This window comes from Oncorhynchus keta, chromosome 30 (genome assembly GCF_023373465.1).
Source record: "Oncorhynchus keta strain PuntledgeMale-10-30-2019 chromosome 30, Oket_V2, whole genome shotgun sequence".
In the NCBI taxonomy this organism is placed as follows: domain Eukaryota; kingdom Metazoa; phylum Chordata; class Actinopteri; order Salmoniformes; family Salmonidae; genus Oncorhynchus; species Oncorhynchus keta.
In genome coordinates, this window is record NC_068450.1 from 53,212,135 (window position 1) to 53,336,430 (window position 124,296).

The 124,296-nt window shown below is 43.1% G+C and overlaps 5 protein-coding genes and 2 pseudogenes across 10 annotated transcripts in view; all 7 read left to right on the plus strand.

The window, feature by feature from the left end:
- LOC118363709 (aryl hydrocarbon receptor-like) overlaps nt 1–24,469 on the plus strand; it is an 84,242-nt gene extending 59,773 nt beyond the window's left edge. For both annotated transcript variants that reach the window (XM_052488527.1, XM_052488528.1), the window contains 6 exons: nt 5,263–5,465; nt 10,062–10,171; nt 17,871–18,012; nt 20,052–20,555; nt 20,785–22,027; nt 24,292–24,469. In XM_052488527.1, the coding sequence (XP_052344487.1) occupies nt 5,263–5,465; nt 10,062–10,171; nt 17,871–18,012; nt 20,052–20,555; nt 20,785–22,027; nt 24,292–24,459 (2,370 nt within the window). In that variant the 3' untranslated portion in view covers nt 24,460–24,469. The remainder of the gene's footprint in view (nt 1–5,262; nt 5,466–10,061; nt 10,172–17,870; nt 18,013–20,051; nt 20,556–20,784; nt 22,028–24,291) is intronic.
- On the plus strand, nt 1,897–3,723 carry LOC118363221 (polyadenylate-binding protein 1A-like). The gene is made up of 3 exons (XM_035743890.2): nt 1,897–3,114; nt 3,243–3,418; nt 3,657–3,723. The coding sequence occupies exons 1-3, from the start codon at nt 1,918–1,920 to the stop codon at nt 3,721–3,723; spliced, it is 1,440 nt and encodes a 479-aa protein (XP_035599783.1). The 5' UTR covers nt 1,897–1,917.
- Nucleotides 24,470–47,286: 22,817 nt separating the features above from the next.
- Nucleotides 47,287–49,160, plus strand: LOC118363994 (leucine-rich repeat-containing protein 15-like; annotated as a pseudogene).
- Nucleotides 49,161–49,585: 425 nt separating this feature from the next.
- Nucleotides 49,586–64,766, plus strand: LOC118363710 (major facilitator superfamily domain-containing protein 6-A-like). Of its 3 annotated transcripts, XM_052488529.1 has the most exons (12): nt 49,690–50,041; nt 55,531–56,864; nt 56,986–57,056; nt 57,289–57,343; nt 57,484–57,806; nt 58,728–58,825; nt 62,691–62,852; nt 63,062–63,160; nt 63,343–63,422; nt 63,532–63,732; nt 63,931–63,979; nt 64,169–64,312. In XM_052488529.1, the coding sequence occupies exons 2-11, from the start codon at nt 55,533–55,535 to the stop codon at nt 63,931–63,933; spliced, it is 2,424 nt and encodes an 807-aa protein (XP_052344489.1). In that variant the 5' UTR covers nt 49,690–50,041; nt 55,531–55,532; the 3' UTR covers nt 63,934–63,979; nt 64,169–64,312. The 3 variants fall into 3 exon arrangements, with proteins under 3 accessions (XP_052344490.1, XP_052344489.1, XP_035600747.1); XM_035744854.2 differs by lacking the exon at nt 63,931–63,979 and having other exon boundaries at nt 49,700–50,041; nt 64,169–64,766; XM_052488530.1 differs by lacking the exons at nt 58,728–58,825; nt 63,931–63,979; nt 64,169–64,312 and having other exon boundaries at nt 49,586–50,041; nt 63,532–63,701.
- A 5,746-nt stretch (nt 64,767–70,512) lies between these two features.
- Nucleotides 70,513–77,669, plus strand: LOC118363711 (NGFI-A-binding protein 1-like). Of its 2 annotated transcripts, XR_004821455.2 has the most exons (8): nt 70,513–70,925; nt 71,870–72,687; nt 72,954–73,087; nt 73,377–73,548; nt 74,019–74,187; nt 74,936–75,073; nt 75,277–75,411; nt 75,531–77,669. XR_004821455.2 is itself a non-coding variant. In XM_035744857.2 (7 exons), the coding sequence occupies exons 2-7, from the start codon at nt 71,872–71,874 to the stop codon at nt 75,351–75,353; spliced, it is 1,506 nt and encodes a 501-aa protein (XP_035600750.1). In that variant the 5' UTR covers nt 70,514–70,925; nt 71,870–71,871; the 3' UTR covers nt 75,354–77,669. The 2 variants fall into 2 exon arrangements, 1 of the variants encoding a protein (XP_035600750.1); XM_035744857.2 differs by having other exon boundaries at nt 70,514–70,925; nt 75,277–77,669.
- Nucleotides 77,670–83,186: 5,517 nt separating this feature from the next.
- LOC118363712 (glutaminase kidney isoform, mitochondrial-like) lies at nt 83,187–112,445 on the plus strand. 2 transcript variants are annotated; one of them, XM_052488532.1, is made up of 17 exons: nt 83,187–83,479; nt 96,510–96,606; nt 97,072–97,190; nt 99,450–99,579; nt 99,705–99,784; nt 100,359–100,522; nt 101,973–102,031; nt 105,106–105,138; nt 105,252–105,310; nt 105,972–106,038; nt 106,162–106,212; nt 107,545–107,721; nt 108,079–108,210; nt 108,328–108,420; nt 108,658–108,719; nt 108,953–109,093; nt 109,672–112,445. In XM_052488532.1, the coding sequence occupies exons 1-17, from the start codon at nt 83,415–83,417 to the stop codon at nt 109,826–109,828; spliced, it is 1,686 nt and encodes a 561-aa protein (XP_052344492.1). In that variant the 5' UTR covers nt 83,187–83,414; the 3' UTR covers nt 109,829–112,445. The 2 variants fall into 2 exon arrangements, with proteins under 2 accessions (XP_052344492.1, XP_052344491.1); XM_052488531.1 differs by lacking the exon at nt 83,187–83,479 and adding an exon at nt 91,091–91,775.
- A 1,432-nt stretch (nt 112,446–113,877) lies between these two features.
- LOC118363131 (growth/differentiation factor 8-like) lies at nt 113,878–121,043 on the plus strand (annotated as a pseudogene).
- The last annotated feature ends 3,253 nt before the right edge of the window (nt 121,044–124,296 follow it).

Here is a 124,296-nt window from a genome sequence, read left to right on the forward strand (position 1 = left end):
TTACATACACCTAAGCCAAATACATTTAAACTCAGTTTTTCACAATTCCTGACATTTAATCCAAGGAAAATTCCCTCTCTTAGGTCAGTTAGGATCACCACTTTATTTTAAGAATGTGAAATGTCAGAATAATATTAGAGAGACTGATTTATTTAAGCTTTTATTTCTTTAATCACATTCCCAGTGGGTCAGAAGTTTACATACACTCAATTAGTATTTGGTAGCATTGCCTTAAAATTGTTTAACTTGGGTCAAATGTTTCAGGTAGCCTTCCACAAGCCTCCCACAATAAATTGGGTGAATTTTGGCCCATTCTTACTGACAAAGCTGGTATAACTGAGTCAGGTTTGTAGGCATCCTTGCTCGCATGCGCTATTTCAGTTTTGCCCATACATTTTCTATAAGATTGAGGTCAGGGCTTTGTGATGGCCACTCCAATACCTTGACTTTGTTGTCCTTATGCCATTTTGCCACATCTTTGGAAGTATGCTTGGGGTCATTGTCTATTTGGAAGACTCATTTGCAACCAAGCTTTAACTTCCTGACTGATGTCTTGAGATGTTGCTTCAATATTTCCACATAATTTTCCCAACTCATGATGCCATCTATTTTGTGAAGTGCACCAGTCCCTCCTGCAGCAAAGCACCCCCACAACATGATGCTGCCACCCCTGTGAATTCACGGTTGGGATGGTGTTCTTCGGCTTGCAAGTCTCACCGTTTTTCCTCCAATCATAACGATGGGAATTATGGCCAAACAGTTCTATTTTTGTTTCATCAGACCAGAGGACATTTCTCCAAAAAGTATGATCTTTGTCCCCATGTGCAGTTGCAAACCGTAGTCTGGCTTTTTTATGGCAGTTTTGGAGCAGTGGCTTCTTCCTTGCTGGGCTGCCTTTCAGGTTATGTTGATATAAGGACTCGTTTTACTGTAAATATATATACTTTTGTACCTGTTTCCTCCAGCATCTTCACAAGGTCCTTTGCTGTTATTCTGGGATTGATTTGCACTTTTCGAGCCAAAGTACGTTCAGTTCTAGGAGACAGAATTACGTCTCCTTCCTGAGCGGTATGATGGCTGCATGGCCCCATGGTGTTTATACTTGCTTACCATTGTTTGTACAGATTAACTTGCTCCTTTCAGGCGTGCTCCTTTCAGGCGTTTGGAAATTGCTCCGAAGGATGAAGCAGACTTGTGGAGGTCTAGAATAAAATGTTACTCATGTCCAAGTTGGATATATGATACAGAGGTCTTGGCTGATTACTTTTGAGGTTCCCATGATGTCAAGCAAAAAGGCACTGAGTTTGAAGGTAGGCCTTAAAATACATCCACAGGTACACCACCAATTGACTGAAATTATGTCAATTAGCCTATCAGAAGCTTCTAAAGCCATAACATAATTTTCTGGAATTTTCCAAGGCACAGTCAACTTAGTGTATGTAAACTTCTGAACCACTGGAATTGTGATAGTGAAATAATCTGTCTGTAAATACTTGTTAGAAAAATTACTTGTGTCATGCACAAAGTAGATGTCCTAACCGACTTGCCAAAACTATAGTTTGTTAACAAGAAAAACGAGTTTTAATGACTCCAACCTAAGTGTATGTTAACTTCCGATTTCAACTGTATCTCTCTCTCTGACTTCCCAAACTGTTAAAAAATAAAGATTGGGTTACATTTATTTATGTGTTCAAATTGTAAATATTTATGTTTGCTATCTAAATCCTGTTAACTACATGACTATGATGCAATAAAGAAAAGATGGAACATCAGAATTGCATTTCACGCTACATCACTTATGACATCACAAATGAGTTAGTTCCGGGAATTTAAGTACATGACAGCTGTTCATTCACCTGTCATTCTGTGTTCTTGAGCTAGCTTCAATACGTGTGAATTAGGTCCAAAATCTCCAAAATGAATTCTTTGTATGTTGGTGACCTCCACCAAAATGTCACCGAGGCAGACCTAAACGAGATGTTTAGTGAGGCTGGACCAATCTTTTCTGTTCGTTTATGTAGGGATCGGGATACACATCGTTCCCTCGGGTACGCCTACGTTAACTTTTATCAGCAAGACGATGCTGATCGTGCCCTGCTCATGTTCAGCAATGATATGCTCGAAGGAAGATATCTACGCATCATGAGGTCTGATCCTGACTGTACCCTGAGGAAGAGTGGGGTGGGAAACATCTTCATCAAGAACCTGGACAAGAAGTCTATAACAAACAAAAACCTGTACGAGACCTTCTCAGCATTTGGAGACATCTACTCTAGCAAGGTAGTTTGTGACGAGAATGGCCATTCCAAAGGTTATGGTTATATTCAGTACAAGACCCAGGAGGCTGCTGATAGAGCCATCGAGAAATTAAATGGCATGTTAATGGATAACGAAAAAGTGTTTCTCGAGCACTTTAAGTCACGCAAAGAGCGAGAGGAGGTGCTTGGAGCCAAGGCCAGAGAGTTCACTAACGTGTTTGTCAAGAACCTTGGCAGAGACACGAACGATGAGAAACTGATTGAGCTTTTTGGAAAATATGGACCAACCGTTAGTGTCAAGGTTATGAAAGACGATAACGGGAAGTCGAGTGGGTTCGGTTTTGTTTGCTTCGAGAGGCATGAGGATGCACAGAGAGCCGTGAACGAGATGAACAGGAAGGAGCTAAACGGGAGGCTGATATATGTAGGCCGCGCACAGAAGAAAGCCGAGCGCCAGACGTTGCTGAAACTCAAGTTTGGGCAGAAGAAGCCTGACCCCAAGGCCAAATACAGAGGTGTAAATCTCTTTGTAAAGAACCTGGATGATGCCTTTGATGATCACCGTTTAAGGAAGGAGTTTTCTGCATTCGGAACAATCATCAGCGCCAAGGTGATGACGGAGAGCGGGCGCAGCAAAGGCTTTGGCTTTGTTTCCCTCTCCTCCCCCGAGGAGGCCACCAAGGCTGTGACGGAGATGAATGGCCGTATTGTGGGAACCAAGCCGCTTTACGTGGCCCTGGCTCAGAGCAAGGAACAGCGGCAACAATACCTGGCAGACCGGTACAAGCAGAGGATGGTCAGTGTCATGGCAGTACCCAACCCCATCATCAACTCCTACCAGCCTCCTGTTCCACAGGTAAATCCAAACAAGAGTCCATGCAGAAAATCATATATCAAACTTGGACATGAGTAATGAACATTTTATTGAGAAATGCTAACTTAGAATTCCATATAGCCTTTTACTCCAATGTGCACATTCCACAGGCCCAGTCCCATGCAGCTGCCTACTACTTCAGCAACCAACTAGCTCCGCTGAGTTCCAGCCCTGGCATGATGACCGTTGAGCGGATAGCAACTCAGGCCTTGGGCCAGCGCCCACATCATCCTGCCAGTGCAGATGCAGCCACTGCCATGAGCAAGCCTCAGTACAAGTATATGTGGTATAATTAAATGTGCCTTTAATAAATACATAAGTACAGTACCATAAAGTGTACCAGCAATCAATATGCTCATCATTCATCTGAGTGTGAGCTGTATTGATGTCTAAGCAGTTTGATTGTTGATGTTTAGGTATTCCTATATGTGGAACATACAGCCAGCTTCTCATTCATGAACAAACGTGACTGAAGCAAGCTTGGTTGTGCTCGTGAATCATTTCTCATGTTTTCTCCCTTTCAGGAATTCAACATTCGCAGCTGGCGAAGGCTTACGCAATAACTCTGCTCCCCACGGCAGTCCATATTGAAGTCCAGGAGCCTCATCAAGCTAAACCCGGACATAAATCTGTCCCAAACACTGGAGCTTGAAGCCAAGAGAGGAACAGGGTCCTTCAAACTTCCTTTACAGAAGAAGAAAGAAAAATTTAAACAAAATTATATTTTACAGTAAAGGCCCAGTGCAGTCAAAATTATGTTTCCTGTGTTTTGTGTCATATAACAGCTGATGAAACTAAGACTGTAAAAGTATGAAAGATATTTTGCAGTGTTATTTCCTAATAGTTGCTGGTTGAAAATACAATCTACACAGGACCTTGTAATCAGCAAGTTTTGAATGGGTGGAGTTATAGCCTGCCTGGTGACACCACCAGGCAGCATAAGTTAGTATGCCAATAACAAAGGTCCAAACCTAGCTAGTTTTCAGGTTACATATCACTCCCACTAAGCCCCTCCAATTAGGTCCCTCACTCAGACCACTCACAGACAGTCTAAAGAAAAAGGGGTTGTTTTGCTAAAAAGCTATTTTGGATTATTTTTTACAATTTTATTGGAAAACTATTACAGTAAGGTACTTAATTGTCACGCAGAAATGATTTAATATTGAGATGAAAACGGCTGCATATGGACCAAAAACAATAATGTCATAAGATAAGCTAGACCTTGAAAGAAACAAGGGTTATTTTAGGTCTGGAAAAATGGGAATATTAGTTTCCTTTGTTTGACTTTTTAATTTTTTTTTTACTGTGTTTGTGTGTAGCAGACATGAGTCGTGCTCATGGTTGATCATGGTCTCGTGATGGGGAAGCCATGCCTGCGACTTGGCTAAAGGGAGTTTCCTCTTGGTCTAATGGATATGATGGTGTTGTTGCTCAGCACCCTGTAGACACTTGTGTACTCTATACACATGTTCTCCACCAGCTTACAGCACAGCTCCACGATCAGATGGACAAACTGGGGGAGAAGGGAGAGAGGGGGGAGAGAGGGAGAGTGGAAGAGGGACAGTGACTTAAGGGATGGAAAGTTGCCAAAACACTGTTCTTCAAAACGCACACTGTGTTTTGATCCATCAGTGCGTCTCCCTCCAGGATGCAACAAATCTCGGCACATCTTAAAGGCCATCAATGGGACGACAGGCCTAAATACTGCGCAGTACATCCATGTCTTACAGTAGCTGCACTGCTCTACACCAGACCTGGGTTCAATTAGTATCCATTTTCTTTCAAATACTTTCATCTTTTCGATTTCCTCTGTCTATGGTGTCAGATGGGCAGGGTTTTCACTTTGCACTTTTGAAACTATTCCATTGGTACCAGACAAGCTCAGTCAAGTGCACAAATACTAGTACTATTTACATACTAATATTTTATTTTATTATTTTAATACTAGTAATACAATAGTATACTTTTAGTATTTACTAATAGTATTTTCTAATAGTATTTACTATTAGTACTACTGTTGTCTCACGTTGCTATCCTTCCAAGTCTCGTTCAATACTCGGCTATTGGTTTCCAAACGAATACTGTATGAGGAAGCCTGGACCAACCAGCTTTTTTTTTCTTTCTCCCCAGGCCCTGACCCTCCAGGGCCGTCTGAAGTTCCTGCATGGCCAGAACTGCCACCTGGATGACGGCTGCAACGTGCCCCCCCAGCTGGCCCTGTTTGCCATCGCTACCCCCCTCCAGCCTCCATCCATCCTGGAGATCAGGACCAAGAACATGATCTTCAGGACCAAACACAAGCTGGACTTCACCCCCATGGCCTGCGACGCCAAGTATGCTCACGCTATTCAGTCTTACTTCACATTATGATGGGATGTTGTTAAAGTTCCACCGGTTATACGTGGTTGAATTAACTTCATTAGAACCCCTTTTAAAAACGGAACTCGTTGTAATCTGGTTGTAATGATGTAATTTCAACCAGTTTTGCCTGCTGGAGTGTTGCTAGGGTATTTCTTACTGTGAAGAGCAATTTCTTGTCATGTGGCTATAATATGTTTGAAGTAGTGGTAATTCAAACATATTTTCACTGCCATTGATGTCCTGTCTCTAATAAAAAACTAAACAAGTGTTTTAAAAGTGAGAATAATCTGAACCCGAAAAAGAAAGGAAAGTCACGAGCACCACAATACCTATTCCGCCCATGCTCTACTAAGGTTTTCAGGCAAACTGCTTTGACCTACTACAATAACTATGTTGGTATTGTACTTCAAACTATGTGTAGGCAGGATGAATAGGATTCAAACCTTCTCAAACAGTCTAACTCATACTCTTGCAGAAGGTGCTTCCACGATAATGTGATTTGTACCACATGCAAGGTAAAGTATTTGATTCTTCACACTCCACAGTGAGAAGCTCTCATTACGCTACCTTTTCATGCATTTTTTATTAAATGAAAGCAAGCTTTTCTATAAATACTTACGAGACCATCAGGCTTTATTAAGCTGTTTTGTCTTGTAGTAATGTGGCGCAAAACATGTCATTGAAAAAAATATATCATAATAACAACCTTTTTTGGTCAGTAGGCTTCCCAACATAACAACAGGTGGTGTGTTGGACATAGTAGCTCAGATAGATAGAGCCTGTCTACATGCCTGATTTCTGTAACCGTTAGCTTACCTGTGTAATATTGACATAAGCTCAGAACCAATTGTGTTTCAAACAAGTTATGTTTGTACTTGTATTTATTTTTGCAATAAAGATGGTGAAGCAACATTAATACAAATTTACAATAGGCCTAGTTCTAAAAATACATACAGCCAAATGATACATAGTTTGAAGTACAATATCAACATATATACTGTAGTAGGTGAAAGCTGTGTGCTGGAAAGCCTTGGTAGAGCATGGGTGCTCGTGAATTTCCTTTCTTTTTTTGGCTTCAGACCAATGCCTATTCTCACTTAAAAATATTGTTTTTAAATTTTATTTCCGTGTTTTTTTACACCGGAAGGTGATTATGCAACATTATTATACAACATTATAATTAAGCAATAAGACCAGAGGGGGTGAGGTATATGGCCAATATAAGGACTGTTCTTTTCCACGACACAATGCGGAGTGCCTGGATTACAACCCTTAGCTGTGGTATATTGGTCATATACCACAAACCCCCGAGGTGCCTTATAGCTATTATAAACTGGTTACCAATTAGAAAAGTACAAATAAATGTTTGTCATACCCGTGGTATACGGTCTGATATTCCACAGCATTCAGCCAATCAGCATTCAGGGCACAAACCACCCAGTTTATAATACAACATAACACATGCTCTCCTTGTGAACCCTCACAATGTCATGTGTTTTATCAATCGATTTATTGATAAGATCCCAGCTTATACTCCTACTGATCATTGCTCAAAGCAAATTGGCAAGAGCAAGGAAACAAAGACTGAAGCAAATATTTACTATTCGATTATACAATCTAGCTGGCTAGATGACTACAGGAGCGCAAAATATGGATGAGCTGTCCGCAATGGAAGGGTTCTGAAAAATGATTTCTGGCCAAGGCGAGAAGTGATTGTGAATATATCATAGTCATCCACCTCGGTGGAAACGTCTTGGGACACATAAAGGGGACAGCCCTGGTGCAGTCAGACACCAGCTGATTAGGAGGTAGTCATCCGAATGTTCACAGGACATCGGTGGTCTACTCTGTCATCACACAGTAGAGGAGTTGGATGTTTCAGTGGGAGGAGGACATCAACAAGCGCATAGAGATGGCCAGGCACTCTGTCAACCAGCTGGTGTTTGCAATTCTCCGTGACAGGCGCATGCACACAGTTGGCCACTTCCTTGGGCATTACCGTAGGGCAGGGTTTCCCAAACTTGGTCCTGTAGTCCCCCCTGGATGCAATTTTTAGTTTTTGCCCTAGCACTACACAGCTGATTCAAATAATCAAAGCTTGATAATGAGTTGGTTATTTGAATCATCTGTGTAGTGCTAGGGCAAAAACCAAGGGAGGGATGGCTTGAGAGTCTGAGAGCTGATCATTCCTCCGTTCTAGCAAGATGCACACAGTAGTACACACCCCTTGCCTGCCTCTCCACAAAGTCAAAGGCTCTTTTAAGAGCTACCTAATAAATGTAAATAAGTGTGTGTGTGTGTGTGTGTGTGTGTGTGTGTGTGTGTGTGTGTCGGGAGGGTGGGAGGGGGCTGTCAAAACTATAAATGAAAGAATGGTCAAAATATGGATGGTATGCTACAAATTCCTATTTGTTATGGCTAATGTTAGCTAGGTGGCTAACACTAATGTTAGCTAGGTGTCTAACGTTTGCTAGGCTAGGGGTTAAGGTTAGGAGTGAGGTTAAAGGGTTAAGGTTGCAAAGTATATTAGCTAAAAAAGTAGTAAGTAGTTGCAAAGTTGGTAGTTAGCTAAAATGCTAAAGTTGTTCAAGATTTGAACAACTTTTGAGTTGCTAGACATCTGCGTTATATGCCCATCCTTCCACCCCGACCAACCACCCTCGAGGCTTTTCCTATTTCTGAAGTAAATCTCTATTTGTGATGGCATGTTATAGAAGGGTCCAGACACTTTTTTGTGATTTGGTTTGTTTTTGAGAACATGCCATTTTACATCAAAAATAGAGATTTACTTCAGAAATAGGAAAAGTCTCCTTCAAGTAACCTTCTGTCTGATGTAACCATACCAAACGTAACATAAGATACATATTTCAGTGTCCTGGATACACATTTGCTATGTTACGTCTAGTCTATGAGACTGACTGGCACACAAGAAGTCACTAAGCAAGCAATGATTCTGATGTTGTTGTTTTAACCTGGTGCAGCGCGTGGAGCCCCCTGACTACGTTTTACTTGTGGATGGCGATTTCAGATTTTCTGTGAACACACGGAAAAGTAATATGACACACATTTGGAGTAGAAATGTCAAGACGGCAGGATAGGTAGTTTATGCTGGAGCTGGAATTTATTCGAGAAGTGTTTGAAACAGCGATGCTGTCAGTCTGGTAAGCATGCACAACCGAGGTTCTGTTTACGTGTGTGTTTGGGGTTCAACCATTTACTATATGCAGTTCAACATAGCTAACTTACAATTTCTTAACAATGCTATTTGTTTTCTTGGCTATGGTTTGTGTTTTGGTCTTGGTTGTTCTTAGTCTGGGGAAATGTAGCATAACTAACTGCAGTGTTTATCCTGTCTGAAATCTGGCTACCTCGTTTTAGCGTTACCGTAGCTTGGTACGTACAATGCAGATTAATGTGATTAGCGTGGCAGTTTTCCCAAAGTTTTGTGGTTTTAAACTTAACGTTAACTAGCTATATGTTTTGTGTAAGAATGTATTATATATTGTGGTGCATGAACTGACCATACACGTTATCTAATGTTACAGTATAACGTTTGCCAAGGTTACTTGGATACATTTAATTGGCTATCATATTTGTTTGTTCTCCAATTTACACGCAAGTGTCTAGATCAGCAGTAAAGGGGTGATGACTTTAGCATTATGTGAAAAGCCCTACGTGTCAAAATATAGCTAGCTAGCTTTCATCACTTGTTGGTTAGCTAACTTACCTTACCAACGCTAGCGCTCATCTTACTCGTATAATGTTACGGTAGCCAGCTAGCGAAACAAAACAAAACCACATTCATTGGCTAGCTACCTGTATTTGCCTGTTGGTTAGCTAGTTAGCTTTCAGCGGACTGGTGTTAGCTACAGAAGCTAGCAGTTGGACTTTGTACAAGTAACGTCAGCTACCTAGCTAATCAAAATATCCGTTTGCATTAATTGATTAACCTTAGCTTGAATACCACCATATAGCTAGACATATACATTAGACTAGGTTTGCTCATGTACACTTCATATGACTGGCAGGTGGGACAAGCAGCTCTGTTGTTGCCGAGCAACCAACCCAGTGTTAGGACTATGAGTTTCGGCTAAAGATGTTAGCATTGTCAGCTACAAAAAAGGTAGATGATCGTTGTTTCTTAACAGACGCAAATGTGCACGTGAGAGCGATAATTTATACGTTTAATAAAAACTGCTGCACCTACAAACTTAGTCAAGCCGGCGTTGTTCTAAAGCCCAATAGTCACTTTATGGACTCTTTAGTCTTGTTTTAATCCACCGTCTAGGATTTAAGATGGGTAGGCGCAATAAACAATTTTAAAAATCAATTGCTAACTGCCCTATAAAAAAATCTGCAGTTAAAAAATCTGGCATGTGGTTCTCGGTAAAGGACGAAAGGCTCATGACGAGAGGCGGATGAGTGTGTTGTGTACCTACAAGTTGATTTGGGAGTTTCATTGAGGTTGGTGTCATATATTTAACACTGAGCTTCAACCAATGCCTATAATAGACGACTATTGTCTCGTCTATAATAATGGTGTTTTTGTGTATCTTATTGCATTGCAGGGGGAAGATCGTGCTGGGCTACACTGAGGCTGAGCTCCGGGTTCGAGGCTCTGGATACCAGTTTATCCATGCAGCTGATATGCTCTACTGTGCTGAGAACCACGTCCGCAGTAAGGCTTTTACTATGACATCTCTACCTTTAATAATAATAATGGGATATTCCAAATAACATTGGTTTAGAACAGTAACTTGACAATTTAACTTGATATACACTACATGGCCAAAAGTATGCTCGTCGAACATCTCATTCCAATATCATGGGCATTAATATGGACTTGGTCCGCCCTTTGCTACTATAACAGCCTCCACTGTTCTGGGAAGGCTTTCCACTAGATGTTGGAACATTGCTGCAGGGACTTGCTTTCATTCAGCCACAAGAGCATTAGTGAGGTCGGCACTGATCAGTCGGCGTTCCAATTCTTCCCAAAGATGGATTTGAGTTCAGAGCTATGTGCAGGCCAGTCTTCCACACCGATCTCTTCCACGTTCTTCCACACCGATCTCAACAAACCATTTATGTATGGACCTCTCTTTGTGTATTAATAACAACAAGATGACTCATGTCAAATATACTGTGTCCATAAAATGTGTATAGGTTCAGAGCTTTTGTGAAACAGCACAGTTATATAGCAAAACAGAAATCAGACTGGATGAGCTTCAGCGATAGATTGATTGGAGGGGTTTGATGGTAGCTGAAGGACGGGATTGAAAACCAACAAAAAATAACTATTGTAAAACACATTGTGTCTGTAAAATGTACAGTACCAGTCCAACGTTTGGACACATCTACTCATTCAAGGGATTTTCTTAATTTTTACTATTTTACTAAAAATAGTGAAGATATCAACACTATGAAATAACACATATGGGATCATGCAGTAACCATAAAAGTGTTAAACAAATCTAAATATATTTTATATTTGAGATTCTTCAAAGGTGAATAAGAATATTTTGAAGATAAATACACAATGCAGAGGATGAGAGGAATAAAAACTAGAGTACTAATGGTATTTGGCCCAGATGTACTGCAAGGACTTCTGATTGGTCAACCCCAGGCTAGGGTGGGGGGTTATAAATGGCATCCTGTCCTTTGTTCTGTGGAGAAAAGCTGAGGACAGGGGAGACTGAACATCTACCTCCTAGCATAACATCTATGGTATGTCCTTCTCAAATAAACCTATTTTTCTCCCCCTGATTTGCTTTGGAGTTTGCGTTATTGAAGAATGACATAAATTGCTAACAGTAGCAACCCGTTGCCTTGATTACAACTTTTGCACACTCTTGGCATTCTCTCAACCAGCTTCACCTGGAATGCTTTTCCAACAGTCTTAATTAACTTCTTCGAGATAGGAGGCGCTCTTTTAATTTTTGGATAAAAAAAACGTTCCCGTTTTAAACAAGATATTTTGTCACGGAAAGATGCTCGACTATACATGTAATTGACAGCTTTGGAAAGAAAAAACTCTGACGTTTCCAAAACTGCAAGGATATTATCTGTGAGTGTCCCAGAACTAATGCTACAGGCGAAACCAAGATTAAATTTCATACAGGAAACAGTCCAGATTTTGAATGCCCTGTGTTCCAATGTCTCCTTATATGGCTGTAAATGCACCAGGAATGAGCCTGCACTTTCTGTCGTTTCCCCAAGGTGTCTGCAGCATTGTGACGTATTTGTAGGCATATCATTGGAAGATTGACCATAAGAGACTACATTTACCAGGTGTCCGCCCGGTGTCCTCCGTCGAAATTATTGCGTAATCTCCAGGTCCATGCGCGTTCCATTTTCTTCAGAGGAGAAACCAAACTGCCACGAATGATTTATCATCGATAGATATGTGAAAAACACCTTGAGGATTGAACAACGTTTGCCATGTTTCTGTCGATATTATGGAGTTAATTTGGAAAAAAGTTTGCATTGTAATGACTTAATTTTCGGGGGTTTTCTTACCCAAACGTGATGAACAAAACGGAGCGATTTGTCCTACACAAATAATCTTTTTGGAAAAACTGAACATTTGCTATCTAACTGAGAGTCTCCTCATTGAAAACATCTGAAGTTCTTCAAAGGTAAATGATTTTATTTGAATGCTTTTCTTGTTTTTGTGAAAATGTTGCATGCTGAATGCTAGGCTTAATGCTATGCTAAGCTATCAATACTCTTACACAAATGCTTGTTTAGCTATGGTTCAAAAGCATATTTTGAAAATCTGAGATGACAGTGTTGTTAACAAAAGGCTAAGCTTGAGAGCAAATATATTTATTTCATTTCATTTGCGATTTTCATGAATAGTTAACGTTGCGTTATGGTAATGAGCTTGAGGCTATAAATAGGATCCCGGATACGGGGTTGCTCGCCGCAACAGGTTAAAGGAGTTCCCACATATGCTGAGCACTTGTCAGCTGCTTTTCCTTCACTCTGCAGTCCAACTTATCCCAAACCATCTCAATTGGTTTGAGGTCGGGTGATTGTGATCTGATGCAGCACTCCATCACTCTCCATCTTGGTTAAATCGCCCTTACACAACCTGGTGGTGTGTTGGGTCATTGTCCTGTTGGAAAACAAATGATAGTCCCACGAAGCGCAAACCAGGTGGGATGGGGTATCACTGCAGAAAGCTGTCGTAGCCATGCTGGTTGTGTGCCTTGAATTATAAATAAATCATTGACGATGTCACCAACATAGCACTGCATCTACCCATGTTTCACGGTGGGGGGAACCACATATGAGGAAATCATCTGTTCACCTACTTTGTGTCTCACAAAGACATGGCGGTTGGAACCAAAAATCTCAAATTTGGACTCCTCAGACCAAAGGACATATTTCTACTGGTCTAATGTCCATTGCTTGTGTTTCTTGACCCAAGCAAGTCTCTTCTTCTTACTGGTGTCCTTAAGTAGTGGTTTCTTGGCAGCAATTAGACCACAAAGGCCTTATTCACGCAGTCTCCTCTGAACAGATGAGGTTGAGATGTATCTGTTACCTGAACTCTGTGAAGCATTTATTTGGTCTGGAATTTCTGAGGCAGGTACCTCTAATGAACTTGTCCTCTGCAGCAGAGGTAACTCTGGGTCTTCCTTTCCTGTGGCGGTCCTCATGAGAGGCAGTGTCATCATAGTGCTTGATAGTTTTTGTGACTGCACTTGAAGAAATGTTCAAAGTTCTTGATATTTTCCATATTGACTGACCTTCAAAGTAGTGATGGACTGTCGTTTCTCTTTGCTTATTTTAGCTGTTCTTGCCATGACATGGACTTGGTCTTTTACCAAATAGGTTTATCTTCTGTATACCACCCCTACCTTGTAACAACACAACTGATTGGCGCAAACTCATTAAGAAGGAAAGAAATTCCACAAACTAACTTTTAACAAGGCACACCTGTTAACTGAAATGCATTCATGGTGACTACCTCATGAAGCTGGTTGAGAGAATGCCAAGAGTGAGCAAAGCTGTCATTAAGTCGAAGGGTGGCTACTTTGAAGAATCTCAAATATAAAATATATTTAGATTTGTTTAACACTTGTTTTTGTTACTGAATGATTCCATATGTGTTATTTCGTAGTTTTGATGTCGTCACTATTACACCACAATGTAGAAATTCGTAAAAATATAGAAAAACCCTCGAATGAGTAGGTGTGTCCAAACTTTTGACTGGTACTGTATGTAGTATGAATAAGCTGGAAGTAGGAGCCTAGGTGTTGTTGTCCACTAGTTTACTCAAATTGGGAGAGGGGTAGTAGGGTTAGGGGAAAATAAAAAAGGAAAATCTATTTTAAGAGATTGAAAATCATGCAGACAATTAAATTTATGGAATCTACCATCTATCTGCAATATTAAAGCTAATCTACCCCCCAAAAAAATGTTTTATAAAAAACAAACATTTAAAGGGCCTTCCCCAAACGTTGGAAGCACAGACTCGTCTAAAATGTCATTGTATGGATGTAGCGTTAAGATACGTTCTCCTGGCATCCGCCAAACACAGATTCGTCCATCGGACTGCCAGATGGTGAAGCGTGATTCACCACTCCAGAGAACGTGTTTCCAATTTTATTTTTATTTCACCTTTATTTAACCAGGTAGGCTAGTTGAGAACAAGTTCTCATTTACAACTGCAACCTGGCCAAGATAAAGCAAAGCAGTTTGACACATACAACAACGCAGAGTTACACATGGCATAAACAAACATACAGTCAATAGTACAGTAGGGGGAAAAAAGTATATTTAGTGTGTGCAAATGAGGTAAGATAAGGGAGGTAAGGCAATAAAATAGGCTATAGTGGCGAGGTAATTACGATATAGCAATTAAACACTGGATGGATAGATGTGCAGAAGATGAATGTGCAAGTAGAGATACTGGGGTGCAAAGGAGCAAGATAAATACATAAATACAGTATGGAGATGAGGTAGTTGGATGGGCTATTTACAGATGGGCTATGTACAGGTGCAATGATCTGTGAGCTGCTCTGACAGCTGGTGCTTGAAGATAGTGAGGGAGATAAGTCTCCAGCTTCAGCTATTTTTTGCAGTTCGTTCCAGTCATTGGCAGCAGAGAACTGGAAGGAAAGGCGACCAAAGTAGGAATTGGCTTTCGGGGTGACCAGTGAAATATACCTGCTGGAGCACGTGCTCTGGGTGGGTGCTGCTATGTTGACCAGTGATAAGGCGGGGCTTTACCTAGCAACGACTTGTAGATGACCTGGAGCCAGTGGGTTTTGGCGACGAGTATGAAGCGAGGGCCAGCCAACCAGAGCATACAGGTCACAGTGGTGGGTAGTATATGGGGCTTTGGTGACAAAATGGATGGCACTGTGATAGACTGCATCCAATTTGTTGAGTAGAGTGTTGGAGGCTATTTTGTAAATGTCGAGGATCGGTAGGATAGTCAGTTTTACGAGGGTATGTTTGGCAGCATGAGTGAAGGATGCTTTGATGCGAAATAGGAAGCCGATTCTAGATTTAATTTTGGATTGGACATGCTTAATGTGGGTCTGGAAGGCAAGTTTATAGTCTAACCAGACACCTAGGTATTTGTAGTTGTCCACATAAGTCAGAACAATCCAGAGTAGTGATGCTGGACAAGCGGGCCGGTGCAGGCAGTGATCGGTCGAAGAGCATGCATTTAGTTTTACTTGCATTTAAGAGCAGTTGGAGGCCACGGAAGGAGAGTTGTATGGCATAGAAGCTTGTCTGGAGGTTAGTTAGCACAGTGTCCAAAGAATGGCCAGAAGAATACAGAATGGTGTCGTCTGCGTAGATGGATCAGAGAATCACCAGCAGCAAGAGCGACTTCATTGATGTATACAGAGAAGAGAGTCGGCCCAAGAATTAAACCCTGTGGCACCCCCATAGAGACTGCCAGAGGTCCGGACAACAGGCCCTCCGATTTGACACACTGAACTCTAACAGAGAAGTAGTTGGTGAACCGGGCGAGGCAGTCATTTGAGAAACCAAGGCTGTTGAGTCTGCCAATAAGAATGTGGTGATTGACAGAGACGAAAGCCCTGGCCAGGTCGATGAATACGGCTGCACAGTATTGTCTCTTATCGATGGCAGTTATGATATCGTTTAGGACCTTGACCATGGCTGAGGTGCACCCATGGCCAGCTCGGAAGCCAGATTGCATAGCTGAGAAGGTACGGTGGGATTCGAAATGGTCTGTGATTTGTTTGTTAACCTGGCTTTCGGAGACCTTTGAAAGGCAGGGTAGGATAGATATAGGTAGAAGTTTGGGTGTAGAGTTTGGGTGTAGAGTGTCTGACCGCGCCAACTTTCCAATTTTTGGGAATCTCAGACAATACAAAAGAGCGGTTGAACAGGCTAGTAATAGGGGTTGCAACAATTTCGGCAGGTAATATTATAGAGAGAGGGTCTAGATTGTCTAGCCCGGCTGATTTGTAGGGGTCCAGATTTTGCCGGTCCGGTGTCCAATGGCAGTGAGCTTTACTACACTCCAGCCAACGCTTGGCATTGCGCATGGTGATCTTAGGCTTGTGTGCGGCTGCTCGTCCATGGAAACTCATTTCGTGAAGCTCCCGACGAACAGTTCTTGTGCTGAAGTTGCTTCCAGAGGCCGTTTGGAACTCTGTAGTGAGTGTTGCAACCGAGGACAGATTATTTTTACGACAGTCACATTTGTGAGCTTGTGTGGCCTTCCACTTTGTGGCTGAGCCGTTGTTGTCCCTAGACCTTTCCACTTCACAATAGTACATAACAAATCGAGCTCTCTGAGTTTAAATACTGGAGGGGACAATTTGCCTAATGAAAGTGTTAAAATAGTCTAGTGAGTGCAAAGACAAGCATGATGTTGTTAATATCAACAACAAAAAAATCCAGTATTCATTGTTCGACAGATGTTTATTTCAGTACAGTATATGCTGTTTTTCAAAACTTTTGACTCACAACCTTTCATTGCTTTTAGAAAGTAGTCCAGGGTAGTAGGGTGGTATGTTTAAAAGACATGTAGGCAGAGCTTTGATTGGCAAACTGTCCGAGAGTTAGTGGAAGTCTGGTTGCATCCTTAATAGTCTCTCCTTTCTCCCAAAGTGTACACTTGTTCACTTCCCTTCATGGATTTGAAAGGAAATGACTGGTATATTACACTCCCTCTAGCCCATGCCTACAGCAATCCAATGCTTTTACATTGGTTGAGAGTAGTGAACCAGTGCACACTTCAGGAGGGATTATTGGGACAAACCATATCGACGGCGTTGGCTGACAAACGTCACAAAAATGATGCGCGCACATCGATGTGGCCGGAAGCCACGCGGTTTTTATGATTATGAGCGGTCGGGTAACTAGCAACGATGGCTAAAAGCTGCCTTGTGGGGAACCGTAGGTGGCTTGTTTCAGCTAGTTTTATCTTGTTGTTGATACCATGTCTTGCTTGTTATGAGGTGTTTTGACAGATTTCATGTCAATTCTAATATGGCAAAACAATTCACTAGCTAGTTAACCAGCAACTCTAATGATGTATTTGAGAGACAGGTGCTCATTGTGCACATTAATTCATGTTTTCAATTAACATTTGGAAACAAAATGTAGTCTACATGTCAGCAATTTAAGCCGATCCCGTCTGTTTTGCCTCAAAGTTAAGCGCTCAACGTTTTTTGTTGCTAAACAATCAACCCGTCTCTGTGGGACACATGGTTGGTTAGAGTGGAGAATATGTTTACACATAATCCAGATTATGGAGGAGATTGTGCAAAGCCCAGAGCAGATTAGAGCAGAGTGAACAGAGCAGAGTGGTGAACTGGGGCCACATATCCATATCAGGAATGGAATAAAGATCCGAAGTCCACCAGTGTCCACTAAAAGTGACACACGAGTTTCAGCAGCACTGCAGGGGAACACATTGGGTGTAAATCTGCCGTGTCTGCACATCTCTTTACTGCAAGCCTCTCTTTAGAACAATGGGTCGACGGTGTCTCACACCTGTGTCCATTCGCCACCATGAACCTACTCCGGAAAGCTGCACAGTTGAGACGTGCTCTACTCCACAACACGCCTTGCAAAGACAACAATAGGCCAATTGGGTGAAGGATCAAGGTGTGTGTGTGTGTGTGTGTGTGTGTGTGTGTGTGTGTGTGTGTGTGTGTGTGTGTACATTTAGAGGTGTGATGGTGCATAGGTGCATGTACACTCGCATGCAAACAGCATCTTTCGGCAGACTTGCTTTTGTAAGCGTCGTGAGTGTGTAGGGGTCGGTTCCATGCATGGGTGCACATATGCACTGTGTTGCCTATGTTCAGTTATGACCATATAATCATTGGTTCTGATACATCCCCCTGACTCGGTGTCGTATGTGATTCCAGTGATCAAGACCGGAGAGAGCGGGCTGACGGTGTTCAGACTGCTCACTAAGGATAACCGCTGGAGGTGGGTCCAAGCCAACGCCAGACTGGTCTACAAGAACGGCAAGCCTGACTACATTATCGCCACCCAGAGGCCCCTGGTGTAAGTGCAGCTTTAGCCCCCCTGTTTGTTTGAAAGATTTCAATGAGGTGAATGTAATGTGTAATCCTAAACAGTCAGAGCTCTTTAGTCCATAGTGTTAGGGACTTTTGTCCAAATAGTAGTCCCTAGTGTTCTGGTAAGCTATGTCTCGTCCTCCTCTTGTTCCCAGTGAGTAAGAGGGAGGACAGTAGATTGGATTTCATCACATTAATAAAATCCTTGCGACCCCAAATATATTGGGGGAAAAAATGTAATTCACAGGAAATGTTTACTTTTTTAATGTGGGGCTTTGACAGTCAATCATTTAAATAATTTATCTCATATATATATCCCATATCCCCGTGTTGTGTCTGAGCGTCTCAGGGTCAGGGGGCGTGGTCAACAGTGCGTACCGCATCTCTCCTGTCACATCCAACCTGGATCGATATTTGGTTTTAATGCAGATGAGGGCTCTGAATCCGCATACCATGAGTTTTAATGCTCTGAGGGAGACTGCATTGTATTCCCTTCGAGTCAAGAACCAAAACGTCTCCATAGTGACCGGTGAATGCATTGTCTGCAGCATTCGGTCACATGGCAGCTTGATCAGCTGTTCAATTTCACTTCCCGGCATGTCAACTGAACCAGGATCACACAGATTTCGCTGATTTGTTATATCATTTGTTTGTATTTCCCCTGCATGCTTGTGTTCAATTCGTTCAGTTCCCCAAATAGTTTTGTGAACAGGTGTGCACAATGTAGTTTGCAATGTTCTGCGCTCAGCTCTTTTGCCGCCAGTTGCTCTCGGTGTATCCAATATAGCTCAGTGGGTGTTGTCACGCCCTGGTCTTGTGATTGTCTCCACCCCCTCCAGGTGCCACTTATTATCCCTGGTGTATACATCCCTGTGTTTCCTGTCTCTCTGGGCCAGCTCGTCTTGTATGTTTTTCAAGTCAACCAGCGTTTTCCCGTTCTCCTGCTTCTATTCTCTTTTGCTATTCCTCCCGGTCCTGACCCTTGCCTGTCCTGTCTCTGAGCCCGCCTGCCTGACCACTCTACCTGACCCTGAGCCTGACACCGAGCCTGCCCGCCGACCTGTACCTCTGCCTCCCTCTGGATTACCGACCTCTGCCTGCCTTGACCTTGTCTTCTGCTTGCCTCTGGAACGTTAAACCATTGCTACTTCGACAGTCTGCATCTGGGTCTTACCTTGATTCCTGATAGGTGTATCATACAATGCGTCCATTTGGCAGAGGGCGACACATTCATAACTAAAGATCAGAGGCCTGCCCACCGTCCCATGGTAGATGGAGCCCCATCTGTGCAAAAGCCCACCATTCGATCCCGTGGAATCTGTTTTTCAGCACATTGAACGTCCCCTGTGCCATATCATGCTTGGGAATAGTGAGACAACAATATGCCCTCGTGAATAGCACAGCTAACATCTATTTGGAGAGCATAAGGTGGGGAGTTTGAGTCGTTCAGTCAGTTTTCCTCTTGATTGCTTGCTATAGCATAAATTCGTAGTTTCACAGTGTTATCTGACAAAGGTATTGATGTGAGTTGCTGTGCCTCTGTCTCCCCACACATTGTTTTCCCCATATCAATTGCGGCCGGTAATGTCCTTCTCTGCAATAGCGTGTGATTTCATAGCGTAGCAGGCTTAGCCATTCACCGTGGAAAAGATTCAAGTGCAACCGTCAAGAGCGGCCTTTTGCCACGATCTAAGGGCGCTCTGTCGTTGAATTTTAACTTTTAGATTTGAATCATTTTCATTCCGATTTTTAAAGTTCACCACATGATCATTTTGATTTTGAGAGACAAAGAAGATATGTTTAGTTTTTTTTTTTTTTACCAGGATTTTGGAAATTCTCCCACAACCCCATTTGCATATCAGGCAACCCGACATGGGTCACGACCCCTAGTTTGGGAACCGCTGCTGCACACTTAAAATGACGCTCCCACCAACTTTAAGGACACAAAGCCTTAACTTTGCTGGAGTTTTATCCTAAACAGAAAGAGTGTGTTCTGATTGGTTCTCTCCATCCTCTCGTACCCAGGGAGGAGGAGGGAGGAGAGCACCTGAGGAAGCGTTCCATGCACCTCCCCTTCACCTTCGCCACGGGCGAAGCACTTCTCTACCAGAGTAGCTACCCCATCCACGGCCTCACCGACTCACTCCAGACTAAAGGCAAGACCAAGTCCAAGAAGGCCAAGCTGGACAAGAACTCGTCGAAGGATCACGGTGGACTGGACCCCAGCTCCCTGCTTGGGGCATTGATGCGGCAGGATGAGTCTGTGTACGTGTGCCAACCAGCCGTCGAGCCCAAGATGTCCTTCCACAGTAGTCTGTTTAGTGAGCGAGGCGAGGGGGAAGGGCAGAGCAGTGGAGGCTGTAGCAGTGGCCCTCTGGGTGGGGGTGTGGGAAAGAGCTGGAGCTCCGTGCCCAACAGGGTCACCACCACCTCCACTGGCCCCAACGGGGAGCCTCCATCCAGCTTCGACCCACTGCTTGCCACCCTGGACTCACTATCTCTGGAGGGGGACGAGACATGCTCTAACAGGTGATTGTATATTTGTATGTATTGTATATAATGTTATATACAAGTATTTTCCAATTTAATTGAGTGTAATGTCCCTTTGGACTGCCCACTGTACAGCCAGTCTTGCCCAAGCTTTCCATTTTTGCCCTTCAGTTTTTAATTCCAATATTTTGTTTATGTATGCATTGTTGTACTCCCAAGTCTATATGTATTTTGAATTTGTCAAATAAAATAAATGTCTTCCTATCAGCGAGCTGTTCTCTGCTCTGGAGAACCTGGGTCTGAACGCAGAGGATCTGGAGCTACTGCTGCTGGATGAGAGGATGATCAGAGTGGAGATGGATCCGGACTACATCCCCTCGCTCAACGACCTGCTCACCAACAACGAGATCCTCTCCTACATCCACGACTCGCTGGAGAACAAGACCGAGGAGGGCCAGGGTGGGGACAGTCACGTGTCCATACCACAAACCTCAACCACAACCCATCCCCCTGGCCCTATCCTTAATTCTACCCTTATCCCTAACCTTTATAATCAAGACACCACCGCTATGCATATCTCTACCCTTCACCCCCAGGCTACTATCCCTCCTATCCCCCAACCCACGTTACCCCCTCACAGACTACCAAAGCAGCCACCCATAGTGCAGCTCTCTCAGCAGATGCAGCAGCACCTCAACTTAGTAAAGCCCGTTCTGGCAAAATACCCCTGGCCCCCGACACAAACGGACGTCCCCACGCCAAGCCAGCCAGACACACTGCAGCCCACAACCTCACTAACCGTGGTCGATAATGGTCACTGGCTTCCCCAGCAGGAGCATCTGCATGCAGGGCTGGACGACCACTGCCACAGCATTCACCCTCTGGTCAACGGTAAGACATCCCAGCTGGGGCCTCAAGGGTCCGGGCAGCTCAAACACCACCAGCACCAGAACATCATCCATCTTCAGAGCCAGTGGCAGCAGCAGAACCAGCACCTACAGGTCCAGCTTCAGCCTCAGTGCCATTTCAAACAGCAGAAGGCAAGTAGCAACAGCGGTGCCACTCTCAACGGGGTGCACCCTGATCCCGATTGGCAGAGGTACGGCTACGACGACCAGTTGGGACTGACCGCTAACGGAGCCTGCACCGTCTCCTACACCAACGGGCGCGCGGACACCCTCTCACATGCTACAGGAGGTGAGGTCACTCTCACAGATTACGGTACGGGTGCTTCGACTACCGTGGGCATGGTGATGAACTGGGGTACGGTGGGGAGCACAGGTCACTACCAGGGACAAGGAGGGGTGACTGCTACCCCCTCAGACCATCTGGAGCATCACAAACAACATTCTCCACAGGTCCCATCTGCGTACTTTCACCGCCAGTACCCCACCACCCAGAACTCCTTAGATTACATCCTGGGGCTGTCACAGCCGCAACACACCATGCCTTCTCTGGGCGCCTACGGCATTTTGAATCGCCCCGCTTCCCAAGATGCCACTCACTGCAAGGTAAGAGTCAAAGAATAAAGCAAGATGCTCATAGATGGATAATAAACCTGATTTCTTTTGTAATATTTGGTGAATTTCTGTGACTGTATGTTTGTGGGACTGTCTTGTTAATGGTTGACATCCCAGCATTAGGAGCACTATTTCTATGTCATGAAAGCGATGGTTCTCTGTAAAGGCACTGATGTAGCATTGGGAAGCCCTTGCCTCGGGCTTGTTTCGGCTGCTGATTTACAGTTCAATGTAAGATAAATCGACGTGAGCGGACATGTAATGTGAAACCGATGAGTGGAGAGCAAAGGGTCACGGCGGTGGAGAATCTGTCAATGGAGAGGAACGTAGGTCTCCCAATCAAGTCAACCGTTGAAGGGATTCTGTCGACGTAAGCTTCGACAGCAGTAGGAAAACCCTCTCCTGCCAGGGCTGTTTCCTTGCCGGTAGCACAACATAGCCTTGACCTAAATGCCCGGGACTGATCCTACCGCAGTGTGATTGTGACGGAAGCAGCTCTGGTCTGCAGGGACCGCCTTACAATCTGTTCAAAGCTGATAATGTCAAGCACGACTTCTGATCAGGACACTGACTGGGAGTGAACTGGTGTCGGCTACGTCCATGGTTGCTCCTTCAGGGTGTCGCGTACTGTACAGTTGCAGTATATGTTGTGTTCGGGTCATGTAGGGTCCCAGCTCCGTTGAGTATTGAATGAGGTTGCTTTTAAGAGTGTATCAAGCGCGGTGTGCGTGTCACACACACACACACGTTTGTACCGGTTGCTAACGTGTTGATCTGAAGTGAAGACACTCCGTTTTAATTGCACAACAAGCCTCCGTACATTTGGAGACGAAGGTGAGATTAGGACCCGCCTCTGTGCATTTGTAACTTTTTACATTTTTTAATACAGTACAGGAGGCTTGTCAGGGAGTGACACAAGGGGCCCAGTCGGTCAAAACAAGGCCTCAGGACAAGACGAACTGGACATTAGTACAGCACACAGTCCATTCTGCATGCTGGACACCATCTTCCTCTCCTTGTTGTTTGTTGTTGTGCTGAATTAATGTTTCAAGATCCATGAAGGGTAACGAACGATAGAGTTGGTTGTTCTCTTTGTTGAGAGAGAGAAGAGCCGATGGTGAAGAACTGTAATAGAACAAGGTTGAAGTCCCACAATGAGAGCTATAGCTCCCAGGCAGCGACTGCTAACCGGACCGGCAGCCATTCATGCCCCCATATCCCACTCCGCCTTCCCTGTGTTTTCCTTCAGGGTCAGCGACCACGCCCCAGAGGAACATAGAGCCAAGCTGGCCAGTCAAGCATGAGCTGTCCTGACCTACAATTTTCCCATCGTCATTACCTAATACATAGAGGGGCAGAAGAATGTGTGGCAATGTTGTGTGTATGCGCATGGGTGCGTGCCTATATGTGCGGTGTCACATCCCACCACAGGGGGTGCTGTTTACCCCCAGCTAGGGGTGTTGATGTGATTTGGGATTGAGTAGCATTAGAGATTAGTTGAGTTTGGCCTACCTTAACCTGGATGGGTTTGTCCTGCTGCAGGTGCGCAGTGTCCTGCTGGCCTGCCCCTATGGGGGGCCTATATAAGGTGGCCCTATTAGGATTTCTACATGGATGATGCCTAGCTAATCCATTTAGGGCCCACTAAGCAGGATTACAATTAGGCCGATGGTAGAAACTGTCACAACAGACACACACAGGGGATTCCCTCATACAGGGAGGCCACAAAGTACATACTCACACCTATGGAGTATAGAGAGTGGAGCTCAGTGCTTGTACCAGTGTCAGTACTCTGTTGGTTTGGCGGATATGCTACTTTGTGTAGTTAGCTAGTGTGTTAGCTACTCTAACTGTAGCTTGTAGTAGTTGCTATCTCTGCTGTCTAGTTCCACCCATCCTCTATTTTTCATAATAAACATTATTTCTAAAAACCCACAGAAAATCTGTTTTTATGTCAAAAGGTTTTGTTATATTTCAGTCTTCTGTGATGTATATAAAGTGTCATATTGAGATGCAAACTCAAAATGTAGTACGTGTCAACTCTATATCTGACCTGGTGTCTTCTTCTTGTTTAAGCCCATAACCATGTGTGTGAGGTGTACCCTTCTGTTTGAAAGTAGATTTGTTTAAGACTACCTGACCCTGATTCATCCCACTGCAGTGAAAGGTTAAGTGGGGGGGGCTGTATGCATATGATATGTCCTATCATATGCATACAGCTCCAATGATATTTTTTAATGTTGTTCTGTGTTTAGATGGAGAGCGGCTGCATCCTCAACGACACCAACGTTGCTCACACAGGGAGCTGTCTACTGCCCGATGTGAACGGCCAGGCAGCCAGCGACAGTCTCCAGCCCCAGCCCGGCGCCCTACAGACCCTGCCCACCCTCCCAGACCCACAGACTACTGGCTTCTACCTCTGAGACGGGGGGGGGGGGGCAGTGCAAAGAGAGACCATTGGACCATTTTGTCAGGGGGCATAAAAAAATTTAACAGAGGAGGAGACGCGAAAGAGGATGAATTTAAACTGAACTGTGTGATGTTACGACTTTCTATGTAACATTCTCTCCATTTCATTTGTGTAAGACGGACTCAGGACTCGGTGAAAGAGCTCAGCATAGTGTCTCTCTGCACTCTGACAATAGTTTCCCCACTGGCACACAGCTCAGGGGAAACCAAATGCATCTTCTCATGTTACACTTTTTTTTATGAAGGGTATGGTTGAGAGAGCGGCGATTTCTTCACCACTGTGATTTTCATTGTTTTTCTTTATGGGTGTACAAAATACAGTTTCGGACAAAGATTATTAACAAGACTGTGAGAAGAGATGTGTTTTACCACTGTCATAGCTACAGTACTGCGCTTCAGTACAGTATAACTTGTTAAAGGAGGGAAAGTGAATGTGGGTATGGAAAGGATTGATATGGAGATTAATATTCATTATGAAGAATGGTGAGACATGATTTGAAGGAGCTGGATGTCTGAAATTATTGTGAGGTAGATTTACAAATGTTCTGTTCTGTGTTATGTTTTGTTGTGTCATCTGCCCATAGAGAGGAAGAGGAATTGATTCAGGTTTTGGTGATCTACGTGTTGGTAAAATAGTATGTAGGTTGTCCTCTGACATGTTATTGAGATTGGATATGTGAAACAGATCCCATATTATGGTCAAATGGTATCTAAATATGAAGAGGGAGAGCAGATCGGAGGAAGGGATGACCGTTTTGGGGTTTTGTTTATTTCCATGCTGCATTTTAGCCTGGAAGAAGTTTACGTTACCAGTGCAATGATGTTGTGTATTTATTTAAATGGCACTCAAATCAACCGAAGCATTTTCTTCTTTTCTTGACTGGCTACAGTGTGAAATCACTCAGTAAATTAAGTTCCAGAATACAGCAGGAGATGGCTTACATTCAGAAGTAAACAAGCAAATTCCAGAACCATCATTCCTCATTGAAAAGCTTTGAGGAAAAATATACATTTGGATTCAAGTTGATTTCCTGAATTGAAATGAAGTTGAGCTAAAACAAACTGTATTCTCTGCCGATGGCAAGAGGAACGGGAACGGCAGTTTCTGACGTGACGAGAAAGGTCGTTTCAGTAGGCCTCCTCTCTTACAGGGCCCCAAGTGATTCTGTCATGGTCATCTTATCACAGTGGATCTCACACCTCTCCACTGGGACCCCCAGAAGATTCACAATTCTGTTGTCGCCCTGAACGAGCACACCTGATTCACTTAGTCAAGGGCTTGATAATTAGTTGACGAGTTGAATCAGCTGGGCTAGCTTTAGAATAGGTCAAAAGCGTGGAAACACTGCTGTATCGCACTGAAGACCCCGTTCCATGAGGATTGACTTGGTCACACGCAGACTCACGGGCATTGATCCAAATGAGAGGACAAGTCTTTTTAAAGAGATTCTGTATTGAAAAGTTGCAATGTTGAATGTGTTGTGTATATTGTAAAAGAGTTGTAAAAAATATCCTATTTGCAGTATTTCGTTATTAAAAGTGCTGGAAAATAATTTGTATTAATATTGGTAGCGTTAGAATTCTCTCCATTCAAAATGGCACTATATTCTCTACATAGTGCTATACTTTTAACCAGAGCCCTATAGACCCTGATCAAAAGTAGTGCACTATATAGGGAACGGGTGCCATTTGGGATGTAACTTATTACATAAATGTCACAAACAAATGCATTTACAGACTTGCCTCTCTTTATATCTGTTTGTCTTTTTTTGTATACAGACATTTCTTATATGAAATAGATTTATTTAAATCAACCAGGAGATGTATGTAAAAAAATAAAAAAGCAAGGTGACAATCAATAACAACTGCTTTTTTTTTTTTTTAATTGTGTAAATAGTAAGGTATTTTTTATGACATTTGTTGCAAGCACTACTTTAAAAGCACTGGTCCTTACAAGCCATTTTTCTCTAGCACAAAAAAGTAGGCTTGTAGAAAATAATTTTGGACTCAATATTATATTGACTATAATACCTACAGTTCTGTGTTTTATTTCAAAGTCATGTTTGGAGAACTTTTTATGACTTTTACTCTCAAGGATATGGTGCCATAGTGGTGACATACTGGAGACTCACATCCCAGATTTTTATGTTTAAAGATACAATGGTGTCATTGTTCTTTTTTTTTTTTATCACGTTGAATTTATTGAATTCATTTTGATATTCTAACACACAAAGTTATTGTAGATGTAAAAAAAAATAATAAAAGCAGTTCAAATGTTAAAATATACTATTTTGATCGTGGAAATAAAGGATTTGTGCAATCACAGTTCATCCTAATCATAGTATGTTTGTGCTCATATTATTTTGTTTCTTTGAAAAGTGTTAATTGAACAATTATTTCTGATTGGTTCTGTAATGTACACTATGAACTTAAAAGTGTTGATTTTTTAAAACATTGGGTGTTAAAATCACAATTGAAAATGGGCTGTTTGTGTTCTAATACGAAGGTCCATCATTTCTTCATCCACAAGTCTCACAGCTCACTCGTGTGCCTACACAGAAGCACCGTTAAAGGCAATGGCTGCTGTGCTGTCTGGACAGTAGGTTATAGACAGACAGATAGACTTTGTGGGGGACAGACAGACATTGAGGGGACAGACAGTTATGAGACTGAAGGTCAGACAGACATTTAGGGACAGACTGACAGACTTGTAGGGGACAAACCAAGGCGCCAGACTGGAAGCGTGCTTTCGAATTCCCAGAGGACAGATTCGGTATTGCATTTCAACTGAAGTACGGCCCAAAAAGACAATTCCCATCGACCGCCCCATAATTCGAAAATTCATAATAAAACACTTTTAGTCATCACCTTTGTGCACCCAAAAAATCCATTGAATTATTCAAATATTAGTTGCTGAGGCCGATTTCTTTTTTTTATATCACTCAGCCGAAGATATTTATATTTCATATTCATGCTCTGATGTCATGCTAGCAGAGTTTCCGGAGCATGTTCGCACGATCCTGCCGTCTCATCGGGACTAGTGCGCAGGCATAGTAGTCCCGGTACAAAAAGGAACAACCACGAAACGGCATATGCGAACGTGAGTAGATTACGTTGGAAACAACGGGCGTCCATCTTGGACTCTGTCTCCAGTACTTCCAGACCTAAGTGGGACAGACGTTTGAGGAGACAGACAGACTTGCCCTGGAGACGGGAGTGACTCACACTATGCACCACCCAACCAGAAAGTGAGACAGTCTCTCTGAGAGTGCTTCTATCTCCATCCTCATTGATCGCTTCTCTCCACCCATCCCCCCTTTCATCCCCTGGACAATCTCTCCCTTTTTGCACAATGGCAATGTGTGAACACTGACCCAGGAGCAAGCAAACAAACACATATTGATATGCCCCGCTGGAGACTAGAATAACTACACCTAGCAACAGACAGTGACAGGCATCCATTTTCTTTCTGCATGTCTGACTGACTTCCCTCCATGAAACTAGCACGCCATTTTCTCCATCACTTCCTATCTCCTTTCGGGTCTCTCTCCTATATGTCTCCTGTATGTGTATCATGGGCTGTGTTCAGAAGCAACTAAATGGGAGAACATATTTTGAATCTGAGTGAGTTAGACCTGGATTTCTGTGGCAAACCTTTTTGGTACGCTTTGCCCTACTGAACACAATGGACCATAATAGACAAGGTGTTGGTTGGTGGGGACAGGAGAGAGACCCTCTGTGGCGTAGCTAGACAGTCCTGAGTCCAGACAGAAACAGCCCCCTGCCTCGTCACTCTAATGCCTGCCAAGTTTCAAACAATCTCTGTCTAATGAAGTGTGACAGCCTGACAAATTTTATTGAATAGAAACGCAAAGAAATGATATTTTTGAATGTTCACAAAAAATCTTAGTTGAACCATCTTGGGAGCATCAATTCAGGAATATGTCAATCTTTCACTGGGGGACTTTTACATGCAGTATTATCTTGGAAGTAGTTCCTGCTTTGCAAAGCTTCTCCGTTACATTCGCCTTTAGAAATTGATGTAAATATAACAGGGTTTTATTCCAGCACATATCCTGTACATGTGTATCTACTTTAGAACGATGGGGAGAGTGTTCAGAAACCAAAGAGGGACGCAATGCCCAATGACAGATGCGCAGGGTCACCCAAGCCAACCAATCCCTCCGGTCTGCCTCCCTCACTAGCCCGTTTTCATCTTTAATGACCCACATGAAATCCTTTCTGAGAGTTCTTCTTCTCCTTTGGTTTCCTCAGTCAGCCATGCATGCTTGAAGCATGATCAACAGGAGGAAGCAGGGCTGCCCCCTAGGTCTTCCCCAGTGTTTTCCTGCCTGTCCCACTCCATTCCAGGGGGGAATGTTTTGAAGGTGCGGATGGAGCTCATGTGTATGATGATCCCTCTCTACACCATACCTAGCCCCTGTGTGAACAGTTGACAACAGAGGTGGTCCAAATGGCACACTAATCCCTACAAAGTGAACCACTTTTGACCAGAGCCCAATGGTCCCTGGTCAAGTGTCGTGCACTACATAGGAAGCCATTTGGACACAGCCCGTAGCACACAACACTATATGCATTATAGATTCTCCATCAGCCCTGGAACTGAACCACTGAGCACTCCCCCATTAGGTCACGACAACCCATTCCTCAATTAGGAAGCTTTCCAGGTTTTATGTCACCACAGCAGCCTAGTGCATTGAAAGCATATAAAATATGAAACGGTTGCTCCATACCATTCAGGGCGGGCCATTTCCCTAATGGCAAATATAGGTTATGTACCTATGCTTTGCGAGCAGCAATTTTGAGAAAGAGAGTGGTGACCTGGTTGTTGAGTGACCTGGTGACAGCAATGCCTAAATTTTACATAACATTTGAGTAATTTAGCAGACTCTCTAATCCAGAGCGATTTACAGGAGAAATTAGGGTCAAGTGCCTTGCTCAAGGGCACATCGACAGATGGCCCCAACGCTCTTAACCACTTGGCTACCTGCAGCCCTACTTGAATAGAATACAATATGCCAATACTTGACTACAGACAATCAAGGATAACTGCAGAGTAGGACTGAGAGGGCCTTAGATATGCTGCAGTTATTTTTTCCAAAAGCAACAGAAAGATGGTGTTTGCTTTAGTAAGGATAGAGTTTGGTTTCAAGTACTTTATCATTGAGTCGTGCATTGTGTCCTGGAGTAGCCTCTCTCCTTTGTCCACTCCAGGGACTCTGAGTGCATTATAGATCGGTTTCTGTGTTGTTTCTTCTCTCTTCTCTTTTTATTTGTCTTCTGTGCACTTGACACACTGTGTTGCCCAGGAAGAGTGTTGCTGCTGGAGACAGATCTCTCCATCGAACCCCTCCCTCCCTTCATCCATCCCTCCCTCCCCACTAGTGCCCCGTCGTTCAGCCCCCCATCCCCCAACACATACACACGCCCCGTTCCCCCCCACCGCCCCATGGGCTGTCAATGCACATTACTTCCAGCTTGTTGCACACACTCCCCTTTCTCTCTCCTACTCATAGCAATATTGATTTTTGTTGGGGTTATATATATAAATATCTATATTATATATATATATAAAGATCATTTTGACTCTTTTTAACTCTACCGAAAAGTCGTAGACTTGAAACAATGAAGAAGTTGGAGCACTTTTGGCGTTTGACTGTGACTCAATTCTGTAGCGGGGAGGTGTGGTGGAGGCAGAGGCGAATGGGATTTCTCTCTCTCTCTCTCTCTCTCTCTCTCTCTCTCTCTCTCTCTCTCTCTCTCTCTCTCTCTCTCTCTCTCTCTCTCTCTCTCTCACAAAGAACATAAAAACAGAAGACTTGTGCGCTGAGACTCTTGGCTCCCGAAGGTTGTACAGAATGTTGTTTGCTCTTAACATCAACCACGAAGAGATCAAATCCCTTTAGCTCAACAAGCCAAAGCATAAAGCAGACATGGGTCTGTCACACCTCCACATGTGGAAGAGGGAACTGTCATGAAGGTTTATAGAAGAGGCACGGCCAGTGTGGGAAGAGAGGGAGGAAAGCTCCTATGGACATCCCCTCCAGGGCATGATGCACCCCTCAGACCTTAACAGACCTTAACCTAGATCCTGAGACCCCCCCCCCTGAGAGGTGTGGAGCACAGTGGAGCTAGCCTGCCATCTAGACTGCTGCTACTGCAGTAAACAGACACCCCGCGTTCACGGTAAATGCTACATGTCGGCTCAATCGGAAATTACCTTTATATTTCTATAGAGCAATCTGTAATGCTTCAGCGATACAGATGGAATAGAGCCTTGAAATGTACATTTGTCCATTTTGCAATTGCGAATGAAAATGAATGGAAAAAAACGGACCAATTTAGTTATGGAGAAATGTCTTTAAAGTTAACTTTAAAAAAGGTACAGTAATATTTTCATCAGAAACACCGTCTTGGTGACTGAAGAATTCCAGACAGGCAGGAACTAGGGCGGTCCAGAGCCATGTATTTATTTGTTCTAAATATATGCCTCTTGGATGGTCCATTTCCTGGCTGTGTGGGAGAGGTCAGAAATTATCCGGTGGCCAACTGAAAGCTTGCACTTAGTGTCTAGTGGGCCCACAGGGTGTGGGGTGGGGGGTTGGTTGCTAAGGGAGTCTGAATTGGTCATCAGTCAACTAGCATCCACCAAGCCAGTTGGACGCCCATTCTCCTGACCTTGTACCAGCTCCCCTGTGTGTAGACTTCAGCAGCACTCAATACTCTGCTAAACTGTGGGAACGGCACTTAAATGTCGTATGTAGAGAGACCAGGTAGTGGTTCCACGGAATGTCCTGAACATAATTAGAAATGTACATTAAGAAAGACCACACAGTTTTAATGGCAGCTTTAATGATGTGTAGAATAAACTCAAGCATATTGTGCCAAATGCTACTTGCACAGGAGGTTGGTGACACCTTAATTGGGGAGGACGGGCTTGTGGAAATGGCTGGAGTGGAATAGGTGGAATGGTATCAAATACATCAAACACACGGTTTCCATTTGCTCTGTTCCAGACATTGTTTTGACCGTGCTCCCCTCAGCAGCCTCCACTGGTTACTTGGGCCACGTAATGTCCATGTTGCAGTACAGACAATGTACTAATGGCTAACAGTCAGCATATACAGTGATCTCCAAAAGTATTGGGACAGTGACACAAATATCATACCCCCAAGACATGCTAACCTTTCAACCTTAAAATAACAGGGGAGGTCATCATTATTCACAATTCATACAGGTCTATCCGTAATCATGGTGGCATGCACCTTAATGTAGAAGTATTTAGAAACATATTCTATTCATAAAAGTGACTCCAAAATTACACGATACACTATTTACCATTCACAAACTTGCAGAGCCACAAACTGGATGTAGTCATTGTGGGCTATGAACGTGGGACCAAATGCTTAGCTTTTTGCTACTTTAATACACAAGTGAATTTGTCCCAATGGCTTTGGTCCCCTAAAATGGGGGGACTATGTGAAAAAAGTGCTGTAATTTCTAAACGTTTCACCCGATATGGACGAGAAGTCTGCACTTTAACCTCATCGTCATTGTGTCATTTCAAATCCAAAGTGCTGGAGTACAGAGACAAAACAACAACGAAAATGTGTCACCGTCCCAATACTTTTGGAACTCACTGTATCAGCAAAATAATTTGTTGTCCCCTTTGTTTTTGTTAGAAGTCATGTTTTTATTTTTAAGCCTTTCGTGAACTAACACTCACACTTGACTCTTTTCCCACTTACTAGCTCTGACTTTGCTGATAACAACTTTATCGTGGAAAACATTTACTTACTATGACTGTGATATGCGGTTGTCCCATCTAGCTATCTTAAGATGAATGCACTAACTGTAGGTCGATCTGGATAAGTGCGTCTACTAAATGTATAAAATGTAAATGTCACTCTTCATCCTCCTCATCCGATGGGAACAGCCTAATACGATGTGATGCCTCAGAATACAGAGTGACATCACTCAACAACTTCACTTCCTGTGGCATCTTAATGAAGTCATACAAGACATTAATCATCATCGGGAAGCAGGAAGCCATCCATCCAGCCCAGGGGCTCTGCAGTATCTGGATGTGTCATCAGCTAATGCAATGTTATTCCTCCCAGCAGGGGGGCGGCCCAGCCCAGCCACCGTCCACTCAATGAGTTAGCACATCCAGGGGGCACCTTCAGCAAACGGAGGCTGTGCCAATAATAACCCTGGCCCGCTCTCCAGCCAGCCAGCAGCCAGCCCAGTGCTTTAAATAGACACAGATCAAATCAAATTGGCAGTTTTTTTTTCTCTGCAAAGGTCAGTGAGTACTTTCTCTGATAGACCTGGAATCCCAATGTACTGTAGATGGGTAACCAGCAGGATATAGAGAGAGGACTTCTTGGTAGGAAAGGTGTAGACTCTAAGAGATCTTCTGCTGCTGGGGTTAACTCTTAGCACCTCACCTCTGTGGCCCAGGTGGAGTGACAGTCTGTCATAGGTGCTCTCTGTCACAGCTCTGTTCCCTGCAGTTCAGCGAGAGACCAGCGGCAGCACTCTGAGAGCGGTTGGCTTAGCGAGAAGGATGGTTCCAAATGGGCAAAACAGGGATCCCACAGATCAACCTGACCCAGCATCATGGAACCTTGCTTAAGTAGATGCTGTATTGGATGTCCTTGGCTTGACACACAATGGTTGCATCCCAAATGAAAGACTATTCCAAGTATAGTACCCCATTTGGGACGCAAACCATGGGACCTGACCTCATACTCTCACATAAAGCAATACGAAATAACATTGATTAAAGTTACCTATGGGAGCCAACAGGAAAACTAGCCTGAACCTATGTCCAATTGCCCACCGTCACAAGTACTGTGCATGTTGTGAACAGTACACTGTTTGTCCATTGGACAATAGGAGACATTCCTTCTGCCTTTGTATAATGCCTCAGTGAGCATATTTTGCAGCACGGTTTAACTTATAACCTTCTCTGGCAGTGTGTTATGGGTGACTCAAAGCAGCGGGCAACCATTAGCTTGTCTTTTGTGTCAATATGCCACAACAGGTTTTGATCAGCTGCTCAGTTGGTGAGCCCCAGTGGATGTGGAGGGAGGCAGTCAGATACAGGAGGAAACATGAAATATTCATTGTGTGGAACGAACCAGGGTTGGGGGTCAACTCAAATAGAAAGCAGTCAATTCAAGAAGTAAACTAAAATTCCAATAAAGAAAGGAGAAAGGAGCATATGTTTTAAATGATTTCTCATTAACTGAAGGTATTTAGGTAATTGTTTTTTTTTTACATTTTTAGAGTTTAAATGTAAATTTGAATTGACTGATAATTCGAATTGACCACCATGCTGGTCTGAGATTTTCTCTGTGCAGAGATTTTGACATAAGCAATCAACTCTGTGTACTTCCACTCATGATGCAATCATTTGTAAATTTAGCCAATTGAAATATTTTTGTCTTGATAATTTATCCAAATTCAATCTGGTGAGACCCTTTGTACAGACAGGATATCCTGAAACAGCCATCAGCCTCTCTATACACATTGTATTTGCTCCTGCACCTCTTCACGGACTATGATTAGCCATGGACTATTTTCTCTGCTGCCGCACTGCAAGAGGGCATCAAGTCTGACACCAACAGGCTCTTAAACAGCTCCTATCCCCAAGCAATACGACTGATAAATAGCTAACAAAATAGCTACAAGGACCGAGTTTACCTTGTATCTTGATTGACCTTTTATTTCAGTCTCTATGCATACTCACAGGAGCCTACACACTCACAGGAGCCTACACACTCACAGGGGCCTACACACTCACAGGGGCCTACACACTCACAGGGGCCTACACACTCACAGGGGCCTACACACTCACAGGGGCCTACACACTCACAGGAGCCTACACACTCACAGGGGCCTACACACTCACAGGGGCCTACACACTCACAGGGGCCTACACACTCACAGGGGCCTACACACTCACAGGGGCCTACACACTCACAGGGGCCTACACACTCACAGGGGCCTACACACTCACAGGGGCCTACACACTCACAGGAGCCTACACACTCACAGGGGACTACACACTCACAGGAGCCTACACACTCACAGGGGCCTACACACTCACAGGGGCCTACACACTCACAGGAGCCTACACACTCACAGGGGACTACACACTCACAGGAGCCTACACACTCACAGGGGTCTACACACTCACAGGGGCCTACACACTCACAGGAGCCTACACACTCACAGGGGCCTACACACTCACAGGAGCCTACACACTCACAGGGGACTACACACTCACAGGAGCCTACACACTCACAGGGGCCTACACACTCACAGGGGCCTACACACTCACACACACTGTCACTCCAACACAAACACAAACATTCAAACATTCACTCCGTCATCTGCTCATTCACACATAATATGCACATACATTTACACTGACTCGAAACACCCGTACACCCACTCACATGCAAGCTGCTGCTATTCTGTTTATCTTATATCCAGTCGCCTTATCCCTACACATACTGTATCTACCTCCACCACTCCACTGTTCCTGCATGTAAATGTGGCATTGGAACTGACTTTTTAAATATGTATTGTATATAGTATGTTCACTTTCTTACTTTATTGTGTATTTCATATTTATTCATCTTATTTCTTGTTGTTGTTTTTTTTCTATCAATACATTGTTATTGATTATTGCATGGTTGGGTTTTGAGTTTTGCAAGAAAGGACTTCCACTGTACTTGTGCATGTGACATTAACACTTGAAATTTGAAACTTGTAAATATACATTTCTCTGAGACTATTTGCTGTCAAAGAGCAAGATGTGCAAGATGTGATGCCCTGAAAGATGAGATGAGTGGAAGATGAGTTGATGATATGGAGAGTTTGTTAATCCCAGCCCTGCTCTGTTGTTTTGCCTCGCAATGGAACTGACCCAGACATGTTTCTCTGTAATGCTTTCTGATTGGTAGACCACCAAAACGAAACGTAAACAAAGGGAGAAAAGAGGAAGAGAATACCCCCCACTCATAATATTTTGATGGGGCTTCTCGATGTTAACAATTCACTGAGCTGAGGCTCACTAGTTTTGTCCTGGAGCTGAAGACAGCACACAGGAGAAGCACTGTGGCCTCTGATGCAAGGCCCCCCAACCGTGTGTGTGTGTGTGTGTGTGTGTGTGTGTGTGTGTGTGTGTGTGTGTGTGTGTGTGTGTGTGTGTGTGTGTGTGTGTGTGTGTGTGTTCCATCTGCTATATGCCAAGAGGAGAGCTCAGAGATCTTCAAGGTCATGTTCACTACACAAAATGGAGTTGGGTTTTGATAACTGGTGGTGAGATTTGCTAGCAACAACATTGAGTCACCATCCATAGATTCTTGTAAAAATTCAATTTACCTGTAGCTATGTTTGTCCTGTACAACTGTACACCTGCGGTCCTTCCATGGGGTGCTGAAATTCATCCTTTTAATAAAAACGTTTATCAAATACAAACACCGACTTTTTCTTAATTTGTGTCCCTCGTACTACGTAGTCAGCTTCAATTGGCACATGAACATTCACGCTTAGTTGAGCAACACAAATGAGGAAAACGTTAGTGGTTGTTTCCAAGTAAAAGTTTTTTATTAAAAGTATGAATTTCAGCACCCCGTAGGAGGACAGCAGTTTTACAGGACAAACATAGGCACAGGTCACAGGAGGTTGGTGGCACTTTAATTGGGGAGGACTGGCTCGTAATAATGGCCGGAGCGGGATGAATGGAACGGTATCAAACACATTGTTTTCATGTGTTTTATACCACCATTCCATTTACTCCATTCTGACCATGATTGTGAGCCATCCTCCCCTCAGCAGCCTCCACTGGTACAGGTAGGCGTTTTCAGAATTGACATTTTTACAAGAATCGACTGATGGTGACCCAATGTTTTTGCAAGCAAATCCCGCGACCTGGTATCAAAACTCAACTCCGCCTCAATATAAGAGAACTGAGTTGAGCGTTCCTCAGCTACAGCATACAGGTATATGTCTACACTATACATTCAGTGCTAGTGACTGTAAGTACTCATTCAAACCAGGCTGTGTATACAGACATCAATACTGTCAATGCCTTGCCCTTGCTATTTACCAAAGACACCTTCAACAGACAGAGGACAGAGCTGTGCTGTGCTGCACAGGGAGGAGGTAAAGAGGAGAGGAGGTGGGAGAGGAGGCGGAGAGCAGAGTGAGACCTGTTGCCTTGATGAGATAGGAAGTGACAGCAGAGTGCCTCATAGACTGGCACTGGGAGCCAATTATAGGTTTAAGAAATATCAGCTGCCTACAGATATAGGATCTTAAAGGACAATTCCACCCAAAAACTTTATTTTGGTATTTGTTTCATTAGTCCATTGTTGACATACTGTAGTCCCAAAATGTTTTGCTTGACAGCAATCAAGATTTCAAGATATGTAACTTTCAAAATATAGAAATCATCCCCTGTGTAACAGCAGATTTCCTCCTCTTCGTCTGAAGAGGTGTAGCAAGGATCAGACCAAAACGCAGCGTGGTAAGTGTTTTAATAGTATAAACTGAACATGACACAATACAAAATTAATCTAAACGAAACAGTCCCGTGTGGCACTAACACTGACACAGGAAACAAACACCCACAAAACAACAGTGAAACCCAGGCTACCTAAATATGGTTCTCAATCAGGGACAACGATAAACAGCTGCCTCTGATTGAGAACCATATCAGGCCAAACACAGAAATAGGAAAAACATAGAAACTCAAACAGACTGCCCACCCCAACTCACGCCCTGACCATACTAAATAAAGGCAAAAGAAAGGAAATGAAGGTCAGAACGTGACACCCTGATGAAGCATTTTGCATCATGTGATCTAAAATGCGGCATAAAATGTTGTGAGGAAAAATCAAGTCTGAAATTTGAAAGTGGAAAATACAAACTTCAAAAGCCTTTTTAAACCTCAAATACACTACAAGTTTGACATTTTCTGCATTGCATCAAGGTTCCCCTGCAACAGGGTGATCAAATTAAGATCCTATATCTATACCTGGCTGTCCAGTCTTCCTCCCATATCCTGCACACACACACACACACACAAAAACACTTGTGCGTACTGTCGTGGAAATTTCCTCTATTTACCAAATCATGAGAGCAAACCACACACAAGTCAGAGTTAGTTATCACAAAGTCCATCTTTAATTATATGAGCTCTATCACAACCCTGTGACTCTCAGATCAATTCAGTGTCTATTAATTAATTCTCTGAGAGTCCCTTCCACATTTCAACTGAGATCCTTTATAGCAAAGTCACACACAGGATAAGACAGCATCGGCATAATTCATCGTTCAGCTTTGTCTCCTAAACTATGTGCTTTTCTCAAACTCAGAACCATAAACAAATCCTCCATATCAACAGCCATATATCAAATCCATCCTATCTTGACAAGATCACAGAGACACACTGACTGGCACACAGACATTGTGGAGCCAAGAGATACACGCTTGACCTCTCCCCTCTCTCCGGCCCAAGCAACTTAGTCTTGACATAGAACAGATACTGCAACCCCGCCACAGTATTATACAAAAATAACATTCTGATGAGAAGTAACCAAAAAACATATGATGAATATAAAACATCTTACCAACTAATTCTGATTATTACCCAACAGTACACACACACACACACACACTTAACGTATGCACATACACACACCATTTACTGAAAATTCCAGAAAATTGATACAGACACTAAACAAACACACACACAAACATACATACACAGACATGCACACACACACTGCACACACACCCTTCTACCTTCTCTCCCCCGGAGGTGTTTTCTTTATCGGCCGTGGTTCTGTCTGGAGATGTTCTCTGTCTCACCTCAGTTCACTCAGCTGTGTAATGTGTACCGTCACTTTAATAGCCCGCCTGGCAACCTCCTTCCTCTGTAACCCCAGCCCCATGACAATGACCTAACTTACTTAGCTACCAACCAAAAGGATGGTTTGGTTGGTTCTGTGCTCTACGCTGACCACCAAGCTCACAGCCCTGGGTTTGAACTCCTCCATATGCAACTCGGTCCTGGACTTCCTGGCGAATTGGGCCGCAAGTGTGCGTCCTCAGTCCTCTCCTGTTCTCCCCCGTGTACCCACGACTGCTTGGCCTCACACAGTTCCAACTCCCTCATCAAGTTCGCTGATTGCGCGACAGTAGTAGGACTGATTACCAACAGCGACGAGGCGGCCTACAGGGAGGAGGTGAGGGCACTTTGATGGCGTGGTGCCAGGTAAACAACCTCTCCCTCAATGTCAGCAAAACAAAGGAGCTGATCGTGGACTTTAGGTTGAACCAGGCTGGGCATTGTTAGAGATTTCTGCCCTATGTGCACTCAAGGGACCACAGGAAAACGTATTTAGTCAGAGGATAGTTTGTTTAATAAGAATTGCAACCCGGAGTATACACTTACAGCAATTTGCAAACAAGACACTCAGTTCTCACAATGGTGTTTTCCCTTTTTTATCCCCCCACTGAAGTTCACCCCACCCAGGGTGATGTCCTATAACTTTAATACCATATAAGCTCATAATTAATAGTTGCTAATACAAAGATGTCTCTGCTAGGCGGAGTTCAGCTTACTGTTATTTGCAGTTCGTTTCCCAATCCTTCTTCCTCCTGTTACTATCATGTGCTAGCAGAAGTAAGAATGGAGCATAGTATCAACAGGAACTGAAAGTATAGTTTCAACAAACAGGCATATGACGTTTGTACAGTTGACCTCTTCATGCACGTACAAAGTGTCTACCGCTGATTCTTCATCTCAAGCGAAAGCAAAACATGAATCATTGTACTTTTGTAATTACAGGTGTTCCTGTAATGTGCAGATATCATAAAATTCCTTTCAGCATGTCCCCATCCTCATCAACGGGGCCGCCGTAGAGACGGTCAAAAACGTCAAGTTCCTCGGCGTACACGTCTCAGAAGCGCTGAAATGGTCAAAGCACACCTACACCCCGTGGTGAAGGCACGACAGCGACTCTTCAACCTCAGGATGCTGAAGAAATGTGTCCTGTCCCCGAGGGCCCTCGCAGTGTTCTACAGGACCACCATGAAGAGAAAACTGTCAGGCTGCATCATAGCCTGGTACAGCAACTCCACCTCTACAATACCAGGTATCGCAGGAAGGCCAGAAAGATCATCAGGGACCCCAGCCACCCCAGCCATGGCCTGTTCTCCCCATTTCCATCACTCATTACAGGAGCATCGTGTAAGACTGGCCAATAGCTTCTAGCCCCCGGACCATCAAGCTACTGAATAGCAACCACTAGTCAGCTACCCCCCGGCTGCTCCCCCTATAGACATCCCCCCTCAAGACGTCCACTGTACCCTGTAACTATATCTGCAACCCTGTACATGTGACTATTAAACTTTCTAATCTAATAAAGGACAAAAACAATAATAAGTAATAAGAGAAAAATGAAAGAATGGACATGAAGCAGGTTTTAGCCTTGATGACACAGTCAGTCCCTTCTCTCCCTCTTTCTAACTGTCCTCCCATCTCTCCCTCCCTCAACTTTCCCTCTCTGTCCCCTCTACCTTCTCCCCTACTCCTCTCTCTGTCCCCTCTACCTTCTCCCCTATTCCTCTCTCCCTCTCTGTCCCCTCTACCTTCTCCCCTACTCCTCTCTCCCTCTCTGTCCCCTCTACCTTCTCCCCTACTCCTCTCTCCCACTCTGTCCCCTCTACCTTCTCCCCTACTCCTCTCTCCCCTCTCTGTCCGCTCTACCTTCTCCCCTACTCCTCTCTCCCTCTCTGTCCGCTCTACCTTCTCCCCTATTCATCTCTCCCTCTCTGTCCGCTCTACCTTCTCCCCTACTCCTCTCTCCCTCTCTGTCCGCTCTACCTTCTCCCCTATTCATCTCTCCCTCTCTGTCCGCTCTACCTTCTCCCCTATTCATCTCTCCCTCTCTGTCCGCTCTACCTTCTCCCCTACTCCTCTCTCCCTCTCTGTCCCCTCTACCTTCTCCCCTATTCATCTCTCCCTCTCTGTCCCCTCTACCTTCTCCCCTACTCCTCTCTCCCTCTCTGTCCCCTCTACCTTCTCCCCTACTCATCTCTCCCTCTCTGTCCCCTCTACCTTCTCCCCTATTCATCTCTCCCTCTCTGTCCCCTCTACCTTCTCCCCTATCATCTCTCCCTCTCTGTCCCCTCTACCTTCTCCCCTACTCCTCTCTCCCTCTCTGTCCGCTCTACCTTCTCCCCTACTCCTCTCTCCCTCTCTGTCCTCTCTACCTTCTCCCCTACTCCTCTCTCCCTCTCTGTCCCCTCTACCTTCTCCCCTACTCCTCTCTCCCTCTCTGTCCCCTCTACCTTCTCCCCTATTCATCTCTCCCTCTCTGTCCCCTCTACCTTCTCCCCTATCATCTCTCCCTCTCTGTCCCCTCTACCTTCTCCCCTACTCCTCTCTCCCTCTCTGTCCCCTCTACCTTCTCCCCTATTCATCTCTCCCTCTCTGTCCCCTCTACCTTCTCCCCTACTCATCTCTCCCTCTCTGTCCCCTCTACCTTCTCCCCTACTCCTCTCTCCCTCTCTGTCCCCTCTACCTTCTCCCCTATTCATCTCTCCCTCTCTGTCCCCTCTACCTTCTCCCCTACTCATCTCTCCCTCTCTGTCCCCTCTACCTTCTCCCCTACTCCTCTCTCCCTCTCTCTGTCCGCTCTACCTTCTCCCCTACTCCTCTCTCCCTCTCTGTCCTCTCTACCTTCTCCCCTACTCCTCTCTCCCTCTCTGTCCCCTCTACCTTCTCCCCTACTCATCTCTCCCTCTCTGTCCCCTCTACCTTCTCCCCTACTCCTCTCTCCCTCTCTGTCCCCTCTACCTTCTCCCCTACTCATCTCTCCCTCTCTGTCCCCTCTACCTTCTCCCCTACTCCTCTCTCCCTCTCTGTCCCCTCTACCTTCTCCCCTACTCCTCTCTCCCTCTCTGTCCGCTCTACCTTCTCCCCTACTCCTCTCTCCCTCTCTGTCCCCTCTACCTTCTCCCCTACTCATCTCTCCCGCTCTGTCTTCTCTCTGCCTCTCAACCCAGAAGGAACACTGAGCAAGTCTCTCCAATTAGCCTCTGACGCACGGATGCAGCCTGTTCGTCAGCAGAACGACACATCCAAATATTTATGTATGAATTACCCCATCACCACAGTGACCTTTCTCCAAAAATTCCCTCCTGGTAGTTTTCCCACCTCAGTTCCTTCTCTTCCATCTCGGCCCATTTCTGTGTGTCATCTTGCTCTGAATTGTCAGGTTCACTGACCATCTGGGTTAGCCAAGGGGGAAGTGAATCTCTCTTGGTTTTATCAAAGGCTTTCTGAGAGGGAGCAAATGTTCCTTGGTCCTCTGTTGTTCTGATATGGTTGTTATTCTGATCTTATCTACTTATGATTTATTTTGTGTAATTCCCTCCAAGGACAGCGTAGGTAAAAACTTAAAGATTAAGACTTATGTCAGGTAACATTAAAACCCTGTTTGTTTGTTTGTGTGTGTGTGTGTGTGTGTGTGTGTGTGTGTGTGTGTGTGTGTGTGTGCGTGCGTGCGCGCGTGCGTGTGTGCGTGCGTGTGTGTGTGTGTGTGCGTGCGTACCTTGCACAATCAAGGCAAGTGCTAGGACTTCCTGCGAAAACCATGTAAAAGAGTCACATTGTGTGACCATAATCCACCTAATACCATAGTCCCATATTAAATGATGTTTGCACAAACAATTTACTCCTGAGTTTACCTAACACTTTACCTAACACTACATTAGTTTCACAGCTTTGAGGAAATCCTCTCCAAAAAAAGCATTACTCAGAAACTGAACGCAAGAACCAGTGGGATCTGTTGCATAACTTTGCCAAATACCACACCGTGTAATAATAATATACGCCATTTGGCAGACACTTTTATCCATAGCAACCTACTGTCATGCATGCGCACATTTTTTGTATTGGGTGGCCACAGCAGGAATCAAACCCACCACTTTGGTGTTGCAAGCACCCTGCTCTACCGACTGAGCCGCACAGGGCAAGAAAACTGCGGTCCATATTATTCAACATGTCTCTATGTAACACGTTGTAGTATCCGCATAATAGAATAAGGAGGAGTCAAAAACAAACTCCTGTGGGTCTTTCTGACCCACATTCAACAATAAATGACTGGAAAATAGAATAGAGGATTGTGTGTGTGTGTGTGTGTGTGTGTGTGTGTGTGTGTGTGTGTGTGTGTGTGTGTGTGTGTGTGTGTGTGTGTGTGTGTGTGTGTGTGTGTGTGTGTGTGTGTGTGTGTGTGTGTGTGTGTGTGTGTGCGCGCGCGCGCATCTCTGTAGCTCTCTGTATGTGTGTTGTGCCTTATGCGAGCTTGACTGAGCATGTGTTTGTGGGTCGGTTGGGCCTGCGTGTTCGGTGTGTGTCACTCAAACAGCGGATATAATTTGTTGGGCCACAACAACACGTACGCTGCGCAGCTGAAGCAGGTCTCCAGTCATGCGTGGCTTGCTGCCTGCCTTAGTGTCTCTTTACCGCTTGGCTGGCGAGCCGCCCGGTGCCACGGGGCGTTATTTACCACCACAACTAACCTAACCGTTCATATCCATACAAACGGACATGTCCTATCTATGCCGCCTTAGCTGATATTCCTCGAGCTTTCTCTGTCAAATTTCTTTTTTAGGATTTGAGGCACGGGAGAGGCGGTACACTGCCACAAATAAGGCTGCTTGGCATTTCCAGCTGTATCTGAATCTTCAATAGCCTGTAGCCTATATCACCGTTTCTTCTAACGGAAGGCTGTACTGTATTTGAGGGACATGTTTTCTACTAACTCTTCATAGGGACGAGTCATGGCAGTCCCAGTCCCAGTCCCAGTCCCAATGCCACATCTGTGGATCCCTGGCCGACTCCTCTTGTTGTGGCTGGATATTGACCGACATGAGTCGCATACAATCTGAACTGGGTACGTTAATTCACTCCTTCCTTCCACACACACGTGCGCGCACTCGCACACGCACACACACACCATCTCCTTCGCTGTCTGTCTGTGTGAGGTGCTACATTTGATCTGTCGGTTAGTGTGAACGTTCAGTCTGGCCATCCTGCTGCTCCCAATCTGTTCCTACAGCTAAGAATAATAACATTGCATTAAGTTACGTTACACTGCTGCAAATGTTACCACGTTTGTTGGACAGCTTGGCTTGCTGTGCAAAGTGGCTGTTTTCACAGCTCTTTCTCGCACACATTCCCATAAACTCTGATGACCCCACACATATTTAAAATTCAACTGCTCAAATTGACCATAAGCTTCTGTCTGTTGAGTGAAAGTGCACAGGGTCATTGGTAGGTTCAGTTAGTTGTTTTAAAAATGCATTGTGACCTTTAACCTATTGTTTTTTCTTTGTTCCTCTGTGGTCCTCCTTTCAGTCATAAAGCTCTGTATGGACCCCCTGTTCCTCATTCTTGTCAAACATTATAAGGCAAATGTGTAATGAGTCTCACTCTCTCTCTCTCTCTCTCTCTCTTTGTATCTCTGCATCATTCTCTCTCTCACTCTCTCTCTCTTTCTCTCTCTCTCTCTCTGGTCTCATTTTCAGGCTAATGCATGCTGGTGGAAACAGGTCTGATGGATCTGTGAGTGTCACACCATTATCCCCAGTGTATTATACCTGTGTTGTCTGTTTGTCTGTTGCCAGTTAGTTTTGTTTCGTAAGCCTACCAGCGTTTTCCCCATGCTCCTGTCTTTCTCTAGTTCCTTTAATAGCTTTCCCGGTTTTTGACTATTCTGCCTGCCCCGACCCTGAGCCTGCCTACCGTTCTGTACCATGTCACACCACATTGGATCACTGACCTCTGCCTGCCCTGACCCTGAGCCTGCCTGCCATTCAGTATCTTACAGACTTTGCTCTGGACTACTGACCTCTGCCTGCCCTTGACCTGTCGTTTGCCTGCCCCCCTGTTCCTGTAATAAAATTGTGTTACTTAAAAACGGTCTGCATCTGGGTCTTCTCCTGAGCCTTGGTATGTGAGGGTCATTGACAGGACTAGAGGTCCTCAGACAGTCATTGTAATGTGGTTCAGTAATGTGCTGATAAAATGTGACCAAAACTGGTAACCCAAACATTGTTTGAGTCCAAAATGGCACCCTATTCCCTTTATAGTGCACTACTTTTGTTTGGGGACCATAGGGCTCTGATCAGAATTAATGCTCTATATAGGGAATAGGGTGTCATTGCGCTGGGATACAATGAGGATAGGAAACTATCTGAATACCACATGACACTCTTCAATTGACATGATCAACATGACAGCAAAAAAATGCATTAGCAGTTGCTACATGCAGTACCAAATTCAAAGGTAGAAGGTAAAATAGAATGGTGTGTATTGATTGTAAACGAGTGAATGATACCCTCTGCTGGCCAAAAACGGAAGCACAGGAGAAGTCATTACGTCATAACCACCACAACCAATTTAGGCCCTGTTTGTTTGGGCTGCATGATGGTTCTAATAAAGATTTGATTCAGGCATCCATGTAGATGTAATGTATATTTTTTACACACATTCATCCACCATTGTCTTTAATCCTTAGATGGCTGTGGAATGGGTAGAATTGGAAATAACTGGGTCTAATGTTGGTAACTGGGTCTAATGTTGATTTCATTCACTCATTATTTCTGCTGCCACTGATAACGTCCATTGTCCCTACAGCTCTGGCAGCACGGTGTGTAGAGGTGTATCCTACTACAGAACCGTGATATAGTATGTTCAGAGAGGTCATCCCAGCACCTGTGAGCTTCAATGGGACGTTCTCTCAATCCAACTGCTCCAGCTGTCATGTCTTTAATCAATCATGTATCCCACAGCTAGGCTGGAGCAGGTGACAGGTGTCTCCATGACAACCCCTGATTCTATCACACCACAGTGACAGATGGGACTCTGGGAGACAGGGACAGATCAAGAGCAATGTGGAGCATGGGGATGTCACCATCACTGTGTCTGTGCAATCCGGGGCAGGGATAAGAAATTCATCATTGGTATTCTTACAGTAATTCACAACTCTTCTGATGCTACTGGCTACTTATAGAGATATTTACATGGACTTAAACCACTGTGAGGTTGTCTTTTATAGCTGTAGTCTTGTGACTCTGACCAGAGACCATCCTTTGTTTATAGGACTTATAAGGGGGAGGCTTACCGATGCACTCCTTCCAGTACCGGCCCCCTCTCTGTTCTTACATGTGGACAACAGATAAAAACACTGGATGTCACTGGATATCAAATACTGTTTCAATGGACAAGCAGGAAAAGGTGTGTTGCTACCTTTACACTGCCTGTTGTTTTCCTCCACAAACATGACATTATGTGTTTGACTTTTGGCTCTCTCTATTGAAGTCATTCAAAACATCTTGATGGCGAAAATTAAGTCCATCTACAAACGGAAAAGCCATAGGGGAAATTAAAGTAACGTGATGTTGTTTCAGTATGATTGATAGTAAAATAATATTGGAAAAGTAAAGATATCCAAACACGATTAGGGTAGTACATTAGTAAAAAAGTATATATTTTAACGACTGTTACAATCATGTTTATCAATTGAACACGCTTACTTTTCTTTAGGCATGTAACTAAATATGATCTAGAATCTGTCCAGTCAGTCTTCTATAAGTATAGTGAACAAAAATGTTTCATGAGCTGAAATAAAAGATCCCAGAAATGTTCCATATGCACAAAAAGCTTATTCCTTTCAAATGGGGCAGCAGGTAGCCTAGTGTTTAGAGAGTTGGGCCAGTAACCAAAAGGTTGCTAGATCAAATACAAATCCTGTTGCCAAAGAATTTAATGTTAAATTCTCTATCATAAGCCGCTTCCCACGTTGTTTTAGAGAATTTTGCAGTAAGTGGAACAGGCTCACAACTGCAGACCACGTGTCACCACACCAGCCCAGGACCTCCACATCTGGCTTCTTCTTCTGCAGGATGGTCTGAGACCAGCCACACGGACAGCTGTTGTTTGTTGAAAACGTCAACCAGTCACACACCTATCATTAGGACTGTGTGCGTGTGTTTTATGGTCTACATCTGTGTGATGTGATCGATCAGTTTATTCCAGTGATTTATTTTATTTTAACAGCAACAGGTCCAACCTAGACACATGTAAGAGTATTTTAATGGGGAAACATTAACATGAGTAGCTGTGTATATGGGGTATTTCATTTAATTGTTCTTTGTCGATATTGCATTTGTTATTGGGCATAAGGGCAATGAAATGTACCTTTATTTACATAGAGTTGCATGTTTTTGTAAGCTTGGGTCCCAGGAAACCACAGAATTTCTCATTTGGGTCCCAGGCTGAAAAAGTTTAACCTGTATTAGATACACCCAAGAATTGAACCCACAGCATTGTGGATGCTAGCGCCATTGCGCTTACCAACTGAGCTACACAAGCATCCACCATGAGGTAGCAATTTCTGCCTTTCACATGGTGATCGGGAAAAGGCTTATGTGGGTAAGCTGAGATGTCAGATTAATGTAGGTGGATGGATTGATTGAAGGATAGATAATGAAACTAAGTTAGGGATTTGGTTGGAATTACTGTAATCTTTCTCGCTGCAGTTCAACAGGTTCAGCAGATAAATATCTGATTCATCAACTAGGCTACATAAATGGAAGATCATCTTACTCCCCTCTACCCCTGTAGACACCTGCTGTCCTTAAATCGCGTAACCCACACGCTCATGCTTAAAAGAGGGAAGGAAGTGTCGCCTTACTCTCAGATGTTGCCCCAGTTTACAAGCAATCTCTTTAAAACCCCTCTCCAGCCCCCTCCTCATCATAGATGTGAAGGTACGGCATTCATGTTTTCTCTTTATTTTATTATGGCCAAATTGCCATATTTGGTCAAAATGGATGCTTTGTTGTAGATCGTTGTGTCAGGGATACTTGTATAATGGTAGCTTAATTCATGAACGTTTTAGGGCTATATTGCTCAACTCTATTACGCTATCTAGAATCCAGTTCCGAAATTACTACACAACAACATGCAAATAGACTGTTGTTGCTGGTGTACTTAAAGTTGTTGTACCTATGTATTAAGGCTGTATGTTAAGTGTTACCACATTTTCTCTGTCTCATTTTTACAGGTGTAAGGGGCCAAAATGCAGTACTTCTTTTGTCTCCTACTGTTGATGAAGGTTTACTCCAAGTCTCACGGCACCCCGTGCGAAAAAAGGCTGCGACTGTCGCGAGGAACTGAAACTCTCCGCTTTGCACTTAACGCCCTCTTTACCCAACCACATCCCTCCTTACACGCAACACCCGGACCTATCTATGAACCTCCTAACCTTTATTCCCGAAGAGTTCCTTCCAAATGGAACGCAAATCGAAGAGTTCTGCTTGTAAAGGACAACAACATCAGCGCTGTGGCTGACGGGGCCTACACCCAGCTAGAGTTCCTTCAGCAGTTGGACCTGGGTTGTAACAGGTAGTGGAGAGTTTTTCCCTGGCCACCGTGCTCTTGTTTCTGTTTTGCTCTTTGGGGTCTTGGTCCGGATTATTGTAAAGCACTTTGTGGCAACTGTTCATGTCAAAGGGGCTTTATCAATTCAATTTGATGGATGGATAGATTGATTGATTGATTGATGTATTGATTGATTAAACAGGATCTCGTCCCTGAGCGAGAGCTTCTCCCTGGGCCTGGACGCTCTTGAGAGAGCTGCAGCTGAGCCACAACCACCTGCACACCCTGCACAGCAAGAGCTTCATGCACCTGGATGGCCTACAGAGGCTCAACCTTACTGGCAACGCCATCCATAACATCCAGGTGAGGTTGTTTTTACATTACAACATCAAATAAGGTGACACAGGACTTATGCAATTCTATTCTGTTCTATTTTACTATATTATATTGTGTTTTATTTGGTTTTATTCTATTGTGTTCTATTCCATCCAGGTGAGGTCCTTTGGCTCCATGTCCACCTTGCGGCAGCTCCACCTGGAGGACAACCATCTCGTCTCCCTAAACAATGGGGTGTTCTGCATGCTGAAGTCCCTGGAGGTCCTCAACCTGCAGGGGAACTAGCTCAACAAGACCCAAGAGGGTGTCTTCACCGCCATGATCTCCCTGGCCCTGCTCAACCTGGCCCACAACCAGAAGAGAACCATCTACTTCAAGACCTTCCTAAGCATCCACATGTATAGTACCCATATCTTGTTGGAAGGAAACCCCTGGAACTGCAATCGTGACCTACAGAAAGTGTTCCATAAACTTAGAAGTGTTCAAAGGCTGTTCTTGGATGATTACTATAATCTTAGCTGTAATGCTCTGACAGAACTAGCGAACTACAGGTTGATGGATGTGGATACGGAGCTGTGTATCGCCGAGATGGTTATTGTGCTGATTATCACGATCACAATGGTGATAACAATGTTGGAGGCCATGGTCATGGCGGAGAGGAAGAGAAAGAAGAGGGGAAGGCATTGGACAGAGCAGGGCAACTTGTCTGACTCCGATCACAAGGGATTGACTTCTTCTCTGCAATACAATCCTTTTTTGTACACTTGTACAGTAACATGAAGAAAATATCTCTCAGAGACCATTAGAAACATTGCCATATTTGGTCCTTCTGTAGCTCAGTTGGTAGAGCATGGCGCTTGTAACGCTTGTAACGCCAGGGTAGTGGGTTCAATCCCCGGGATCACCCATACGTAGAATGTATGCACACATGACTGTAAGTCGCTTTGGATAAAAGCGTCTGCTAAATGGCATATATTATTATTTATTATATAAGGACATTTTACAATATTGTAATGAAACAGGCAGGGAGCAGGCCTCGACCTTCTAGCCCGAAGTCCAGCGCGCTATCGACTGTGCCGCAAAAGCATGCTCAAGCGGCAGAGTCGATGATCCGCGCTTATAAACCCTGGGTCGTCACAATATGAACAATACTACAGGTGTGAAAAATATTAAATTAAACGAAATTGAAAGGTGCACAAGCTACATTGTATTCTATCTATTTCCTTTATTATGTAGGAAATATACTTTTGATAGATGTTATAGATTTTTAGAATCAATAACAATTGCGCATATTGCCTTTACAATTCGTTATAAACATGCTCTTAAGCATTTACAGTAGTTGGTGTATGTTGAAGGGCAGCGGGACAATATTTGGGAGGTTGGTTTCACTTTAACAGATAGCACAGACGTCACACGAAACCCATCCTCTGGGCGTATCGAGTTTGGAGTTCCCATCTGAGCGAAATGGCCTGAACGAAGGTGTGGTTGTAGGTCGGAGTATTTGCATGCGTCTTAAAATATATTACTTACGGTGTATCGTTCATCTGTATCATGCATGCATAGGAAAACGACGAAATAAACTGTATTGTAGGAAATGCAGGAAGCGTTCGATTTACGACTGGGAGACACAACTGCCACCGTCGAACCTGCGTAGTCATAGTTGAAAGAATAGGAATACGGACCGGTGACTTTGTCAGGTAAGCTTGATGAGAACACGGGCGTCCAAGCTCATATTTCTATGTCAAAGAGAAACTGCGCTAATTTTGTAATTTTATTGCGAATCTACAATATTTTGATGTAAGTGCTCTGTTTAGCACTGCTTAAAGTAAACGTTGTACTTTTTACGTCTTCAATTTGGTGTTGTGTTCATTATTTGACAGTGAAACATGCATTTAGTTCATACTACCGCATTGGACGGTGAAATGTATTTTTCTCACCGGTTTCACCGGTTCTTCTGATATGACACCCACTCAACGAGCAACATGAGTTCTTAGGTTGTAACAATGTTACTATATTTCTTTCACCCATTGTGCAACTTGTGGGTAGCCTTATCTTTATTGTAGCCACGCTTAACATGTTTACTGTATAACATAGTGTTGTCAATATGCTTTGTGTTGTAATCAAATGTTACTATGCGTGTTGTTAACCAGCACATCAAGTACACGAAGTCAGTAAGAAACGAGTGGTTCCGTTTCCTGTGTAACATCAAAATGAGTAACATGAATATTGCTACACGTTCTCTTTTTTTTCTACAACAAAGGCAGACTCCACCTAACTTTGGCATGTAGTCCATGTCTGCAATCATTTTGAATGTGAACTGAATGTTTGTTTGTCTCTCACTGTCTATTTGCACACACACACACACACACAGTACCAGTCAAAAGTTTGGATATACGTACTCATTCAAGGTTTTTCTTTATTTTTTTACTGTGTTTTACATTGTAGAATAATAGTGAAGACATCAAAGCTATGAAATAACACATGGAATCATGTAGTAACCAAAAAGTGTTAAACAAATCAAAATATATTGGAGATTCTTCAAAGTAACCACTCTTTGCCTTGATGACAGCTTTGCACACTCTTGGCATTTTCTCAACCAGCTTCACCTGAAATGCTTTTCCGACAGTCTTGAAGGAGTTCCCACGTGTTGAGCGCTTGTTGGCTGCTTTTCCTTCACTCTGCGATCCAACTCATCACAAACCATCTCAATTGGCTTGTTGTTGGGTGATTGTGGAGGCCAGGTCATCTGATGCAGCACTCCATCACTCTCCTTCTTGGTCAAATAGCCCTTACACAGCCTGAAGGTGTGTTGGGTCATTGTCCTGTTGAAAACAAATGATAGTCCCAATAAGTGCAAACCAGATGGGGTGGTATATTGCTGCAGAATGCTGTGGTAGCCATGCTGGTTAAGTGCGCCTTGAATTCTAAATAAATAACCGACAGTGTCGCCAGCAAAGTACCATCACACCTCCTCCTCCATGCTTCATGGTGGGAACCACACATGCGGAAATCATCCGTTCACCTATTCTGCGTCTCACAAAGACACGCCGGTTGGAACCAAAAATCTCAAATTTGGACCCATCAGATCAAAGGACAGATTTCCACCAGTCAAATGTCCATTGCTCATCCTTCTTGGCCCAAGCAAGTCTCTTCTTCTTATTGGTGTTCTTTAATAGTGGTTTCTTTGCAGCAGTTTGACCATGAAGGCCTGATTTCACGCAGTCTCCTCTGAACAGTTGATGTTGAAATGTGTTTGTTACTTGAACTCTGTGAAGCATTTATTTGGGCTGCAATCTGAGGTGCAGTTAACTCTAATGAACTTATCCTCTGCAGCAGAGGTAACTCTGGGTCTTCCTTTCCTGTGGCGGTCCTCATGAGAGCCAGTTTCATCATAGCGCTTGATGGTTTTTGTGACTGCATTTTCTTGAAATTAATTAATTAATAATTCTTGAAATTATTGACTGACCTTCATGTTTTAAAGTAATGATGGACTGTTGTTTCTCTCTGCTTATTTTAGCTGTTCTTGCCATAATATGGACTTAGTCCTATTTGGTAAAATACCATCTTCTCTATACCACATGTACATTTACATTTAAGTCATTTAGCAGACGCTCTTATCCAGAGCGACTTACAAATTGGTGCATTCACCTTATGACATCCAGTGGAACAGCCACTTTACAATAGTGCATCTAAATCTTTTAGGGGGGGGGGGTGAGAAGGATTACTTATCCTATCCTAGGTATTCCTTAAAGAGGTGGGGTTTCAGGTGTCTCCGGAAGGTGGTGATGTACCTTGTCACAACACAACTGATTGGCTCAAACGCATTAAGAAGGAAAGAAATTCCACAAACTAACTTTTAACAAGGCACAGCTGTTAACTGAAATGCATTCCAGGTGACTACCTCGTGAAGCTGGTTGAGAGAATGCCAAGCGTGTGCAAAGCTGTCATCAAGGCAAAGGGTGGCTACTTTGAAGAATCTCAAATATATATTTTTAACAAATTGGTTACTCCATGATTCCATATGTGTAATTTCATAGTTTTGATGTCTTATTCTACAATGTAGAAAATAGTACAAAATAAAGAAAAACCCTGGAATGAGTGGGTGTGTCAACTTTTGACTGGTACTATATATTTGTTTTTACTTTCTTTGATTTACATTCAGTCTTTCAGTTGAATACAGTAGGTTTTTGGATGGCCCTACCTGTGAGTGGCTCAACTCTCACGCTGTCATCTCATTGCAACTCTGTGAAATCCTTAGCAGAGGTATTGTAGTACTTTGCCTGTCTCTCCTGACTTTCTTTGAACTTCTCTGCTGACCATTAATTTTGTCATTCCTGGTCTCAGCAGATTTTCAATCATTCGCACTATTGTCTTTGTACGTCTTTCCATCAGTGCCATTGCAGGGCCGCTGTCTGTTGCTTGTGACGGGGTATTTCTATGATCTAGCATGACTAGGTATGGGTCAGCACCTGCTCTCTTTGCTTTTTCCATCAGTCGTTCGGCTGTTTTCGCTGCGGATTCCAATTTTCCATTACTTTGCGAGTATACTGGTGACAATGTTTAGTGTTTAAAGTCCCAGTCCTTGTTGAAACTTCGGAACTCGCCTGAAGAGTACTGGGGGCCATTGTCTGAATGTAGGATGTCGGGTATGCCGTACCGTGCAAAGTGTGTCTTTTAGTTTTCAAATGACTGTTTCTGACTGTGTGTTCCCCCAAATGTTCCACTTTCCAGAAGTTTGAGAGTTTTTCAATCAACTGTGACCATGGAGTCTCTGAACTCCAACAGGTCCGTATTTTTCTCCCAGGGAAGCTTTGGTGCTTCGTGTGGTTTCAGCGTCTCTTTCTGCTGCTTCACACCCCATGCAGTGCAGGTGCTACATTGTTCCATGTATGTTCTCAGCTGTGCATTCATGTCCGGTCAGTAGACACACTCGCAAGCTCTTCTCAGACATCCCTCGATTCCTATGTGTGAGGAAGGGATTCTTTGAGGGCAGCAAGCACAACGACTCGCTCACCTTTGAAGATAACTCCACTTTGCACACTCAACTCATCTTTGTTGTGAAAATACATTGCTCCTTCCAAGGGTACCTGTTCTTTCCCTTCTGGCCACCGCTGCAGGATCACATTCTTCAGTATCTGGAGCTTCAGTGGCTCTCTGGATGGCCTTTAGTCTCTCGCTTGACACATGCAGGTAAGTGTATCATGTTGATTGATTCCACAGGGCCTCTGTTCTCCTGTTCTGTGAGGCACACCCTGCTTCGCACCACATGTTTTCCAGGAACCTATCTGAGACTGGACCACCGGGGTCTGTGCAATGGTGTCAGCTGATTTTTCTTGAAAGCCAGCTCGAGTCCTTGTGTGTTAGGTGTCACAGCAGGCTTGCAGTGGTGTGGCTGCAGAACTTGGATAGGTCGTTTACCCCCCTGCACATCTGTAGGCCGAGGCATCTGTCTGATGGCTGTCGCTTTTCCCGGGACCACTTTCAAACCCCTCTGATGTTAGGTGACCAATGTAGGGCACTTCCTTCAGCCTGAGCTGCAGCGTCTCTGGATTTTGTCATCGTCCCGAATTGCTGCTTCATCGTTGTCTCTTTTCCCCCATAATCAGGATGCCATCTGCAGTGATTATTTATTTATTGACTCCTCGGCAGACCTTCCATTCCTTGTTTCAACTTCCTCTGAAAGATCTCTGGGGCTGAACTGATTCCGATTTTGGCATGCGCAGCCACCTGTAGCGTGTCCCATGGCAGTCGAACGTGGTGAGATAGCTGGATTCCTCATCCAGTTCCACATGTCAGTTGTTGTTTTTTTTTCCTTCACAAACAAGAGAACACACGTGCTCTGTTCAGGTCTGGCACCAAGTCTTCAATAGTGGGTAATGGCTCCACTTGAGCGCCTTGAAAGGTTTTGGATCGATACACACTCATCGTTTTCCAAATGGTTTATGCATTGCGATCAGACTGCCAATCCAATCTGTGCCCCCCCAACTGCTTTTGGCATCCTTTTCTATAGACCACCAAGCTCCTCTCTGAGTGGTTTATATAGTGCTACTGGACAGGCTCCACTCGCTCGTCCACTCCCAGCTTCAGTTTGCCGGGTAAGCATCCCTCTCCATGGAATACATCAGCATACTCCTGTTTTCTTGACGGCCAGGATGCTGTGATGCTGCACAGTAAGCAACTCCATTGCCTGGATAGCCTTGCTGCCTACAATGGGGCCTGTGCACGTTGACCACGAACTCACCTCTGTATGTTTTCTTATTGCGTGGATTGATCACCTTTTTTTGTTTGTTTTTGCGTACACTTCCCCAGTGGCGTCAGACTGCTCTTGTTACACATCACCAATACCCGACTGCAGGGCTCTAGGTGACTGTCTTTTGTGAGGTTTTCAGGGATAACATTACAACTAGCACCACAATCTGACTGAAATCTATTTAAAAAATAATTTTGTTGACCAACATGGTTGCAAAGAGAGCAGCATTGCGTCAGTTATTTGTTTTATTCCTGTACCACGTTGATGCTCTCTGACTTTGGCCTGTGTGATGCAGAGAACATCCTCACTTCTCTCCAGATTCAGTTGACGCATTTCACATTGCCAGGACTGTTTCTCTTTGCTGGTCCCTGCACTTTTGACCCTCCAGCATGACAATGCCACCAGCCATACTGCTTGTTCTGTGCATGATTTCCTGCAAGACACGAATGTCAGTGTTCTGCCATGGCCAGCGACGAGCCCGGATCTCAATCCCATTGAGCACGTCTGGGACCTGTTGGATCGGAGGGTGAGGGCCAGGGCCATTCCCCTCAGAATTGTCCAGGAACTTGCAGGTGCCTTGGTGGAAGAGTGGGGTAACATCTCACAGCAAGAACTGGCAAATCTGGTGCAGTCCATGAGGAGGAGATGCACTGCAGTACCTAATGCAGCTGGTGGCCACACCAGATACTACCTTACTTTTGATTTTGACTCCCCCTCCCCTCAGTTTGTCTCAGTTGTTGAATCTTGTTTTGTTCATACAAATATTTACACATGTTAAGTTTGATGAAAATAAACACAGTTGACTGAGTTTCTGTTTCCTGTGTAACATCAATATGAATAACATCAATATTGCTACACACACTGTATGGTTATGATAATCATTGTAGCCTATTGTATAGGTTACAGTAAACATGAATCTAACTTCCTGTCTTCCAGAGATGGCCGCAGACGACAAAGTGGTCATCCTTTCGGATGATGAAGAAAATCAAAAGAGGAAGTACGTCCTGGACGAACCCTTTAACACTCTTTCCCTGGAGCTTCAGACTGACCGAGAGCCAGCCTCCACTCCAGTGTCTGCTGCAGCATCAGACACACAGTCTGCTCCAGAGACACCCATGGCCTTACCACCGAAAGACCTAGGCTGCTTTGAGAGGATGTCCCTAAGAGTCAACTCCCAGCTCCTCATCTCCAAGATCTTCTACTTCTTCTTCTATGCAGCATACGGATCCCTGCACCCACTCCTAGCCGTCTACTACAAACAGCTAGGGATGTCACCAAGCCGTAGTGGACTGTTGGTTGGGATCCGGTACTTTATAGAGTTCTGCAGTGCGCCATTCTGGGGAGTGGTGGCCGATCGTTTTAAGAAAGGGAAGCCATTGTTGCTGTTCTCTGTGCTGTGTTGGTTGGTGTTCAACTGTGGCATCGGCTTTGTCAAACCAGCTGACATGATCTGTAAGGAGAAGGTGGACATCCCCACTGTGGCCCCACCAATACTGCCCTTGACTACTATGACACCAATTAATGGCTCGCTACCAGACGCATCCACCAATCATACGAGAAGTCGCCGGGATTTGTTTCAAAGTTACTTTCCTAGCTTCCCTTTTGTTTTGAATGGCCTTGATTCTGGCTATAGCGTACGCCGCAGGCATAGGAGAGGTGCTGATAGCAATACCACTCAATCCACTGGGGTGCCTTACGAGCAGAACAATGCTACGACAACAGCCACTCGCACCCCCACCGGCGCCCAACCCAGAGTGGTGCCTAATGAGCAAGCCAATACCACTCAGCTTTTACCGAATACCACAAATATGCCACTGACCACTAAAACCCCCACCCATACACCTACCCATGCCCCCACCACCACCAATTCCACATTGATGCCTCACGAGCAGGGCAATACCACTCAAGTGACTCCAAATACTACAACAACCCCTATGGCAACCACTACCACCACCACCCCTGCCCCCACCCAACCTAAAGAGTACATCATTGAGTACAACGAAGATCAGGTCGAGAGCATTTTTCTCCTGATCCTCTTGGTCATCATCGTGGGGGAGTTTTTCAGCGCGCCGGCGGTCACCATTGTGGACACCGTGACGTTACAGTACCTGGGGAAGCACCGGGACCGTTACGGCCTGCAGAGAATGTGGGGGTCCCTTGGCTGGGGCGTGACCATGCTGCTAGTGGGTATCTGGATAGACCACACCCACATTACGCTGCTCATTGACGGCGTGGTCGGCTGTATCCTGCCCGAGTACAAGAACTACCAGGTAATGTATGACATTGAAAATGTGACAAATAATAAGCAATGGGTCATTAAGGGCAACATAGTTGATACGTAAATAAAAAATGTAGTTAATGTGTTAATTTCTTCACTCGTTCCTTCCCCAGGTGGCCTTCATAGTGTTTGGAGTGATGATGGGTCTGGCCCTGGTGGTAGCAACACAATTCTACTTCGACAGGTAATAGGGGCGGATCCAATTTAAAACTGTTTGAAACCCTACCCTTTTTATTTTTTATTTTTAGCTTTTCCTTAAATCAATGATTTTATTGTCATTTAAGACTTTGTTTGATGTTCTTTTATTAATCTATTTTGTAGAATTGCTGTTTGTTTTTATCTTCTATTTGATTTATTTTACTGTAAAGTGTGTGGTGATTTTTAAATGTCTTTTGAAATGAAGTTTGATTTGATAGTGGGGACTACAGACAGGAGTTGCCTCAGAGGGCCCAGGAGGTAGAGATACCACAGGTAAATCTACTGGAAAATGAAAACTCACACTAACACTAAGTGGAAATAGTCTTTCTAATTTCTTTAGCCGAAGCATATACTGCTTTAAATAGAAAATTGTTATTTTATTCATTTTACACCATTTTTTTTTTTGCACACAGGTAGATGGGAACGTGGCATCTCCAGAGGAGAGCTCCACCTCGGACCAGACCCCCATCACCCCAGGGTCCACCACCACCGAACAGCCTTTCTATTACAGTGACCTCCTCAGGCTGCTGTGTAGTGTTCAGTACAGCACGGTGCTGTTCGTCGCCTGGTTCATGGGCTTCGGTTACGGCTTTGTGTTCACCTTCCTGTATTGGCATCTAGAGGACCTGAAGGGGACCACCACGCTGTTTGGTGTGTGTTCGGTTCTGAGTCATGTGTCGGAGCTGGCTGCTTACTTCACCAGTCATAAGTTTATCGAGCTGGTGGGACACATCAGGTAAGGATGGGGTTGTTGGTGTTCTTGTTTTTGGGAGGGTGGTGGAGGAAGGGATATCACATTATCCATCTCTTTTTTTTTAACCAAATATTTGACCAAAAACAGCAGCAGCAACAACGACAACCAAAAGCGCACAGTATTTTCTGAAACTGAGGATTTCCACATTTGCGGCATATAAACGATCGTGTTCGATTAGAGTGCCTCTTGCTTGAACGTCACACAGGCCTTGTGCGTATACTATAGTCCGACAGACTGACCTAGCACAGAGCAGGGACATTTGAGAGTGTGGTGTTATGTTTAAGGAGGGGGGGCCCATCCATCTGGCAGCTCTGTGCGACCTATGTCATTTTGACGCACCATTTTAAAAAGCGTTCTTCTCTAACATCGTGGGTGGTTATAACCCCGCACGTCATACAGTTACCTATTAGTGCAAAGGTCTCAAGAATTTTAGTGCTTTTTGCCTCACCAGTTCAATGGGCACTGTGCACAAAGAGTAATACTAACTATACCTAGTAGGGCATCTCTTTAAACCAGGGGTTGGGCAACTCCAGTCCTCAAGGGCCTGATTTGGTGTCACACTTTTTCTCCATCCCTATCAAACGGCTCATTTAATCCAGTTGCATTCTAAACTGAAGATTGTGATTATTGGAGTCAGGTGTGTTAGTTGGGGCAAAACTGTGACGCCAATCAGGCCCTCGAGGACTGGAATTGTCCACCCCTGTTTAAACCTTGGATGAGTGTTCTGCGATGGGATCCAAATTAACGCAACAAAAGACTCTCCAAGTCTGAAAAGCCTATACATTCCATACATCACCCTATTTGATCTGTTTTTCTTCTTCTTAATAACTTTTGCTCGGAGTACCTAACCTCTGAAAATCTCATCACTAATTTCTTTCTTTCCTCCCTGTTTTCCTAACTTAGGGTCTTGTACATTGGCTTGGCATGTAACACAGCACGCTACCTGTACATTTCTTACTTGGAGAATGCATGGATAGTTCTGCCTATGGAGGTCTTACAAGGTAAGAGAGAGCAGGTCCGATATTGACATTACTTCCTGTTGACATCTGACTGAGGAAAGGTTCAAATTTGAGTCCGTAGTTAAGGGCTGTATTATTGAACCTCAGTAAAGTACATCTTAGGACAGGAATCTCTTATTTCAAGCAACCGCTGCCTTATAAAACACCTTTTTAATGTTAATATAGGAATGTTAATATGGATTTTAATTGAAAAGGCCGTTACAGTATCACATCAAAAGCTGTCATATTAAAAGACAGTATCAACAAAAGGAAATTCAATAAGGATATCCTGGTAATGTCATATGACTCGTGAACAGGCACAATGTTACCCCTGTTTGTCTATCTGTGGTTACAGATGAGAGATTATTTAAGAGCAGGTTGGATGGGTCTTGTCAAACACTGGAAAGGAGAATATATTGTTCCACTCCCTCTTTCAGACACCTTGGGTACACAATAACCAATAGGACAGAGGTAGGCAACTAGATCCAGAGGGGGCCGAATTTTGTTGAAGAGAATGGTCGGGACCCAGAGAATAATTATAATAATTTGTACACTGCAAATTGACCACAACTAAGCCCATAAAGAGATTGTATTTTGAGACGCAATCATGTATTAGATTTTTTTGTGATGTGGGAACACTTGGGAACAGACTTACTCAATGAAACACATTTTTAGTTGAATTCCTGGTGATTTTACACTTCTGGGGTTGTGGTCTGGAGTTGTTTTTCATGGTTCAGGCTAGGCCCCTTCGTTCCAGTGAAGGGAATTCTTAACGCTACAACACAATGAAATTCCAGATGATTCTGTGCTTCCAACTTTGTGGCAACAGTTTGGGAAAGGCGTTTTCCTGTTTCAGCATGACAATGCCCCGTGCACAAAGCGATGTCCATGCAGAAATGGTTTGTCGAGATCGTTCTGGAAGAATTTGACTGGCCTGCACCGAGCCCTGACCTCAACCCCCATCGAACACCTCTGGGATGAATTGGAACGCCGACTGCAAGCCAGGCCTAATCTTCCAACGTCAGTGCCTGACCTCAGTAATGCTTTTGATGCTGAATGGATACAAGTACCCGCAGCAATGTTCCAACATCTAGAGGAAAGCCTTCCCAGAAGAGTGGCGGCTGTTATAACGACAAAGGGGAACCAACTCCATATTAATGCCCATGATTTTGGAATGAGATGTTTGACGAGCAGGTGTCCACATACTCTTGGTCAGGTAGTGTATATATATATATATACAATGATTATTTGTATAAAAAAATATTTAAATAATCATTACTAAAAGCGTTGGGGGGTCCAAAAGAAATAGCCTGTTGCCCACCCCAGCTCTAGTACAGGGGTCGACTTATAAAGTGAATGTACTCATCCATTATTCTTGCAAGGAATTTAACTATGGCATTGTGTTTTGAATGGTGGTGGATAAAATGTCCTATAGGCCTACGCCTCATGACAATTTTTCTAGTAATAACTGATAATGCGCTCTATGTAAGAATAAGCTTGTTATTACTGGTCATAAGTGATAGGCACTGTTTGCTTCTTCCTGAGCTTTGTGTCTTAGAAGTGTTTTGCAACCCCAGCCCACAAAGCAAAGTAAGATGACCATTCCATTACTTCAGCATAAGGATGTGTGTGTGTGTGTATATACAGTTGAAGTCGGAAGTTTACGTACACCGTAGCCAAATACATTTCAACTCAGTTTTTCACAATTCCTGACATTTAATCCTCGTAAACATTCCCTGTCTTAGGTCAGTTAGGATCACCACTTATTTTAAGAATGAGAAATGTCAGAATAATAGTAAAGAATTATTTATTTCAGCTTTTATTTCTTTCATCACATTCCCAGTGGGTCAGAAGTGTACATGCACTCAATTAGTATGTGGTAGCATTGCTAACAATTTAAACTTGGGTCCAACATTTGGGTCCAACATTTTTTGGGTAGCCTTCCACAAGCTTACCACAATACGTTTTGTGAATTTTGGCCCATTCCTCCTGACAAAGCTGGTGTAACTGAGTCAGGTTTGTAGGCCTCCTTGCTCGCACACGCTTTTTCAGTTCTACCCACAAATTTTCTATAGGATTGAGGTATTTTTGTGATGGCCACTCCAATTACTTGACTTTGTTGTCCTTAAGCCATTTTTCCATTTTGGAAGTATGCTTGGGGTTATTGTCCATTTGGAAGACTCATTTGCGACCAAGCTTTAACATCCTGAATGATGTCTTGAGATGTTTCTTCAATATATCCACATAATTTTCATCCCTCATGATGCCATTATTTTGTGAAGTGCACCATACCCTCCTGCAGCAAAGCACCTCCACAATATGATGCTGCCAAACCCGTGCGTCACGGTTGGGATGGTGTTCTTCGGCTTGCAAGCCTCCCCCTTTTTCCTCCAAATATAACGATGGTCATTATGGCCAAACAGTTCTATTTTTGTTTCATTAGACCAGAGGACATTTCTCCAAAAAGTACAATCTTTGTCCCCATGTGCAGTTGCAAACCGTAGTCTGGCTTTTTTATGGCGGTTTTGGAGCAGTGGCTTCTTCCTTGCTGAGCGGCCTTTCAGGTTATGTGGATATAGATACCTTTGTACCTGTTTTCTCCAGCATCTTCTCAAGGTCCTTTGCTGTTGTTCTGGGATTGATTTGCACTTTTCGCACCAAAGTACGTTAATCTCTAGGAAACTGAGCGCGTCTCCTTCCTGGGCTGCATGGTCCCATGGTGTTTATACTTGCATACTATTGTTTGTACAGATGAACGTGGTACCTTCAGGCATTTTGGGAATTGCTCCCAAGGATGAACCAGACTTGTGGAAGTCTACAAAAAATTCTGAGGTCTTGGCTGATTTCTTTTGATTTTCCCATGATGTCAAGCAAAGAGGCACTGAGTTTGTAGGTAGGCCTTGAAATTCATCCACAGGTACACCTCCAATTGACTCAAATTATAGCCAGTCAGAAGCTTATAAAGCCATGACATAATTTTCTGGAATTTTCCAAGCTGTTTAAAGGCACAGTCAACTTAGTGTATGTAAACTTCCCAACCGACTGGAATTGTGATACAGTGAATTATATGTGAAATAATCTCTGTAAACAATTGTTGGAAAAATGACTTGTCATACACACAGTAGATGTCCCAACCAACTTGCCAAAACCTATAGTTTTGTTAACAAGAAATTTGTGGAGTGGTTGAAAAACGAGTTTTAATGACTTCAACTGTATCCATCTGACGTTTTGAATCTGTGGTCACGGAATGAGAAGTCTGTCTGCCTGACGGCTGATGAATGGATGTGTAGGTGTCAACACTTCCTTATCCATAGGACCTAAATAAATTCGAGATTGTTTTTCCAATTTGTGCTAATACTACAGGACGGACTGCTTTTTCTTCTTCTGTATGTCATTATTTCAGTACTAATGTAAAACATTTTACATTTAGCAGACATTCTTATCGAGAGCGACTTACAGGAGCAATTAGGGTTGAGTGCCTTGCTCAAGGGCACATCAACAGATTTTTCACTTTGTCGGCTCGGGGATTCAAACCAGCGACCTTTCGGTTACTGGCCCAACACTCTTAACTGCTAGGCTACCTGCCGCCCCTTCTTTGAAGAAGCATTTTTATCCTATAAGCTGTGTAATGTTTAACACCTCCATCAATGTTTGTCCTCTGGCATCATTGACATTTTAGTCATTTAGCAGACGCTCTTATCCAGAGTGACTTAGTCGTGAGTGCATACATTTTTGTACTGTTCCCCCATGGGAATCAAACCTACAACCCTGGCTTTACAAGCACCATGCTCTACCTCTGAGCCACATACAGTATTTCACTTTTCTAACCTTTTGTTTTGCCTTTCTGTCTGTCTCTTTTGTACTGTAGGTGTGACCCATGCGTCGGTTTGGGCAGCCTGTATCTCCTACCTGAGTGCCGCGGTGCCCCCAGCTCTGAGGACCTCTGCCCAGGGTATCCTCCAGGGTCTACACCTGGGGCTGGGACGGGGCTGTGGGGCCATGGTGGGGGGCGTCTTCGTCAACTATTTTGGTACGGATGCGACAACAACGGCCCCTTTTGACAGTCCCATTTGACTAGTGAAATTTAGCAACTCCTGAGAACCAATGAGTTATGGTTTATTACGTATTTATAAACTACACATCCACTAATAAACCATTCATAACCCTATTAAATGACACCTTAGGTGTTAGCATTTATGTTTTTTTGTGTATCTGTAAAGTGCATCTTTCTTTTTCCAGGAGCTGCAGAGACGTTCAGAGGGATTGGAATGGCTTCCCTGGTTATACTCCTCATCTTCTCCTTCATTCAATGTCTGACTGGACAGAACGAGGAAAAGGGTGAGGGAGGGGAGAGAACCTCAGTTCATATTTTATTTTACAGACCCTGTTCTATATAGAATGGTTTAATGGATTGCTTCATATATTGCACTAAAACTAAAATATTTATACAACTGCAAACCACCCTTATTTTTCACAGCGTACCATACAATAATAACCTACATTTGTATTCCCCTCAATAGAGGACAGGATGCTAGCAGAGAACATTCCGGTTCCATCCAGTCCAGTTCCCATCGCTACCATAGACTTGATGCAGAGCCAGGTCAGAACTCTCCAAGTTGTTGCACTCATGTGCTGCTTCTTTGAGCAAACCAATTTCCCATTGTGGGACAATGATGTGTACTACTACTAATTACTACTACAACTACCAGGTTGGTGTGATTGTGCCCCGCCCTGACCCTAGACCCCCGGCTAAGAAGACCAAGCACCAGGAGGAGCAGGAGGATGTTAACAGACCGGCCTGGGTGCTGAGTGGATCCCCCTGGGTCACAATAGCCTTCGCTGTCTGCCAGATCAGAGAGATGTACTGCATGGCCAAGAGTAGTCTACCCTCGGAGACACAGCCACTGCAGGTAGGATGATGGACGATAGTCCTTTTTTTTCTTTTTTAAAGACTTGTCAAATCTCAATGAGAACTCTTGTCCTCGGATGTGCGACTCGAAAGTTTAAGAATTTCAAGCCAGTTCATGTTGTTTTTTTAATAACCTTTTTTAAAATTATTTTATTTCAATGGGATTTATTTTTCTGTTTTTATATCGTATGGTTAACAGTGACTATGTGAACGATTTCCCCCCACGCCTTCATGTGAACTAAAGAAAGGTGAGACTGTGTGCGCACTGTAGAGGTGAATTCGACACTGTCTTTGTGACGTGCTGTGGTGAATGTGGTCAGATGTCCTATGTGCCTGTGTTTAGTTTAGTGCATGGTTTGGTTATATCTTTAGTGTATCCAAAACATTTTGTCACGATGGATCAGCCAATGACGTTCTATTATCTTGTCTGTTGCCAGGAGCAAAATGATCAGACCTCTTCTGAATACCAGGCAGTGGAGACTGAACACAGCACAGAGCAACAGGAGTCGCCACACCACCATAACGGTTCCCCAAGCAGTGTATCTAGCAAGGCCAACCCCGCAGAGCACCCCGAATCCCAGCCCTCTCCCCTACCAGACCAGGGGAACTCTGTGGCGCACCCTGCCTTTTTACCTGGTAATTTTGAGGCTTCACATCAACTGTCTAGTACAAACCCTTTCCGGCAGTAGATTAAAGGCTTGAGTTGAGTTTAGAGACGGAGCAGGTACTTACATTGTCGCGGGTCTCCTTTTGGTTCCTGCGACATGTACAGCAGGGAAGAGGTACTCCACATCGATGACTGTGCTCTTAAAAAAAGTACAGAATGATTGCTTTCTGTGCGGGTGTCATCTGACATGGTGTAAATAGTATTTGATCTCGAAAGGGTCCAAAGGGATTGTTGCCTTCTAGAATGCAATGTATTTATTTCCTCTGTGTCTTCCTGCACGAGCTTCTGACAATCATGTTATTATTTTGACTCTTGGGATGAAATTATATGTGTATATACAATAAAAAATGTATTTTGTAGATAAATCATTTAACTTTCACTGTTTTTTTTTTCTGGTGTCTCAATTATATTTTTGCTGTCTGTATTCCGGCATGTTTTTAAAAGCCCAAGAGTCGACACTTGGTGGCAGTAGTGTACCGTATTGGAGTAATAACCCTAAGCGCGCGTGTTGTGTGAAGGTTGAGGTCAGGGTGTGCTTGCTGCTGATGGGAGTGTGTGGGAGGACAGTAATGGTGTTTTTCTTCAGAAAATACACCACAATACCATCTGCAACATCTCTTGTCTCGGCAGAAAATACACCACAATATCATCTGCAACATCTCTTGTCTCGGCAGAAAATATAAGCTAATATTGATGTTGGAAAAGAGTGAATTAATTGGACTTATTGTTTTCCCCCAAATCGTCTTTGTTTTGAACACAGAAATGAATGTAATTCATTATCATGATTAGTGTACTCTAAATAGTTATTACACTACAACAGTCTCAAGAGACAACACTGACCGTGGCAGCTGTCTTATCCAATATGGTTAAGCATGTTGTCTACATCTAAGGAATGAATCATTTGTACATTTTACCTTAAGATTTCTCCATCAGCTGCACTCCATGAATCCGTTCATTTGAAGGTACCCCATGAATCAGTTCATTTGAAGGTACTCCATGAATCAGTTCATTTGAAGGTACTCCATGAATCAGTTCATTTGAAGGTACTCCATGAATCAGTTCATTTGAAGGTACTCCATGAATCAGTTCATTTGAAGGTACTCCATGAATCAGTTCATTTGCAGGTACTCCATGAATCAGTTCATTTGCAGGTACTCCATGAATCAGTTCATTTGAAAATCTAATCTAAAATGATGATATTCTCATGTACTTTAACGATCTTATTGAGGCAAGCACCAGTATAATATTTGTTTACTCTTGACCACACAAACTCGCACATACATTAGTCCGCTGCAATGCCTTGTGGGTACGTATGGCTTTGCTGAAAGTGTTGAGTCATGGAATGGTCCTATTTATGCCTGTGGTGTGGACACTCCAACATGCTAGGACGTGATAGGACCAAACAGCTGCCATGTTCAGTAGGGCATCATGTTGCAGCATCCTTTATTTACACAGTACACTGATAATGCTGCACTGATGAAATAGCTACACAATAGTCATGCTGATCATTGGAATGATAGGTGTGATATGGTGTAGGCCTAGGCGAGCTTTTAAAAACACTCCAGGATAGTACAACATGTGCTATAGCGGAGAGGCAGTGAATTGATTATTTGAATGTTCCGACTGTTGGTTTCTCTCTGGCTGTACCATCAATACCCTCTCCCTCCGCAGAAGCTACACTGCCTTTCCAATCCAAACTGCCTCAACTCCTTGCCTTTCATCCGAAGCCAAATAGAGGTTCAATATCCATCTCTACCATCAATTTTAAATGTGGTGTTTGTTTCCTTTTGCTTTTTATGGGTTTTGAGATTATTTTATTTAACGAAAAGCGCTGTGCAAGTAAAATGTTTATTTGTATTGTGTTTTGTGTATATTGTAGGCCTAGGACCTTTTGACAACATCTAGTACATTTAAAATGCCTGTTTTTTGATTTCCAACGCAAATGATGCAGTTCTACACATGAGCGCTCATACAGTCACCAGGGTTAAGATGGTGGAAAACATTTTCAAACAGATTGAAAGCGATAGTCTAGGCCTACTAGCTGAATGTGTCAAATTAGAGCACAGATCGCTGCTCTCCGTTGCAAACAGTTTTGCTACGGTGTCTGTGTGCCCTACTAAGCATGACCCAGGATTTCCTGCAGAGTGAGGAAAAAGTGCCCTGTGTGACACAGTGCGAGGCTTTGTCTCTACCGTCGTCAATACAACCATACATAACGCCCACAGGGCCAGCCTCTCCGTGGGCTGATCAGTACAGCCCACAGCCCACAGCAGCCCCAGCCTTGGCCTGCAGGAGGCACAGCAGGGGAGCTCAGAGCCATGGTTAATCCCACCAATACCCTGTTGGGCAGCAAAGCCATAGGATACAAGGAGCAAGAGCAGTGTGGAAGAGACGAATGACTTCACATCCATTTAGGCCTAAGTACTGTGGTGGTTCATTGAGGTCTAAGCAGTTGATCTTTGACTTAAAACATTTCTGCACTTCTATAATTAGTATGTCAGTTTCTTATCAAGTGCAGAGAAAGAGAGCCATCCCTTTGGTTTAAGTGCAAATGATAAGTACTGTAAAGTACATGTGAGGCAGACTAAGTTGCTGAGGTTTTGTGATTGAGTCAGGGACTTGTTTTTGCGGGTGGGCGTGTGAGTAGGGGGGATCCTAATCCCTAGCGTCTGCTGTTGTTTTTCATGCCTGTTGGGTTGAGATCAAAAACTTAACGGCAATAATCATGCAAAATTGTCTGGCTTTCGCTTCAAAGAGAACACCAACATTAGTTTTACTCCTTTTCTTGTTTGTGTAGTTTGTTTCATCACTTCTACGAGTTTTTATAAAGGGAACTGGGTTATCTTTGATAGACTAAGGATACAATACAATGTCCCTGAAATAAATGGTACATTTAAACTGTCATTTAAGAGCACATGAGTCTAGACTTGGCATGTGCATGAGGCGATAGTTAGAAATATCCCCCCCTGCATTAGCAGATTGAGCTCCAACACCATCAGGGCTGGTGTACAGTGGGGAAGATGGCCGAAGACCGGCAGAAGTGGAGAGCCTTTGTTGCTGCCCTATGAACCAGCCCAGTCGTGATGGGGATGAGTGAGTGAGTGAGTGAGATAATCTGACACACATTAGCTGGGCTAGGCGGTGGGCGGTAAGGGGGGTCTCTGGAACCTGCGTGATCGTAGGCCCACCCACATGGGTAAATCCCCCGGGGTTTAGAAATGTAATCTCGTTTCATTATGACTCTGAGAAGCCCACTACGGACCCTGAGTGTGGGTCGATCATTCCTAGCCTGCCTCTGTATTCGTCATTAGGTACGAGTTTGGTGTATCTTTTTTGTGTAGACAGATTGCTATTTACTGGGAAAATTCACTGCATTTTCAGCTGCTCCATTTATGAACATTATAGATGCACAATCAACATAGTAACATTGATCTACAAATGTCCTGAAGGTATTTGTAGTAATTCTACCCCATAATTTCTAAGATTGTAGTACCTTTTTTTCAGACAATCCCCACCCACACAAAAAACACCCACACACACTTCCGCCCACACACAGCACACTCTGCCGCCCGCATACACACTTCCACCCACACATAGCTCGCAGGCACACGTTGACAAAGACATAAGATGCTCATGGCATCGAACACAGAAACACACACAAAGTATTGGGTTACACTTTACACACTGCTTAGGGTTCACCGACAAAAAGTTATTTTTCACTTAATAACAAAATATTGAAAGTAAGCTATTCACTTTCCTAATGTAATCGTGTGTTAACACATCCATACGTGTTCATGTCTGTCAATATTGAATGGATCATATTCTAATTGATGTGTTATATTCATGTCCTGCATCTTAACCATTTTGAGACCAGGAAGCTTCCTTTGTTGTGTGCGAGGTTGTTATCACAGGGTAAGGCGAGGGGATGACAAGCGCACACTTGCGTGCGTGTCGGTGAAATGTGTTTGTAATTGGTACAACAGTGAAAATGTTCAGAGCACTTTTAAAAAGAGCACGTATGTAAATCTGAAATACAGTACCGATAAAACAATTAGAGGCAAATGGAAAATATATATGTTATCTCATCTCTAAAAGTGGACGTGTTCAATGGAAGATATGTTATCTCATCGTTAAAAGTGGACGTATTCAATGGAAGATATGTTATCTCATCTCTAAAAGTGGACATATTCAATGGAAGATATGTTATCTCATCTCTAAAAGTGGACATATTCAATGGAAGATATGTTATCTCATCGTTAAAAGTGGACGTATTCAATGGAAGATATGTTATCTCATCTCTAAAAGTGGACATATTCAATGGAAGATATGTTATCTCATCTCTAAAAGTGGACATATTCAATGGAAGATATGTTATCTCATCTCTAAAAGTGGACATATTCAATGGAAGATATATAGCCTATATGTAGCCCTGTAATAGTGTGCATGACAGAAATGCCGCGTGTATTCGGAGAGTGTGTGTGTGGCCCTGCTGTCTCTGATGTAAGGCCCCCAATCCTGTGTGTGTGTGTGTGTGTGTGTGTGTGTGTGTGTGTGTGTGTGTGTGTGTGTGTGTGTGTGTGTGTGTGTGTGTGTGTGTGTGTGTGTGTGTGTGTACATGCATGCGTGGGCTCTGACAGGTCAAGGCCATCCACAGACAGGATTAAAAGAGTGGGTGTGCTGCTGGAAACTATCTGGGCTGAACTTACCTGTTCCCTGTTACCCTCGCCCTGCCTGGCTGTATGGAAAACACATCTTTAAAACCACACAACAGCTGCTCCTATACTCTGTCTATGTCCCGAATGGCTACCTATTCCCTATTCCCCATAGGGTTCTGGTCAAAAGTAGTGAGCTATATACGGAATAGGGTGCCATTTGGGACGCATACTCTGACTCAATGACCTATCCTCATCATTAATCTTCTTCATAAAATATAACGTAGTAAACTACTGTAAATAGTAGCTAGTCGGTTCTTTTCTCTGTTCTCTGGTCTCATAGCTTCACAAGGATGGGAAATGCAGTATATACTCCTCTACTCAATTATCCTGATAATTCATCTTCTTGTTAAAAAAAACAACTTAGCAGCTAAAGTAGTAGCCTAGCTCGGTAAATAGATACTCATAATTATAATTTTTCATTAAAAGAATTAGCAGCTGATAAAAGTAGCTCTGCAAATATAGACAGTAGTTAGTAGGTGTACCATGCTTCTGAGTCTCTTTTCTCACGAGTACAAGAAATGTGCGCTGAGAGTTTGTTCAGTAGCAGCATGTGTGGATTCTAGATATTCTAGATCTATTTTTCAGGATAAAAACAAAGCCTCATCATCTCCCCAAGGCTGTACTGTGTGCTGTGGCTGCATGGCCTACTTGCCAGAAATAGCTCATTGATACAGAAGCAGATTGAGTTAATATAACAGTAAGCAGGAAGCTTTCTGTTGTGTCTCTAGAGAGAGCAAGCCTTCCTCCTTTCTATAATTTGTGATAATAATGTGAAAATATGAGTTCATATTCACAGGACAGTGAAGGACACAGAATGAACTTCTCATTCTGTGAGTTGATTATGTGTATTGTAGACAGTCCACGCCCAAAGTGAAATGGGCAATGCACAAGTCTGAGAGTATATTTGGAAAGGGAGGACAAGGGGCTGGTGCCAGCCAAAGATTTGTGTGGGTGTGTGTAAATCCTTAGAGAAATGTTTGTGGTTCCCATGCACACATAGGACAAAGTCCCCCTTCTCTCTCTCTGCCTATATTCCCACTTACTGCCTCAATTCTGAGAGTAATCTGATGGGTAAAACACAAGGAGACACTGAAGTGTCATGGCAAGAAACTCCAAATAAATGTTTGCATAGAAACATCAATTTGCATATACTAATGTGTTTTATCCAAAGAGCGAAGGAGTAAAATAAAAATGTAAATAAAGAAATTAAATGGTCAAATAACCTAATTACATCATTGATAATATGAGACAATCCTTATTAGTCTATCTGAACTGTCAACAGTTTCACTTCTGTACAGTCATATAGCCTATAGGGCGTTTTAGGGTCTACTCTACTCTCAACTCACACAGTCCCAGTTGACCGGCGCTGCCTGCCTCTGCCACTGCTGAGATGTGGTGCTTGGTATTCCATGCAGAAGCCTCCCACGCCCCTGTCCGCCCACGCCAGGATTTGCGTCACGCAGGCGCGTGGGAGTGAGCACTGTAGCAACCGCGGAATATCCCAATTGCAATAGCCGAGGAGGAGGGGGGTAGGGTAGCAAGCAGGCAGCTCACATTCATCTAGTCTAGAGACGTTCAACACAATCTTATTTCTATTCAAGGAGGCGAAGGAGGGAAGGTAAACGTTGTCATAGAACGCGAGGACTGTTTAGGCCAGAGAGCGCGCTTATTAGGAAATTAGAGAGCGTCTTTTGAATCTATCGATTTTTGTCCAGTTTATTCAGTTACAGTTTATGGCAGTTCAGGCTATACTGTAGTTGATACATTGAAACAACTAGATAAAGGAAACGAACGTGGTCCAACGTTCACCAGGTATGTAGCAATTAAAATACATAGTTGGAAGATGTTATTGGGCTATGACAATAATGTAAGTTGTAGCCTTGATACAATGTTGCAGCACTGTTCTATTATTGCCGACAATGGTATTTTTTACTCGTCTTCCTGATGTGGATTTACTTGCAAGACCGGTTTTGAGTTACATTTAGTCTGGTGCTGGGTTACTGCATTTTGCGTTTACCTTTTTACGTTGTGTGTTTCGAAACGAATTTATTTTCTATTTAGCTCGATTGATTTGTGCAAGTATTCCATGCTCGTATTGTCTTGATTCGCCTGTGTGACTGTGATGTCTTGTGTGCCTCTTGATTTGCTCTGTTCTGTGGAAGGTTGAGTTTTATCAGGTTGCTTTGCATTTTTCCCCAGAGGTTCTGACAACAAGTAGTTGTAGGACTGCAAGTGCAGACCTGTCTTGAACTGGGGGATAGTGAATTAGCAGGTGGTGTTTGTGCAGTTGTTGGCCAACACTCTGAAATCACATTGATGATAAACAATCAAATTATTTTATTCACCTAACTGAAGGTCAATCAGCAATATCTAATTATTTGTGACATAGTCCTCTAACTTGCAAGAAATGCGTAGCTAACAATCCCTTGGCTAAAGCGAGTGGAGCCTATGTGTGTGAGAGAGATAGAGGCCACCTACGCATGTGGCATGTGGTCCCATCAGCAACTAACAGGACTCTAACTGCTAACCGCCACTCTTCCTTCTGCAGCCCTAATACTGCAGAACTTACAAAGGAAACTCAGAGTGGAGGGAGTGCCTCTTCCTCTCTCAGTCAGTCAGCCAGCCAGCCAGCCAGTCAGTCGCACACAAACACAAAACACACACACCCCCCACTCCCCAAAACACACACACATACACCAACACTCTCTTGTCAGGCAGAACCTCTTGCCCATCCCGTCTTGTGTTCTCTCTCCCAGGCATGGCGGCGGCGTTGCCCAGAACTCTGGGGGAGCTGCAGCTCTACCGAATCCTCCAGAGGGCCAACCTGCTGTACTACTACGAGGCCTTCATCCAGCAGGGAGGAGATGACGTGCAGCAGCTCTGTGAGGCCGGGGAGGAGGAGTTCCTAGAGATTATGGCTCTGGTGGGCATGGCCAGCAAGCCCCTGCACGTCCGGAGGCTCCAGAAATCCCTGCGAGACTGGGTCACCAATCCAACGTTGTTTAATCAGCCCCTGACATCTGTACCGGTGTGTAGTATACCAGTCTATAAGTTACCCGAGGGGTCACCCACGCCGGGCGGCGCGGAGCGAGGGGGTAACAACAGCGCCCGTGGCGAGACCCATGTCAAAGTGCCCAAAATCATGGCTGCGACATGTCTGGATCCAGGAAAGCTGGATGTGGCCAGGGACAGAGTGTCAGGGGGGTCTCCGCTGCAGAGCGGCAGCGAGGGGCGCTTCTGGTCGGGTCACAGCAACGACAGCGAACAGAGCCTCTCTCCGTCCGACCGGGGGTCTCCGTCGTCCCCCCGCGAGGGCCTGGAGGCACTTGACGCTGCAGCTTTGCAGTCTGTCCTGGAGTGTGTGGACCGGATGACCCCGGCCCTGGCCAAGAGCGACCCCGCGGAGGTCAAAGAGCAGCTGAAGACCAATAAGAAACTTGCCAAGATGATTAGCCACATCTTTGATATGAGTGATGATGATCCAAGGAGAGAGGAGGAGGTCAGGAAGTATAGCGCCATCTACGGACGCTTCGACTCGAAGAGGAGAGACGGCAAACAACTGACGCTTCATGAGGTAGGGATAAGAGATGGGATCCTTTTTGCAGTGCTAGGCTAGTCTGCTCAGTGGCGGGGCAATATAAAGTGACGAACCTCAGTTCCGCAAAAAAAGGGTAGAAAACCACAAAAGGTAAATCACCTGAAGAAAATGCTTTGCTTCAGCCGTCTAAAAGTAGGTCGGCAGTAGTAGAAGTTACAACGGAAGAGTTCACTGACAGAGTTGTGTATCAGCGGTTGTAGTTGACAACATGACTTATTATCTGCCTGTGTTCTGTCTTTCAGCTGACAGTGAACGAAGCAGCAGCCCAGCTGTGTATGCGAGACGCGGTGCTACTGACCCGTAGAGACGAGCTGTTTGGTCTGGCCAGGCAGATCTCCAGAGAGGTCACCTACAAATACACCTACAGGACCAGCAAGTAAGGGCCACTCTCCTCCACTGCACCTCACGCAACCTTGCTCGTTAGAGTTAACGATGCTAAGGGAAGTTGGGAAGCATGGGTGACTTATTTACTTGCTAAATACATTTTCTCCTCGTGGTTATTACTATGTAACTAATTACTGTAATGTGTTGACTTAAAAATGTGTCTGTAAAATGTATGTAAATGATCGCAAGTTATGATTAATGTCATGTTCAAACTAAGCTTTCCATATCTTTCAATGTTTTTCCGCATACAAAGTGAATAATTTTTTTTTTCTCCACACTAGATCTCGCTGCGGCGACAGAGATGAGCCGTCTCCTAAAAGAATAAAAACAGAAGAGAACCTCTTTGACATCCAGGAGGCTCTGCAGGCCATCCACATGAGACAGGGCATACTGAGGGAACAGCTAGCCTGCGCCAAGTCCAAAGGAGAGGAGATAGTTGGGAGAAACCTTCAGGTAACATGCCTGAAAAGTGGATGATAAAATGTGAACATGGGCCTCCCGATTGGTGCAGCCATCTAAGGCACTGCATCACAGTGCTCGAGGCGTCATTACAGACCTGGGTTCGATCCCGGGCTGTATCACAAACAGGCCGTGATCGGGAGTCCCATAGGGCGGCGCACAATTGGCCCAGCGTCGTCCGGGTTAGGGGAGGGCTTTACTTGGCTCATTGCGCTCTGGCGACTCCTTACGGTGGGCCGGGCACCTGCAGGCTGACCTCGGCCGTCAGGTGAACGGTGTTTCCTCCGACACATTGGTGCGACTGGCTTCCATTGGGGAGAAAAAGGGGTTATATTTATTTATTTTTAAATAAAGTAAATATTACAGGAGACACGTTTATTTGACACCGTCATTTCTGAAGCCATGTTTTTTTACAAGAGTAGGAGCAGTTGCTAACAAACTGTAAATGTATTCTGTTTTAACAGGTGCAGCTGGACCGTCTGTTAGCCAGACAGATGGAGATTCTCCATGATGCCGCGGTACAGGAGAGGTTACACGCTCTGGACTGGAGGATACCTGCAGGGGCTTTGAAGTACCACAGCGAGGCTCCAGGCACCAACGGCACGTCGGTAGACAAAAGCACAGAGCACCAAGGTAACGGTACTGTCCGTCTTCTGCGTCTCTCTTTGGAGTGCGCTCGTACATGAGTGCCGTCCTCGTGCTCCAAATTCACAGCTCTGTGAATCACCATTTCCAGCCTTCAAATCTTATTTTGTAAGTCAGGGAATCATTTTGTATCTGTTTTTTTTCTCTCACACATGTCAGTCAGGCGGACTCGCTGTGTTAAGCCGTTAGCCAATCCTCGGGGGCTCATCCCGCCTTCATCCTTTTCTCTCTCGCACGGCCCATACTCCTGACAGCTCATTATATTCATGTTACCCATAATTATCCTCCCTCTGCACCTGTCATTAACTCTCCCACGACTGTTTACTTCCCCCGCCATGTTGCTGCCCAGGGGCGTCTCTCTCGATCTCGCTCTCTTTCTCTCTCATATCTCTCTCTCTCTCTCTCTCATCCTGTCTCTCTCTCATCCTGTCTCATCCTGTCTCTCTCTCATCCTGTCTCTCCTTCATAAGCCATTAAAAGCACCTTTATTCAAGTTGAATGAGAAGAAGAGTATAAAATATTTTTGGGGGGGGCACCGAGTGGCGTATAAACTCGTGCCCACAGCAAAGATTTTGAGAGACAGAATGTTCATGTCACTTTTTAGATCAACTAAGCAGCTTCTTGGATGATACTGTAACAGCAGTGCCATTGGAATTGATTGTGTTATATGGCAGTGTGCATCTCAATGGTTTATCCATGCCCTGATGTTTGTCTGTGTGTTTATGTGTATTTTCAGACGAGCGACCAATGAACTTGCGGGTGGCAAGTAAGAGTGTGGCGGAGGGGGAGCTTCCCCTGGGGAAGCAGCTAGCCAATGAGCTCAAACGTTACCATAACAACCATAACACAGATGAGGCCAAAGCACCAGCAACAGGTACAGCACCACTCAGGCAAATTTACGTTCACTCTTGAGTCGCGTACGTATTAACATACGTTCACACTACAAACAGTGAGCGTTAGTGATGGTCTGTTGCATGCACACACCTGCCTGCATTCAAGCTACAGTGAAAAGGTATATGATCAGAAAACGCATTGCATGTTTTATTCTGATGATATTTTCTTTGTGTTTTACCTTAGAAAATGGATCCTCGCACCAAACGGCCAACCGCACTGACAGGAAGACCATTAAATCAGAACCAGAGGATTCCACATAGTGCCTCCCATCCTTCGTCTGTTTCCCCATCCGGTTTTAGTCTTCAGTCACTTTTTACAGTAAGCGTCTATCTCAGTCAAATCAATGGATACTAAAGCAAGCACAGCCACAGTAGAGCCTTAACAAACCAACGTTGCCTCAAAAAAAAAGCATTTATTTTCTTTCATTTTGTCCTAAGGTTTTTTGCCAAAGCGTCAAGACTAGAGCATAGATTCAGTCACGGGGAGAACTGAACGGGGGATGTCCTTTCACAGGATAACTTTCATGCTGTATAGGCCTTTATGTATTTATTGATTGATGTACATGATGTTATTTAAGAATGATGGGTCGGGATAGTAGCCTTGTACCACCATCCTGATCTCCTGAGCTTACATTCTGTTTCGCTACATGAATTTGAATGAAGTTAAGTGAAACAAGAGCGCAGCGGTCAGGATGGTGGATCGGGCTATATGAAAAGAAATTGTATTCTTTTTACCCCCAAAGCTATTTTTGGCTTGTCGTGTTCGATCGGTGGGTGACTGATGTACTGTAAAAAATACAGTAGGATTCTGTTTTAACCAGAGGTGAAAAGAGAGAGCTATCTGTAGAGGAGAAATTATAGTTTTGCTTCCTGCTAATGTATGTCATGTATGTATTTATGAGTGGTACTGTAAATTAATCTGAGGCAGCAGAATATTTTGTGTATAGAACTCCAGTTAGAGTTCAGATCAGTGTTACGGGATAGGTTGGCCCGGGGACGGACTGGGAACAAAGATCAGCCCTGGCGTTTTGTTACTTTGAGGCCCCCACACTGGCCCATTTCTATTAAGGCCCCCATACCGGCCTATTTCTTTCTCCCTTGAGGCCCCCATTATTAGCCAGATCATAATAATTGTGCACAAATAAAACTGTTTAGACAGGCCCACTAGGGCAAGAAATTGAGCAGCCCATCTGGCATTTGCCCGAAATGGCCAGTCTGCCCCTGGATTGTCTAGACATGGAATGGGGCCTACAGTATGTCAATCAAATCGAGTTTCCTTGATAAGTCTGTCAAACACATGATCCTGTACTGTAAGAACGCACATTTGAACCTCAACACAACATTAATTGAGTTACCCATTTTATTGAGTAGGGCCCCTGGTCTGTTATTAGGGCTGGGAATTGGCAGGGACCTCACGATACGATATCACGATACCTAGGTGGCGATTCGATATGTATTGTGATTTGATACTGCAATTCTATTGCGATTCAATGTTCCAAACACATTGCTCACCATGTCTGCTGCAGAGGGTTGAGAGAGCCATGAAAAAAGGTGTTTTGATCAGTCATGTGAATAAAAGTCCCAAAAGGATGTTGGCTCACCATTTTAAAAGACTGATATCAAGCTATAGAAGGAAAAATACTGGAGTTTTTGCGCATGTACAGCTAACAAGCACAAAAATGATATTGCGTTATTGGCCAAAAGAATATTGCGATATATTGTCAAAAAATAATATCCCGATATGTAACTGTACCGATTTCTTCCCCTATCACTATCTGTTATATTGTTGCACTCCAGAAAGTTGTGTTTTAATACATATGTCACTGTAAGACCAACAGGGCCAATTCGGCCTGTAGTATTACAATAATATTTGCCTAATCCCAAAAAGCAGGGTTTTGGTCAGTGTAGTGTTGGTGTTAATCTCTATACAGTGTTTATGTGTGTAGAGCAAAAACCGAATAACTGTTGTTAGAGAAAACAAGTGAAAGTGTCTGGTATCATAAGATGTTCATGTTACACAGCCTCGTAGTCTTAGATCCTAGCAGTGTTTCACCGGTGACCACCAATGTATAATTCAAGACGTTCGTATGTTAGAATTAGCTCTCAGATGGTTGTTTAATGTTGTGTTTCCAAATGTGTAAATCTGTCTTGCTCTAGAGTCTAGTCTTTTTCGGGGGCACCGCAGTCACAACAGTTTTGTAATAACAGTCTCTCTAGCTCAATAAGACTGCAACAAATGCAATACTTTTTGTAAGTGCTGTTTAAGTACTAAGTACATACTTTCTAGGCCCACTGTCTGTTCTGTTCTGTTCTGTTCTGTGCTAGGTGACTTCCCCTGTCTTCTGTACTGGTTTGGTTTAATCAGTGTCATGTAATGTTCACAGATCAATGCATGTCCAGCAGTGTGATAGACAGTCAAGATGTTGATAGTACATTGATTCATGTTCTTATCACTGTTATAGTCACCGAGTTAGTCCAGGCTTGCCTACACAGTAGATATGCACCTGTTTTTTTTAAACACTAATATATTTTATTTGTTATACAGCACAACATTATTAAACTTTATTTTTTATGGTGGTTGTTATTCTCATTCATGATATAATATATGTCTGATACAGAAAGAAGGAAAATTGTATTTTCTATGTTGTCAGATTCTTAAAAATATTTTATGTTCATTTATTATTATGTCCTGCGATAAAATAACAACATTTAGATTTTTTTTTGTTATGATGTATTTTTTACAGCTAGACAGCTAAAATGTTCCATGGCAGAGAACCTACACTGGTATTTCTAAGGTATAATGAGTGCTGACAGACAGACTGAATGTGGTCCAGTCACAACACTTTCTCTTCTTAAAAAAGAAAGGAATGATGAACCGCTGTCTGGGGTAAAGCATTTGCATCAGCGTCATATAAAACATTCTGAAACTGCCCGATGACTCACTCTGCTCACACTGACGCAGGTCCTTTTCATACTTCACATCTCTCTCCTTCGCCCTCTCTCTCTCCATCTCTCACACACACACACACTCTCCCTTGCTCTCGCTCCTCCCTCTCCGCCTCAGATTTTCTCCTGAGATCAGGTCAACTCATCACTGAACACCCACACGTGTAGCTCCCTCCCATCCTCCCAGTCTCAGCCCTATGTGATGGCCTCCCAGCCAATGCAAGTCACTGATGTGTTGCCATGGCAATAGTGATTGTAGGCGGCGGCACTACAGGCAGTGGGAGGGAGCTCAGCCCGGCTGCTAAACTGCGTGGGTGTGATCTGGTGAACGCGCCATCACCCCCGTTTAACAAAGCATGAAACTAACGGTCCTTGAACAGAGGTGGGTATCAAGTGAATTATCCCCTCAGATTCTCCAATAGTGCAACTAATAAAGGATTGATTAGTTAATTCTTTGTTTGTTTTTATTTGAACAGTTTTCATCAGAGTGTAAAGTCCAGGAGGTTGCTTTGTTTAAAGGGATAGTTCACCCAAATTACAGAATGACACATTTGTTTCCTTACCCCGTAATCAGTCAATGGACAAGGTATGCTTTGGTTTTATTTCAGCAATGTTTCTCAAACTAGGGGTTGTGGCCAAATGTGGGGTCACCTCATTTGAAAATTAGGGTCGCGGGAGAAACTGGTTCATAAAACCAGGGTTACGCTACAAGTGGTTGTAATAAACAGAGAGCTTTCTGTTTTCTTCCTACAAATGAAAATCAGACTGGGGGGGGGGATGATCTGACGACCTGAGGATCTTCTGAACTTCCCAATACCGTTCTGATGCATTTCAGTCACTTCACTTCACACATACTTCCTTCAGATTGAAATAGTGTCAAAAGTACTGTCAGAATGATCTGTCAGGTGGAAATACTGTCAAAAGTACTGTGAAACTGACTAATAGACTGTCATAGCCCAAATGAAAAAAAGAAACATTGGCTGTTGATTACATCACTTTTTTCACATGGTGGGGGTCACAATTTATTTTTATATCAATATTGAGTCGCGGGTCCAAATTTGTCATTTTGTAATTTGGGTAAACTATCCCATGACCTAATTGATTTTTTATTTTCTGCATGTATTTAATGGTCAGTGCTGACCTGTGATCGTCCTACTCGGCACCACCATCACATTTATTTTATTTTTTTAAATGTTTTTTTTATGTGTAAAGGCTCTGTAGAAGCTGGCATTATTGCTATTTCACTCATTGGCTGAAATATACATGTTGACCAGAAGGTGTCAGAATACTATAAAAAATGCTTTCATGAGCGAGATGAAAATTAGAGTACATAGAAAATAATTTCAAAGGATGGGTTTTAAACTTTTAGAAAGGTACATTATTCCTCTCTGAGCAATAGGCAGGATTAATGCTTTGGGATGGTAGGCCTACAGCTGTCTGCACTATCAAATGCGGGAAAGGTTTGAGAAAGATTGGTCCATTTTATGCTCAGATTCAGTTAACTTTTTAGTGAAAAGCAGCTTGATGTTCTCTACAAACAAATGGAACAATGAACTGGGCATACATTGTTTATTCTGGTCATTGTACAAATGTGTTATACGGTGAACACTATACAAATCATTCCTACTAAATTGTTCTTAACTGCAGTAAAGTATTACTATTCATGTAAGCATTGTTATTTGGGATATTAGTATTGACCGTGACCTTCACCCTCCTTTGATGTCATCTCTCAGGGCAGTAAAACGGGACACTTTCTCATGTTAAGTTGGCTATATCGCTCTCAGTCTTCTACCGTTTGTACATGGCTGCTGTACACCTTTATTTTCTAGTTGCAAGTAAATGCAATTCAAATTGAAACATTAGTTTAATGTCACATGGGCAGACAGACATTACAGCAGAGAACAGACTACAGTTGACAGTGTAACAAGTGAGGTCAGTAAATGCGGGAATTTTATTTTATTATTATGCATGTGGTTCACGCTCTTTGGCATGGCATCTAAGTAATCTGTTTCATTGTAAAGAATATGCTAATACCATTTGTTTAGACGGCTACCCATTTGAGTGGTGTTATTTATTTGAGTGTGTATGGCTATTTATCACTGCACACGTCAATAAAACAACACAGGATTTTGGGGGAGAAATGCAATTACCGGTAGCCTACAATTCAATAACAAAAAATGCTGGTGTGTGTAGGCTACACGCCAACTGCCTACAAATAACCTAACGTAGCCAGGCATAAAATAAACTCCTGAAACCGTATAAATCCCCCACATTCTGGTCTTGACGAGAATAAACAAAAGCACTGTCCGGGGAGTTTCTCTTCTGCATTGTTCCACCAATCCAGTAAATGTGGAGGAGGAGTTAAGATACAGTGTCCCTTTATTAATATTCCGGATGGAAACAACTTCAGAGCGCAACCTAGCAAATAGTCCGGCACAGTACACGCGTCATTAATACCCGTAAAATCTAGCGGTAAAACCCAGTAATGGTCTCAATCGTTTTTTCCTCACTCATTTTTGCCTCTGGGATTTTAGAACTACTTCCTATAAGGTCTGTGTTTTGTGTAGGTTTACCCAGGCGTGACGTGTAATTCTCTCTCAGACAAAGCGTGGTTTTGTCAGTATAGTCACCTCAATTTTCTATAACAATTCAAAATGCTAATTATTAACAGAGAAGACCTCAGCAAGACTACACATTCCTGCAGGAATCTTCTGCACATCATCTCTAGCTGGCACTGTCAGCTACCGTTCACCAGCAAGATCAGAGACCTTTGTGCCCATCTATGAATGTATGTCCCCTTTCTCTGTCTTAGCTAGCCACTGACTACACTGTAGATAGCAGAGCAGTATATCAAAACAATCATTTTGTTTTACTTAGCCAAGATAATTGTTTGTACAGTATCTCGACAAGAGGTCGACCGATTATGATTTTTCAACGCCGATACCGATTATTGGAGGCCCAAAAAGGCAGATACCGATTAATCGGACAATTTTTTTATTTGTAATAATGACAATAACAACAATACTGAATGAACACTTATTTTTACTTAATATAATGCATCAATAAAAATCAATTTAGCCTCAAATAAATAATGAAACATGTTCAACTTGGTTTAAATGATGCAAAAACAAAGTGTTGGAGAAGTAAAAGTGCAATATGTGCCATGTAAAAAAGCTAACGTTTGAGTTCCTTGCTCAGAACATATGAAAGTTGGTGGTTCCTTTTAACATGATACTTCATTATTCCAAGTTAAGAGGTTTTAGGTTGTAGTTAATATAGTATTTATAGGACTATTTCTCTCTCGACCATTTGAATTTCATATACCTTTGACTATTGGATGTTCTTATAGGCACTATAGTATTGCCAGTGTAACAGTATAGATTCTGTCCCTCTCCTCGCCCCTACCTGGGCTCGAACCAGGAACACATCGATAACAGCCACACTCGAAGCAGCGTTACCCATCGCTCCACAAAAGCCGCTGCCCTTGCAGAGCAACGGGAATAACTACTCCAAGTCTCAGAGCGAGTGACGTTTGAAACGCTATTAGCGCACACACAGCTAACTAGCTAGCCATTTCACATCGGTTACACCAGCCTTTAGGCTGATAGGCTTGAAGTCATAAACAGCGCTGTGTTTGCAAAGAGCTGCTGGCAAAATGCACAAAAGTGCTGTTTGAATGAATGGTTACGAGCCTGCTGCTGCCTACCATCGCTCAGTCAAACTGCTCTATCAAATCATAGTCTTAATTATAACATAACACACAGAAATACAAGCCTTTGGTCATTAATATGGTTGAATCCAGAAACTATCATTTCGAAAACAAAACGTTCATTATTTCAGTGAAATACGGAACCTTTCGGTATTTTATCTAACGGGTGGCATCCATAAGTCTAAATATTCTTGTTACATTGCACAACCTTCAATGTTATGTCATAATTACGTAAAATTCTGGCAAATTAGTTCGCAATGAGCCAGGCTGCCCAAACTGTTGCATATACCCCGACTCTGCGTGCAATACACGCAAGAGAAATGACACAATTTTACCTGGTTAATATTGCCTGCTAACCTGGATTTCTTTAACTAAATATGCAGGTTTAAAAATACATACTTCTGTGTACTGATTTTAAGAAAGGCATTGGTGTTTATGGTTAGGTACAGTCGTGGAGCAATTGTGCTTTTTTCGCAAATGCGCTTTTGTTAAATCATCCCCCAGCATTGCATCGATTATATATAACGCAGGACACGCTAGATAAACTAGTAATTTTATCAACCATGTGGAGTTAACTAGTGATTATGATTGATTGATTGATTGTTTTTTATAAGATAAGTTTAATGCTAGCTAGCAACTTACCTTGGCTTCTACTGCATTCGCGAAACAGGTAGGCTCCTCATGAGGCGGTTAGAGCGTTGGACTAGTTAACTGTAAGGTTGCAAGATTGAATCCCAGGGCTGACCAGGTAAAAATCTGTAGTTCTGCCCCTGAACAAGGCAGTTAACCCACCATTCCTAGGCCGTCATTGAAAATAAGAATGTGTTCTGAGATTAGCAAATAATATATTTTTTTACACCTTTATTTAACTAGGCAAGTCAGTTAGACAGCTCTAACCAACATCTCCAATCTCGTTTCATTGATTGGATTCAAGGTTAGCTGAAGTCATTAGCCTAGGGGTTCACATACTTTTCCCAACCTACACTGTGAATGTTTAAATGATGTATTCAATATAGACAAGAAAAATACAATCATTTGTGTTATTAGTTTAAGCAGATGGTATATTGGTGAGGTTTTAATGGGTGTAGGGGTAGTTGGTAGGGCAATTTTCTTCCCTTTTCCTCATCATTTTTCCCTTCCCTTTTTTGTGTCACAAAGTGTAATTTATTCACACTCTAGAACAGTAAGGGGAAACACATGGTTAGATAATGTACAGTAATAGGGAGACCTCACACTCCAGTACAGTAGGTGGCGGTGTATGCACTTTTCAGTTGGTTGCAATCCTCCAATACAAATGTAAAGCAGAAGAAGGGCCCAAGCAACCAATGACAGAAGTCTGTTCAAGAACACCTGCTGTAAGGCAAAGAGGACCTGTACCCTGCTGACTAGACTGGAAGATGGCGGGGGTCAGTGATTAATATGTGAACCAGTTTGTCAATCCAGTTATTCCCTCTTTGTTCTCTGACACAATTGAACATAATGTTGTGTGTGGTTAGTTCCAGGAGCAAAGAGCTTCATATTTTGGAATATTTGGCCATCTTATGGATGTTCACAACAAGTTTGTGTCAGACTCCCTCAGGCAAACAGATGTGGGGGGCCAAAGTCAGAGACACTGACCCAAATCGGGCACTCCCCCTCGTTCCTGATGAACGAACAGCAGATGGAGCATGAAGGACTACATCTTCACCTTGGCGAACAGATCCCTCTGTCTAGACCTCCAGTTCTGTTACCGGTAAGTACATTTATATTTTTTTAAGGAAGGTGCCTAAGAAACTGGGTGATATTTGTAGTTATAATTTCCTTTTGTATTGTGGTAAGTGTTACAGTATTAGTAGTGGTGTAGGAAATTGTTGACACATCGTTGTGCATACTGGGGAGCTCTGATTCAGTGATTTCATCTGGGATAATGGACAGAGAACTACATCGTTTTTCTTCTCCTTACCCACACCTGACTCCCCCTTTGGGTTATCCTGACTCAGTCTGAGGATGAGGGCCTTCAACTGTTGAATGACATGCTGAGGGAGAACAGCTTTGCGGGGAGAGGTCAGATTGGACCAAGCCTATGCATGGTCCATCTTCTCAGGTATGCTGAGAAAGCATTATCACCTGTAGCCCAGCTGATGCAGCATAGTGGCTATAAATAAATAGGCTGATGCATTGGGTTGCCTATCTGCGTTTACCATGGGCATAATCATTAGCTAGATCTGAAATGTGATCTTTTAACTAGTGAACATTAATCAATACATGCTTTGTCCCCCCCCAAAAATGCAGAAACACAGTGAATATAATGTAGGCCTACCTGTTAGGATAACTTGAGGTAAAACGCCCTCCTGTTCTTCTCACAGAAACCACTTCATGTAAATGTAAATGTCACCATGCTTCTCGAGGCCAAATGCTGATGACGGGTAGCACTTTGCTGGGCAGATGGCATTGAAACCCCCTTGCTAGGCGAAAGGAGTTCCAATGATGGGCCTTAAGGTTATTATAGCTGGTAGTGGATGGTTGTCAAACTGTAAAAAGGTCATTCAGACCAGCCTTCCTGATTTGAACTTTTGTAAACTACATTATGGATTTTGGAAAAGGACCTATGTTTATGAAAATACAGTCATTGTTTTTAAATGCCAACCACAGCACCTTACATGCATTAAAGGGATGTTTCAGATTCTACATCAATTGGTTAATTGCAGATCCTGTTTATTTTTTTTAACCCACTGTTTAACGCCACTGTACTCTTGTGCTTTTGTTTGCCTGCCTGGTCATGGTCAATGTGCATTTACCCTCAACACTTGATTGTATCTTGTGCGCAGTGATCGGGTCGGTAGTGGCAGTGTTTTGAGATAATATGACTGATCTGTGTGGTATTACAACATACGTATCCACATGTATAGGCAGGTGTACATCGTTGGGTATTACTAATTTACACTGAGTGTATAAAATATTATGAGCACCTGCTCTTTCCATGACACTGACCAGGTGAAAGCTATGATCTTTTATTGATGTCACTTGTTAAATCCTTACCAATACTTCATATGGGGAACCAAGTGAAATCTGTTCTGGAACATCAACTGTAACGTTTTCTCAAACATATTTCCCTAAATTGTTGACCACCTCTCTGCACGCTCAAAAAAGGAATAACGGCCTCCCGGGTGGCGCAGTGGTCTAGTGTACTGCATCGCAGTGCTAGCTGTGCCACCAGAGACTCAGCGTTCGAGCCCAGGATCTGTCCGGGAGGTCCATGGGGCGACGCACAATTGGCCCAGGTCGCCAGGTGTACAGTGTTTCCTCCGACACATTGGTGTGGCTGGCTTCCGGGTTGGATGCACGCTGTGTTAAGAAGCCGTGCGGCTTGGTTGGGTTATGTATCGGAGGACGCATGGCTTTCGACCTTCGTCTTTCCCGAGCCTGTACAGGAGTTGTAGCAATGAGACAAGATAGTAACTACTAACAATTGGATACCACGAAATTGCTCTCGATTGTGCATCTGTAGACGTTTGTGAGTGCTTTTGGTAATAAGCCGAATTTCTTCAGCCTCTCGAGGTTGAAGAGGCGCTGCTACGCCTTCTTCACGATGCTGTCTGTGTGGGTGGACCAATTCAGTTTGTCTGTGATGTGTACGCCGAGGAACTTAAAACTTACTACCCTCTCCACTACTGTTCCATCGATGTGGATAGGGGGGTGTTCCCTCTGCTGTTTCCTGAAGTCCACAATCATCTCCTTAGTTTTGTTGACGTTGAGTGTGAGGTTATTTTCCTGACACCACACTCCGAGGGCCCTCACCTCCTCCCTGTAGGCCGTCTCGTCGTTGTTGGTAATCAACAGAGAGAGGAGGAGATGGAAACGCACTGTGGTGAGATATTCTGTATATCTCACCACAGTGCTAAAGGTAATGTCACCCAATTTAATTATGAAAATATAAAAAATGCCCTATTACTATGCTATTCAAAATCAAATTCACTATAATTGTAGGCTACCTAAGCCATCATTGCACAATCAATGAACCAAAAGCATTGCCTAGGGCTATACGTTCTCTCCCAGACTTGTGGATAGACATTTTGGGCGTTAGCAAGTTGGGTACTACCAAAGCATGCATAAGAGGACATTACCGTGACTCATGACATGGAATTATACTGCCGACATGACTCACGACTGCAGTGAAAATGTCACCGCAACAGCCCAAAGAGTATTCCCAAAATGCAAATCTTCCGTTAGAAAATGCCATAGAACAGTGTGAAAGAGGTAGCCATACCTCTACCTTCCGGCCTGTAAACTTTGATATTACATTTTGCAATACAAGAGCCTCCACTATATCCAACGATGGCCATTAATGAGGTAGGGGGCCTTCCCTTGCAGGGAGGTGCCCAAAAAACGCAGGGGTCATTGCCGCTCACAGGCGTTAAAGTTTTCAGTCACTGCGACTGATGCTGGACACTAAATGGGCAGATCGGCGAGTGTAACCATAAGCTCCAGGGCACGACAACACAGCTGCCGCTGACCTTAGACATAGAAGTGGGGTTTGGGTGCCAAGGTACTCAGGAGGAACCCAGGGCAAACTGAAGGCACGAACGGTGGACACGAATGGCGCGTGGCGCCCACTCACTCGCTTTGCAGGCGTAGGGTAGACGGACAAAAACGGGCTAGAAAGGGAAATATTACATCTCCCTGCTTTCCAGCAGCACAAAGGCAACCAGATGAAAGCCCCAAGCACAATAGACTGTCCCATGTAACAGGCTCAAAACTTGGAGACTGATTTTTGCGTAGGCAATGTGCACCCTCAAAACGACACAACCCTACTGTAACTGTCAAGACCTTAGCCAATGTACCATCGGATTTGTCTATTTCTTCTGCATCCGTAGATCGACCATCCGTTAGTCTGCGTGATTAACGGGGGCTAGGCTAGATTGGTAGCTTGGGGCCAGGTCTTTTTGCAAAAGCTACTGTCGAGTCTGAATGGTTTGACCTACAAACTATTGCAAGCTATATGTGAAAAGCTGAGAATTTCACAAAAATGCACGTTTTGCTCTGTGACGCTCACAAGCTACACAAGAGTCATTAGATGGTAAGGGGTTCTTCTACATATAAGATAATAGGAAGTCCCTTGACACAGTGTCTATAATACTGTAATAAGCTCACCGTTTCTATCACAAACTCAACTTTCCACACAGTCATTGATTAGTTGGATATTCATTTCCCAGTGAGCAAACCATTTCTGCACTTATTTTTGCTCTCTCTGACCTTATTTTGTTATTGATATTTGTCAATAAAAGCCATGAATGAAACTGTTTTGTGTCATTGTTTTGTGTTCTACTTGTAGCCCTGGTTGTCCTGAAAGGTAAATGGTAAAACACTTAATTGTGAGGCTAAATGTAAGGGCTGGGCATGCAGATAAATGAAAGTCTGTTAAATGAAAAGCCGATTTTTGCTCAGGTCTTGGGACTGAAAGGGTTAACTGGACCTTAGGAGATCTTACCTCTGTTTCCAAGGGATGATCTGTGTAGGTCACACCACTACTCAAGAACTATACTGTGTCACCAAGCGGGGCTTTTGCTTGAGACAGCTGCCAACGGAGTAGCTTAACTTCTTTGGGACTGGGGGGCAGTATTGAGTAGCTTGGATGAATAAGGTGCCCAGAGTAAACTGCCTGCTACTCAGGCCCAGAAGCTAGAATATGCATATAATTTGTAGATTTGGATAGAAAGCACTCTAAAGTTTCCAAAACTGTTAACATAATGTCTGTGAGTATAACAGAACTCATATGGCAGGCACAAATCTGAGGTTTGTAGTTTAAGTGATTGCCATTCCAATACACTGTCTGTTGTCAGATTGCACTTCCTAAGGCTTCCACTAGATGTCAACAGTCTTTAGAACATTGTTTCAGGCTTCTATTATGAAAGGGAGCGAATAAGAGCTGTTTGAACCAGGGGTCTGGCAGAAAGCTTTTAGTTTAGTCACGCGCGCAGCCGTGAGCACAAGCTCTTTTCCCTTTCATTTCTAAAGACAAAGGAATTGTCCGGTTGGAATATTATTGAAGATTTATGATAACATCCTAAAGATTGATTATATACACGATTGACATGTTTCTACAAACTGTAATGGAACTTTTTTGACTTTGTCTGGACTTAGTGCCCGCGCCTTGTGCATTTGGAATATAAAGAGGAACTTTATCGAACAAAACAAACATTTATTGTCTAACATAGAGACCTGGGAGTGCCCAGTACATGAGGAGTGAGATGCCCAGTAGGTCAGGTGCTGCTGTGTACATCGTCCAAAGGCCAACCACCGCCATTCAGTTTCTGTCCCCGCATCTGTTTGTGGGGGTGGCTGCATCACCATCTGGGGCTGGCGACCAACTGCGTTAGGCTGGTAGTGGGGCCATGGGTGTGTGTAGGGCTGGGCCGAGTGAGAGCAGCAATGTTCATGTGCGCTAGTCTTCCCATGACTCTGTGATGCCTGGTTTCTGGGTTCCACAACCACGTAGCCTGACTCAGCTGTTGGACATGGGGGCTTGGGCGAGCCAGACCTGGTGACGAGTCACAACTAGGGTGGATATCAGTCTGCCTAGCTCTCTGGACATGAGAGCTAGGCACTTGAAGAGATGCATCATTCAGGTTGCAGAGGTGCAGGTCTGTGTGCTCCAGCTGGAACATCTTGTTCTGTGCTAGCATGAGCATTGAGAGAGAATTCCCCAAGTGGCCTGCTGTGTTGGAGGCCTGTGACAGTAGTTCATCAGTGGCCCTGCATCGAGGACTGGGGCAGCGGGCGTCATCCTTCAGGGTTTCATCTGGGGAGAGCATCAGCTCTGCTATGCATTGGCAGAAAGGAAGCACACCCTTTTCATTAACCTGTGGTGAGTTATTCACAATTTTTGATATATAAGTTTATACAAATAAGGTTTTATATGTAAGATGGCTAAAGAGCAACATTATTGATTATTGTTATTTTATTATTTGTACCGTGTTCCTATAATAGCTCTTTGTCACATCCCACGAGAGGGTTGTGACAAAAACTCACACTCATTCTTAAGTTTAATAAATTTATCGTGTAGTTTTTTCCCCAGGCTTACAATGATTGGTAAAAACAAAAATTGAGAGTGCGCTGAGCCTGGTGCTAGAGAGGGTACGCAGCTGGAGGTTTAATGTTTGAAGGGGTACGGGACAATAAAACATTTGGGAACCACTGCTTTAAGACATGAAGGTCAGTCAATCTGGAACATTTCAAGAACTTTCAAAGTTTCTTCAAGTGCAGTTGCAGAAACCATCAAGCTCTATGATTAAACTGGCTCTCATGAGGGATGCCACAGGAAAGGAAGACCCAGAGTTACCTCTGCTGCAGAGGATATGTTTATTAGAGTTACCAGCCTCGGATATTGGCAATTAACTGCACCTCAGATTGCAGCCCAAATAAATGCTTCACAGAGTTCAAGTAACAGACACATCTTAACATAAACTGTTGAGAAGACATCTCGTGAATCAGGCTTACTACTAAAGGACACCAATAAGAAGAAGAGACTTGCTTGGGCCAAGAAACACAAGCAATGGGCATTAGACTGATGGAAATCTGGGGTTGCTGTGCTGGGGACACTGTCAGTGATTTATTTAGAATTCAAGGCACACTTAACCAGCATGGGTACCACAGCGTTCTGCAGTGATGCGCCATCCCATGTGGTTTGCACTTAGTGGGATCATTTGTTTTTCAACAGGACAATGACCCAAAACACACCTCCAGGCTGTGTAAGGGCTATTTGACCAAGAAGGAGAGTGATGGAGTCCTGCATCAGATGACCTGGCCTCCAACATCAACCGATCTCAACCCAATTGAGATGGTTTAGAGTGAGTTTGACCCCAGAGTGAATGAAAAGCAGCCAACAAGTTCTCAGCATATGTGGGAACTAGTTCAAGACTGTTGAAAAATCAGTCCAGGTGACAACCCAGTGAAGCTGGTTGAGAGAATGGCAAAGGATGGTTACTTTGAACAGTCGAAAACATAAAATATATTTTGATTTGTTTAACACTTTTTTGCATACTACATGATTCCATATGAGTTATTTTATAGTTTTGATGTCTTCACTATTAATCTACAATGTAGAAAACAGGAAAAAATGACTTTGGACTGGTACTGTATATATAGTGGCTTCTTCCTTGCTGAACGGCCTTTCAGGTTATGTCGATATAGGACTTGTTTTACTGTGGATATAGATACTTTTGTACCTGTTTCCTCTAGCATCTTCACGAGGTTCTTTGCTGTTATTCTGGGATTGATTTGCACTTTTCGCACCAAAGTACGTTCATCTGTAGGAGACAGAACGCGTCTCCTTCCTGAGCGGTATGACGGCTGCGTGGTCCCATGGGGTTTATACTTGCGTACTATTGTTTGTACAGATGAACGTGGCACCTTCAGACGTTTGGAAATTGCTCCCATGGATGAACCAGACTTGTGGATGTCTCCAATTTTTTCTGATGTCTAGGCTGATTTCTTTTGATTTTCCCATGATGTCAAGCAAAGAGGCACTGCGTTTGAAGGTAAGCCTTAAAATACATTCACAAGTACACCTCCAATTGACTCAAATTATGTAAATTAGCCTATCAGAAGCTTCTAAAGCCATGACATTATTTTCTGGAATTTCCCAAGCTGTTTAAAAACACAGTCAACTTAGTGTATGTCAACTTCTGACCCACTGGAATTGTGATACAAGTTAAATAATAAGTTAAATAATCTGTCTGTAAAAAAATGTTGGGAAAATGACTTGTGTCATACACAAAGTAGATGTCCTAACCGACTTGCCAAAACTATAGTTGGTTAACAAGAAATGTGTGGAGTGGTTGAAAAACGAGTTTTAATGACTCCAGCCTAAGTGTATGTAAACTTCCGACTTCAACTGTAGGTTATGACTAGATGATGGTTAGTTTATATAAGTGTTTTGAAACTTAGCATTTTCCCTTGAACATCCTGCTTCAGAGAATCTTCATAGTCATTTCCTATTTCCTATTTTTATATGTGGACCTGACAGAGACAGTGGAACATTTTGTGGTGTTTTGACAATTGAATGTTCAATATATTGCCTTTGGAAATTCATTTAAAAGTCTTTAATCATTGTAATGTCATTATTTCATAATGTTTTTAATGTAAAATAAATAAATAATCGAACACCGCGAATTTTTCCTTCGAACCAAAACCAAAGCGACATCAAAAAGCAGTAATTGCTCAGCACTAGATGTCTGTCACATCAGAGAGGAAGAGGAAGAGAGAGCCCAACTCCACGGATAATCTGTCTCCCTCCAGCAGGTGGCGTTTTTCCAATGAAAGGATAGGCGGGAGCTAGACGGCCCGCGATGCTGATTTGTGGACAACGACTCCCATTGTCAGGGCTGCGGAGAGACATGTATCTTGTCAGTATATTCATAATCTTCGGTCACATTCACCTGGTACATTTGAAGCCACGATGCACGGGAAATTAGCATGAATGACAGCCAACCAGACCAGCCAATCTGAGGATGATTTTAAGTGCTAACAGGAGCCAATAGGAGTATATTTGGACGTGAATAGATGCTTTTGTCCACTGGAAAACATTTTAAGAATCGTGACTCCCTGTGACTGGACCATCCTTCACGACTAAAACCCAACGCATTTGGGATATACTGCTTCATATTTATTAAATATCTAGCTAGCTGAGTTATAAACCGTTCCACTATTTAGCTTGATAGGATTGAAATGCTACATTTTCGGTCTTCGGTAGTGCTCAAGGAGTTGTTTCAATCCAACCTGAAGCGCCCTTTGACAGGTATAGCCAGAAATACATCACCATCAGTCGCGTATTGCTTTAGCACCGCCTGTACAGATGTCAGATATGTGCCCAAAGTAAAGTGTCTCCAGCATGCGGTTGGATGGAGAGATTCGCCATACACTACCAACGGCCACGGAACTCGGAAGCTCTCCACCAAGAGCGATGACTGTTCGGCCCCACCGCCGACGGACACCAAAAATGACACCGCCACCAGCAATGAAACCGCCATCAATGAGGCAGCTGCCGAAAAGTGAGTACCGTTAGCTAGCCGGTACAGCTGATAAAGCTATGAAATTATACTTACCAGTGGGGATGTTCTATGCAGAATAATCACATGGACTGAGTCAAGCAAGCTAGATTGGTTTCTAATGAGCTGCAATACATTATGCAGTCCTTATTTGTCTACAGATGTTAACCTGACCTGTGTGTCCTGACAGTTTCAGTTCTTGAAGCGTCAAAGAGACCCATATTACATCAGTCCTGCACACCTGTGCAGCGTCTTTGCGTTTGGTGTTGATACAGCGAGGAGGATATGCATGCATAGATAGGCCTCGCACCTCGTGAAATTCATCACGCAGAAGGTTATGCATTAAATTCATTTAGAAGGTTATGCATTCATTTGGGATGTTATGAAATGGTATTGTCTATGAAACAGCACCGTTATAATGTTATTATAACAGTAATGGCCTATAATAACATGACTTTAGAACAGTTCATATCTGGCATGAATAATTGTAAAGCCGGGTACGCTCCTTCAGGCCTTAGCCTATATCAGAAAGGGATTTTCATTTTTTCATCAATGACACCTGGAGGTCGGTCATCAAGCTGTGATTTAAAAAAATGTTTGCTAGAGAAAGCTCTCTCCATCTGTTCTCTCTGTTATGAGTGTCATGAATACAGAACAGCCTCTGTCATTCTATAGTTTCTTGCAGGCTATATAGCATGGTAATAATGGCGTGATAATAACAATTGTTGGGTGTTTCAACAACTTGTAAGTTCTGGACACATCGCTACATTGAAAATCTCCATTTGAGTTGGCATATCATGAGATACTGAGTATTTGTTCTCGCTGTGTTAGGCCAGCTGATAAAGTAGGCTATTTATTTACTGCCCTCCTTTGCCAAAGGCAACTGTCCAATATTAGTGCTGTCCATGGTGGCAGGGACCACTTTGCTATTTAAAAAGACCTGTGTTAAGGGTAGGCTATTGAATGACCATTATGAGCAAATCATTTGATCAAATCTCCTCTCAGCCAATCTTGCAGAGTCAGTCACTTTAGAATCCTAGAGGTCTATTACCATGGAGACAGTCTCAGATCTCCACTGCAGACTGGGCAGAATGGTGCTTGCTGCATCAGAATGGGTAGCATTTTGGATCTAGTGTGACAGTCAGTGGGGATTTGGGAATGGGGATGGACATCATCTCGGGGGCTACCATTTTGGAATGATAATGGATGTGGCTTTGCATAGGCTACAGTGTATATTCCCGATGACCGTCTCTTTGACAAAGGATCAGTTTCCTAGCATTTAGGGCTAGCTTTAATATGCTTGGTGGGATCTTAGGAATGGAGGGATCTTACACCCAATTTAGATGTGAAATCATTAGGCCATACCAACTAGTCTGATTGGGGTAATGTTAGTTTATTGCATAATTTCTCACTGCAAAAACATGACTCGGCTAACAATACACTGCTGCCAAAGCATTCCCATCCCCTTGTGCAGCTGTCACACGTGGGCATTGCTACTATTGCCCAAGTCGGTGGCTTTAATTTGAGCATCGTGTCATTGTCACCAATAACTCTTTGACCCTGGGAGAGCTGGTTACAGCGAACAGTAATACTGTAGCCCCAGAGAGGAACACGATAAGATAGTTCTCTCTCTAGACCCAGTTTCTAATCATACATAACATTTGATGGCTCAATTTGATTCAATCTCCCACAGAGGGTTACAGGTATCCTATCCTAATCCTACTCAGTCAACAGTGTGCTGTGAATGGAGTCCCTCTTATGAGAAAAACAAAATAGTCACATGATAATGGGGACAGGAACTCCTGAGTTTACTCATGCATTTTACTGCAGAAAGGTGTAGAGTCGACCTAGGCTATTAATGCTGCCAGGAATAGGCTCGCTCTCTCCATCACATCCAGTCAAGTTCCTTTTTCACAGAAAACAAATGCATCTACTGGTAATGCTATGCCTCATTGCCCACAGCTTAGCAGGCACCCTTCTTGTTTTATCCATAGTCAATTTGCTTTCGCTGGTGTCAAACCAGCTTTAGTACATTATTGACAACAACAACATCCCGTGTCAGCTTAGGTTCAGTCACAGATACACAAACATTAGGCCTAGTCAGTCCAAATGGGTCCTCTGCTGGAAGGTAGCCTAGGTAGGTCTATAGCTTTGTGCCTAGAGCAGAATTATCAATACACAGTCTGGTCAATTTAAAGGTTTTTCCTTTTCTGGTTTTGCCCTGGGTTGCATTGTGTTAACGTGTGCAGCTGCAGAATATTGTGAGTAAAAATAGATTGAGTCGTTCAGACACTGCCCTGACTCAGATTGAGTTTTGTGGTTCCCTCCTGTCAACAGACTATTGGAGGTAGTGAAACCAGACTGGTTTCAACATCTTGGAGGTAGTGAAACCAGACTGGTTTCAACATCTTGGAGGTAGTGAAACCAGGTTGATAAATTGGGTTGAATAAAAATGGTTGCCAAAATGACACCAAGTTGGTTAATGTTTGTGTCAGGCGCAAACATATTCACCAGAGCTCTGCCTTGAAGTTGCAAGCATTTAGGCCTATGACCATGTGATTACTGTCATCTCAAGAATTACAGGCTAACCCACACATTAATTCAATAATTATAATAATAATAATAATAATATATGCCATTTAGCAGACGCTTTTATCCATAGCGACTTACAGTCATGTGTGCATACATTCTACGTATGGGTGGTCCCGGGAATCGAACCCACTATTATATTTTGCATAGATTGTTCATTTCATTTGGTCACAGTTTAAGTAGTCACTCTGCCTTGTTTTTGCTTATTGAACTCAACTGAACTCCAGTGTATAAATAGCACAGTAGATGGAACACACTGACTGTAGGCAGTGTGTGGTTGGACGCCGAGGGTTAGGCTATATGGCGGGCTCCGTGCAGGGCCTCCGACGAGGCACTCTCTCTACATGCTGCACACAGTTGAACTCACAAAGCTGCACGGAGATACAGGTCGAGGCAGTGGAGGGGGGAAGAGAGGGGAGGGAGGAAGGCCAGCTAAGGCTGGGTGAGAATTCATTAACGGAGCATCATCAGCACCAATCCAGATGTTTCACACCTCCTAGTAGCCTGCCTGTTGGGACTTCCTACTATCCTGGGGTGAGGGCAAGGGCTTGGAGACATGAAGCAGAGAGGGTGATGTCCATGTGGGCAGTTTGGAACACAACACACGTCCTCAGTTTAATGTTTTGTTTTACACTGTGCTTTGCTGGAAGGGTATAATGATTATTTTTTTCAGGTTCTGCCATGCCATGGTTTTCACTGTTGTTCTGCAGTGTTGGATGTGTCCTAAATATTGAACGTGTATGTTAATCCATGAATCTGTGTCTTATCAGTAGGCCGATCTGCTTGATGATGATGATGATGCACGACGTCACTTCGTTTGTTCTAATGCCACTCACTTACTCTGCATATTTTCTCTCCTTTTTCGTTTGATCCGCTTGCTTTGCCTTGGTGTGTAAGTATATGTCTCAATTTATTCATTCATTCTCGTGTAGATGTACTGTGGTGTTTCCAGGCTAAGCCTTGCGGCTGCTGAGTGCTCTCTCTCTTCAATTCTCTACCTCGAAGTGTCCTCAGCCTCTACAAGCGACCGCGCTTAACTTCCCCAGCCGTCCCACCGACCCGTTTGTTCCAGCATTCCTCTCTGGCAGGCATCAGCGATCCAGAAATGACTCCAGAAATGGGCCGAGGACCACAATCAAATAGGCCTTATCAAATCATTTGTCATGGGAATGATAAAGGATCGTAATCATTTCAGAGTAGGAGTCAAAACAAACGGATACGGCTTAAACAACCTCCAAACTGGAAGAGATCCTTTTAAACAACAACAAACTGAAAGATATAGTGCAGTGTCCGGAGTCTGAGTCATTCCTGGGTAGCTGATGAGGGGATTTGACCCTTTACCAAAAGTTATTTTTATCAGTTTTTAAACGTTGTGACGTCTTCTTAATCGCTAGGGCAGGCTACGGAGCTGGGTTACTATAGCTCTATTGCCTGTTTGTCCCATGATGCATTGCGGGACTGACTGAGCCTGAGCTCCCACCCACCTCCCTCAGAGATTCTATGTGGTGTATGGTGGTTCATGATGAAATACATACACCTCGTTTAGGCCTAACGACAGTATTCCACCTATCTATCTACCTCTAACATACTGTACTAACTCTCCTCTCCCAGAGTGAGTGGAACGGAGTTGGAGCTGCTATGCATAATACCTGTCAGTAAATGGGCCAATGACTCACTTCAAGCCCCCGAGTATTAGCTAAAACTTGACACTATAATTTGTAACTGATAGGCATGTATTTAAATTGACATAAAACTAACGAAGTCTACCTTATTTATGATTGAAGATCCATGCAAACAAGATATTGTCTATAAAAAAATTCTCTAAACTCTCCTTGAACTATCAGACTGGTGTTTTGGAAGCAGGGTTCAAACCCTTTCCTTAAATCTGGGGCTGTAACGTGAAATACTCACCACCTCACCTCTACAGTATTATAGCTAGTTAATCCCGGCCCCCTGCTGCTGTTCCCCATTGCCTTTAGAGAACCCAGGCCGTTCCTCACTCTCTGTGTGTGTGTGTGTGTGTGTGTGTGTGTGTGTGTGTGTGTGTGTGTGTGTGTGTGTGTGTGTGTGTGTGTGTGTGTGTGTGTGTGTGTGTGTGTGTGTGTGTGTGTGTGTGTGTGTGTGTGTGTGCGCGTGTGTGTGCGTCAGGAGAAGGCAGGCAGGCATCCTGCCCAGTCTGGAGGATCTACTCTTCTACACCATCGCCGGGGGCGCTGAAAAAATCCCAGCTCACAAATTCACCACAGTGAGTGTCAGACCAGAGCCAAGCAGGCAGCCACATGGTTGGGCCAGATGGATGGTAGTATAGCAATGGTGCCTGCTGTGTCATGGTTACTGCCACAGCCTTATACGGTATATCTGAATATAATGCTTGTTACTACTCTGACTGTACCAGGAAGCAATAGCTCACTCATGTGTGGCCCCTTGCTTGGGGTGTCATTTATAGAATTAGATTCTTGTCAGATTAGAATTCATTCTATTTCTATGGTGAAATGTTGATCTCCTGCTATCTGGCATGGAAGAGCAGTTTATTCAATAGGTCTTATTAGTCTTGACATTTACATTGGATCCTTCAATAAATATAGCGTAATATGCCATTAAATTGTCAAGTTATAACCTTGTTTATAAGCATTACAAATGTAATAAATGTTTGTAAATGTAATAAACATGATAATCGTCAGCCCCCTGACACGAGCCATGCTTTCTGCAGGCGCTGAAAGCCACAGGGCTTCGGACCGGAGACCCCCGGCTGAAGGAATGTATGGAGAACCTGAAAGTCATCATGAAGACCACGTCAGACGGAAACCTGGACCGACACCTCTTCAAGAAGTAAGACAGTCTCGTGCTGGGATGTAGAACAGACGCTAGAAGTAATGTTTATATAGACGTCTTCAAGAAGTAAGACACTCTAGAGCTGGGTTCTATAACAGGTTAGTTCCAGAACACTCTAGACACTCGACCTAGAATAGAAGGCTTTAGGGGTCTTTTGATATGTCAAGCACTGGTCATCATTTAGTCATTTGTGTGCCTCCTTTATTTAAACACAGTTCGTGTAGGGCCATAATATTCAGGTTCCTTAGAAGTATTTGCTCAATGAATTTCAAGTCATGAATTATTCATAGTAGTTCAGGCTTTATAAGGAAGCATGTCATAGCCTAGTCCTTTCAGATTGCCAAGGTCATATCAATCCCATTCATTTTAAAATATCCTTGTTACAAAAATAATGAATGGCAATTTGTCAAGAGACTCATCTCTACGATCACAAGAACTGTCCTTTCCAGATCAGCTGATATTTGCTTTAAAAATATTGTTCCTGTTTACATCCCTAGGACATACCATGTGACATAGCACACATAGCCCAGTGACCGCTTGAGAAACCACTCTGTAGGCAAGCCACCCTGCAGGATACAGATCATAAGACAACACACTAGGAGCTGCCAGTAGCTTTGACTGGAAGCCATCTGGGAGGCAACGATTTATAGGCAAGAGAAACCTATACAGTAAACACACCAGTGGGCGCATACAGTAGCAGGGATAGGACAGGGTAAATAGATATCTGATTCTATACAGTAGCAGGGATAGGACAGGGTAAATATATATCTGATTTTATACAGTAGCAGGGATAGGACAGGGTAAATAGATATCTGATTTTATACAGTAGCAGGGATAGGACAGGGTAAATAGATATCTGATTTTATACAGTAGCAGGGATAGGACAGAGTAAATAGATATCTGATTTTATACAGTAGCAGGGACAGGACAGGGTAAATAGATATCTGATTTTATACAGTAGCAGGGATAGGACAGGGTAAATAGATATCTGATTTTATACAGTAGCAGGGATAGGACAGGGTAAATAGATATCTGATTTTATACAGTAGCAGGGATAGGACAGGGTAAATAGATATCTGATTTTATACAGTAGCAGGGATAGGACAGGGTAAATAGATATCTGATTTTATACAGTAGCAGGGATAGGACAGGGTAAATAGATATCTGATTTTATACAGTAGCAGGGATAGGACAGGGTAAATAGATATCTGATTTTATACAGTAGCAGGGACAGGACAGGGTAAATAGATATCTGATTTTATACAGTAGCAGGGATAGGACAGGGTAAATAGATATCTGATTTTATACAGTAGCAGGGATAGGACAGGGTAAATATATATCTGATTTTATACAGTAGCAGGGATAGGACAGGGTAAATAGATATCTGATTTTATACAGTAGCAGGGATAGGACAGGGTAAATAGATATCTGATTTTATACAGTAGCAGGGATAGGACAGGGTAAATAGATATCTGATTTTATACAGTAGCAGGGATAGGACAGGGTAAATAGATATCTGATTTGATACAGTAGCAGGGATAGGACAGGGTAAATAGATATCTGATTTGATACAGTAGCAGGGATAGGACAGGGTAAATAGATATCTGATTTTATACAGTAGCAGGGATAGGACAGGGTAAATAAATATCTGATTTGATACAGTAGCAGGGATAGGACAGAGTAAATAGATATCTGATTTTATACAGTAGCATGGACAGGACAGGGTAAATAGATATCTGATTTGATACAGTAGCAGGGATAGGACAGGGTAAATAGATATCTGATTTGATACAGTAGCAGGGATAGGACAGGGTAAATAGATATCTGATTTGATACAGTAGCAGGGATAGGACAGGGTAAATATATATCTGATTTTATACAGTAGCATGGACAGGACAGGGTAAATAGATATCTGATTTGATACAGTAGCAGGGATAGGACAGGGTATATAGATATCTGATGTCATATAACATCTTATACAAATCTATGAGCTAATTCCTCACAGTTTTCTATTCCCTGTATCATATGTACAATAACAATGTAGTAATATATTCCATTTAGCAGATGCTTTGATCCAAAGCGACTAGCATGCATAGAGTTTCTTATCGGAGGCCCCAGCGGGTATTGAACCCGTGACCCAGGCATTGTAAGTGCCTTGCTCTTCCAACTGAAGCACACAGGACTCCATGTGTTACACTAGTCATAAGGAGATTCTGGTACCTGACATAAACACCACTGTCTCCTTTTCTCTCCCAGGTGTGTCCAGAGCAACATCGTGCTGCTCACCCAGGCCTTCAGGAAGAAGTTTGTTATCCCCGACTTTGTGTCCTTTGCCTCCGAAATCGACGCTCTCTATGAGAATGCCAAACACCTGGGAGGGGGACAGGTGGGTGAGGGAGAGGCCCCGGGGTCAGTGAGACTGCGTGGTGATGGTGGTGATGATCATTTCCTGATGAAATGCCCATGGGGAATGGGAAGTGTTGATATGTTGCCTTCTTTTCTGTTGCGTAGGTGGCTGACTACATTCCCCAGCTGGCAAGGTTCAGCCCGGACCTCTGGGCCGTGTCCATATGCACTGTGGATGGACAAAGGTACAGCAGCTATAGTCATGTTTCACATGCAGTAAACATGTAGTAGCCTACATTTGTGTTTCTACAGTTAAGATGGAACACTTTCCATTTGGATGTACAGTATAGCGTTCCTGTCAAACTGCTTACAGCAGCATTGTGATAATGGCATACACTATAAAGTAGCTAATTAGTTACCCTACATAATGAGACATTCTTTCGTATTGTTTACATTTTCCTTTGCTTATTGTCTTTATCTCCTGGTCCTCTCCCCCCACTCATCCCCTCTCTCCATCTCTTCTGCTCTCTCTCCATCCCTTCTGCTCTCTCTCCATCCCTTCTGCTCTCTCTCCATCCCCTTCTGCTCTCTCTCCATCCCCTTCTGCTCTCTCTCCATCCCCTTCTGCTCTCTCTCCATCCCCTTCTGCTCTCTCTCCATCCCCTTCTGCTCTCTCTCCATCCCCTTCTGCTCTCTCTCCATCCCCTTCTGCTCTCTCTCCATCCCCTTCTGCTCTCTCTCCATCCCCTTCTGCTCTCTCTCCATCCCCTTCTGCTCTCTCTCCATCCCCTTCTGCTCTCTCTCCATCCCCTTCTTTAGACACACAGCGGGTGACACCAAAGTCCCGTTCTGCCTGCAGTCGTGTGTAAAGCCTCTGAAGTACGCCATCGCCGTGAACGACCACGGGACAGAGTATGTGCACCGTTTCATCGGTAAAGAGCCCAGCGGTCTGCGCTTCAACAAACTATTCCTTAACGAGGAAGGTGAGGGTCACACGTATAAAGATATAAAATACTAGAGTGGCTGGTGTCGTAAAACCTACAGAGCTCCAGAATGAGATTCTGTAATTCTATGGTCGCAGGCAGCACCAGTTTGTCTGGAGCCCCCCTGCTCGCTGTTTGGCTGTTCATTTCACACGCAGAACGCAGAACAGAGGAGTTCGTTACAATGTAGTGCTGCTCAGGTGGTCCTATTTTACTTCAAACCTAGCATACCCTGTGAAAAGATTTTGTCCTTTCATAGAATCATTTATATATTGTATACATACATTGAACAAGGCAAGTGTCCGGGTTGATTGAGAGAAAGTAGTCCCTCTCGGTGGGTTGTCATGTGATTCAATGCAAGGTGATCCAGCCTGTGGTGCAGTCTGTTGCCATGGTACTGTTATGTAATCTTAATGAGAGGTGTTGGTGCAGCTGGATAGAATCAGTACAGAATCAGTACAATGTCCATACGCTCTACTTCATCTGCAATAGTCTACAGTAGACCTGGAGAATAACACCAACCTCGTGTATCATATCTTTGATAAGATCCTAGTTTAAAGCTGGAATCCGTACTCTGTGAAACGGCCACGTCCGCTTGCGATATTACAACAACAAAGAAGTTACTTCAAACAACGAACACAGTTTCCTTCCCTCTGTCACCGTATGCAATGTGATCTTTTTTTTTTACCACTCGGTTTCATCAACGAAACGAAAGCAATGACAACAGTGTCAATGTTTCACTTCATTTCGGCTTCACGTATGAAGCGCATGCAGAAGCTATATGGAGAGCAGCAGTTGTCAAGCTCTCTCAAATCAAGCCTTGTCTGTTTCAAATCCAATCGAGGCAATGTAACTCATTGCTCTGATTGCTGTGTTGGTTGGCAAACGATGCTATCTGAGCTCTGTAGATTGTGACTCGGGGTTTCGTACAGGGTTTCAGTAAATCCCAGGTCGGGTTTCGGTTTTGATGCACTTTCTCCCATTGGTCATGTTATCTAATCCGTTTATGCAAACTGCTAGCAGTGGTAGCAATGTTGTTTCTTCCTGTTTTTTTTTGTGTGATTGCATAAGAAGATTCAAAGGGTTTAGGGGAAGGAAACGGGAAGTGGCATAACACAAGAGACCTACAGTACAGCTAGTACTGGGCTGTGAGTTCATGGCTGTGTTCCTCAATATCACTAGTATGGTCTTTAGACTAAAAAAGGCAGCCGTGGTCCCATCAGCATTCATTCATTATCCATCTGATTTGTTATTCTGCTCCTTTCCTCACTTCAAGTTCAAAGTTAAATCGAAGTTGCATGATCTTCGGGCATATTTGCCTCTCACATTGAATGTGTCGAGTAGTGTGTGGTGATTGTGAAGAAAATGTAACCTTGCTGTGTATTGTGCGTATACTCTGTCCACTGCATTTGTAAACATGTTGTATTGTAACATACACTGATTTCCACAGATAAACCACATAACCCTATGGTTAACGCCGGCGCTATCGTGTGCACGTCCCTCCTAAAGGTAAATGACGTTTGAAGTTCAGATAATAATGTATGTTTTTTGGAGGGGGAAACATTGGTTTCAAAAAGACACGTTGACCCATGCCTTTGTTCAGTACTGTCGGTAGTTGTACCAATACTAGGCTACATAATACACAAGGTCGATTCTGTACGTACCTTGTTACCTCTGGAGTGACAAAGTTGCATTGAACTGCATTTTAAATACATTAAATAACATGGGGGGGGGGGGACTGCATTGCTTTAGCCAGATTACCAGCGTGTACTGTATTGTATATGGAGAGATTAAGACTATAGATCATCCTGCTGAAAGGGGATTTGTTTGGTGAAAGCATCAGTGAGTTGCCTGCCTCTCAGTTATGCACACAGACAGCACTAGCGTGTCAGGCAACGGGCCTCAGATTGGTCTAACCAGCCCAGCCATATAGATAAAGCCATACATTTAATCATGGGTAAAACTGCTTTGTAATATGAATGAAAGATCAACATGTGGGTGTGTTCTGTGCGTCCATCGCCTGCTTAAATCTTGTGTTTTTGACCAGGCAGAGGCAAAGCTAACCAGGCTGGCTATTGGCTGAGAGGAGTAGAACATCTTTGCTATTGGCTATTAGTCAGGAAGTGATGTTAGAAATAGCTTACTGTACGGGAGCAGTGCACCCTCTGCTGCTGAAACTGTGATCAATTCTCCGTGTGTTTATTATGAGATATTGTAGGGTAAAACGCATTCACCTCCAAGGCATTGTAGGTGCCTCGCTGAAGACTAGAACCAAGAGGTGACACATACATGTACATCGTGTGCATAAATCTTCTGTAGTGTTGTTACTACATAACCCAGCACCAGCCCATTTATCATATCAACGTGAGGAACTGCGTTTGTTTCATACTAAACTTTCAACAGTCACATACCGTGAAAAGAGAAGTCATTTGGACAGAGTTTGTATCGTAAGCTTAGTTTGTATTCATTGTATTCAGAGAAATACTACGGTTAGATCTTCTCTCTTTTTTCTCTGCAGAAACGAGGTTTCATCTCCAATAATTAGTGGCTCCAAACCTACTGCAGATACTTTTTCTCTTACTGTATGTAGCAAAGGCCCATATCTATAGCTCCAGGGGCTAATTCAACAGCACAACTGTCTGCCTTAGATGAAGACAGTTGTAGGCACTAGCTTACCACCTTCAAAACAAGACTAGCACTTTGTTCCATATTTCAACGTAACATGGCACACGGACCCAGATACATGAGGCCTGGCTACTCATCAATCTCAACCGCAACCAAGCCAAGTTACTGAATGAAGCCTTGAGTTTTCCTGTCTGGTTTGATTTGGGGTTGAACTCTGATGGAAAGGTGCCATATGATTATCCTGTCTAACAGATTATAGGAGTAACACCTATAAGGAATAACAACTCTATAGTAATTAGTGTTAACGATTTATTTTATTGATACTTGTATCATACTGTACACTATGTACTCAATATGGTACATAGTACAGTACATAAAATATTACACCTAGTGATATACAGATGTAGGATCTTAACTTGAGCCAGTTTGCTACAGCAGGAAAATAATCCTGCAGCAACAGGAAATGTGAATTATTATGTGAATTATAATTAATGGCATTTTTTTGTAGGGGTTGATACAGTTTTTGTTCTGGCAAATCAAGTCTTGACATTTTAAAGTGGAAATGACGAACTTTAGAAGCCTTTTTAAACCTTTAATACACTACAAGTTTGCATTTTTCCGGCAGTGAGTGATAAAAGTAAGATCCTACATCTGTAGCCTATTAGTCATTTGGTTATTTGGATGGCAGTCATTTGACTTGACAGGGTAATGATGTGGTATCTTTCTACTTCAAATCTTCATTATAACCTTAAACCAATCACTGTATAGGTTGCTAATGGTGAGCTCAATAATCAATCCACTGATTGGATGCCCCCACATTCTAATTCTAATGTAATGTATTCAGTAATATAGACCAGATCTGTCTCTCAGAGTGTGGTTCCCGTATGGTAAATCTGGGACTAAACTATGGGACCGTTGTAATGTATTTTTGAAGCCTCGTTTGTGGTTTATTTGTTGTTGCATATTTTACAGCATTTAAGATCTGTGGGAAATTATGACCACTGCCACAGGTCAATGACGTTGGTAATTCTTTTACTTAAATTATTTCCCCCATTGAACAACGTCTGGATTTGTTCAAAGAAGCTACAGTTGTAGTAGTTGCTATTTGTCACCTGCATTTTACAAACGGTTTACAAACTGCTTATAACCAGGATAATAAACAAAGGCAAAACAAAAAACATGTTTTTCAAAATCATGATAGTACAAACATGCCATTTTGTTTTTAGATGATCGATTATTTGTGTTTTAGTGTTTGAATGTATTTAACTGGTTCATTTGCACTATTTGTATTATTAGAGTTAAATATAATGTTTCCTTTCTGTAGTACCTCCTCTCCTCAGCTTACACTACGTATCCCAGAAGTCAGTGTGTTCCACAATATTAAGGGAGGACATCGCTAATTAATCTGCACATATAGATCCATAACCTTCTACATCACACAGGATCAGCCACACACTAGCAAACATCACTAACTTTCAACAGACACTCAGACACCCCTACAGTACATAGGCTACTTGCACTACTACAGGTTAACTTCACGTATGCCTGTCTATGCAGAATTGCAGATATAAGGAATGGCATTTACCTGTGGTGCGTTTTATCCCCATAACAGTCTGGTAGAATGGCCTACACATTGTTTTCCTGATTGTCTTTTGGTAGATTATTTTCTCATTTCAAAACCCTTGACTCTTTAATTAGGGATTCATTTCATCTCCATCTAGCTACTTGCCCAGTAATCCTAAATATTTTTTATATTAGGACTTAATGTATTTTCTTTAGGGTACATACTGTTTTTGTCTAATGATTATTGCGAGGTTTTGTAATGATATTGGTAATTTGATCTAGGAATAATTTGAATTTGTCATAAGGTATTCCCACTTGCTAGGCAATATACAATATACTGTACATCTAATGAATGTAGTCATTCATACTTATGTGATCTTCTGTTTCTCTTTTAGCAAGGGGCAAGCAACGCTGAGAAATTTGATTATGTAAGTAACGCTACCCAGTTCTTTTATGTTTCGACCGACGCTGCGCTGACTGTTTGAGATGATCGTCTTTGTTATGATGGGTACACTTTGACCTTTTGGACTTTGTATTGCAGGTCATGAACTTCATGAACAAGCTGGCAGGAAACGAGTATGTGGGTTTCAGCAATGCCACGTGAGTTCTCAAGATGAAGAACTGGGGTTGTGGTTTGGTTCAGCACCTTGGGCTCACCACCATTGGCCAGGTGCCATGCCTTAGTTATTCATCAGTGTTGTTTTCATCAATCACATTTTTAGTACGATTATCAGTTTCAGACAGTACTTTATTCTGCTTTAGAATAACATCACAAAAACAACAACCATAGAGATAAATCTTGACCTGGACAACATCAAAAACCATAGGGGAAGTAGGGGTGCTGAATTCATACAATTCTCAAAAGTAGTCAACTGTAGTCCTGTGTTAGCAGACCGATATAGCGAGTGTTTTTTGTTGCACCGCCCCACCCCCACCCCCAAACGACTTCCCGCGGCTATGTCAACAACAAATAGCGGCTATGTCAACAACAAATAGCGGCTATGTCAACAACAAATAGCGGCTATGTCAACAACAAATAGCGGCTATGTCAACAACAAATAGCGGCTATGTCCAATTTGTAAGTCGCTCTGGATAAGAGCGTCTGCTAAATTACTTAAATGTAAATGTAATGTCAACAACACAAATAGCTTTACTGGTTTGGGAAGTAGAATTGGATTCCAAATTGGAATTGAACTTAATTAAAACAGAACTCCGAACTTCGAATGTTCCGGTTAACTAACAACACAACTCTCTGACCCAGATTCCAGTCAGAGAGGGAGTCTGGAGATCGGAACTTTGCTATTGGCTACTACCTGAAGGAGAAGAAGGTTGGCGACAGCTGAAACAAGCGCACACATTGTACATCGATCAAATGTACCTTTCCTAGATCACTGAAGACATTTTTACTAGGCATTGTCTGACTGTCAAATCAAATCACTGTTTCTTTCTAGTGCTTTCCAGAGGGGACAGACATGACCTCCATTTTAGACCTCTACTTCCAGGTGAGTATTTGTATTTGGCAGCAGCTACTCTTCCTGGGGTCCAAACACATTAAGGCACTTACATCACACATGAAACAAAAAGATAAAACAGTATTCACATAACATTATTACACCGCTACATATCTACAGTACAAAATGTCTAATACCACCATGCAACAATATTACAATGTACGTGTGTGCTAGCGTGTGTGTGTGTGTGTGTGTGTGTGTGTGTGTGTGTGTGTGTGTGTGTGTGTGTGTGTGTGTGTGTGTGTGTGTGTGTGTGTGTGTGTGTGTGTGTGTGTGTGTGTATTGCGGGTCTGTACCTGTGTGTGAGTCTCTTCACAGTCCCTGCTGTTCCATAAGGTGTATTTTCATCTGTTTTTTCAATCTGATTCTACATCAGTTACCTGACTTGGAATAGAGTTCCATGTAGTCATGGCTCTATGTAGTACTGTGCGCCTCCCATAGTGTGTTCTGGACTTGGGGGTTGTGAAGAGACCTCTGGTGGCATGTCTTGTGGGGTATGAAGGGGTGTCCGAGCTGTATGCTGGTAGTTTAAAACAGACAGCTCGGTGCATTCAGCTTGTCAACACTTCTTACAGAACCAAGTAGTGATGGAAGTCAATCTCTCCTCCACTTTGAGCCGTGAGAGATTTACATGCATATTATTGATGTTAGCTTTCTGTGTACATTTAAAGGCTAGCCGTGCCTCCCTGTTCTGAGCCAATTTTTAATTTTCTTAAATCCCTATTTGTGGCACCTGACCACACGACTGAAAAGTAGTCAGGCTCCTGTAGGACCTGCTTTGTTGATAATGTTATTAAGAAGGCAGAGTAGCACTTTATTATGGACAGACTTCTCCCCATCTTAGCTACTGTTGTATCAACATGTTTTGACCATGACGGTTTACAATCCAGGGTTACTCCAAGCAGTTTTAGTCACCTCAACTTTCTCAGTTTCCACATTATTCGTTGCAAGATTTAGGGTTTAGTGATTGATTTGTCCCAAATACAATGCTTATAGTTTTTGAAATATTTAGGTCTAACTTATTCCTTGCAACCCATTCTGAAACTAACTGCAGCTCATTGTTAAGTGTTGCAGTGATTTCACTCGCTTTAGTAGCTGAGGTGTGTAGTGTTGAGTCATCTGTATACATAGACAACACTGGCTGTGATGACAGTGTATGTATGTATGGTGAATTGGTGTGGGAATCGAGTGAGCATTTTTTTCTGAACATGGTTCAAGTTTGAAGCTGTATCATTTCAATGGAGAAACATCCTGTTTGTGTTTTTCTCACTCTGTCAGCTGTTATTCCCGATGGTATATTAACAGTTTTCTATTCTACTCCAGCTGTGCTCCATCGAGGTGACCTGTGAAAGCGCTAGCGTCATGGCGGCCACCCTGGCCAACGGCGGCTTCTGTCCAATCACAGGCGAGCGCGTGCTGGGCCCGGAGGCGGTACGGAACACCCTGAGCCTCATGCACTCATGCGGCATGTACGACTTCTCGGGACAGTTCGCTTTCCACGTGAGTCTCCCAAGTTCCTTCCTTCAATATTTGTATTTGTTGATTTGACAGGGACCATGTACAACAGACTTTGCGCCAGATTTGAGTTAGAATTCCCATTTCCAGTCCCCTTTATTTTCCTAGCCCCCCTAGTTTAGCATTGTTTCCTACTGTCTGTTTGGCCTGCTGCTCTTTGTCGTTGTTCCCACTGTGTCTCCAGTCTGCCACCGTTTAAGCATTACACATTACACTGCAGTTCCTACTCCATGGTGTTTGTCCATCCACTGCTGTTAATTTATTGCTGTCATGTTTTGACACTGTTGTCACACTGTTGTCTGCACTCCCTGTTAACCTCTTCCTCTATGCTGTCTCTGGCAGGTTGGACTTCCAGCGAAGTCGGGCGTGGCAGGGGGCATCCTGCTGGTGGTGCCCAACGTCATGGGTATCATGTGCTGGTCCCCTCCACTGGACAAGCTGGGTAACAGTGTACGAGGAATCCAGTTCTGCACGGTACGAGAAGCTGCTAGGTTTTCACTCTGTTGTCTCTCTGTCACTGATCTAATTCGTTGATTGATTGATGATTGGAAAAGCAGCAGAAAGCCTGACAGGGATTTGCTCTGGTTCCAGGATCTGGTGTCCCTTTGCAACTTCCACAACTACGACAACCTGAAGCACTTTGTCAAGAAGCTGGATCCTCGCAGGGAGGGAGGAGACCAAAGGGTGAGCCGAGTTTTACTGGGAGCCTCTCGCTCCTTCTCCGCTCTTTTTCTACTTCCCTGCGTTCACCAAGGTGCCTCCATGTACATGTAGTCGACGTATTCCCTTGAAAAGGCTGTCGTTTGGACTGAGTGTTTATTTTTTAAAGCAACAGTGCCATCCACTGGAAGATGCTGATAGTGCTAAAGGAAAGTGGTTGACGTGCAAACTGACGCCAGCTGCCTCTCTGTTGTCTTTCAGGTGAAGTCGGTCATCAATCTTCTCTTTGCTGCGTACACTGGCGATGTGTCTGCACTGAGGAGGTACACAAGCACTGCATTATCTCCATGTTGGCCAACAAGGCCTTGAAAATAAGCCATGAAAGGAAATATGTCATGTTTTGACATCTTGGAGAGTAAATTCCAACTCTGTCCCTGTGTCAGACCGAGACCTTGTGAGGTTTCCCTGTGTGTCTACTTGGGGACTAGAGGTGGTGTGTGCGCTATTTTGGCTGCTGTACTGTGCTCATCACTGTCCTTCTGTGGAATGTGTCCAGGTTTGCTCTGTCTTCCATGGACATGGAGCAGAGGGACTATGACTCCAGGACAGCCCTCCACGTGGCTGCAGCAGAGGGACATGTGGAGGTGGTCAAGTTCCTGTTGGAGGCATGCAGGGTCAACCCTGTTCCCAAAGACAGGTGAGTTTAGATTCAATGGCCCCCAAAGACCACCCAGTGTCTGTCAATGTAGCTAAGGTTCAATGTCTCCAATGGACGAGAAGACATATTTACAACCAGTGTCTTGTCTGTAACCAGTTTTCCATCCCACTTTTTTATGAGAGTACATGTCGGATAAGAAATGTCACGACAGGCCGAATGAAAACAGCAAATGTGTCATTAAGCTTTACAAATGTCAACAAACCAAAAACAAGATGGGGAAACTTGGAGCCACACAAGGATATGTTGTGTGGTCCACCCGTTACGACTTGGGAAAGCATGCAGTTTAGTAGGCTACAGGTGAAATAAGTTATAATGAACTTCACAGGGTGGTAAAAGTGCATGGTGATGAGCTTGACATACATGTATATATTACCTCATTTACCTCGACTAACCGGTGCCCCCCGCGCATTGACTCTGTAAAATGCACACATTTTATTTATGTAGATTTGAGTTTATTTGTATGAATATCTGTCGCCAATTGGATGGAAACGTAGCTCATGTAAAACGTGTCCATTTTAAGAGCCGTGTTTACAATGTCTCTTGTCTGTTCCATCAAGGTGGGGTAACACACCGATGGAAGAGGCAGTGCACTTTGGACACCACGACGTTGTGACCATGCTCCAGGACTACAACAACAAGTACAGTCCACCGGGGGGCGCCACTGAGGACAAAGAGAAGGAGATAGCGGAGAAGAACATTGACGGCCTACTATGAGCCAATTAATACTCTTATCTATCCATAGAAATGAAATAACTAGAACGGACGTTCCCATTGAAATTCTATATATATATATATATATATAATATTATATTATTATATTATTATATTATAAAACGTTTTTGATATATATTATATATATATACATGTGATCTGAGAGGCTTGGTTCTTTCCAGTCATTCTATTTCTATGGCCACATTAACTATCTGGAAGACTTACTGTAAGTGTGTGGTCCATTTGTCACGTCAGTGGTAGGTCACGTCAGTGGTAGGTCACGTCAGTGGTAGGTCACGTCAGTGGTAGGTCACGTATACTGTCGATAGTACTGTATTTTTGATTTTGTATAAAAGTATTGTATTTCTGTCATTTGAAAGATGACAATGTGTTTAAAATATATATATATATTGAGCTTTGACTTTTTCCCAGATGTTTTTAGTTTTTTGGTTGTTTCCTTTCGCTTCACTTTTTTTATGTCGTACTGCGCAATTCTCCCTCAGTGTGTGTCGGCACTATGTGGAATGTATTTTCTACATTTAAATGCACAAAACATTTCTCTTTATGTACAACAGTGTGTAAAACCTGAACGTATGCATAAGATAACGTGTACATTTATGTAATGTGTGTATATCCCTGAAATTCATATAATATCAGAGGTAGATGGATTCAGTGTAAATGCTATTTTATCTGTAGTGAAATCAAGTGACTCACTGGCACAGCTTTTGAAGGAAATGGGTCCACACACTGTGCATTAGGCTTAAGTTTGTCTCTATTGATGAGGCAGAATGCATGACATAAACTATACCACATGTTCACAGATCTAGGGAGCCTGGTTGCAAATCTGTTTGTGCTGTATATGACACTGGCTATTCAGTTGGCTATACAGGCCAGAGAGATCTGGGACCAGGTTATCTATGATTTAAGACCTCTGGTCTTTTAATTTAGGCCCAGGAGCTTCATATGAATTCAAAGTATGGCATTATGTGGAATGAGTTTGGTTTTGTTGGTTTGCTATTTGATAGCTAGACATTTTTGCACCTTTTTCTCCAAAATAACAAAAAAACAACGTTTTATTGATTGTTCTATAACCTTATTTTAATTTGGAGTAGAAAGGGGGTTATTTATTTAGGTGTCAGCCAAAGCTTTTCTGTACGTTTGCGCCACCTGATAATGAAGTCTAGTCGGCGACATAAAAAAAGAGAGGATTTCACACGCCTCAGGAGCCTCAGGAGCAATACAATACAATTCAACCAGCAGCCATGTGCTCTTTACAGACATGTTTCCCCACCTGTGCTAATTCAAATTTTAGGGCAAAACATAAAACCCTTCGAAACACTGATTTATCACTTCATGGATACAGCCATGTCAATGGTGTTACTATTATGATTTGTGACACGTTTTATTTATTTGTCAGATGTATTTTTTTACATTGATTTTTTTATCATCAGTTATAGACAGTGCATTACACTTTGATGAATGTTTTTGGTTCAGAACAACTCCACAAAGGTGGACTTTAAATCTCTCCATACTCACCCAAATGCCTCGTTTGGGTAGAGATAAAATAGTTATCCTTATGGGCCTATATGAAAGCAGAACACTAAGACGATCCTACACACAGCTGATGGAGCACTTTTTATGCAGAGATACGCATATTGATTGTTTAACTGTTTAGAGTGTAAAAGTGTAAAATAACGTACGGGTATACTTGAAAAGTCAGGTTAGTTTGGTGAGAACTAGTCTGTGTGTATTTGTTTGTGTCATTGACTATGGGAGGGACAGCGACGACAAATCTGGTAATGACAGAGGACATTGCCATCAAAATCTCAATTGCCATCAAAATCCCTACTCAATTGTGCTGAAAGTACTAAGGCAACCTGTGATTTGATGAATGGATATATTTTTATTGACTAACTCATCTCAAGTGTTCAAGTGTTGCATTCATTGGATTTGACTTGACTTGGTCTTCCCAGTCCCTGTTGCACAGGAAGCCTCGTACGTATGAGTGTTTATTGTTCACCTGTGTAGGTGCAGGTCATCTTCAACATTAGCTAATTATTTTCAATGTACCACAGGTGTACACTGATGTCATCAGTTTGTTTGTTTTCATTCAAGTATATCCGCTTCAGCTGAGTGTTGCAGGCAAAGGAGAAATATTTATTTCAATTATCAAACAATGAATAAATATATAACTTTAAATATGGATATATCCCTTTACTCCCACTCTATATTCTTGAATATAGGCATGTGAAGACTTGGGTATCTTCATTAATTAATTCCATAAATGTTACAAATGATCACCTGATTACATGATTATTCCTACTGTCATTTTATTTACAGCGGCAGTTTATAATTTTATATATTTAAAACTTGTGTCTGAGAGAATTGTATTGTCCAAAGAGATAGCCTTGAATTGTACACAGCATCTCCCTCACTCTATCTTGGTTCTTGCAGGTGGCTGTGACCTCCTCAGACCAATTGACAGTACGCCCAGAACATTGCTCTGGGAACCAAAAGGAGTATCTCCGTTTGAAGTTCTCAGCCTTGAGAGAAGAAGCCTTGTCAGTCACATGCAGGAACCAGCGTTAAATAATGAATAATAAAAATCATGCTTATATGACTTGTTTGTGTAGCAGTATATAATGACTGAAAGGAAACACACTTTTCAGAGTTTTCATCAAGCTTGGAATGAGTTTGTGAACCTCAAAGGGAATACAGTTGAAGGTTTGTGTGTCACGTGGTTATGCTCATTTATGTACATCCGGTCCTGATGTTCTCACGCTATGGAGTGAGTGCTTATGTAACCTGTTAAGGGTAAAGCATGTGTTTGCACTAAGGCTGTCCTGGTGATTGATGTATTGTTGAACTGTGGAATGTGTTTTCACATTTGAAAGAGTATGGCAATGTTGTAGTGAGCTTATGTCTCTGCTGTTTAGTGATCTTGTACATGGTCAGTATAAGTAAAGAGCTGTGAACACTACGTGCGACAAGAAACCTCAAGAGATTAACCACAGAAGACTCTCTGAAGAAGAAAGAAATAAAACATGAACAACTATCGGTGTATTGTGTCATCTGTGTCATGAACACAATGACAAAGCCATTCTTTGTGAGGCTCCTGATTGTTTTAATGGTGGAGTGGATATCAGTGACGGACATATGGGTTACATTTTCCAACCAGACGATTCAACGGTGAAGATTTTCACAAACGGCTGCCTCAACCCCCATTTTCAACCAAAAACGGGGAGTTTTTCTGTCACGTTCTGACCCTAGTTCTTGTGTTATTTGTTTGTTTTAGTTGGTCAGGACGTGAGTTGGGTGGGCATTCTATGTTTTGTGTTTCTAGGTTGGTTTTCTGTGTTTGGCCTGGTATGGTTCTCAATCAGAGGTCAGCGCTTTGTGATGGCCTCTCCAATACCTTGATTTTGTTGTCCTTAAGCCATTTTGGAAGACCCATTTGCGACCAAGATTTAACTTCCTGACTGATGTCTTGAGATGTTGCTTCAATATATGCACATCATTTCCCTTCCTCATGATCCCATCTATTTTGTGAAGTGCACCAGTCCCTCCTGCATCAAAGCACCCACACAACATGATGCTGCCACCCCGTGCTTCACGGTTGGGATGGTGTTCTTTGGCTTGCAAGCTTCCCCCGTTTTCCTCCAAACATAACGATGGTCATTATGGCCAAACAGTTCTATTTTTGTCTCATCAGACCAGAGGACATATCTCCAAAAAGTACAATCTTTGTCCCCATGTGCAGTTGCAAACCGTAGTCTGGCTTTTTTTATGGCGGTTTATGAGCAGTGGCTTCTTCGTTGCTGAGCGGCCTTTCAGATTGTGTCGATATAGGACTTGTTTTACTTTGGATATATATACTTTTGTACCTGTTACCTCCAGAATCTTCACAAGTTTCTTTGCTGTTCTGGGATTGATTTGCACTTTTCACACCAAAGAACATTCATCTCTAGGAGACAGAATGTGTCTCCTTCCTGAGCGGTTTGATGGATGAGTGGTCCCATGGTGTTGATATTTGCATACTATTGTTTGTACAGATGAACGTGGTACCTTCAGGCATTTGGAAATTGCTCCCAAGGATGAACCAGACTTGTGGAGGTCCTCAATATTTTTTCTGAGGTCTTGGCTGAATTATTTAGATTTTCCCATGATGTTAAGCAAAGAGGCACTGAGTTTGAAGGTAGGCCTTGAAATACATCCACGGGTACACCTCCAATTCACTCAAATTATGTCATTTCGCCTATTAGAAGCTTCTAAAGCCATGACATCATTTTCTGGAATTGACCAAATTGTTTAAAGGCCCAGTCAACTTAGTGTATGTAAACTTCTGACCCACTGGAATTGTGATACAGTGAGTTATAAGTGAAATAACCTGTCTGTAAAGAATTGCTGGAAAATTTGCTTTTGTCATGCACAAATTAGATGTCCTAACCGACTTGCCAAAACTATAGTTTGTGAACAAGACATTTGTGGAGTGGTTGAAAAACAAGTTTTAATTACTCCCAACGGTTTTCTTCCTGGGAAGGAGAGGAGGACCAAAATGCAGCGTGGTTAGGTTTCAACATATTTAATAACGACAATAAACGTGAACACTACAAAATACAAAACAACAAATGTGAAAACAAAAACAGTCCTATCTGGTGCATAGACACAAAAACAGAAGACAATCACCCACAAAATACCCAAAGAACATGGCTGCCTAAATATGGTTCCCAATCAGAGACAACGATAAACACCTACCTCTAATTGAGAACCAATCTAGGCAACCATAGACTTACAAAAAAACCTAGTCTAGGAAAACACCCCATAAACATGCAAAACCCCTAGACCAGACAAAACACAAATCCCCCATGTCACACCCTGACCTAACCAAAACAATAAAGAAAACAAAGATAACTAAGGCCAGGGCGTGACACCAACCTAAGTGTATGTCAACTTCCGACTTCAACTGTATGTCTCTGATCAAAACAGGAACCGGACTACAACATGAATAATAATTTGCCTTAATATGTCTGGCATGTAGCAGCTTGTTGTCCTCCCTGCCCCATTACCTCCATCTCAACACAACAGTTCTACCCCATTTCCAAACAGTAGCTAGGTTTCCATCCAATTTGCGACAAGATTATCAAGAAAATATTCTATAATCTGCACAAAACAATATATACATTTCCCCTTAGGGATGTGTTTGCAACAAACATACTTTTTGTGGATAGAAGGCTGTGCTTATGACGTAGTGTACATTTTTTAATCACTTTGAAGTTAATTCCCATTTACAGAAAGAAAAATACAAATGAAATGGGTTTCCATCACATTTTCAACTCTACTGATGGTTTTGTCACAAAAACTGCTGCGGTAGCTTTATATAGCAAATGTGCCCACTCTGGTTTTGGCACATGTGCTCTAGCCAACAGCTCGCAGACACAGTGCGGGTAGGCAACCAACATTATGAGATTATCAGGACAAAGGTAAGACCCAGATGCAGACAGTGTCGAAGAAACAATGTATATTACAGCAACAGGGGCAAAGGTACAGAGCGGCAGGCAGGCTCAGGGTCAGGTCAGGCAGAGGTCGGTAATCCAGAGGTGGGGCAAAGGTCCACGACAGCTGGCAGGCTCAGGGCCAGGGTCAGGCAGAGGGGTCAGGCGGGCAGGCTCAGGGTCAGGACAGGCAAAGGTCTAAACCAGGAGGACGAGAAAAGAGAGGCTGGGGAAAAGCAGGACCGGATACAAAACAATTCTGGTTGACTTGACAAACAAGCCAAACTGGCTACAGACAAACAGAGAACACAGGTATGAATACACAGGGGATAATGGGGAAGATGGATGACCCATGGAGGGGGGAGGAGACAATCACAAGGACATGTGATACAGATCAGGGTGTGACAGAGATTGTTATGGATAAGAGCTGTATTATTTTATTTGTCAAACAGCAGCCATGGCATCGATCATCATGTTACCAGAATAAGACTCTCGATATTCATTGGAAAGTTACGTCAACTTCATCACCTTGCACATTCAGACCCTCACCCTGTGATGTTCATCATAATGTATTTAACCTGTTGCCTAATAAACTGTATGCTTTCCCAAGTTGTAGTGGGAGGACACACAACACACAACTACAAATTTACTTCAATATGATGGTTATTAACTATATCAATAGCCTATTTGGCAATAAAGATTATTTCTCACATAATGAATTTGACTCACAAAAAAAGATCCCACCATGTCGAACGAACAAATTGTCTGGTCGACATTTAAACAATTTTACGAGCATTTCATGTTTCCATAGCTCGGCCGTGACTTGTTTCATGCGTCAGGTAATTAATATGCATGAAGTTTAAACATAATTTCCCTCTCCTTTGTGAAGTGTTGCTATAAAAGGCAGTAACACCACTGCTATACAAAAATGTATTGCCTTACCTTAAATCACAGAGAACAGACTTCTCTGTTAAAATGTAGGCTACAAAAATCACAAGGGCAACAGTCTGGAAGGCAGTGAAACCTGCATGTGGAAATAAGTATTATCCAATCTGTGTTTAAAATTCCATCTGGGAATTTCATCAGTATTTTCCCAGGTTTTATGCAGCATTCACATGCTAGTCGAAACTAGGGAATGTCTGACTTGCTAACTGATTGAACACGACATGTGTATAACTACAACTTCCGAGTTTCCTTGTTCCGGCTGCATCATGCCTCGGTTAACACCCACACTAACCACTTTTCCATCCACAGTTTTATGCGAGTGCAGTCATGCTTTTAACCTGTTGCGACGAGCAATCCCGTATCCGGGATCATAATTATAGCCTCAAGCTCATTACCATAACGCAACTTTAACTATTCATGAAAATTGCAAATGAAATGAAATAAATATATTGGCTCTCAAGCTTAGCCTTTTGTTAACAACACTGTCATCTCAGATTTTCAAAATATGCTTTTCAACCATAGCAAAACAAGCATTTGTGTAAGAGCATAGCATTAAGCCTAGCATTCAGCAGGCAACATTTTCACAAAAACAAGAAAAGCATTCAAATAAAATAATTTACCTTTGAAGAACTTCGGATGTTTTCAGTGAGGAGACTTAGATAGCAAATGTTCAGTTTTTCCAAAAATATGATTTGTGTAGGAGAAATCGCTCCATTTTATTCATCACGTTTGGCTAAGGGAAAAAAACGAAAATTCAGTCATCAAAACACCAAACTTTTTTCAAAATTATCTCCATAATATCGACAGAAACATGACAAACGTTGTTCAGAATCAATCCTCAAGGTGTTTTTCACATATCTATTCGATGATAAGTCATTTGTGGCAGTTTGGTTTCTCCTCTGAATCACATGGAAAAATACATGCAGCTGGAGATTACGCACCAATTTCGACGGAGGACACCAGGCGGACACCTGGTAAATGTAGTCTCTTATGGTCAATCTTCCAATGATATTCCTACAAATACGTCACAATGCTGCAGACACCTTGGGGAAACGACAGAAAGTGTAGGCTCGTTCCTGGCGCATTCACAGCTATATAAGGAGACATTGGAACACAGCGCCTCAAAAATCTGTCTCACTTCCTGTTTGAAGTTTCATCTTGGTTTCGCCTGTAGCATTAGTTCTGTGGCACTCACAGACAATATCTTTGCAGTTATGGAAACGTCAGAGTGTTTTCTTTCCAAAGTTGTCAATTATATGCATAGTCGAGCATTTTTTCATTTTTTCATCCAAAAATGAATTACTGCCCCCAGAGGTTCAAGAGGTTAAAAAAATTATAATGACAGATGTGATGGAAACAGGAATTTTTGGGACAATTTTATAAATCCCGACAGATCCTTTGTTCAATGGTATGGTGGGATCTTTTTGTGTCAGTCAAATTAATAATGCGATAAATGCCGGTGGAAACGCCTTTATGTGCAAATATTGATATAATAACCATCATATTAAAGTAAACTTGGACTAACGCGATGATATGGTGTGTGATGGTCCTTCTACTTCTACGAGTTTTAATGACTCCACTCCAACCTAAGTGTATGTTAATTAACTTACGACTTCAACTGTATGTATACTGTAGCTAAGAAAGTAATACTAAGTGTATGTTGTGTAGTAAAATGTTAGTAGCCCATGTGCTTCACCCTAATAATTTGGTGTATTTTCACCTCTTAATTTCACCTAATGTTCTGAGCCTATAACCTGTACTTGAGAAATGTAATCATCCAATATTGTCAGAGCTTTCATTATTTATTCTACGGTTCTGACTTGGTGTACAGTGAGAATACTGTAAGAACAGCTCATGTTCTGAATTCTGTCGCTGTACATTTTAAAAGTGCTAAACAAATAGTTATATGGACTACGTCCATCCTAGCTCGCTCATTAATGTCTTAATCGAAATTATGGATTACCTCTAATCCACTTGTCATCCCTTATGCCATAGTTTGTACATCTCAATTGTCATTAGAAATCCACATTTGTTTAAGCAAGTCAGCCAAATCAGCGATGCTTTATTAAAAGGCAGTAAATGAGGCTGAATGAACTGTTCTGCTGCCAGACAAGGCTCCGCTGATAGCCAGGTGTAGCAGTGATAAGATGTTGGGACTGCTTTTAGGACAGATTTATGTAGCCCCTATCAGTTTGTCGGGACCGTTTGTCACCATTATAGTGCAATTAATGAATGGTTTAGTATTGTGTAGTAGCTTTGCTGGCATGCATCCTACATTTTTATTTTTTTGCCCCAACAAGATTTCCATGCTAAAATCGCCACAGAACATTTGCTATTAAATGCAACAGTTTTTGTGACAAAATTACGATAGAGTTGAAAATGAGATGGAACCACAATGGACTTTAGATTTTTATTCTGTACATAAAAAAACGTGCATTTTGTGTGCACTATGTCATCAGGCACTGATTTGTATTCACAACAAGTCATTTTGGTGGAAACACACCACAGGTGGAAAATAATATTTTCTTTATGTGAATTCTACAATATTCCCATGAAATCTGTTGCCAATAGGATGGAAACATAGGCCAATTACTGGAAGCATGTACTATATCATTTTAAAACAGTCTATCTCTTTAAAACGGAATCAAAACATTCATCTCTAATGCAGCTAATCAGAATCATAAAAGGGATTATAAAAAATAGTCATTAAAATACTTGTCACTGTGTTATATAGACCTGGAATATGCGATTCTGTACAAAGTGGGGTTAAAAAGACAAGTGACAGATGCAATTTATGCTTTACCTTACACTCATAGGTGCATTTGGCACCACCATGGGGGTGAATGAAACCACAAGGCACCAAGCCAACGTAACAACAGTGGATGGAGAAGTACAGCAATGCTCAACCTGCGAGTTCAGAGAACAGAACAGACTAATGAGACTCCACAACAGATCCTAAATTCTCAGCATTCTGAGGCTCGAGCAGGCTCCAAACATCAGCGGAGAAATGATCAGGCAGCTCTTACCAAAAGCTCACATCCTTTCACAATTTACAGACCAGTATGAGCATCGTGTGGAGGATGAGGAGCGTGCCCCAACTGAAACGATCATATCCATGGCAACACGTAAGTAATTACTTATTTTCTCATACCAAAGTGGGTAGTTTATGCCTGCCATGCGCCATGGAACCAGAAAAGTCTGTGCGTAAATTCACCAGTGTGGAGTGCGTAATTGGGTTCCAAATGGTCAAAACTGGGACTTATTCTAACTCTTATCTTTTTAGCTGGACCAATGTCACAACAAGACGGAATACAATCTTGTTGTTTCTTCAATCTCAGTCCGAAGATTCGACCTAACAACATTTTACATGCACAACTTTGGGTGCACCTGCGGCCGACTGACACCGTCACAACTGTCTTCTTGCAAATCTCCCGCATAAAAGCAACCACTGAGGGAAACTCGCGCATACGGATCCTCTCCCTGAAGATCGATGTGTGGCTTCTGGTGCAAGCTCTTGGCAAAGTGTAGACATAAATCAATTACTCAAAACCTGGCTTCATCAGCCCGAAACTCATTATGGTCTCGAGATCAAAGCTTATGATTCGAAAAGGCAGGACTTAGCTGTCACAGTAGCAGAGTTGGGAGAAGAGGGACTGGTAAGTACAGGCCCACATGATTTGGAATGTGGTTTTGCCTTTAGGCATCATAATATGTTGGTTACAAGGTTTAATAAAATATATTAATAACCATGTATAAACATAAATCAATCCACAGAGGATATTTCATTCCATCAGAGTTATGCCACCAGATGTTTGCAGTGCTGTTTTGTTTTGGATGTCCTTCTTATTGACATTCAATTCACAGCAACCCTTCATGGAGGTGAAGATATCGGAGAACCTGTCAGGATTTGGCCAGGGTTGTTCCGGTTTTTGGTCACTAGATGCCCCCATTGTGCCTTTTGACCTTTTGTTTTCCCTTGATCCCCATTATTATTTGCACCTGTGCCTCGTTTCCCATGATTGTATTTAAACCCTTTGTTTTACTCAGTTCTTTGCTCTGTGTTTGTATGTTAGCACCCAGCCCTAGTACTCTGTGAGCTCTTGTTGATCCCGGTGGACTCTCTTGTGGAGTTTTTTTGTTCTTGTTTGTTTATTTTTGAGTATCTTTTGAGGCTTTTTGTGCTGTGCCTTCCACCTTGTGGATTTGCCTTTTTGTCTTGGAGGATTGCCTTTGTTCTTGTGGAATTCCTTTTGAGGTTGTGGAGTTACATGTTTTCCTGAAGAACTTCACTTTTTACTTCATTAAATACACTGTCTCAAGTACTGCTGTGTCTGCCTCATCTTCTGGGTTCTGCTGACTATTCGTGGCTCAGTTGGTTTAGTGACTGTTTCTCACTCCGGAGACCCGGGTTCGTAACCGGGTCCTGACAGAACCTAAAGTGTTCCCAGAGGAACTCAGCCCTGGACTGTGATTAGGAGTCCTCAGAGACGCTGTGTTGCCGCTACCCCCTCACCGTCGACTTTGAGGCCTTTGGCTGGGACTGGATCATTGCCCCCAAATGCTACAAGGCCAACTACTGTTCTGGGGAGTGTGAGTACATGCACCTCCAGAAGTACCCCCGCACTCACCTGGTGAACAAGGCTAGCGCCCGGGGTACCACAGGGCCCTGTTGTACTCCAACTAAGATGTCCTCCATCAACATGCTCTACTTCAACCGCATGGAGCAGATCATTTATGAGAAGATACCATCTATGGTGGTGGACCACTGTGGCTGCTCCTGAGAGGGAGGATGAGAGGACAGGACAAAACACACACACACATTGTGTTGTGTAATGAGTTAAAAAGGTATCCCAAAGTGAACCCTCTTACAAGAATCCATAATATTTTTGCATAAATGGCTACAGGTGACATGTGGAGTTGAAAAACATGAACCCTTTGCTCTGAGTGAACTGCCCATACTCTCCCCCCGAGGTTCGTTCTGCAATGTGGCTGGAACTGCTAGAAATATATAATTAAGGACACATAACACTATTGTCATAGGAGTGCAAAATCTGCACAGAAACAGATGTCCCCGATATTGTGGATCACTGGGTTTTGGAACAGCTTGGTGGTCCTCAGAACACAGTGTCACATACAGAACTACTCTATTAGCCTACATGAATTGAAACCAAAAATGGTATGTTCCTTATGTTGCTAAATGTTTCAGGCCTTTAATCATATTATATTGTGATCAGTTTAGCCTACAGATTATGCTAGGCATATTATGTTTGGCATTAGAGCTTTCCTAGTACCATATCAACTCAAATCAATTCATATTTGGCACACGGTCAAATATTATTGCACTGGCGGAGCTAGGAAAACACGCATTTAGCCAGACCTGCAATAACAACTGCTAAATATTTGTATGTGGCCAATAATTAAGGTTGCACATTTTGGGGATTATTCAGAGGTGGAAACATTCTGTGGGAATTAACAGAAATATATGGGAATTAACAGAAATATTTTTTTATTAATATTAATACCATTTAAATGTAGATTTTTTGCATTGGATATACAGTATTTACCATATCATTATGGAGAAAGAAACCTTTTAAACCTTGTAAAAAAGGGAGTACCAGTACCAGATTAATGTGCAGAGGTACAAAGTATTTCAGGTAGATATGTACATGAAGGCAGGGTAAAGTGACTAGGCATCAGGATAGATAATAATGTTTGTGTGTTTGTGTTGTTTTGGTATGTGTGTGTGTGCGTATGTAGTGAATGTTTATGTGTATGGGTTTTGTGTGGGAGTGTCAATGTATGGTGTGTGTGAGTGAGTGTGTATATGGTGTGCATATATAGTCAAGTGAGTGTGCATAGGGTCAATGCAAGATAGGGTCAGTGCAGATAGTTTGTGTACCATTAATTGACTATTTAAATCAAATAAAATTGTAGTTGTCACATGTGCTGAATAGAACTGGTGTAGACCTTACAATGAAATGCTTACCTACAAGCCCTTAACCAACAATGCAGTTTTAAGAAAAATACCTACAAAAATAAGAAATAAAAGTAACAAATAATTAAACAGCAGCAGTAAAATAACAGTAGCTAGGCTTTATATCGGGGGTACCGGTACAGAGTCAATATGCGGGAGCACTGGTTAGTTGAGGTAATGGAGTTAATATTTACATGTAGGTAGAGTTATTAAAGTGACTTATGCATAGATAATAACAGAGAGTAGCATCAGCGTAAAAGGGGGTGGTCAATGCAAATAGTCTGGGTAGCCATTTGATTAGATGTTCAGTAGTCTTATGGCTCGGGGGTAGAAGCTGTTTAGAAGCCTCTTGGAAGTAGACTTGGCGCTCCGGTATCACTTGCTGTGTGGTAGCAGAGAGAACAGTCTATGACTAGGGTGGCTGGAGTCTTCGACATTTTGTAGGGCCTTCCCCTGACACCGCCTGGTATCGAGGTCCTGGATGGCAGGAAGCTTGGCCCCAGTGATGTACTGGGCAGTACGCACTACCCTCTGTAATGCCTTATGGTTGGAGGCTGAGCAGTTGCCATACCAGGCAGTGATGCAACCAGTGTTGCTGTAGAACCTTTTGAGGATCTGAGGACCCATGTCAAATCTTTTCAGTCTCCTGAGGGGGAATAGGTTTTGTCGTGGCCTCTTCATGACTGTCTTGGTGTGGTTGGACCATGTTAGGTTGTTGCTGATGTGGACACCAAGGAACTTGAAGCTCTCAACCTGCTCCACTACAGCCCCGTCGATGAGAATGGGGACGTGCTCGGTCCTCCATTTCCTGTAGTACACAATAATTTCCTTAGTCTTGATCACGTTGAGGGAGAGGTTGTTGTCCTGGCACCACACGGCCAGGTCTCTGACCTCCTCCCCATATGCTGTCTCATCGTTGTTTATGATCAGACCCACCACTGTTGTGTCATCTGCAAACTTAATGATGATGTTGGAGTTGTGCCTGGCCACGAGGGAACAGGGAGTACAGGAGGGGACTGAGCACACACACCTGAGAGGCCCCTGTGTTGAGGATCAGCGTGGCGCATGTGTTGTTACCTACCCTTACCACTTGGGGGCGGCCCGTCAGGAAGTCCAGGATCTAGTTGCAGAGGGAGGTGTTTAGGCCCAGGGTCCTTAGCTAAGTGATGAGCTTTAAGGACACTACGGTGTTGAATGCTGAGCTGTAACCCATGAATAGCATTCTCACAAATGTGTTCCTTTTGTCCAGGTGTGAAAGGGCAGTGTGAAGTACAATTGAGATTGTGTCATCTGTGGATCTGTTGGGACGGTATGCAAATTGGAGTGGGTCTAGGGTGTCTGGGATGATGGTGTTGATGTCCAGCCTTTCAAAGCCCTTCATAATACACATGTGAGTGCTACAGGGCAATAGTAATTTATGCAGGTTAGCTTAGATCTTTTGGGAACAGGGACAATGGTGGTTGGCTTGAAACATGTTTGGATTACAGACTGGCATAGCCGCGGGAAGTAGGGGTGCTGCAGCATCCCCTGAAAAATCTGAATGAAAAAAAATATATATATATACTTTTTATTACACCCGCCCCCCCAGTTGGTGGATTTTTTCAAAAATCGCAGCACCACCCCAAACTACTTCCTGCGGCTATGCAGACTGGGACAAGGAGAGTTTGAAAATGTCAATGAAAATACTTGCCAGCTGGTCTGCGCATGCATTTGAGAAAGCACCTTGGTATTCTGTCTGGTCCGGCTGCCTTGTTGATTGATAACCTGTTAAACGTATTGCTCACATCGGCCATGGAGAGAAAGATCACACAAGGCACAGTCTTATATTCCTCGAAAACAGGCATTTAGCTCGTTTGGGAGTTCTGCATTGCTGGGCAACTCAGCTGGGTTTCCCTTTGTCATCCATTATTGTCTGCAAGGTCTGCTACATATGAAGAGTGTCAGAGCCAGTGTAATAGGATTCCACCTCCCTCCTTGTCTTTTTACATGTTTGATGTCTTGTCGGAGGTTGTTGCATGCTTTCTTGTATGCGTCCATGTATGTGTCCCGTTCCTTGTAGG

What these genes read in the sequence shown, in the direction of transcription:
- LOC118363221 (XM_035743890.2), top strand. Translation starts at nt 1,918, where the DNA reads ATGAATTCTTTGTATGTTGGTGACCTCCACCAAAATGTCACCGAGGCA. An exon ending in ACCAGCCTCCTGTTCCACAG is followed by an intron (nt 3,115 to 3,242) that starts GTAAATCCAAAC and finishes CACATTCCACAG; the next exon opens with GCCCAGTCCCATGCAGCTGC. An exon ending in CCTCAGTACAAGTATATGTG is followed by an intron (nt 3,419 to 3,656) that starts GTATAATTAAAT and finishes TCTCCCTTTCAG; the next exon opens with GAATTCAACATTCGCAGCTG.
- LOC118363710 (XM_035744854.2), top strand. Translation starts at nt 55,533, where the DNA reads ATGGCCGCAGACGACAAAGTGGTCATCCTTTCGGATGATGAAGAAAAT. An exon ending in ACACAATTCTACTTCGACAG is followed by an intron (nt 57,057 to 57,288) that starts GTAATAGGGGCG and finishes TTGATTTGATAG; the next exon opens with TGGGGACTACAGACAGGAGT. An exon ending in GCCTATGGAGGTCTTACAAG is followed by an intron (nt 58,826 to 62,690) that starts GTAAGAGAGAGC and finishes TTTGTACTGTAG; the next exon opens with GTGTGACCCATGCGTCGGTT.
- LOC118363711 (XM_035744857.2), top strand. Translation starts at nt 71,872, where the DNA reads ATGGCGGCGGCGTTGCCCAGAACTCTGGGGGAGCTGCAGCTCTACCGA. An exon ending in CAAAAGCACAGAGCACCAAG is followed by an intron (nt 74,188 to 74,935) that starts GTAACGGTACTG and finishes GTGTATTTTCAG; the next exon opens with ACGAGCGACCAATGAACTTG. An exon ending in GGCCAAAGCACCAGCAACAG is followed by an intron (nt 75,074 to 75,276) that starts GTACAGCACCAC and finishes GTTTTACCTTAG; the next exon opens with AAAATGGATCCTCGCACCAA.
- LOC118363712 (XM_052488531.1), top strand. Translation starts at nt 91,453, where the DNA reads ATGCTACATTTTCGGTCTTCGGTAGTGCTCAAGGAGTTGTTTCAATCC. An exon ending in ACTATTCCTTAACGAGGAAG is followed by an intron (nt 100,523 to 101,972) that starts GTGAGGGTCACA and finishes TGATTTCCACAG; the next exon opens with ATAAACCACATAACCCTATG. An exon ending in TGTGCACGTCCCTCCTAAAG is followed by an intron (nt 102,032 to 105,105) that starts GTAAATGACGTT and finishes TTTCTCTTTTAG; the next exon opens with CAAGGGGCAAGCAACGCTGA.